The sequence below is a fragment of the Lissotriton vulgaris genome, chromosome 5 (genome assembly GCF_964263255.1).
Source record: "Lissotriton vulgaris chromosome 5, aLisVul1.2, whole genome shotgun sequence".
In the NCBI taxonomy this organism is placed as follows: domain Eukaryota; kingdom Metazoa; phylum Chordata; class Amphibia; order Caudata; family Salamandridae; genus Lissotriton; species Lissotriton vulgaris.
In genome coordinates this window covers 1767588245-1767732423 of record NC_141693.1, presented here as the reverse complement: position 1 = coordinate 1767732423, position 144179 = coordinate 1767588245, and positions in this window count along the sequence as shown.

The following is a 144179-nucleotide window of genomic DNA, read 5'->3' as shown; positions in this document are numbered from 1 at the left end:
TATTGATGAGTGACAGCATTGTATGAGTAACTGTATGGGTGAATGAATGAATGTGTGTGTATAGCTATGAATTACTCAGTGGGTATAAAGTGACTGCTATTGCTTTGTCTATGGTTTCCAAAATGGTAGTCTGTATTTTAGAGTGGGTGCATCAAAGGTTATATTAGGGTGTGAGGAGGTGCATCAGATTATCAAGTGAATGATGTCATGAGTGATGTCAAGAGTGATGTCACTGACCATGTCATGAGTGATGTAATATGTGACGTCGTCAGCAGTGCATTGCAGAGGCGCCAGTTATAGCTAGCTCTACTAACTATGACGTTCAAATTTCTCTGGTTTTGTATAAGTGAAATGTCCAACTAACTATAACGTTTCTAAGGTTTTTCAAATGCTAATTTCTAACTATAACGTCCCTGAAACCTATGGTTTTTTCAGTTAATTTCAAAGGTTTTTTAAATGCTATTTTCTAATTATAATGTTCATTAAACCTATAGTTTTTTCTGTGATTTTAAATTATCATTCCATTCTCAACCTGGTGAAAACAGCCAATATCACCAGTTTTTCAGCAATAGCTTGCGTAAACAAAAAATCACCACAAATGAGAGAAACAACTAATGCTAATAATATGCAGAATAGGCGTTCCTGTGCAAAAAACCCCACAAAACACCACTTCCCGATGTTTTCAACGAGCAGCCAAATCTGCTGTGTGATCCAAAAACAGGCGAAAAGCTGCATTAGCAGTAGGAATGTAATATCTGCCTTTTACTTGTATAAAGTAGGACGTCTACCCACAGTGTGAAAGGGAGCCCAGCCCAGAATCACATCTGAAGACCAACACATTTCATAGAGCTACTGATCATGCACCTCAGACCGCCAAGAAGGCCATAAAACCCACTGCCGCCCCCTACTACCACGAGGCAGCACACAACAGGACAGCGGTCTTTCCAAAAACGGCATGGCCCCTCGGTCACACAATAGCTGAATGTTGCGAGATGTGGCAACCAAACATGTAAATTGTAAATTGATACTTGTATAGCGCACTACTCACCCGCAAGGGTCTCAAGGCGCTTGTACGAATACCGCTGTGGAACCCACCCTGGCTTTCCCGAGGAGGCGTCCACTCCTGGGCATCCCCAAGGTGGAGGCCAGGCATCCTTAGCGTTGTGGAGATTAAGCAAGCTATTGCCCAGAGTTGCAGAGTGGGACTCCGTGATTGGAATAGGCACGAGGCGAGAATTATCACGTCTGTGTAATTTTGAGCCCAAGACCCGCTGAGCGGGGGATTGAACCCTGGTCCCGGGCTAGACCTCTGCATCAGAGTCTGCCGCTCTAATCATTGAGCCACACTTCTCCACATGTGTGAAGGACGCAAGTCACCCACCAATAATAATGCACACAATACCAAGTGTAGCGGTGATGTGCTGGACAGACCTCGCTATGCAGAGCACAAACCTCTCCATGAATACATATACTGCTGGTGCTCGTAGTGTTGTGGACAGTGGATGCAACCATGTTACCTCAGGCAGTAGGGAAAATATCGGTCATGTACCAGTGTCATCGTCCCCAGTAAGCGGAGGTGCAGTGGGCTGATCCAACGTACGCCACTCCAGCGTAGAAGTGTGAATAAATAGGTCGGGACTCTGGGCGTGGTTCACTTGTGTGAAGGCCAACGTATCTACCAGAGCGGTGGCCCTCACCCTGCCACATGGCTGCCGCCATGACCGCTTGCCTCCTCGACACAGGTCCCCAGCGAACACAGCGGCACAGCACTGCAGAGTTATGTCTGTACAGACTACTGCCTTTGATCTACACTGCAGACAGCAGGGCTGACAATTCAGATGGAGTCCCGATTGCAGATGACATAGTCCAGTAGGCAAGACACATTGCTCCCAGTGTGGCCCGCCTGGACCATGCATCATCGAAGGCTGCGTATACGCTGAGCTCCAAAGGTTCCACTAACTCAGTGCACCATAAGTCATCGCCACTTACCCTTAATAAGGCTGAATTCATTAGACAAAAGACATTGCTAACAGTGCAGCCCGCCCGGACCAGGCATCATCGCAGGGTGCACACACGCTGAGTGCTTCAGGTGCCACTAACTCAGTGCACTATAAGTCATCACCACGTACCCTTATTAAGGCAGAATTCATTAGACAAAAGACATTGCCAGCCACCACTGCGGCCCGCCCGGACCATGCATCATCGCAGGCTCCACACATGCTGAATGCTTCTGACGCCACTAGCTGTGCAGCACAACTCAAAGCAAAGTGGCTGTAGGCCCTTGCTGACCACTGCCTCCGGCCTACATTGCTGTCAGCAGAGCTCACACTTAAAATTAAATCTTGATTTATTAATTACAGAGTCCAGCAGGCAACTATCTACAACGTCCCAAAAACCTACATAATATCCTTTTAGTATCCTTACTTCAAGAACTTTTTTGATATCAATCAAAGCTTTAGTACAATGACCAAATTCATCTTGCAAGTCCAAAGGAACACAGAATGGCAGTCTACACTGCCGATAGCACAGCTCACAATTAGAATTCAGTTTTGATTTATTTATTGCAGAGTGAACTGTACTCTATGTTGTTGGATTTTTTCAAGAGAAAGTCACAAAAAGCATTCCTCGATGTCTGTGCTGACTACTGCCTTTGATCTACACTGCGGACAGCAGGGCTCACAATTCAGATGGAGTTGCGATTGCAGATTTCGCAGCCCAGTAGTCAAGAGACATTGCTCCCAGTGCAGCCCGCCCACACCACGCATCATCGCTGACTCTGCACACGCTTAGCGCCACACCTACCACTAACGCTATACAGCTCAAGTCAATGCTACATGGCTGTGGGCCCTTCCTGACCACTGCCTCTGGTCTACACCGCAGTCAGCAGGGCTCACAATTCAAGATCAGTACCGATGCAAATTGTGTAAGAGACTATAATCAGTTAAGAAAACCAAATGCTTCCAATCTGTACAGCTAAAGTCAACGCCACGTGGCTTTGAACCTTTACTGACTGCTGCCTCCGGCCTACACTGTGGTCAGCAGGGCTCACACTTCAAAATCAGTCTTGATTCATTATTTTCAGACTCCAGTAGGCAACTGACTTTAACGTACCCGAAATCTACACATTTCGACAATGTATTCCATATATATTTAATCTTTTGTTGCCTACACTGCGGTCAGCAGAGCTCACAATTGGAATTCAGCCTTGATTTCTTACTTACAGACAGAATTGTACTCTATGTCCTCGGATTTTGTCAAGAGGAAGTGACAAAAGGCATTCCTCGAAGTCTGCACTGACTACTGCCTTCCATCTACATTGCGAGCTTCAGGGCTCATAATTCAGATCGAGTTGCGATTGCAGATGATGCATTGCATTAGGCAACAGACATTGCTACCAGTGCGGTCCTCCCGGAACACAAATCATCGCTAGCTGTGCACACGCGGAATGCTTTGCTGCAACACTCCACTGAATGTGCAATAAACATTCATATCCACGCAGATGTGTCATATGCATGATCTTCCATGTGTGGAAGTATGGATGAATGTAGGGTTAGTGATTCCCACTACCTTCCATGTTGGCCATGTTTTGGGACTTGGGTCACAGGGCGACACGCTGGCGCTTGCTGCCCAGGTGGCAGCAGCACTACAACAGGGACACCTGCATCAGTTGATTCCTCATACAGCCCAGGACAGACCCATGCCCGGAGCTCCGGAGTCATAGTTCACAGCCTCACTCAGGGCTGGCATACGCCAGGCCAGCCCACTCCACTTACGCATACAGGGAGGGACAACAACGCTACATGGCCCAGATTTTCACTGTAGTGATCTGCTGCTCACAGGTCTAGTTGTCAGTGCACCACAGCCACTCCCTGATGTCTGGTTTATACCCACACCACACCCATCAAGCACAGGTGTCACAGGACACATGACCCCGCCAATAAAAAGGACCGGGCACACGTGCTCCACCCCATTTCCATTTCAGACTTGGTGGCACTGGATGCATTGCGACTGGCACAGGCCCACCGCCATCGGATGGTGACTTTCGGTGCATTGAGGTAGGGGGACTGTAAGTCCTGAGCGAGTGTGCAGCCTGCGATGGAGCCACCTTCCAGTGGTCCAGACAGGGCAGGTTTTGTGTGCCTTGCTGGACGGCAGTGTAGGCCTGAGCCATCGAACAGCGGGGCCTACCGCCATGTGGCATGGTCTCACTGGTCACAGAGTTAGTGCCACCGCAAGGGCTGAGCGATGATGGCAGGTGCACTGGTATGTCCTCTGGCGTGGTGATGAAGACACATCACCAAATGTGAGATCTGGTGGCCTGCAGAGTGGGCCCTGGGCTTTGGGCTTGCAGCTGCCCTTGATAGGCCTCTTTTCTGGACGCAGGTTGCAACAGGTGAGCAGAGATCCTTGTTTGTGCAGTGGCGGGCAATCACCTCTGGGCAGTGGGAGTGGATGTGATGCAACAGCCTGGGTGCGCAGCGGCGGGCAGTCACCTCCGGGCAGTGGGAGTGGATATGTTGCAGCAGACTTGGTGCGCAGCGGTGGGCAGTCACCTCCGGGCACTGGGAGTGGATAAGGAGCAGCAGCCTGGGTGCACAGCAGTGGGCAGACACTTCTGGGCAGTGGGAGTGGATGGGGTACAGCAGCCTGGGTGCGCAGAGGTGGGCAAACACCTCTGGGCGGTAGGTGTTGATGGGGTGCAGCAGCCCTAGCTTGCAAGGTGGACAGTCACCTCTGGGCAGAGGGAGTCAATGTGGTGCAGCAGCCTGGATGCACATGGGCGAAACAGAGAATTATGCGTCTGCAGTTGTATGTACTCTGCCATTACTGATTCTATACTATGTTTCAGATGACTAAACTTGAGGGCTGCACTATGTCCCGGCACGTGTTAGGAGACACACCGGTGGCAGAAAGGTGAGCTGTGATGATTTTCTCCACTGTGTCAACACTCACTCTCCCTCTCCATCTCTTCCTTTCTGTCACTCACACTCTTTCTCTCTCTCACTCTCTATATCTTCTTTCTCTCTCCCACACTTTCTCTCTTTCTATATCTCTTTCTCTCTCTCTCATGCTTTCTTTCTCTCTCTCTTCCTCTCTCTCACTCTTTCTCTCTCTCTCTTCATCTCTCTCACACTGTTCCTCTCTTTCTCTCTCTCTTCCTTTCTCTCGCTCTTTCTTTCTTTCTCTTTATTCATCTCTCTCTCACTCTTCCTTTCTCTCTCTCTCTTCTTCTCTGTCACTCTTTCTCTCCCTCCTTCGATGGATGCATGATGCACGGGGTTTCGGCCCCAACATAGCACAGAACTAGACATGGCCTCGGTCGCCGATGAGCTGAGTGTCAGGGCTGATAATAAACAGCCATGCGCCCTGATTCTCCTAGACTTATCGGCGGCTTTTGATACGGTCAGCCACACCATCTTGCTGGACCGGGTCGCGAAATTGGGGATCACAGGCCAGGTGCTAAAGTGGCTAGAATCCTTCCTGTCAGGTCGAACCCAGAGAGTGCAGCTAGGAGTCCAGCTGTCCGGGATCAGTGAGGTGACTTGGGGGGTGCCCCAGGGGTCGGCTCTATCCCCCCTGCTTTTCAATATCTATCTACAACCGTTGGTGGAGGAGCTCATGCGTATGAACTGTGAAATTTTCAATTACGCAGATGACACCCAGCTATTGGTCCAGCTGGATGACACTAAAGAGGCCCAGGAATCAGTAAGGAATCTGCTCAGCTTCACGGTCAACTGGATGACTAACAATCTGTTGAAAGTGAATGCTGATAAAACGGAGGTGCTGGTGATCAGCAATAAAGAGGATCCCTGGAGTGACCTGTATTGGCCTCCTGAGTTGGGAACTACTCCTTCTCCTGGTGCTGTGGTAAAAAGCCTGGGGCTAAGGATCAATGCGGATCTCTCAATGGCCCCTCAAGTTTCTGCTGTCGTCGGATCTTGCATAGGTGTGTTGAGGTAACTGCGAAAGCTAGTTCCCATCTTATCTGCCTCCACCCTGCAATCGATCGTATCTGCCACAGTCATCTCGAGACTTGACTATGGCAACGCCCTATATCTTGGCCTGCCACAGAAGCTGTTGAGGAAGCTGCAGGTAGTACAGAACGATGCAGCTAGGCTGATCCACTCCCTGCCTAGAAACTCGCACGTAACCCCCATGCTCCAGAAGTTGCACTGGCTTCCAGTGAAATTTCAAGTCCAGTTTAAATGTCTCTGTGTGGCCCATAAGGCACTCTTTGGGAAAGCCCCAGAATACATCAAGCAACGTTTGAAGAGGTATGTTCCTGGAAGACCCTGCGCTCAGGATCAACCTCCAATCTGATCCAACCCAGGTTCAAACTAAAAACCAGAGGAAGCAGGGCTCTGTCTGTGCTTCTCCCGCAACTGTGGAATGAGCTCCCGCCTACCCTAAAGGAGGAATCCCAGCCATTACCCTTCAGAAAAAAAATGAAAACCCATCTATTCAGAAAGGCATTTATGACAGTGTAGGCGATGGAACAGCTGAGGGTTCTTTGGCTATCAGTGTGTTATGTTTTTCTGTTAAGCGCTCATCGTTGGGGACCGTGGGGGGTGCCCCAATGCCCCCACGGTCCCACCAGCTCCCTGCATCCTGAGGGAGCCTGCACTGCTTTTCCACACAGGGAGCTGCTGACATGCAGCTCTGTGTGTGGAAAAGCAATCAGCTTTGGATTTTGGAAGCAAGAGCAGGTTTCCTTGCTCTCGCTTCCAAAATTCAAAGCAAGATTTCTATGACAGGGCGGGAGCCGCACGGCTCCTGCCCTGTCATAGCAAACAGTTGTGTCCTGGGGGTGGGCAGCCCGGGACACTGCAGGAGCCGGCCCTCTTGGGTGGCAGTCCCCAGGGCCATCATGAGTTCCAGGAGGGCGGCCGTGCGCCCCCTCCCAATATGAGTAAAGCCCTGGGGCTGCAGGGGCCCCAGCGGGTCCCTGCTATTATTTTTTAAGAAATGCACCAGGACCTAGCCCACCCGGGGCCTCATTAAAATAAAACGCGGGAACCCGCGCTTCATTGTTTTTAAGCAATAGTGGCGGAATTCGCAACCCCAGCGTATGCACCGAAATTAAAAAAAATATATATTTTTTGGGCCCTGGGGGTCCTTCTGGGACCCCCTGAGCAGGCATAGGGGGTCAGGGTATTTTTACCCTGCCCCATCTCTTGTTTTATATCCTTGTTTCTCTGTTTTCTGGTGACTCGCTTCTACCAATTCACAAGGTGGCTGCCAACACTTCCTGGTTTGGAATGTTGACAGCCAATTAGAATGAAGCTCGTGGTAGTGGCAGCCAATTAGAATGAAGCTTGTGGTCAGGAGGGTTCACAAATCCACCGCTGCCCGAGATATCGAAACATTTATTTTTCGAATTATTCAGCAACTACTGAACGGATTTACACCATTTCAAAAAAGGTTGCTTTCTGAATCAAGCACTACCTTTTTGCCAAATATGGGGTAATTCCGTTCAGCAGTTTCGGCTGTAGCCTTGCCCAAAGTTTCCTATGGGAAATTGATTTTTTGACTCTTATTTTTTGAATTTCTCAAAAACTACTGAACGGATATACACCATTAAAAAAAAGGTCGCTTTCTGAAACAAGCTATACCTTTTTGCAAAATTGGGGGGAATTCCATTCAGCAGTTCAGGCTGTAGCCTGTATCAAAATTTCCTATAGAAATTAACATGGAGATAACATGTTTTGGGACCCCCTTTTTTTCTCAGCTCCCCCTTGACGAATCACCCCCAAACTTTCAGGATAGGAGCGGACCTGGATAGACTTTTGTTTTTGGAGAATTTTGCGAAGATTCGTCAAACGACGCCAAAGTAATTAGCAAATCAAAAAATGCTTTTCCTATGGAAACTAGGTTCTAACTATAACTACCTACTGGCAACTGCCAGTAGGAGGTAATACATATATATTTATACATTCCAACAATCAGCCAATCAGAGCGACTGCCAGTAGGAGGTAATACATATATATATATATATATACATTCCAACAACCAGACAATCAGAGCACTTACTCTTGTGAGACTGATGGGAGCCTTCTGCTACCGCAAGAGTGTAAAGCCTCTTAGGCAAAATGGGCCTCTGGACCAATCACACACCTCTCTTTTTGATTTTGTGCTCTTGCCGGAGGCTCGTGGAAGTTTCATGAGCCCATCTGCCAAAATATACAATTTATTTTTAAACCCTTAAATTCTCATTAACTACTGAACAGATTTATACCAAAGGACAAAAAGCACATTTGTATTAATTACTAGTGAGTTCTGCTGTTCCATAGATGGAACGTATTTTTGTTTGCTAATACCTTTGGCCCTGTTTAATGAATCTTCATGAAACTTTCTCAAAAAGTTCATCCACCTCAACTCCTCCCTGGAGGTTTTGGGGTGATCAGTAAAGTGGGAGCTGAGAAAAAAGGTGGGGTCCCAAAAAGTAAAATCTCCATGCATTTTCCATAGACTTCTTTAGACATTGCTATAGCAAAACCCTCTCAATAGAATGACACCAAATTTGTCAGGGAGCTAGGTCTTGGTCCGCAGATGGTGCTTTTTGTCATTTGGTATAAATCCGTTCAGTAGTTAATGAGAGTTTAAGGGTTAAAAAGGAATTGCGGAAGCAGTGGGCTCCCATGAGTCTCACAAGAGTAAGTGCTCTGATTGGCTGGTTGTTGGAATGTTAGAAATGAAATGCTGGCTATTACTGTTTACTGTGACAAATTGGAGGTGTTGTGGAAATTTGGCCTGGGTGGAGAACTCTGCCCCTTTCACTGAGTTTTCTGCACTCCGCGCTCTGTGGAGCTCGCGGAGTGCAGAAAACTCCACTCCGTGTAGTGCAGAGATGTGGGGCTTTTTCCATGCTTGCCAACTGTAAGTTGGTGAGCGTGAGCTGCTGCTCGGGTAGAATTTCTACTCGAGTGGCAGGAAGATCAACGGGAACAGCAGTTCGCACTGCACTTCACCACTTGCAGAACTCCAAAGAGTTTTTTGTCACTTCCCGGGGTTCCACGTAGCAGAACTCCACAAACTCTGCCAAGGCCTAGTGGAAATGGATAAAAAAGGAGGTAGTAGAAAGGCATGATGTCCCCCTAAGTTTAGAGAGGAGGACTCTAAGGGATAACTACTGTGAAGAAAATAAATGTATATTGTTTTTAGCTAATTTTTACAAACTCACAGGATTCTCGCTGAATCCTGATTTGTAAAAAGGTAGATGAGTTCTGAGTACACTCTATTAGAAGGAATGCATATTGGGGTCATTGTTTTTTTAGCTATAGAGTGTAAGAGATAAGTACTGTGATGAGTAGATTATTATTACATATTTTCCACAAAAAGTTACAATCCTGCGAGACTCTTGAAGGATTGTGAACAGTATCCTTTGAATAGACTTTGAATAGACTGTAGCATGCATGCTTGCTACTGTAGGAAGGAGTATTACTGGAGAGGGTCTACTAATTATGCCCATCGACTTTTGTGAGTAGGGTATAGAGTCTACCCACACCTTACTATGCCAATACATTATAAAAGAGGGGGGGGGTTTACAGGGAGGACAGTCCCTGGATAGAGAATACTATGCACACCTGTCAACCAAGAAAGAGGCCATTCTCTCTCTACATACCTTACTAAGCAAACCTGTAATCAGAGACAGAGTTGTGACAGAACAGGCCAGTCCATGTACACAGCCTAATACGCACACCTGTCATCTGAGAGAGCGGTCTGATTGGAGAGGCTAGTCCATGTGCACACCCGACTAACAACATCAGTCATCGGAGACAGAGGTTTCATTGGAGCTGCAAATCTTTCTCCATACATCCTACTACGCACACCCGTCATCTGAGAGAGAGGTGTGTGGAAGGAAATAGTAGTCCGTGTACACACCCTAATGTGCAGAGCAATCATCTGAGACACAGGTCTGACAGAAGAAGCTAGTCCATGTGTAGAATGGATGGTGGGTTCATTGTAGACATTGCTAAGTTAGCATGAACTTCGCTGCCATTAGGCTGCTTTTACGCACAATACTACTTTTCTTTATTTTGCAAGACTTTGTGCCCTTTTCAGATGAGAAATATCTACTTTTCGCAATCTCTGCTGTGCTCTGGGGTTTAGTCTGCATACGATGTACAAGGTCGATAAACAATGCCCCTTGTTATTTTGTTCTGGTCAGTCCCTCACACCTAGACATATAATGACACACAGCTGCACTACTTAAAATTGTGTGCTTTAATATTGCAGGGAAGTATGTTGTTAACACACTTGGAGAGACACCTTTCCAGAGAGAAGAGCTGTGCTTGTCCTGAGATGTAAACCTTTAATCTAGGCATGAGGTATTTGGTCTGCTGACAAAGCCCAGAGGTATTCTTTTTCATAATAAACTACTTTTTATCACAAGGAGAGTGGTTAGGCACTGTAGCCCTTTTCACCTGTCTTTATAAAATGATATCCCTGTTTGTATTCTATGGAATTGTAAAAATGCTTACAATATGTTTTCTATGCGTTATGCTGCTAGTAATGGCACGTATACTGCACCATAGAGCGCGTTAGTTAAAATAAACATTTTAAACTATACCGTGGCTCTTATTGCGGACAAGTATGAGTGAGTGAGCGAAAGAGTTGTCTTGCTACCGCGATTCCTGAGAGAGTCGAGAATTTCGTGTTCTAGGTTGTTTAATCATTGGTAGCTTTGCTGTTTGTTGGAGAATGAATTACACACTATTGCTAGTCAGTTTGGGGGATTTTGGATACTGAGGTGATAGGTTGGTACACCACTATCTACTGAGGTCCTGGCTTCCTGCGCATAGTTCTGTATGTGTGTAGAATGCCTGCAACACATGTACACACCCTACTAAGTACATCCATCATCTGAGACAGAGGTTTCACTGGAGAGGCCAATCTTTGTCCATACAGCCTACTACACACACCGTCATCTGAGAGAGAGGTCTGTCAGGAGAGTGTAGTCCATGTACACACCCTACTATGCACATCTATCATCTGAGTCAGAGGTCTGATAGAAGAGGGCAGTCCATGTACACACCCTTATATGTACACCCGTGATCTGAGAGAGAGGACTTAGTGGAGAGGCAAGTCTTTCCATACACCCTACTATGCAAACAAGCCATCTGAGAGAGAGATCTGGAAGGGGAGGGGAGTTCATGTACACACCTTACTTTGCACTCCATCGATCTGTGAAAGAGATGTGGAAAGAGAGGACAGTCCTTGCAGCACATATTTCATGTAAGAGAGAGGTCTGAGGAAGAGGTCAGTCTCATCTCACACCCTACTGTGTGCACCCATCACCATGAGAGGCGTCTAACTGGAGAGGCCAGTCGCTCCATACACACTACTATGCACAGGTGTCATCTGAGACACAGGTCTTTGTGGATAGGCTAGTCTATCCCCACACCCTACTATACACACCAGTCATGTAGGAGATGGGTCTCAGTTGAGGGGTTGCTACATCCCCCATACTACTATTTGATTCCGCGAGACTCTCATCAGAGTAACTGACAAGCTTTAGGCAGTGAAGCTTGTTGCATGGATATGTGCGATCTCGCAAGAGGCTAATGAGACCCCAAAGGAAAATGAATGGGCCTTCCACGAGGTATTTTACAATTCCAAAAGAGTTTCATGAGATTGTATGGGGGAGTAAAAAACAGGGCCAAGGCTCAACTAGTAGTTACCATTCTTATTGCATGGAATGCTGTGATGTGATTGGGTCCAGAACCAGACATAGCTCAGATTGTCTTGGAGATTTGGAGGAGAAAGAAGCCTGTTGGAGGTCTGCTCAGCTAATGTGACTGAATTTGGAACTGAGACAAACTGGTGTCTTCAGCTGTATACAAGAAACTGCTTTAAGTTTTGGTAATTAGAAATCTACTTTTTGACCTTTGTTGAGTATTAGACCAGGCTATTTCCGCTGGTTTATCCCTTGAATTTTGCTTCTTGGCCTCCCATTTCTGACCCTGTTTTTGTTGGTTTTGCTGCTATTCAGTGCTAACGTGCATATGCGCTCCATGTAAATTATGTTTATGGATTAGTGTTTCCATGCTTGACTTGTTTGATTTATGACTAAGTCCCTAGTATATGGCACTGTGTGTGCCCAGGGCCTGTAAATCAGATGCTGCTAATGGGCCTGCAGCGCTGATTGTGCCACTCACGCAGGAATCCTTTCAAAGGTGTCTCAAACCTGCCACTGCTGTGTCTGCACACAGTTTGACACTGCCATGTCGACCTGGCAACTGCACCCACTTGCCAGGCCATAAAATTCCCTTTTCTTACCTGTTAGTCACCCCTAAAATAAGCCAAGGTACCCCCAAGGGCACTATTCATGGTATGTGACAGGTAGGACATGAACAGGGTGTGTGACATATCCTGATAGTGAAAAACTGTGTCTTTCGTTTTTTCACTATTGCAAGGCTATCTGTCCCATAGGATAGCATGGGAGAAAATGTGGAGGAAAATGAGGTTTAAATATTGGGGCCCGGACCGTAGAACTTTAGATTACTTCTGGACTCAAGAGGAGGTAATGGTGTTGGTGGTGGTGGTGGTATTGGTTTTAGTGGAATTGGTGGTGGTGGTATTGGTGGTGGTGGTGGCACTGGTATTGGTGGTGGTGGTATTGGTGATATTGGTGGAATTGGTGGTTTTGGTGGTGGTTTAAGTGTTATTGGTGGTGGTTCTAGTGGTGGTGGTGGTATTGGTGGTGGTGCTATTGGAGGTGTATTGGTGGTGGTACTGGTGGTGGTGGTACTGGTGGTATTGGTGATGGTGGTATTGGTTTTGGTGGTATTGGTGGTGGTGATATTGGTATTGGTGGTGGTGGTACTGATATTGGCGGTGGTTGAATTGGTATTGGTGGTGGTGGTAGTGATATTTGTGGTATTGGTGGTGGTGGTGCATTGGGGGTATTGGTGGTGGTGGCATTGGTGGCAGTATTGGTGGTGGTGGCATTAGTGGTGGTATTAATATTTGTGGTGGTGATACTGGTATTGGTGTTGGTGGTGTTGGTATTGGTGTCGATGGTTGTATTGGTGGTGGCAGTATTGGTGGTATTGGTGGTGGTGGTGGTGGTGGTGGTTTTGGTGGTTAAATTGGTATTGCTGGTATTGGTGGTGGTGCTATTGGAGGTGTATTGGTGGTGGTACTGGTGGTACTGGTGGTATTGATGGTGGTGGTATTGGTTTTGGTGGTATTGGTGGTGGTGATATTGGTATTGGTGGTGGTGGTACTGGTATTGGCGGTGGTTGAATTGGTATTGGTGGTGGTGGTAGTGATATTGGTGGTATTCGTGGTGGTGGTGCATTGGTGGTATCGGTGGTGGTGGCATTGGTGGCAGTATTGGTGGTGGTGGCATTAGTGGTGGTATTGATATTTGTGGTGGTGATACTGGTATTGGTGTTGGTATTGGTGTCGATGGTTGTATTGGTGGTGGCAGCATTGGTGGTATTGGTGGTGGTGGTATTGGTGGTTAAATTGGTATTGCTGGTATTGGTGGTGGTAGTATGGTGGTGGTGGTATTGGTGGTGGTATTGGTGGTGGTGGTATTGGTGGTTGTGGTGGTGGTATGGGATTTGGTGGTACTGGTGATGCTATTGGTAGAGGTGGTATTGGTGGTTGTTGTATTGGTATTGGTGGTGGTGGTAGTATTGGTGGTGGTAGTATTGGTGATAGTATTGGTTGTAGTGGTGTTGGTATGGATAGTAGTGGTATTGGTGGTTGTGGTATTGGTGGTGTATTGGTGGTGGTGGTGGTACTCGTGGTATTGGTGGTGGTGGTGGTATTGGTGGTGGTATTGGTGGTTGTGGTGGTGGTTGTATTGGTATTATTGGTGGTGGTATTGGTGGTGGTGGTGGTAGTGTAGGTGGTGGTGGTGTTGGTGGTGATGGTGGTATTTGTGGTATTGGTGGTGTTGGTATTGGTGGGGGTACTGGTGGTGGTATTATTGGTGGTGGTGGTATTTGTTTTGGTGGTATTGGTTTTGGTGGTACTGGTGGTGGTATTGGTAGAGGTGGTATTGGTGGTGGTGGTATTGGTGATGGTGGTATTGGTGGTGGTAGTATTGGTGGTAGTGATGGTATTGGTGGTTGTTTTGGTGGTCATGGTATTGGTGGTGTATTGATGGTGGTGGTGGTACTAGTGGTATTGGTGGTGGTAGTATTTGTGGTTGTGGTGGTGGTATTGGTAGTTGTGGTGTTGGTGGTGGTGGTATTGGTGGTGGTGGTGGTATTGGTGGTGGCATTGGCGATGATGGTGGTATTTGTGGTATTGCTGGTGTTGGCATTGGTGGTGGTGGTATTGGTGGTAGTATTGGAGGTGGCATTGGTGTTGGTGGTATTGGTGGTGGTGGTATTGGTTGTAGTGGGGTATTGGTGGTGGTGGAGGTATTGGTGATGGTATTGGTATTGAAGGCGGTATTGGTATTGGTGGTATTGGTTGTAGAGGTATTGTATTGTATTGGTGGTGGTAATGGCATTGGTGGTGGTGGTGGTATTGGTGGTGGTGGTATTGGTTGTGATGGTAATATTGGTGATGATGGTATTGGTGGTGGTGGTGGTATTAGTGGTGGTGTTGGTGGTATTGGTGATGGTGGTGGTATTGGTGGTGGTGCCATGGTGGTATTTGTGGTGGTGGTATTGTTGGTGGTGGTATTGGTATTGGTGGTGATATTGGTGGTGGTGGTATTGGCGGTGGTAAAGGTGGTGGTGGTATTGATGGTGGTGGTGGAAGTATTGGCGGTGGTGGTGGTATGGTTGGTGGTGTTCTTTGATTAATAAAACAGGCTTTTGAACACAACCCATCAGGTGGCTTTAGTGCAGATGACATGTAACACAGATGTGCTGTTTTCAGCTTGAGCCCATTAGCAAAGGATTGTGTGCTACCTGGAATTCACATGACTTCATTCGCTAATCATTTCTGAATCCATGTTACTTGGGGGGGTTAAAACAGACACAAGGTAATGCTGGGTTAAAGTGACTGAAAGTGGGCACCCGTGTTACTCAGGCGTCCCTGCTGCTGAAAAAAAGCACACACGGTTTCAGCTGAAGCAGCACATGTCCACCCTGCAGTAAGATAAACTCAATAAAGTAAATATTGCTTAAAGATTAAATAACAGGTCCTATGTAACAACTGAAGTAATTGGGCCAGTAGCCATGGAAGGTTACACATGAAGACAAGCCGTATTAAGCAGGGACTAACAAGCCTATTAACGGATCCGTAGCCAGCATTTACGAAAGACAATGACATAAGCAAATGAAAAATATGGCCAGAGAGTGGGCACGGCTTCTCTCCCATACTCTACTACAGCAGTCTGGCAGAACGAACAGCGCATGCATGTTGCGGCTAGGCTTGACCTAAATAAAAAGGGTATATAGTACAAACAACATACATAAATGAAGCATAGGATAGCTCTGTAATGTAACATTAACAATACAACTGTATTTTTTTGTATTTTGAACTCTTATGTTTTTTTTTTTAAAAAGGAATAGAACAAAGACAAGAAACTGTGAGAAAAACAACATCTTCAAAACACAGGGAAAAATGCAGGAAAAAGAATGTTAAAAAAAATACTGCCTAGGTGGGCATTCATGATCCTGGACAGGCCTATCCCATGCACCTCTGTTTTTCTCAGAAGAAAAAAAATATCTCCTTGCATAAGCAGCAAAAAATAGCTTTGTTCAGCTATGCAGAGTTGTTATCTGCATGAGCGGTGAGGACCTGGGCAGGCACAGTGTCACCAGGTTGAAAAGATGTGGACGCCCCTGATTAGTTATCAAGCTCTGCAGCCCGAGCAAGGTGTTGAGGCTGCAAAGCCTACACATGTCGACACTTCCCAGTGGTACTCATGCTGTATTGCTTGTTCTGACTGCCCCTACTGGACTCATTTTTGCTTATTTTACAAATAACATATTTCTCAGACACTTTTATCCCACCTGGCCTCTTTTGAAATTCCAAAACAAAGGACTGCTTGGGTGGTTGAGCTGGCTGAGCTGCAAGAAAAGCAGCAGGGTTCTCATCTGAATCAGAGGATGATATTCTGGTGACTGCAAATCAGCAATGTCACTGAGCTAGCCAAAAAGGTCTAACCACAGCAAAACCCAATAGGAAAATGAAGCAACAAGGGAGGAATTTTTCTTTGCTAAATAAAGAGATCCATATGACCCGATCACAATCCTTCCTTGGGATGTCTTTCCTCGCTCTGGCATCTCACAGGTGTCTCTCGAGAGGCTATTAACATTGTGCAAACAGATAACTTTCTTAATACCTCAAATGCAACAATACATCAACGGTTTTTCTACTTTAATCAGCACATCTCATTTCTTCAAAATTACAAAAATACACTGTTATGAACTTAATTTCAATTGTGTGATCTCGGGAGCAGATCACAAGAGCCCAACAGGAAGTACATCTCCCTTATAGCCCACACAGGGGATTGTGGGTTCGACTCCCTCGAGTGTCTCTTGAGAGCTGTAACTTTGTAAACAAAATAATTAATACAATATACGTACTGTACTGACAATAATAACTGACCACATGAAGATCTCTATAAAATAGATCAGAATGTAATTTATAACTCTACGATCTCATAAATCTACAGCGAGCCTCCTGCGAGAGAGATCACACATTTTGAGAGTGGACGTAAATAGTTAAAATACATAGTTTATAGTATAGGAAAAACTAATCAGTTTCTTTTTTAAATATAAAGTTTATGTAAAGATACATTCAAAGACTATGAAAAATATGCTTAAGATTCTTAGTGCAAACATTGTTGGAGTAGTTAGTTTCTATGTAGTTTTAAATATATGTATGTATTTTAAAAACCTAGAAATTCACTGAAAAAAAGGTTAATGTAACGTTATAATTTGGAGTAATAAAAATATGTGTTTTGGATTTAAAAAACCCTTAGACATTCACCGAAAAAAACTAAGAGTAAAGTAACGGTATATTTGGGTGAATTCCTCACTGACAACGCTAAAAAAGTTTAACTAAAAAAAATTGAAATTCAGCAGTTATAGTTAGTAATACTAACTATACCTTGTGCCCCGCCATGCACTGCTTTTGACCTCGCATAAGACATCACTCATGACATAATCTATGACATCATTTATGACATAACTGATGACATCTCAAATTATATCATTGATAACATCACTGAGGTCATCACTGATGACATCATCCAATGTGTGTGCAGTTTGTTTTACAGTTTAGACAGTAGCGAGTATCTACCATATTACTTTTCTATGTGTTTTTGTACAGCTTGGGTGCAGTTAATGTGAGTAAGTGTTTACAAAATGCATGTGCTCCTAGGGCGCCATATCTGTATAGAGGTATTGAAAACATTATAAATATTTGCATTCAAGAGTATCTCTGTGTGAAAGAGACTGTTAACTTGTATTTATTATGCTTCAAATAACTTTTTGATTCTGCAAAAAAGTTTCCAATAGGAAAAAGATTCTATGTAGTACATACTAACTTTTGTAAGCAGCCTTATGTTATTAGAGAGAATTGAACCTGCATGATGTGCGCACCAAATAGTAACCTATGTACACATGCTTTTTTTGCTTCAGAAGAAGAGCTATCTGTAAAGTGTTCTCCTCAGTATGAAGGGTGCAGGTAGTATGATTTTAAGCACTTTCATATCTTGGTTATTTTTAGCAAATACTTTTTTTTACAACTTCTTGCATAGAATTTACTCTGTTCTTAATAGATTCTTATAAAACTCTGACGTGTCTTTCTCATGAGAGTTTCGCTGTTTGCAAACAGTGTGGTATAGAATGAACTCTCTCCATAGTGTAAACACTGTTTACAGAACTCAGTTCTCTACTGATATCAGCTTAATTTCTTAATGTAGGTTCAGTGTGTGTAAGAGGCTTGATACAGATAAAAGCTGTCCTTAGTAAGGTATTTGTTTTGGAATTGGCATTCACTGTTTTGGCTTTCTCTGAACAGTTGTAAATAGATTAAGCACCATGTTAAATATCTGTGGTTGATTGGTAATGTGAACTATGCTACAAGTAAAGCAATAGCAATTTGTACAGAAATATGTGTGCAAACGAACCTTGGATGATGTCATCATTGATGTAATCAGAGATGTCATCACGTGTGTCATTTGAGATGTCATCAGTGATCTATATATAGCATGATTGCCCCACCATTTTTATCTACACCTATGGCTCAATGTCCTAAAATCCTAAACTGTACTTCGAGAGATGCCATTGTGGATGGAAAATGTAATTTATTGGGCCTTTATAGCCACCAGCCTCTTGGATACTTTGGTATTTTAACTGCATTTAAATTGTCTAATTGCCTGCCCTGAGTTGGTGTGGGGCACCAAATGTCCTGTTTTATCTTTCTCTTGGGAGGATAAAGGCGAATTGAGTTGCTACTGCCTTCTTAAATGCACGGTTATTTGCTCAACAATAAGTTAGACTAGGCCAATGTAAAACAAAAGGGGTGCATCTGAAGCCTGGACAGTCCCAGCAGAATGTACCTTACCTAGCACCTTAAACAAGAGTTGTGCAGCAGAGCCAGCCCTATTTGTTTACCTGGAGCTGTTGCATCACAGAAGGTGCCCTGCAAGGCCACATCAGGAGCACATTTTATCTTTTGAGGTGCTGAGAAGGAGGAATTGCAACATCACATAGTACTTCCAATGTGTGCACATGCAGTACAGCAAGCGTTCTTGAGCCAGCAAGGAGACCGAACATTACCCATGTCAACAATCCCTCATTTAGCCATGAACATATGATGAACTCAAAGTGATGTATAAATTAAAATGACCCTGATGCCCTGTCATTCGAATATGACCGTGTTGCAAATTATATATACTGCGCCTGTTTGGTCATGGTAGAGAAGGGAACAAAAGTGTAGGGAGTATATGATTGCTCAAGATCCAGCAATTTGATCTAATATCAATACCCCAATTGCAATGCACGGCTACTCATTTCAAAGCCTCTAATTTTCCCACTACTTCACATTTTAGCATGTACACTCTGAGACTGGGTAGTCTCTCTCCTTGGATGTCGCTACCCCACCTCTCCCCAGAATTGTAGAATTTCGTACACCTTTTCCCCAGGCTCATCTGGTACTTCTAGGCCAAGCATGCCCGTGTCTCAACCTGTATGTATATTGCAGACTCAGCAATCCCAAGTACGTATTTATACCTGCCTGCCCCGCTTCAATGTAAACCAGACAGATTCTCTGTGTGATCTCAGGCCAGTATCTCCAGCCCCCTGAGCCTCAAGGCTAACAACAAGGCCCAGATTTAATAAGATATTACAACAGGGTTGCATCACTTTTATGGCGCAGCCCTGATGCTAAATCCTTTTTAGCATTTACTTAGCCACTCAAAGGCACTTTATGTTGCTCTGTGTGGTGTAGTAAATGCAAAGTAACACAAGGCAGCACATAGCCCTGCCTTGCGTTACTTTGTGTTGGGGAGCCATTGCATGGGTGAAGCATGGGCATTCCCATGGATCCACTCGTGGATGTAGACACAATCCTAGATGTACTAAGGATAGTAAACCTGGGATTGCTCCAAAAATCTACACCTCCCAGAAGCAGGCGTAACAAGAAGAAGTGGCTTAATTCTCCCTGTTACTTCGTCATTCTTTGCATGCTGCATTCTGCACGGGTGCCTATGTTGGCGCTAGGCAGCACACAGTCGCCAGCACTAGAACACAGCGCAAATGCAACATATCGTAGTAGACATGGTGCATTTCTGCTGTCTCCCTTTCACCCAGTGCAGCAACTTTGCTTGCTTCCCTGCTCTGAGTCAAATGTTAGTAAATATGCCCCTAGGTCTGTCATCAGGGGTTGGTGAGGTGAAGTTGCACTGGTAATGACCTGACTACTTATACCAAGTATTGGTGCAGAGTAAGAATGGGGAAATTAGAAAAGAGTCCGGGCTCATGGTGGTCGGGAACAAGTAGACCCAGCCCAGTCAGCTCTTTTATTGCCAGTGGCAGCATTGCTCTCAAGCTGTCATTCGCACTTTCCTTATCATTCTCACTTTCAAACCAAGGATATTTACTATTAGCGTCCAGTCCCCATGGGACCAAGAGGGAATACATCCCACAGTTATTCAGATTGTGTAACTGACTGAATAACAATTAAATGCCGCTGCCAGGTGTGTCCTAAAATACCAATGAGGTAGCACTAGGAACGCTGAACTGTTCTCAGAATAATGGAAAGGGGCGACCAATCGGTCCCCCCGAACGTATGGTGGAGTACCCCGATACCCCCGGGAAGCCATTTCGGGCGGGAGTCGCGTCTCGGCTGGTATGCCCGAAGCGGCGTAGCCGGGGCGCGCTTTTTCCCGCCCAAGAGTGGGTTGTCCTAGACACCGAAGCCGTCCGCCACGCCCAGGGAGGCGGGAGGAGGCGGGTTCACGCCCGCCCAGAGAAGAATAAAAGGAGCCACAAGCCAAGGAAGCATCCTCTTGTTCCTGTGCTCTGAAGCTGCACCTCCTCGCTGCACGTGAGCTCGAGACGGAACGAAGAGCCATTTTTGAAATTTGTAATTTCTCTCTTTTCTCTTCTAGCACTGCAAATCGCGTTCAGGATCTTTCACCTACGAAAAAATGCCGGGCAAGAGAGTCGCAAAGAAGGTCAGCACCGACCAGATGCTCAGGATGTTGGTGAAAGACATGGCAGAGATGAAGAGAAAAATGGAGGCCAGGGACGGTACGGGGGGGCCAAAAAGACCCAACCCGACGGAGGCCCCGGCCGGAAGAAGGAAGAGGGCCAGGAATGGGTCAAACGAAGACGAGGTCCCAGTTCCGGGGGCTCCCCCGGTGAGCCCTCCTAGACCAGCGGAGATTCCCGCGCCGGCTCCTGCCGAGGGCCAGCGGATCCCCGTTGTGGTTACCCCGGTGGACGAAGGAGACATGCCTCCGGAGTTGGCCGCCCAGTTGGCGGCATGGCTGGGTAATAGCAGCGGGCGTTCCGTGGCTCCGGGGAACACGGCTGAGGAGGCCAAGCAATTAATGAGGCAGTTGCGGCAGTCTCGAGAGGCCGCGAAACCTCCTTGTCCGTTTGTTTCCCCGCAGGCTCCTGTAGAGCAACCCGCAGCTGGCACGAGTTCGGCAGCAACGGCGGTTACAGCTTCTGGCTTAGGTAAGCAGCTAATGCCGATTGCGGGGAAGGGGTCTGTACCCTCGAGAAGGGAGAAGTTGGCTCAGCATATTCCGGTGGAGGTCAAAGAACGGATATGGGCTGAGAAATACGTAAACATGTTCTCCTTACTAACCGACCATTATGAGATTGAGCATGTGAAAGTTCAGAAGGAACTCATGCATCCGAGTGTTTGGCGCGCAAAAATGGCCGCCTTTAGAGTCGATGAGACGATAGGTAACTGGGGTAGGGCATTTGGCATATTCACTTCGATTATGGGGGAACGGAGACCTGATTTGTTGACCGAGTTACCTGTGTACCAGTCACGTATTATGGAATATTCGCAGACATATGTTGGCAATGAGTGGTTTTGTTATGATAATATTTTTCGTAAGGCTAAAGAGTTCGATACGTCCCTGACGTGGGATTGTTACGACTCCATTTCTTGGCAAAAAATGGAACAATCAGGCATGTTAAAGGCGCCATTGTTGGGGGGGGGGCGGGGGTGAACTTTCCCGCCAATCATCCGGGGCCCCCTTTCGGACAGGGGCAAGTAACGAGCATCACCCAAAGCCGAACGGCAATACAGGTAAGAAAGGGGTATGCTGGAACTTTAACAGGGGAAAGTGTACGAGGCCCCACGGGTCATGCAAGTTTAGACATGAATGTGGGGGGTGTGGACAGTCATTGCATCCCGAGACCATGTGCAGAGCCAAAACGGGTGATAACGGTAGTAGGGCAAGCGCCAAACAGGTCTGACGTAGTCCAAGGGGCGACTTTACCTACACCGGTTGATACCATGGCAATGATTCCTTGGCTCAGCGAATACCCTGATCATGGCTCCGCTGGGGTGCTGCGAGACGGCTTTTCTTACGGTTTCCGCATCCCGGTGGGGAATTTTCAGGGTAAAACACAGTGTAGGAACCAACTTTCGGTCCTGCATAATACGGCAGTTGTTCAAGCAAAAATTGGGAAAGAAGTAGCCCGTGGTCGGGTGGCAGGACCATTCGACACGCCACCAGTTCCTAATTTCGTTTGTTCGCCTTTGGGAGTGGTCCCCAAGAAGGACCCGGGTGAGTTTAGACTGATACATAATCTGTCAGCCCCGAGGGATTTGTCAGTTAATGATGCAATAGACCCAGGGCTTTGTTCGGTGAGGTACGCATCCTTCGATGATGCAGTCGCCATGTTGAATCGCCTGGGGCCCGGAGCGCTGATGGCCAAATCCGACATCGAGTCCGCTTTCCGGTTGCTCCCGGTACACCCGGACGATCAGTGTCTCCTGGGCTTTATGTTTCAGGGGCGCTATTACATGGATAAATGTATGCCAATGGGCTGTTCCATATCGTGTGCTTATTTTGAAAAATTCAGTTGTTTTCTGCAATGGGCATTCACAAGGATTACGGGTTTTCAGCATGTCATGCATTATCTAGACGATTTTCTGTTTCTGGGGGCAGCCGGGGACACAGAATGTGCACAGGCTCTAAACGAATTTTGTGATTTGATGAGACAGTTTGGTGTGCCATTGGCGCCAGGTAAGACTGTGGGGCCCTCAACTTCGCTCGAGTTTCTTGGAATAGAGCTCGATTCCGAAGAAGGTTGCTTCCGCTTGCCAGAAGAAAAAGTGCGGAAATTCAGGGCTTCGCTTGTAGCATGTATTAGAGAAACTAAGGTGAACTTGCATCAATTACAGCAGACTGTGGGGCAGTTGAATTTCGCCCTTAGAGTGATGCCAATGGCCCGCCCCTTTTCCCGCTCGATTGCACAAGCCATGGTCGGTCTTAAAGAGGGGCATCACCGCACGAGGCTCTCGGCCGAGATTCGCCAGGACATGCGCATTTGGTTGGCATTCCTGGCGGACTTCAATGGTCGGGTTGTCTGGACGAAGCCGGTGGTGTCCTCCGAAGAGTTGGGGCTGTGGACAGATTCGGCGGGGAGTATAGGCTTTGGCCCCATCTTTGGCAATCACTGGTCGGCTCAAACGTGGCCGTCATGGTGGCACGAGTGTGGACTTACAAGTAACATTGCTTTTCTTGAACTGTTCCCTATTCTGGTGGCTTTGAAAACATGGCCTGAGGGGTTTAGGGATCACTCTGTGGTGTTCTGGTCGGATAACATGACCGTGGTTGAGTGCATCAATAGTCAGGCAGCACGATGCAAGTGGATCCTGAGGTTGCTCAAGGAAATTGTTTTACTATGTATGCAATTGAACGTGCTCTTTAGAGCAAGGCATGTGCCAGGGGTACTGAATCAGGCTGCTGATGCGCTTTCTCGTTTCCGTATGCAGGCCTTCTGGGGTTTTCTGCCCACAGCGGACCCGGTGGCGGCACCATTTCCCGAAGCTCTCTGGTCTCTCGGTGCCCCGAACTACAAAACCTCGTGGGAGAGAGTTTAGCACCCAGGACAAGGAAGGCATATGAAGGGGCGTTCCGTTCCTATTGGTCCTTTTTGGGTTCTGCTAGGGGAGAGCTTTGGGGTCAGGAAGAATTTGTCATAGAGTTTTTACTGTCTCTACGCAGGACAGGCAAATCGGTGGCCACGGCCCAGAGGCATCGGGCTGCCATTTCCTTCATGGCGCGGGCTCATGGTATCCAGGACCCTACAGTGTCTTTTGTGGTACAGAAGGCACTGCGTGGGTGGCAACGCCTTGAGGGTCGCAGAGTAGACGAAAGGCACCCGATAGGTCTGGATAGGTTGGCCCTGTTGCTGTCCGTACTCCCTGCTACATGTTCATCCCAGTCGGAGACAGTGTTATTCCGGGCCGCTTTTGCATTAGCATTTCATGGGGCTATGCGGGTAAGCGAGCTAGTGGCAACGAATAAGCGGGATACGGGGGGTGGACTGTGCCGAGAGCACATCCAAGTAAAGGGGGAGACGATGACTGTCTCGTTTGTCAGGTCCAAGACCGATCAAGGCGCGATCGGAGATAGTGTAGTAGTCCAGCGGATTCCCGGATCTCCCATGTGCCCGGTTGCATGCGTTGAGGAGTATTTGGCGCAGAGGGCGGCATCATGGGAAGGGACCTTGCTGAGGCATGCAGATGCCACCCCACTGACGAAGTTTCAGTTCCAGCGGGTGCTTGCAATGGCAATTTCGGCCGCGGGCCTGAACCCGGGCGAGTTTGGGACTCATTCCTTCCGGATAGGGGCTGCTACAGAGGCTACAGCCAGGGGTCTGAGTGTTGAAAAAGTGAAACAGTTGGGGCGTTGGTCCTCGAATTGTTACAAAAGGTATGTGCGGTTGCACATGTTGTGAAGCTGATATCATGTACTCACGCTTCTTGTTTTTTGTTTGGTTACAGTTTCGCAAACCTACGAGGCGGGGCGGACTGTGCAGTCGGCCCGACACCTGGGAACCAGCGGTCAGAGATCACCGGCTGAGGACAGAGTGGTGTGGGTCGTGGGCCACTCATACGTGAGGCGTGCCGGGGACGTATTCAAAGCAGGTGACATGATTCACACAGCTGGGGAATACGGGTACAGGGTGACCTTCTAAGGAAGGGGCGGGCTCTGTATTGACCAGTTTCAACCTTTTATTGAGGGTTTGTTAGGGCGGACAAGGTCACCGCCGGCTATAATCATAGTACATCTTGGGGGCAATGATTTGGTGGCCACTGGTAGACGACTACTTCTCGAGGCGATACTATCCACAGTAAGTTGGTTGGCGAGGAGGGTTCCAGGGTGCACGATTGCATGGTCCCATATGATTCCACGAAAGGTATGGCGGGGGGCTAATTCAGTGTCTGCTATAAATCATTCTGTGAAAAAGATTAATAACAAGCTTGGTAGACTGTTCCGTACCAGTACATTGCATTCGATTCCTCATGGTTGTATCAGGGGGGACAATATGTATCTAGAGGATGGGGTCCATTTGTCCCGGGTGGGGAATTCTTTACTCATAGGAGACCTCGTAGCCTGGTTAAGGAGTTTGCAACATGACCTTTAGGTAGGAGTTTTTGTGGGGGGTCCGGATAGCCGGTCAACTATCCGGCCTGTGGCGGTAAGGTCATGATCGGTGAGCAGTCATTGGAAGATCCCTAGGGGGGGGCGTCACCCATTACGGATGGGAGCGCCCGGGGGGAGGTGGCCATTGGCCCCTCAACGGGGAGGCGGTCCCTTCTAAAGGACGGGACGCCTAAAGGAAAGGGAAGGCGGTCAAGGCCCCTCCCTGGATAGGAGGGGCTACGGGCCCCTCCTGGGAATTTCCCGGGGCCAGGACATCTGCGACGGCAGATGTGGTAAGTTGTGTAGGGTGGGAAGGGGGGTCTACGCTACCTTCTAGACACCTCACACGAGTCCTCGGACGACCACGTACATGGCGTCGAGTTAACAGGGGCCCCCGTCAAGACAAGGGAAATTGGTATGGCACACGAGGTGCAGTCCTCTGTGCGGCCGCCCCTCACAAGTGAGGGGGGAGTTCTGGTTTAGGGATCTGACACCGGTTACGACCTTGCCGTTGGCCCTTAACGCTAGGATGTACAATTTCAATGTGAAATGCAATTTTGTAAGGATGTTAGTATCGGCTAGGAGAACCTTTGTATTAGATATATGTTAAGGTTAGCCAAACATCGTAATGTGGATATGAAATTGTACATGATATGAAACTGTTATTTTAATGTTTTGATTTTGTTTCATATTTTAATAAATACGGCCGGGAAGGGTAACTCCCTTCCCGCCTTCCAAAAGTTCAAGAACTGTTTCCGGTTTCCCAATTCTTGGGGATTGTGTTGAGAGGGGGTGGCGGGTATCTCAACCATATGGAAAGGGGCGACCAATCGGTCCCCCCGAACGTATGGTGGAGTACCCCGATCCCCCCGGGAAGCCATTTTGGGCGGGAGTCGCGTCTCGGCTGGTATGCCCGAAGCGGCGTAGCCGGGGCGCGCTTTTTCCCGCCCAAGAGTGGGTTGTCCTAGACACCGAAGCCGTCCGCCACGCCCAGGGAGGCGGGAGGAGGCGGGTTCACGCCCGCCCAGAGAAGAATAAAAGGAGCCACAAGCCAAGGAAGCATCCTCTTGTTCCTGTGCTCTGAAGCTGCACCTCCTCGCTGCACTTGAGCTCGAGACGGAACGAAGAGCCATTTTTGAACCCACCCACCATCCCCTGAAGACAGCAAGTTGTTGTGGTATAAAGTTCGTTTTTTACGTAGTAGTTTTCTCTTGCAGGTTGTTTCTGAATAAAGTTTATGATTCGGTTGCAATAAAGTGGATAACTCTGTGCGGTATGCTTTATTAAAGACTTTCATCAGAGTGATTAGTAATGTTTTAGATGTTTTAGGTTGAGACGTGATCTTTTTTAAGTAGGAATGTCTCTTGCTTTTTAGTCATTAATCTTGTCGTATTTATTGTTTGGTCGGGCGGTAAGGTCATGATCGGTGAGCAGTCATTGGAAGATCCCTAGGGGGGGGCGTCACCCATTACGGATGGGAGCGCCCGGGGGGAGGTGGCCATTGGCCCCTCAACGGGGAGGCGGTCCCTTCTAAAGGACGGGACGCCTAAAGGAAAGGGAAGGCGGTCAAGGCCCCTCCCTGGATAGGAGGGGCTACGGGCCCCTCCTGGGAATTTCCCGGGGCCAGGACATCTGCGACGGCAGATGTGGTAAGTTGTGTAGGGTGGGGAGGGGGGTCTACGCTACCTTCTAGACACCTCACACGAGTCCTCGGACGACCACGTACATGGCGTCGAGTTAACAGGGGCCCCCGTCAAGACAAGGGAAATTGGTATGGCACACGAGGTGCAGTCCTCTGTGCGGCCGCCCCTCACAAGTGAGGGGGGAGTTCTCGTTTAGGGATCTGACACCGGTTACGACCTTGCCGTTGGCCCTTAACGTTAGGATGTACAATTTCAATGTGAAATGCAATTTTGTAAGGATGTTAGTATCGGCTAGGAGAACCTTTGTATTAGATATATGTTAAGGTTAGCCAAACATCGTAATGTGGATATGAAATTGTACATGATATGAAACTGTTATTTTAATGTTTTGATTTTGTTTCATATTTTAATAAATACGGCCGGGAAGGGTAACTCCCTTCCCGCCTTCCAAAAGTTCAAGAACTGTTTCCGGTTTCCCAATTCTTGGGGATTGTGTTGAGAGGGGGTGGCGGGTATCTCAACCATATAACATTCAGGCTGCTTTGCAATTCTATTGTAGAGTATTCCGGCTATGTCTGTGTGGGTGAAGTTAGCAGTAGCAGTAGGCTCCTGCTTTCCGGGTCTGATGGCGTGCTAAACTCCAGACAACTGTACTCTGCTCCTAGAAGGCCCTTGGCGTCACCGACCTTCCTCGGAAACCATTGCACAAGTGCAGGCGGGCATGGCGTGCTCTTCCGCGCATGAGGGTCATGGAAGAGGCATGGTGATCTGGAATGAGGAATTGCCTCTGTAACATGAAAAATTACCTCACAGCCTTGATGTTTATTCACCTCTGAAAACACTTTCTAAGCACATTACTAAAAAAGATGCAGGTGGGCTCTGGCATTGAGATATGAGCACTAGAGAAAGATGCTCATCCAGAACCGGGGCAACAACGCCCCCCTCCCAGGTCTGCTCATACTTTCTCTCTTCCGCCTAAATGCCATTCCGTCCCTCCTTTTTCCCTCACTTCCTTCTTTTAAGTATCGGTTTTCAGTGTATTCCCTTCCTTCCTTTGAATTCCCCCCTTTCAATTCCATCTCCCCCTTCTTCTTCCCCTTCACTTTCCATTTCAGCTTTCCTTTCTTCCTTGTCTTCCTCCATCGTTCTTCCTCTCCTCCCTGTTCTTCAGTTGTTTACCTGACCCCCTTCTTCCATACTCACTTACTTTCATTTCTTCCTTCCCCATGTCTTTCTCCACCCTCAGGCTATATTTGCTAGCTTCCTTCCTACTTATTTACTTTGCACCCTTCTTCCAGTTCTCATTCATTTGGCCCTTCTTTCATCCGTCTTTCTGTAATATTTCCATCATACAAAATACACCTTTCTGTCAGAAAAGGAGTTATTAATTTGAAAGGCTGGTACACCTACCAACTAATGAAGAACTGTGATACCAACGGTTGTTGGAAGCATCCCCTGGCGCTCCGCTCATATGTGGTTAGAAAACTCCATCTGAGTTAGTGTAAGAAAATCATTCATACTAATTTTCGTGAGAAAAATCTTATTTTATGTTCATCAGTTCAACATTTCTTTTCAAAACAGTTCATTTGTGTAATTCGTTGTTTTCAAATGAAAATAAACACTTATTCAGTCCAATGCATTTCGGGCTGAAAAGCCCTTCATCTGGGACATAAAACTAGAAGCAAGACAAAGAAAAAATACTATTCAAACGAATGTGCATTGTCCAAGGCAAGTGTATACATATAACAGTCAGGTAAAACAAAGTGCTAGTTTGTGGCTAAACCATAGTGCAACCCAGTACGTGCTCGGTGAAAAAAGGTCAAGAATGAACATCATCACTCACGTGTTAATCTTTCCGGTTGATTAAATCGTTATTATGTGTCAATGCTGTTGAAAATAAAGAATGTAAGTGTCCTTGTCTCAAACGTTAAAAAAATATTGAATCTGTGAGCTACTATCTACACGGGTTGAAACTTACTTCATAGACGCTTAGCGTCTCTTCGACATGTCAACACGCCGCGAGCCCTTCCTCGTCTCTCGCGAAGCAGCCAGAACTGGCAGTCTATTGCGGTAGAAGTAAGACAAGTCTGAGGTGAATTCTTTGTATTAAGAAGCGCGATTGGTCAGAGTTTCGATCACGTGGTCGGAAGTCTGCCAATCGTTAGCTGCTCGCAAAAGGAAAACACGCTGGTTTCAAATGTGAATAGGATATGAAATAAGGATAACACTGGTGTTATCGCGAGTTATGTGGGTAATATAAGAAAATGTGTGGTAATCAGTGTAAAAATAAAAACATCATAAAAATAAAGGGTTAGTATACAGTATTTCTGATTTTCAACTAATGAGAAGATAAAGGAAAGAAAAATAAGGAAAAAGAATGTTCAGATCGGCCACCAGTTAACCAAACTGGAATCAAGGCAAAAGGAACCCACAAAGAAGGGGCCTATACAGGTGTAAACGAATTATAGGTAACATACAAATTCAATTCGGTCATTCAACCCATTTGGTTTGCATGAGTTCAATAGGTAAATCCAATGATTCTCCCTCTGTAGTCGAAAGCAATTATTGTCTCTGCCTTCTTGTTTTTCCACTGTTTCTAGTACCACAAATTGTAATTGGGAAACATTATGATGTGCTTCAACAAAATGTGCTGCTACTGATGATTTAGTGTTTCCAGTTCTAATGTTCAACTTGTGCTCATTCAACCTGGTTTTTATCTTTCGTTCTGTCTTGCCGACATATATCTTGCCGCACGGGCATTTGAGCATGTAAATTAAATTGGTCGTGTCACAGGTTGCGTTAACTTTTAATTTGATTTTGTGACCCTTCATTGGATGATTGATATGATCACCTCTAATTAAGTTGTTGCAATTGCCACACTGTAGACATGGGCGAGTTCCTCGATATTTCTTTGGATCATCCGTTGTATTCTTGAGCAGTTCACCAAGGTTTTTATTTCTAGTGAAGGCAAAAGTGGGAGGGTTGTCGAAAGAATGTTTAAAGTCTGGTTCCGCTTTTAAGATGTTCCAGTATTTTTTAATCACTTTCTTGAATTTCATACTCGCAGTGGAGTATTTTGATACCACTGTCATTCGGTCTTCCAGTTTCTTCTGTTTGGTTTTTAGCAGATCAGATCTTTGTATGTTATGTACTTTTACTTCCACTGTTTTTATCAAGTTATCTGGATATCCTCTTTCTCGGAATCTCTCTCCCATTTCTGTGATTTTGATATTGGCTTTTTGTGCGTCAGATGTAATCCTTTTGACTCGCATCATTTGTGACAGTGGCAAGTGACATTTCAAAGGTTCTTGATGAAAGCTAGAATAATAGAGGGTGTTGTTCCTGTCTGTTTCCTTTCTATACATTTCGGTCTCAATTTTACCATGTTGGAGATTTATGCGTATGTCTAGGAAGGTGATGGATTCAGTGGAAATTTCCCAGGTGAATTGGATCCGGTCATCTTTTGTATTGAGATCAGTAAGCACTTGTTCCAATGTTTCCCTTAAATTTCTCCATAGGATAAAAATATCATCTATGTAACGTACAATCAATTTTAGATTGTCCGTCCAATTTGGATCTGTCAGTATGTGCTGTGTTTCATAAGACTTCATGAACATATTAGCGTACACTGGGGCTGCGCTATTGCCCATACTTGTGCCAATGAGTTGTTGGTACCAGGTGCTATCATGCTTAAAGTAGCTGTGGTATAAGGTGAAAACGGTAAGCTCCATCAGAAAGGTCTGTAATGGGGGGTCAAAGTCGGTCGTTAGTATGGCTTCCTCCATTGCTTCAATTCCCAACCCGTGGGGGATGGAAGTGTAGAGTGACTTGACGTCTGTGGTGCAGAGTATAAGTTGTTCCTCTTCGTTTAGTTCTAAGGAATTCAGTTTTGACAGAAAATCGGTGGTATCTCGGATATATGTAGTCATTTGTTGGACTGTAGGTTGCATTAGACGGTCAATGAATTGACCAAACGGCTCATGTAGGGTGTTTTTCGTAGAGACTATTGGCCGTAGTGGTGGATCAAGAAGATTTGTATGCACTTTTGGCATCATGTAGAATGTTGGACTCTTTGGCTGTTGTCTGATCAAAAATTTGCTTGTCCTGTCGTTTATTACGCCATCAATTTTAGCTTTGGTGATAAGTTCCGTGAGTGTCACAGTAAATTCATTGGTGGGATTATATTGAAGAGGTGCATAGGTGTTAGTATCATTGATGTGTTCTTGAATGTTTTGATTATACATAATGGTGTTCATGATGACGAGACCTCCGCCTTTGTCAGCTTTGGTGCAAACAATGTTTTTGTTCTTGGATAGTTTTTTCAAAATGGATAAATCCTTGTTGGCGATGTTATTATAAGATTTTTTCTGATAATTAATGTTCTGAAGATCTTGTTTGACTAGTGTTTCAAAAAGGTCAAGCGTCTTATGGCTCATGGGAGCCATGAATGTACTTTTTGGTCGTAAACCTCTAAGTTGGTCAGGTTCTTGTGACGTTGGTTTTGGAGAAATATTATCAAAAAAAAGACGAAGTCTTAATTTCCGCATTAGTTTGAAGAAGGAAACTTCCAGTTCTAGAGAGTTGGTGCGTGTGGTTGGAACAAAAGATGTGCCCTTTTGGAGTAATTTCAATTCTTGGTCATTTAACATGTAGTCCGAGATGTTGATGACTAGCTGTTCTTGTTCGCTCGTTTCTCTTTTTCTTTTTCCTTGGTTTTGCTGGTCACGCTTCTTGTGTTTGGAAGTTCATTTTCCCCTCCTGGGTCTTCTGTTTCTGCTGGGCCTTGTTCTAAAAAAGGCACTTCTGATAGGCTTGTTGTGGAAGAGGTAGATGGTGCTGTTTCTTTTTGTTGTTCGACTGGGGTAGTCATCAGACCCTTCTTCGTAGATAGTGTTCTGTTTGATGGAGGTTTCTTTGACATGTCACTCCCCGAGGAGGAGGTATCAAAGTAGGGCGTGTATGGGCGGTTTCTTCATCTTTGAGCATATACATCTGTCCATGTGTAAACCTCTCCGAGTTTATAGTCAAGCGTGTCGTGCTTGAACTTACGGATCTTCCTTTCATTGATGTCTTGAGTGTGTTTGTCGATCTGATTCTTGACATCTTGTAGCATGGTTTCAAGCTCTTCTGTTGTTAGCAGTGATGATAGTTCCTCAGTGATTGCATCCATTTCTTTATTGAGTTCGATAAGAATGCTGGAAAGTTCTTCAATTATTAATAAGATGAGATCAAGGGAACATTTGTTTAGTATAGCATACCACTTGTCTTGGAACTTCTGGGAATTCTTACATAGGGAAGGTTTTAGGGCAATGCGTAGTCCTCTTGGTATACGTTGCAGTTTGTGATATCTAATGAGTGTGTTAGCATGCAGCTTTTGGTTAACATGCCTTCGGGATAAGTAAAGTAGTTGTTTTAAATTTTGTTCCTTGGTTCTGTTGGAAGCATCATCCGTCTTTCTGTCATATTTCCATCATACAAAATACACCTTTCTGTCAGAAAAGGAGTTATTAATTTGAAAGGCTGGTTCCCCCTACCAACTCAACAACCCACTCTGCTTAGTTCAAAATGCAGTTCGGAGAGAATCTCTGTTGAACCTCCGGTAGTCATGGCACAAGCAGCAGGCAATCCTCATAGAAATATGTGCAAAGTTGAAGCATTGGCAACAATTTTAAAATAAATAACATAACACAATACAATCCCAAAGTAAATTTATATACAAAAATAGAGAAATATTCAATGAGCGAAAAGACACCAAGATAATCAAAATAGTTTAAGGGGAATAAGAGATATTATTTTTTAAACGTTCAAGGCAATAGGCACCTTAAAAATTCAAGAAATATTGAAAAACAACAGTTTGCTGACCGCAATGGAGCAAATGTCGGATACACCATGCAGGTTGTCAGTCAAAGGTTTTACCTTCAGACTTAGGTGCTGTATACTCTTTCGCAACATTGATGGAGTATACATACCACCAAAATAAAGGTCCACCCTGCCAATTTGATGTGGGCGAACGTTAAGTTTGACTACTCCATCATCACCACAGCCAAACTTCTCCAATGGCCTGACGGAGTAAGGGCCATCAGAGAAATGGCTATATGTCCACTCACCTATCAAGATGAGCAGACATCTAGCCATTTCTTTACTGTGCACCACTGCCAATCAAAACCTGGCAACACAGGAAAGTTAAAAAGGAATAATTCCCCACTCGCCATGAGAGATGACTCTGATAGTGAGGGGGGCAATTTCCTTGTTTATGTTCAAAAAGAAAATTCAATTTCGGAATTTTCTGTTTGAAAATAAAAAAGAAAACTGTTTGGTGCAAAAAACAGCAAAGACCATTGACAGGAACAAGTGTGATGGGGGTTCCTGACAATGCATTATAAATGCCAGCCTGCTTGGTGGTCATTAATAAATATGGCAGCGTTACCTCCAGCCGGGTGATGGAGTAATCAACTCCATTCCCCTGGCAGAACAACGGGCCATCTACCCATATATAAATCAGCCCCTTAGTCTTCAACTGCTGGCAACGTTTCTTCTGTTCAATCCTGCAGTCTCTACATCTTCAGAGCAGACTTCTGGGTACCAGATCTTTTTCCATTTAGGTTTCCTACAGGGTCTAGTCTCTGTTAGTCAGATTGACCCTCTTGGAGTCATACTTCATGTATTTGTTTGCATGAAGCAGGTAAACAGGAGGCCAACATTTGATCCTTGCTGAGCTCCAGTACTTCTGTGACAGGAGGATTAGGGAGTCCTTAAGTCCTTGAATGAATTATCTTCCTCCAAAAGGAGTCAGGATTCTACTTTCTTCTTCCAGGAAAGTCACCTTCTTCAGCTGTAGTATTCCTAGGTCCAGGAATATTCTGAGGGTATGGTGGTGGAAGTGTCATGTGTGCACAGACATTTAGGACATTTAATATAGAATGGACCTTCAAAATTTCAATAACAATATGTAAACTCCCAGATGCTGTTCATTATCAAAAATATTTTTTCATACAACCGTATTTTGTTCTTTTATCCTTTTTGTTAAAAAGTAATATAAATTCATTATATTTATAGACAGAAGCTCCTTTTCAATTCATTCTGCATCACATGATTGGTCTATTTCTGTAGTAGTCCCTAATAAATGTATTCAGGCATACTTTCACATTCATCCAGTGCCTATCTCATCATGGATATTGTGAAGATATAATACAGAAATTATATACAGATTTTATTTAAGGCAAAACATTAGTTGTCCATTAATGGTTCTTTCGTATTTTGTGAGTAGCCTCTAATTTTTATTATTTTATTTGAATATTTTGAGGCTTTCTTCATGTAAAATGTCTTATAATTTATTGGGGATGTGTCACAAATTGAAGTCTGACTACTGTTTCAGTAGAAAAGAGCATTCATATTTGCCATGGCTGAAGAAAATTGATTCCTACAACCGTTATGGCGAAAAGCCTTCCTCGGGAAGCCATGTCTAATATAAGACCTAGGAATAGTCATTTTCAGAGGTACCCTTATTTTTGCAACTATGGTGGTGGAAGTGCCAGATTTATCCTCTACACCTGCCAGTGCCTGGAATAATGTTATTGCAGTACCCCCACCTACTTTTGCAGCACTTGATCAGGTGGCTCATTCCTGCTAAATGATCAGCAGTTAACATCTATTGGCCTTTGCTGTACCCAGAGGTAAGCCATTGTCCTCTGAGACAGAATTGTTACATCTCCCAGACAAAGATATGCATTCCAGACCTGGAGGCGTGACAGGTGGCAGAACTGGTTTTCCCCTCTATTGTAACTAGGACTGGCCTGTCTTGGAGGGTCTTGGGAATGAATAGGAGAAGCCCTCCGTGGTATCTCCAAGTCAAAAGAGGTGGTGCTAAGGCTGCTTTGTGTTCTGCCAACTATTCCTGTCCACTCCAATGTAGCTCATGTCTAGTAAGTCATTCAAGTAAGTTAACACCAATTGACCTTTCACGCGCCTAGTGGCAAGCCATTATCCATTGCGTCAGAGTCATCAATTCTCCCAGCCAAGAATGCAAATTCCAGCTCTGTAAGAGTGATATGTTGCAGAACTGGTGTTAAGCCAATTCTGGCTCAGGAAGGCTAAAGAATTTTTCAAAATCAGGTCTCTGTTTAAGATATCAAAATTCTGATTTCATCATTACGTCAGATTTAAAAAAAATGAGTAGGAAATAACTTTGAAGCAATATTCTACCCATTTTCTAAGCAGGGGTAGAAAATTAAGATTTTGATCCAATTTAGGCTTATTAGAGAAAGGTCTAACCAAGCCTACAGAGTGAACTAGCTTTTGGCTTTCATTTTATTGTGAGGGCACATACAATATGTAGTTTGCTCATATGTAGTCTGTTTATATATTTTAGCACCCTGCCCTGTGGGCTTACAATGCAGACTTTCGGAGTGACTTATGAATGTATAAATGTAGGGTTTTTCTACATAGCAGAAGTAGTTTTCCCTACACTGTGTCAGTGCAGTGCAGTGCATTTAAAATGTAGCCTTGTCACAGCACAGTGGTATTCCTAGCAGAAATGTATTTTTATTATGGGTAGGCAGTAAACTCCACTCCTCCAGCAGAGTTTGCAGAGTTTTGTAAACTCTGTGCTTTGCAAGGATCGCACGTGGCAGAGTTTTTACTCATGTGTGTCTCGCCAACATTAATTTGGGGAGCACGAGTGAGACAATGGAGATCCAGACCGCCTCACGGTGAGATTTCACAAAATGGGCGGACACGGCAGGTCGATACCGGTCGTGCTGAGAAAGCTGCAGCTCTCATTGAGAAAGCTACAGCTTAAGTAGAAAATCTACTCAAGCAGCAGAAAGAAGCAGCGATCTCTGGCACACAACATTGTGCCATTCGCACAGATTGTACAGCGCAGGACAAGCTACTGGCGCAAAAAATCCGCACAAGCAGCGCAACGTACTCAAACTCCACCGCCCATGGAATCTCGCGGAGTTTTTAGGTAACTCCTATCAACCTCCATTATCATATGTGGTTTGGGTAAATACACACTGCAGCCCACATGTTATATTTTAAATTTCCATTCCACATGTGCACTTAATGCACCATGTACAGTGGGCATAAGGGTAAGTTAGTAGACCAAATAGGGAGTTCCAACGTACAGCACACGATTAAGAGGGGAGGCACAAGCCCTTTACCACTGTTTAGCAGTGGGGAAGAGCAGAGTATCCTAAAGCAAGCAAAAACAGGGTCCAGAAAAAGGTGAAAAATCTTGGATGACCCTGCAGAAAAACCCAATTTGCTACACTTCCTCTGTTTTCCTCAATTAGATTATTACAGTTCCCAACTATTTGCAGTTTTTCCATTACGGCTGTTTAGTTCTTCCTTTATTGCCATCTCTTAAATTATGCTTAATGATATTAGTTCAATTTAACAGCTCATTGTCCTCTCACACACTGTTCTTTTTTGTCATGCTGACTTAGTTTACCTTTATTTTTACAATCACATAGGGCTTGATTACGAGTTTTGTGGACGGGTTACTCCATTGCAAACGTGACGGATAGACCATCAGCCCTATTACGAATTGCATTATGTTCCATTGGATATAATGGAACTTGTAGTACGGCATATGGGATATCCATCACATCCGCCAAACTCCTAATCAGGCCTTTAGAGTGTCTGCTTATCATCTACTTCCAGTTACATGTATTCCTGAATCCTGATCCTTCACTTACTTTAGTTGTGTCTTATTGCAGGTCATTCTTTCACCCTCACTCTCTCTGCCCACGTTGTATGTCTGTTTTATCAATGACATATTGACCTCTATCCTCTCAGGTTGGTGTTGCATAGTTCTATTTGGGGCATTATCTGACACCATACTTATGCGAGGATCACTTATCTGCCAGCATTGCGGTGATGCAGCGATATGCAGCTGACAAATGGGGGATAGGGTTGTTAGGAGGCGATTGATGGGATGGCTTAAGCTGGAACTTGGTAGTTGAGTTCTGTTCCAAGATTTGGCATTTGATTAAAAATCCTATGAGCCACTTCATATGCTTGTGCCTCATAATGCCACCACGTGTTTATGTTATGATGGCTAGTTAATGTCCCCATTGGATGTCCACTACTGGTCAAACTTTCTACCTTCTTCAATCCAGACCCCTGACCCAAAACTGTTCCTACTCAGCTGCTGATATATGCAAAATATGAACATATTTACACCTGCTCTTAATTATAAAAGTGTTAAAACATGTTCAATTCAATCATTTCAGAAAGTAGATCTATGTCTTCATTTACTTAGAGGGTGTAGGCGTACACACTATTTGGAAACAAACACAAAAGCACACAAGCATCCCTAAAAACAGCCATAGCCCGCTTTAATTCCACCTGTAAACTTATTTGATTCAAAATACAATCAGAGCCACCAGCCATTCCAGGTTCTACTCTTATCCTACTGTTGGTGGCTCAAAGTGTAGAATTGGTGAGTCAAATTAATTGAGATGTTCAGAAATCAAAGCAGTTTAAAAAAAGGTCTCCAAAAGACAACCTTGGCATTGGTGGGGTCTGGGTGCACACAGCCCAAACCTCTAGCAAAATGCTGGTCCTGGCCTAATTAATGGTTGCATTTCTCTGCATACCGTGGACTCTTATAGCATGATAGCTATGACTCCTGGCATTGGCACAACTGTGTTATCGGCATAATGTTGCTTTCCATAGTTTCAAACTAAGCACTACCATTATTGTGGTACGTCTTATAATTTGGGCAACTATGACAGGGTGGCCATTACCCAGGCATAATGTTAATCTTGCTGTCCTTGGCATAATGGTACCTAGTACTTGATATAATATAGGCAATGGCATCAAGGCAAAGCTTGGCATGCGGTGGGCATCCATTCATGTCCCCTCACATTTGTATGGATGTAAAGCTGCAGGTTCAAACAATATTTTAGGCTTGAAGAAAAAGAAGCCCCCTTCCTCTTACTCTGTTGCTTGCAAGCCATGCCCAGACTTTGTTAACAGTTTTAACATGCCCTATTCTCCTATCCTTCCCATCACAGGCTCATTTTAACCATTCATCCACACAGTCACTTCCCCATTCACTCAGCCATCTGCTCATTCACTTGCTCATACTTCTGTGAACTCACTCATCTATTAATTCAGCCAATCATTGACTCATTCTTACATTCACAGATTCACACAACTACACACACACACATGCACAGCATTTCAAACAAATCATTATGAGGACCAGCCATTGATTGTAATTAAGTGTGTAAATCCTATTCTAACTCCACATGCGCTTTGATACTGGGGTAGGTTATAAAGCAGAGCAAGGCAAATATAACCTAGAGATCTCCCTGGGGATGATTCGCTGCACCATATAAATGTTAAATAAATAAATAAATAAATAACGCCACTTTTAGTTTTCTTGATACACTCGCTTGAAAGTACCTAAACATACTATGGGGACTAGTCCTCATAACGCATAAGTCCTCACAAAGATAGTGTTTGCACACGTTCAGGAAGGACCTCAAGAACTGGCTCTTTGACTGATCTGGAGCCGCTCCCCCCCCATCCAGCGCCTTGAGACACTCACTGGCGAGTAACGTGCTATATAAACCCCCTAATTGATTGATTGATTGATTGATGCCTGGGCCTGTCACGGTTCACCAACGCTACACACACCTACACACACACACACACGCACGCACGCACACTCACACACACACTAATCAATAAAGAAGCGCTTTCATTTATAAACCAGACTCATTGGCCTTGTCTATACTTATATATGTATTTACGTACATAGTTTGTGTATTTTAATGGCTTAATATTGTACATTTTTGAAACGCCTCTATCCTGAAGTAGTGAGTGATTCTATTGTGGCTTTGGTGTTATTCGGTTCCTGTTATTATATGTTATGGGAGCGTCCTGTTAGGAAACACTGCTGCTGCTTTTGGTACAGAGGGCTGATATTGCAGCACTGCTACAAAACGCCCCCTGAACCATAACCGGACCCCAACCTTCCGGTCTGGTGCCAGCTACGGCTGGTCAGTCCAGCTGTGTACTAAAAAGAACGGTCCATATGATACAGAAGTAAACGTTAAGGTCCTGTCAAGAAACAGAGGATAAACAGAACAGAATGGCTGGATAGGACAAGTTTGTATCGTTAGTATAAGTCATGCAGTCGAAATGTACTACGTTACCAAGGTCTTCTGTACCAAAAACAAATTTATTTAATTTTTATCTGGTTTTTAGATTTATCAAAAACGCATGGGCAAACCAAAGACTGTCACGACAGTGAATACATGAATACAGTATTTACATTTATACACACATACCAATATACATTATTTACAAGGTGAAAGAAACACAATTGAATAAAGATGGTTGTAAAAGACACACCAAAAAAAAAGCAATAACATTAATCAATATTCAAACATTAATTGCATTTATATACAGTGAGAAAATTCCTACAAAAAGCAAGGGTACAACCAGTCCATGGGGATGTGAAACCAAAGGACAGGCGGGGACAGATGGAGTAGTACGCCTGCCTGCCTGACAACACTGTGGTTGATATTTATATTGGGTTGCACCACTAGGGTCCCAGGTGGTATTTGCTTTCTCTTCCTAGGTGCACCCTTTTGAATGACCACAGGGTGGGTATGTCGACGCGCTTCGAACCGGATTATTGACGGTTCTCTTCAGGACGGGGACTGGGAACAATGGTTCTGTAACAATATACAGAGTGGGTGTCAGGGTTAGATATCATAGTTGTGTGAAAAAACTTTTTGCAATGACTCCACACCATGAGAAGACTTTTACCTGCACGTGGCAAAGAATGTGCCTTGGTGTCGGTAAATCGCCGGGGAAGGGGTTGATTCTGTGAAAACATACAAAATTGGAGCTTAGCACCCTAGTCCGCGGTGGAACTTTCGGGCTATACTGATACATATCACCTAGTGCCATCAAGGACAAGAGCTCGTACCTGTGGTTAGCCGGTTTGGGTTCTTTAAGGTTTGGTTGTCCGCCACGCGGTACACACACAAGAGTGGGACTGCTTACATATTGACTACGTTTCGATGTGCAAGCTGAAAATAACACACAGAAATCGGCGCGCGAGATTAGACCAGTATTTCAGTGTGAGACAAAATGTGTAAATTGCGGAGCCGAGTGAAAATTCCTACCTGAATAAGTAGCTTGTGCAACGTGTAGCATCTGATGTCTCAAATTACTTCAGGGCTGGTATATACGTGAGCCGGGACCTGCGTTACAAGAAGGCAAGGGTAATGAAACCAAGCTAACCCGTGGGGGGGGGGTCATGGCAATGTGGCGCTTAGCGCGTTTTTAGCAGGGAACCTGCAATCCACTTAATTTATCAGGAGGATTCAATCACTCGGAGTATCTCGGACTGGAACACGCACAGTCTGTTAGTGTGTCTCAGCGCTGGCTTGAATATTTTGAAAACTCCCGGGCCGGTTGGCTTGTGGGAGTGGCTAAGGGGCGGGGTGAGTGAAGGATCATGGTCCATGTAGTTCGGGCCATTTTTAGATAAATATTGACAGATTTTTGTTGGGCATTGTGTCCACAGGACCTAGTGAGTACAGCGTGTGATCATACCGGGGCATAGGTATTTACAATCAGATTGACTACGTGTTGAACACTATATCAGCAAGACATAATGAGTTTGGAATACTCAGAGCCTACCAACTTTTGGACAGGGTGCCAAGACAGTGCAGCAACAATCATAGTATGTACAACATGTACAGACTATTATGCAAAAAATAAACAACCGGGTTAAAAACAGCAGCACAAACAAGCTCAGCCAAGGAACTAAGGATTGGATCCCAGACTGGAAATTTCAGACATTTCGTTCAGGCCAGTGTTGGACGTGTCGAACTTCAGAATGAGGTACGCTTCTTTCTGGGACAAGCGCAGATCAGGGTCTCCACTCCCGCCCCTGATGACTGCCAGAACTGTCCATCTGATGTCTTGACTGGAATGGTTTTTTTGCAAAAAGTGTGAAACAAGTGGGGCTGTCAGGATTTTATTGTTAATTCTTGAGCGGTGCTGGATGATGCGCTGACGAACCTCCTGAGTGGTTTTGCCGATGTACAGCATATTGCATGGGCATTGGATGGCATACACAGTGTACTTGGTTTTGCAATTTGTATGTTCATTGTGGCGCCAGAACTTCTTCCCATCTGTGAATAGTGACCCCTCCGTGGTAAGTTCGCAAACGGAACAGGTCCCCCATTTGCGGTGCCCCGTAACAGGATTTGCTCCGAAGATGGTACTCTGGTGATCCCTTTTAGGTTGCGGTCTAGTCGATGTTATCATTTGCCCAATGCTCCTGTTCTTTTTCAGAGCAAAGAGGGGGGCGCCTATGTCCGGAAGGATTTCCTTGACCAGGTGCCAACTGCGTCTGATGATTTTTTGCAGCTGGTTGGTGTGGGGGCCGAAAGTGGAAACGCATACCATCCGGTCCGTCGCGGGTTTGGATCTTTTCTCAAGGAGGTGTTCCCTGGGTGTCCATCTCGCTCTCTTCATAGAGTGTTTCAGGAGCTTCTGGGGGTAGCCACGTTCCTGTAACTTAGAGGTCAGGGCTTGTCCGTGTAGTTCGAATTGCTCGATGGTGGTACAGTTACGTCGCATGCGGAGGTATTGGCCATAAGGGAGATTGTCCCTTAGGCTGCGCGGATGGTAGCTCTTGTAATGAAGAGCATTGTTCTTATCCGTCTTCTTCTGGTACAAAGAGCATGACAATGCATTTTCTTTTACTGAGACTTTGACATCCAGAAACGGGAGGGTTTTTTCATGATAGCTCAGACTGAATTTAATGTCCGGGCTCCTGTTGTTCAGCCACACATGGAATTCTTCCAACTGTATAGATGTGCCATTCCACACGCACCAAACATCATCTATAAATCGGAGCCATTGTCCGATGGAGTCTCTGTAGGGGTTGTTATTCAGGACGAATTTTTCTTCAAACTGGCCCATAAACAGGATGGCCATTTCGGGGGCGAAAGGACAGCCCATCGCCGAGCCTTTAATTTGTAAGAACATTTCGTCCTCAAAAGTGAAGAAGTTTTTCTTGAGGGCCACCGTAGCCAGAGAAATTATTAGTTCTGTAGGCACCCTGTGTGGGCGCGGTCGACCCTCCAGATAGAGTTCCATGACATCCAAACCGTCTTGCTGGGGTATTTGGGTGTATAGCGAGGACACATCCATGGTAGCCAATAACTGACAAGAAGGGTCAAATGGTACACCTTCGACCTTGTTGATGAAGTCCATTGTGTCCCTAGGTAGGATGGCACTTGTACAACCAGCGGTTTCAAAAATACATCCACGAATTTGGAAATGGGCTCTAGAACAGAGTCACACCCAGAAACTATTGGGCGCCCCGGTGGTACTTTGGGGTCTTTATGCACCTTGGGTAAAAAGTACAGATGTGGAGTCCGTGGATGTTGTTTGATCAGGTACTGTGATTCCTTTGGTCCCAAAATTCCTGCGTCGCTGGCTGCATTTACGAGTCCTCTTATTTGGTCCTGAATTTGGGCAGTTGGATCATGACTGATCTTACGGTACCACTCCTGGTTGTATACGTGATTGTGTCCCTCTGTCCGGTATAATTCCTTGGACCAAAGGACCACCGCTCCCCCCTTGTCCGCTTGCCTGATGACCGCTTCCTTCTGAGTCTTGAGTTCAACAATGGCTTCTCTGTGTTTTTTGGAAATGTTTCTTGGAACAAACGGGCGTTGATTCTCTAGTACATTGAGCGAAGACATGACTGAGCGTTCAAACGCTAGAATGTTTTTAGACACATTATGATTGGCTGGGCAGAAGGAGGATTTGTTCCTCAGGCCTGAAGCTTCCGTGGTGACTTGTTCATTTGCATCCTTAAAAAACCATCGCAGTCGGATCTTCCGAAAGAATTCCATAACTTCCAGTTTTATCTTGGTGAAGTCCATGGCAACCCCAGGGACAAAGGAAAGGCCCATTTCTAGAACCTCTTGTTCAGCTTTTGACAAAGTCTTCTCAGAGATGTTAATGATGGCCGACGGTTTTATGAGTTGTAATGCTTCTTGCGGGTGGTCATTTCCCATTGGGGCTTGAATCTTGTCCTCTTTGGCTGTTGGCCTTGGCCTAAAAAAGGCCTCTTGGGGGTGTTCCTATTCTGCTGGTTTCTATTCGACGGGCCCTCTCCTGCATCGGAGTCCTCCATCGATTCAGAGGAAGATGTTTCCGAGAAGGTAGTGAATCTTCTCTTTGATCTCCCCTGGTTGGAGTTCAAATACCTGATTGAGTCCGATCTACTGTAGAATTCGTCTTTTAAGTAGGGATACACATTATCAATGTTGAAGTTCTTCTGATCTTTTTCAAACTTCGTTGTTTTAAAATTGATGGTGTTGTCTCGAAACGTAACCAGTTCCTTTTCAATTTTTTCAAGAAGAGCTTTAGCCTCTATTTCCGTGTGGTTGTCTCTAATGGCTTTGAGTTGTTCCTCAATTTCCTCTTCTTCTTTTTTGAGGATTCGCTGGGCAGTCTCGACTGTGTGTACCATTAGGTCCCTACTGCATTTAGTGCTGATAAAGCTGAACCCTTTGCGGTAAACCGGGTCATCGGTGAAGATGACAGGGACGTTTTTGATCTGGAGGCCCCATGGGATAGTACCAGCTCTCAAGTTTGCAAGTAGAAAGTGGCCATGTAATTCCGTTCGAACATGTTTTTTCCGAAGTCTGGTTAGTTTCTCGGCATAATTGAGCTGTTTAGCTGTGCTGCTGAGTTTGACAGATGAAAAGAGTGTGGAATCTGACATTAATTTTTTGATATGATCCTCACTGAACGATAACGTGTCTTGTTCGGCCATGTTGGTTTTTTTAGAGGGAAGCAAAGGCCTCCCCTGCTACAATTGATGAAGAAAATCGACTACACTTTTGTGTCGAAAAGCGAAAGCGAAAGAAACCTTGGAAGAATTCCATGTGTGGCTGAACAACAGGAGCCCGGACATTAAATTCAGTCTGAGCTATCATGAAAAAACCCTCCCGTTTCTGGATGTCGAAGTCTCAGTAAAAGAAAATGCATTGTCATGCTCTTTGTACCAGAAGAAGACGGATAAGAACAATGCTCTTCATTACAAGAGCTACCATCCGCGCAGCCTAAGGGACAATCTCCCTTATGGCCAATACCTCCGCGTGCGACGTAACTGTACCACCATCGAGCAATTCGAACTACACGGACAAGCCCTGACCTCTAAGTTACAGGAACGTGGCTACCCCCAGAAGCTCCTGAAACACTCGATGAAGAGAGCGAGATGGACACCCAGGGAACACCTCCTTGAGAAAAGATCCAAACCCGCGACGGACCGGATGGTATGCGTTTCCACTTTCGGCCCCCACACCAACCAGCTGCAAAAAATCATCAGACGCAGTTGGCACCTGGTCAAGGAAATCCTTCCGGACATAGGCGCCCCCCTCTTTGCTCTGAAAAAGAACAGGAGCATTGGGCAAATGATAACATCGACTAGACCGCAACCTAAAAGGGATCACCAGAGTACCATCTTCGGAGCAAATCCTGTTACGGGGCACCGCAAATGTGGGACCTGTTCCGTTTGCGAACTTACCATGGAGGGGTCACTATTCACAGATGGGAAGAAGTTCTGGCGCCACAATGAACATACAAATTGCAAAACCAAGTACACTGTGTATGCCATCCAATGCCCATGCAATATGCTGTACATCGGCAAAACCACTCAGGAGGTTCGTCAGCGCATCATCCAGCACCGCTCAAGAATTAACAATAAAATCCTGACAGCCCCACTTGTTTCACACTTTTTGCAAAAAAACCATTCCAGTCAAGACATCAGATGGACAGTTCTGGCAGTCATCAGGGGCGGGAGTGGAGACCCTGATCTGCGCTTGTCCCAGAAAGAAGCGTACCTCATTCTGAAGTTCGACACGTCCAACACTGGCCTGAACGAAATGTCTGAAATTTCCAGTCTGGGATCCAATCCTTAGTTCCTCGGCTGAGCTTGTTTGTGCTGCTGTTTTTAACCCGGTTGTTTATTTTTTGCATAATAGTCTGTACATGTTGTACATACTATGATTGTTGCTGCACTGTCTTGGCACCCTGTCCAAAAGTTGGTAGGCTCTGAGTATTCCAAACTCATTATGTCTTGCTGATATAGTGTTCAACACGTAGTCAATCTGATTGTAAATACCTATGCCCCGGTATGATCACACGCTGTACTCACTAGGTCCTGTGGACACAATGCCCAACAAAAATCTGTCAATATTTATCTAAAAATGGCCCGAACTACATGGACCATGATCCTTCACTCACCCCGCCCCTTAGCCACTCCCACAAGCCAACCGGCCCGGGAGTTTTCAAAATATTCAAGCCAGCGCTGAGACACACTAACAGACTGTGCGTGTTCCAGTCCGAGATACTCCGAGTGATTGAATCCTCCTGATAAAGTAAGTGGATTGCAGGTTCCCTGCTAAAAACGCGCTAAGCGCCACATTGCCATGACCCCCGCCCCACGGGTTAGCTTGGTTTAATTACCCTTGCCTTCTTGTAACGCAGGTCCCGGCTCACGTATATACCAGCCCTGAAGTAATTTGAGACATCAGATGCTACACGTTGCACAAGCTACTTATTCAGGTAGGAATTTTCACTCGGCTCCGCAATTTACACATTTTGTCTCAACCTGAAATACTGGTCTAATCTCGCGCGCCGATTTCTGTGTGTTATTTTCAGCTTGCACATCGAAACGTAGTCAATATGTAAGCAGTCCCACTCTCGTGTGTGTACCGCGTGGCGGACAACCAAACCTTAAAGAACCCAAACCGGCTAACCACAGGTACGAGCTCTTGTCCTTGATGGCACTAGGTGATATGCATCAGTATAGCCCGAAAGTTCCACCGCGGACTAGGGTGCTAAGCTCCAATTTTGTATGTTTTCACAGAATCAACCCCTTCCCCGGCGATTTACCGACACCAAGGCACATTCTTTGCCACGTGCAGGTAAAAGTCTTCTCATGGTGTGGAGTCATTGCAAAAAGTTTTTTCACACAACTATGATATCTAACCCTGACACCCACTCTGTATATTGTTACAGAACCATTGTTCCCAGTCCCCGTCCTGAAGAGAACCGTCAATAATCCGGTTCGAAACGCGTCGACATACCCACCCTGTGGTCATTCAAAAGGGTGCACCTAGGAAGAGAAAGCAAATACCACCTGGGACCCTAGTGGTGCAACCCAATATAAATATCAACCACAGTGTTGTCAGGCAGGCAGGCGTACTACTCCATCTGTCCCCGCCTGTCCTTTGGTTTCACATCCCCATGGACTGGTTGTACCCTTGCTTTTTGTAGGAATTTTCTCACTGTATATAAATGCAATTAATGTTTGAATATTGATTAATGTTATTGCTTTTTTTTGGTGTGTCTTTTACAACCATCTTTATTCAATTGTGTTTCTTTCACCTTGTAAATAATGTATATTGGTATGTGTGTATAAATGTAAATACTGTATTCATGTATTCACTGTCGTGACAGTCTTTGGTTTGCCCATGCGTTTTTGATAAATCTAAAAACCAGATAAAAATTAAATAAATTTGTTTTTGGTACAGAAGACCTTGGTAACGTAGTACATTTCGACTGCGTGACTTATACTAACGATACAAACTTGTCCTATCCAGCCATTCTGTTCTGTTTATTCTGTTGTTGAGATCCGGGCTGGGTAGACGTAGGATCCAAAACCTTTGTTGTTCTACAAGAAACAGAGGATAGCATTGAACATAGTGCACGAAGGGTGCAAGCCCCAATTTCAAAATGTTAAAAGAAAGTTCCATCACAACCAGGTGCGCAATGCCCATAGGGCTGAAAGGGTTTCAGACCCTCCTGTCGTGTGTTCCAGCCCGGGCTGCTGCAGCTTGAGCTGCTGTCGGCTCGGCTGGGTAGTGTCTGGAGTCTCATCTCCGGCACACCCAAGTTTTCCACAGGTCTTTAAAGACCATTTGGATATTTCCGTAACTTTGTAAACTGGTTACCAAGTCTTAGTTTTTTTTCTGGTTCAAGTACCCCCTGGGCCCCTACTCTCCCCATTCCTTAAATTTGTATTTAACTTTTACTGCTGTAGTGTGAGACTGCATTTCATGTGAAGGAATATGAAATATGGTTGCCAAAAGAAAAATACCAGACATTTGCTGTTTAAAGAATCTGCAATGATAGGGTTATGAACAAAATAGTATGTAATAATATGTAATGTGACTTTTCTGTCATTGTTCCCTTTAATGACCAGTTATGGATCATTAAGGCAGCCCTATAACAATTAAAAATGTGTTCTATTTATATATGCTGTTCCAAGTCTGCACAGATAAGTGCTGAAAATAGGCTGTTTTTGACTGCTTATTTTTGTACAGCCTGTGACATCAATATAATGAGCTGGCATCACAAGACTGGAAGTTTGTTGCAGGATGAGCACAAATATTAATTTCCTCCACCCTCATCCCTGAACAGGGCCGGACTCGGAACGCAAACTGGGCTTGGCAATTGAGTTGGAATAGGCGCTGGGGGGTGCGTGTGGAAAACACTGCAGCAGGTTTTGATCAGGGGGCAAATATTGCATCACTGCTGGAAAACCAGCCCCCTGTACCTAAAATGGCCCCCACTGGTTCAAATCCAGCCCCTCACGCTTCCAGCATTCAGAGAAAACGCCTGGTGCCCACTACGTCCAGTCAGGCCTGACCCTGAATAATGCCATAATAGCAATAGTTTAACTTATATCTAAAACCATACACCAGCCCTCAATAACATGCAGAGTTACTTCAGACAACTCACTCTTCATTCTCGCCCTTCACTTTCACATTCACTCTGCACTCACAGCCATCACAGTGCACTCACGATGATACCCATGTACTCACACCATTCACTCTGCTCTCACAGAGATCACAATGCACTCACACTGATCACCACGCACTCACGCCATTCACCCTGCACTCACACTGCACTCACAGTGACCACATTGCACTTATGTCACTCAACATCAACTCATACTATTCTCCCTCCACTTACCTTGCAGTCACATGAGCACATTGCTCACTCTGCACTCACAGTGATCACTCTACACTCACAATGCACTTGTGCTGTTCACCCTGTACCTCTCCCTGCAGTCACAACAGCACACTACTCACCCTGCACTCATGTGACACTTTACTCACCTGCCCCCCTCATTGCTCACTCTGCAATCTCACTCAAACAAGCCCATCACTAAGGGTGGGCATAAAATCCATTTCGCGGGCGAATTTGCAGATTTTCCGCGATTTCGCGATCCCCGAATCTCGCGAAATCGCGGTAAAATACCACGAATCAGCGGGGACGAATTTTCAGCCAAGCAAGGGTTACAGCAGCAGGTGCAAAATGTTGAACCTAATTTCTTTGTAACCTTTTACAAAAGGGTTACAAACAAATTAACTTCAACTTGGACACCTGCTGCTAATTTCTTCCTGGCGCCTCGTTGCCTACTTGCAACTATTCTCTGACCCTGCTCTGACCCTTGAAGCAGGGTCCGAGCAGGGTCAGGTATACATTCTGAAGCTTTCATGAACAGGGCTGTTTCATAACTGCTGCGCCAGCAGTGCTTAATTTGTAAAGAAATAAGTGCCAGGGCCTTCGTCAGGAGGCCTCTTCAGATTGCAACACCCATTGACCCTGCCAGAACTACAGACAGGATTTATACATAATTCCACTGAAACTATCAGCATATGCTGATGATATTTTGATTCATATGCCTAGCCCCATTTCTTCCCTACCTCTCTTTTTACATGAAGTTCAATTGTATTCAAGTATTTCTGGATATAAGTTAAATTTCTCTAAAACAGAGATACTGCCTTTGAACTACCATTGTTATCAATATATGTTCACAAATACTAACTTTGCCTGGTGTCCTACAAAAATAACAACACTATACAACTACTAACCCTCACATTCCTACAAATGTGATAATTTAGACTACTTCAGGCCACCCAAAGCAATATGAATAGCTTGGGATGCAGGTATTAGTCGTTTTGTTTTTAATGTATCTAGAATTAATTAACAACTGTTGACCTGCTCATCTCTAAATAACTAAAACAGCACTACCATGTGGCATACTGTCATCAGTGCCGGTGTTAACCACTAAGTGCCAGTGCCAAGTGCCGGAAATCACCATCACAAATTAAGCACTGACACCAGTCTTCTAATTATAAAGCAGTTTCAGCTCAAACTCGCAGGCAGCACTGTCCGTTCATGATGCACGTCAGTTACTTCCATGCAGGGGCGGCTTCATGCTTTTGAGGGACTTTTGGCATGTGCCCTGCACTAAGATGGGTCAGGCGCTAATGTAAAAGTCCAGTTGAGAGTATTTACGTGTGCAGTACATGGTTTGGCTAGTAAGAGACTACTGCAGTCTAATTGGACAGCACCGGCCAAAAGTCACCGGTTTGGCTGCAGAATCTATCTCTAGTCCACACATTTGCATTTCTGTGCCTCACATGAAAGATGTCTCTCTGTCTCTAGGGTATATTTATCACACTGGAGATATGATATCCAAAATATCAAACACCACACATTTCTCTACACAACCATATTGCTCCAGGTGAGGCATACAGAACTAGTGAAAAACTCCAGGTGATGCCTAGAGAACTGGAAACAGTACTCCAGGTCAGGCCTAGAGAACCAGATACAGTACTGCAGTGAGATATAGAGAACAGAAGACTATTCTTTAGATGAGGCCTTGAGAACAGGCATGAAACTCCAAGCAAGGTCAAGGCAACCAGACAGAGTACCCTAGGACCTGATGTAGAGTCTGATTTACAGTCATGTGGGCTTTAAGTATGTCAGTGATGAATCCTCTTGCGGCTCCGTTGCTGCAGCACCCCTCTGACTGCCCAAAAGAGTACGGGGGCCAATTGAGTTTTGGGCATTTGACCTCCCACCTAATTTCGAGTGGGTGGTCAAATGGCCAGTTTTCACTTTCCCTTACCGCCGTGAAAAACCTGGTGGTAAGGGATAGTGAAAATGTTTAAATTACACCCCATCCCATCCTGCTCATGGAATTTGCTTTTGAAAAAATAAAACTCATTTAAAAAGTTTGATTGGCGGTTGTCGTGTCAAATGGAGCTGTGAGTCAAACTTTTAACACAATGACAAGGTTGACGAATGTTCCTGTCAATGTTAAAAGACGTCTGCAGGGCCAGTGGAAGACAAATACTTCACCAAGTTAAATGAGTATTTCTCTCCATAACTCTGGCTGAGTAAAGCCTGCCCTTCATGATCTAAATCAAGCCCTAGGTGAGGCCTGCAGAACCGAAATTCACAAAACATAAAATAATATAACATAACATAAAGTAATGTAATATAACATAGCATAACATTAGTACTCCATATAAAACCTAGAGAGGTGCATGCTCACTTTTCATCTTGGAAATAAATAACAGGGCCTTTTAACCAGCCATTAACTTCATCTGGTAAGTGTCACATGCTACCTCTACCTTGCTGGTTTTTACCTTGTGACTTTTTTGGCACAGGCCAGGCGCATAGTGTGTGCCATGGGTGTGCCAATAATGTAGTAGCTGCAGTGACATAGGGTTGAGACAGTATCACTGTCAGACAATTATGGGTGTCTTACTAACAAAACAACACACAAAAGGTGATGGGAGGAATGTGTGTAATTTGCCTAAATACTGACAATCAATTGGGGTAGCATAGCAGCCCATCTTTCTTTTGCCCACTGTTTCACCTTTGATTAGCTATATACAAGTCAGTCTTGGTCCTGTACCAATAAGAACAGTCTGGCCCAAACTGACAATCCAGGTCCTTTCTGAACTGGACACACGCATTCCAAGACCAGTTTTTCCTGATTGGACCTATTCAGTCAGGTGTAGCGTGCTTCCACCTACATCAAATGCACAAAAGGTGTTGGGAGGAATGCTTCCAGTTTGTTTCACCACCTACAATCACTTGGGGTAGAAATCCAACCCATTGTTCTTTTGTCCACCATTCCACCTCAGATGAGACACATCCATATGCAAATCAGTCTTGGTCCTGCTTCAATAAGAACAGTACAATCCTCTCTGACCCAAAACACAAGCAACCCAAGGCCAGCTCAGCCTGGTTGTGCCTCCTCAGTCAGGTGCAGCTTTGTTCCACTGGCACAGTGAGCATTGGACCCATGTCTGGGCATACCATTGGCCACTTAGGGTGTTATATCAAACACACAAAAGATGCTGAGAGGAATGCTTGACTTCCAATGCCTCAGGCTAGCATTGCAACCCATTGTTATTTTTCCCATTATGCCACCTCAAGTTTGACCCAGCTATATTCAAATCAGTCTTGGTCCTGCTCCTATAGGAAGAGTCCAGCATAAACTGCCAAACAAGGTCCACTCTAAACCGGAACAGAAGCAACAGAAGGCCTGTTGATTGGACCTCTCTATAATCTTATGAGGCCTAACTTTGGTAAAGCTCCTGCAGAGCGGTGCTTTGATAATTAAACACATATTTCACATGGAACTGTGAAATATTTTTCATTTTCACCTTTCTTTATTTGAATGCTGCTACACTTTGTAACACTTAGTACAATAAATATATAAAAGAGACAGGTGCGTCACTCATGTGCAGCCTACTGAATAGATTCCAAGTGGTAATGAATAAATATTCAAGGAAGCACAAATACAGCTCGGGCACACAGGTGTTGCCGCACTGGGCTCCGTTCCAGGGTGATTTGTGAATCAGGGCCCCTTGTCTGAAGGCTTGCCTCTTTGAATGTCTCCCCGGAGTAATAGATGGCTGTGAAGTTGCTCTCACCCTTCACGGCGAATGCAGCCTTTCATGTAGAACAGTCTCCTCTAGCGACACACTGCAGCGAGGAGCTGAAATGAAGTCTCCGAGGTTCTGACGCAGATGCTTGGCAGCAGACTATTACAGAAATATCTTGTTACCTGGAATGATCCCTCTGCACTCTGAGCGACAGTACTTAGTGCAGAAGGAAGAAGCAGATGGACTTGAAACCAGAACAAATGCCTGCTGTTGTGCAAATAAAATAAATCCACGCTGTTTATCCGCGCTCCAAGTCTAGTGGCGCAGTTTCCAGTCAGCAGTGGTGTGACAGTTTATCCGCGCGCCAGGGCTGGTGGCGCAGTTTCCAGTCAGCAGTGGCATAACAGTTTATCCGCGCGCCGGAGATGGTGGCGCAGTTTCCAGTCAGCAGTGGCATAACAGTTTACCCGCGCGCCGGAGATGGTGGCGCGGTGTCCGGCGAGGGGCGACTGGGAGGACTGGAGGAGATTCAGGGTTCCGGAGCTGCGCCTAAAGGTGTGCGTGCAGAGGGGTCAACAGCTGTTCTACACTTGTCTTTCTGAGATGGCAAATATCACAACAGGTCAAGAGTGGGCACAGGACTATGGGCCAGATGTACAACACTTTTTTGCAGCCGCAAACAGGAGATCTTCCCGCTCGCGACCGAAAAAAAGGGTAATGGAATGTACAAATGCTATTTTGTGAGTCACTGACTTGCAAAATAGCATTTGCGACTCCCGCTATTAGGGAGGGGTTTCCCTTCCAAATAGCGAGTCACCATGCCAGGTACTAATGTTCTGCAAATGCAATTGCGATCGCAAAACATTCGCAGTTTACCACCTACTTCAAGAAGGTGGGAAACCACTCGCAAACTGGAAGGGGAAGGTGTCCCCAAGGGCCCTTTGTGAGTATGTGAGAAAATATGTTTTAAGAGCAGGTAGTGGTCCAAGGGTCCACTGCCTGCCTTTAAAAAAATGAAACTGAAAAGTTTCATTTTTCTTTTTTACTTGCTTCCTGTTTTTCCTTTATGAAAAACAGGCTGCATTTTTTTAAACTGCTTTATTTAAAAAGCAGTCCCAGACATGGTGGTCTGCTGACCCCAGCAGGCTACCATCCCTGTGAGTGCAAGCCATTCTTAATGGGGTTGCAAATTGTGCTTGCCTCATTAATATTAACGAGGCATGCAATTTGCGACCCCATTAGAAATCGCAAATGGTGTCTGAGACACTGTTGTGCATCCCAAATTGCGAATTGCAAATTGCAAGCCGCATGTGATGCAGTGAGTCAGAAACCCTTGATACATTACTTAGCACCTAGGAATAAAGGTGAACTGAAAAGTGATAAACTGAGGATGAACACTCTGATTCCACGATCAGTAGCTATTATTATATAGGAAGTGTCCAAATAAGTCTGGGAAAAAAGTGGAACTCGGCATAGATCTCTATTTTGCAGGTAACCAAGAATTGCTCTGCTCCATCCACAAGCAACGCGGACGTGGAGGCACCCGCTCGGCACCAAAGGTGAGTCTGCAGCCTCCCCTGACTTGAACATCCCGCAGATTGTCCCACTCAGCCTCCCCCTCCATCTCAACCCCCCCATCAAAACACAAAAGCGAACTTTCGTATCCCCATTGACAGCCTACAGGCCCCCGGGGAACTCTGCTGCTGCCTTGGAGATGTTGAGGCAACGGGATGTAGTGTCCTGCCTAGTACACAAACATGCAGACACTCGTTGTGGTTCATGAGCTTCTTTATTTGCGTCCTTCCTTCTTGTGCCCCAACGGCTAACTGCCGTCCCTGGTCCCTGGCTCCTCCCTTTCCGCCCGCCCTCGTCCCCCTTCGGGCATCTCCTAGTGCCCCATATGTATGGACATCATTACAGGGACTTCAAGCGTGTGGGACATCTGGTTATTACCAGTTCAGGGATCCCTCCAGGCCTAACATCATTGCCCATGAGCACAACAACACCCCGAAGGCCTGGCTGAACGAGCACCGCAAGAACCCCACCAATTGCGAGAAGATAATGCTTGTAAATATGCAATTTATTTTTGTCCAACATAATCGCATCAACTTTTCTTAAAATGAAATCAATCCTGAGTGAATTTACAACTTGTATATATGTAACCCTATCCGCTAAAATCTGCAGCAGACATATATACTTACTACTATTCTTATATGAGTTTAGAGTGTATCTGTTTCATATCTTTTATGTAATTCATATACTCTGAAGTACTTATGTAATGTAACTGGTAGTATTGTGAAGCGCTAGCACACCTTCAGGTAAAGTTTGCGCTATATAAAAATACATAAATAAACCATTAGAATCAAGCCAAAAAACACCTACTGGAGGCGTGAAACCACGGTCCTTCTAAAGGTAAATAGAAGCTGCTTGCATCTGTAAGCAAGTCTGATATGTTTGCATTTTAACCAATATTCAGAAAGTGTGGAGTTGGGCAATCAGATTCGTAGCTTATTAATAGTGCTTGATGTGCACTGGTACCAGGGCCTGAAGCCTGAGTGACTCATTCCGTCCTGATTAGTGCTGCATTTTACTACCCAAGTCGCAGTCCAGAGGCACATTTTTTATGCTTGACCTACAGCCTAAGACAACCTTCCTACACCACTGCATGCAGTGCTATTTGTGGGATAAAGTGAAGTGATAAACAAGTGGGAAATTGTCCAAATAGGCAGGCTTCCCCTTTGAATGCATAATGCAGGTGAGGCTGAATTGAGAGAGTCTTGATGATAGTAGCACAGGTTATACCTGCTTTGACACTAGTGTATTTGCCTACTGTTCCCATTATTTTATATCAATCAGACTCACATTTTGTTTATTAGAATAGGTATATTTTGCTGTTCTTGAGAAAAAGGGCACCTTGTTATTCTGGCAGACTTTGAGCCACAGGACAATATCTCTCCAGAATTGTCGGTAAAACCTCTGACCTTGTAGCCGATATCTGCAAAAAGCACTGCTTGACAGTTTTGGGAACATTTTCCTGATAAAGACTCCCCTCCTAATCCCAAACCCCCATGTAGAGTTTCGGGACTAGGAGAGAGTGAAATTGAATTTTTTATATGCAAAACGCACATAATTGTTATGCAAAATAAATGCGTTACAGCGACTGGGTCTAGTCTATAGTGTCGGCTGTGTCAAAATTCTATGTGAGTTATGCTCTCAATAACAAAACTAAGGTCAGCTACCTTCTGAATGTATTTTCTATTCAGATTCTAAAGTCACACGGTGAATGTATTTTTAGATGCTTTTATTAGTCTTAAATTAGAGCCTTTAGAACAATAATAAATGCAATACGGTTCATGTAGTATTTGCAGATTTGTAAATCCATAACGACTGTAGTCACAAGAAGTAAAACATCATGGTATCAAGAAAAGGGCAGGCCACAAAAAAAACAATAAGAATTAAATAAATAAACTAAGAAATCAACAAGCAACTAGAGCAGGTTCTTTTTAGGTGGTAACCGGGATCAGGCATACACATTTGTCACTTGGAAGTGAGGTTCAGGGTTTTTGAAAATGTATACATAAAATGTTCTGGTGCTCATTTACACTTTTATTACCGCCATTCTGCAGTAAAAGACACAAAAGAAACAATAGCCAGCTGTCACCAAAGTCATACCGGTTACCTGGGTTTTTAAGGAAGAACCAGAACCACTTAGCCTTTTGGTTGGGGGTATAGGACGTCCAGCCAGGTTTATGATAGTTTTCTCTTTAGGCAAAGGACACATCATAGAATCTCCTTGAGACGGAGACTCACGCTATCTTTGTTGATTTGCGAATGAATTGCCGCCTGCTTCTGCCCACTTACATATATCCCTCGCAGGAAGGAGGGTCGGGAATTTTTCATCTCTGGCAATAAGCCATTTCACTAATGTTTGGAATTAGGGTACTGGTTGAGGGGGTTTAACCATACTCAAGCAGCAACCACAGTCTCTGTCAGGGTGGAACACAAGCAAACCCCACATTAACCTGTGCCCCTCTGGTGGCTTAGCTCAAAGCAGTCATGCTTAACTAAGAGGCAATCTGTAAAGTATGTATGCAGCGCTTCGAACAGTAATAAGGTGAAAACACTACAAAAGAGAAATCCCACACCAACTTAAAATAATAGAGTAATGTAATAAATAATTTCAGATCAAAATGACAAACATCCAATCATTAGAACCTGAGATATGCAATTTTAAAGAATTATGTGAAAATAGTGCCTAGAAGCACAAAGCGCCAACAGTGGGTATCTGGTTGTGCCGAACCAAGACAAAGTGATAAGTTCATGCTGACTGGGATGGAGTATGGACCAGATACAGGGACCAAGTTAGGCCTGCTAAACAAAGTACCTTACATCTTGGTTTGTGGAGCATTGCAAGATTTGGCGTCGAGGATGCATCACGCTGCAGCGTTTCAGAGGAGCTGCAGGCCGTGATGTGGAGTCCTACTTCATAGTTGAGGTTGTCGTTGACAAGGAGCTTGCAATGTAAAGTCCTGTATAGAGTTTGCTTTACGCAGCAGTGGTTCCGAAGAAACTACAGGGCAGTGATGTGAACTCCTGTGTCATAATCTGTCAATGAGGGGCTTGCAATGCAAAGGCCTGTGTCGACGATGTGTTACGTTGTATTAGTTCCGAGGACTTGCAGGCTGCAATGCGAGGTCCAGCGTCGAGGATGTGTCGCGCTATGGTGGTTGCTATGCAGCTGAGAGGAGGTGCTTCAATTTGCGTCAGTTTGGCTTACGGTACCACAGCTGGGCTGGCAGAGCACATTCAGGCCCACTGTCAAGGGTCCAGGGCTGAGGTTGTACCACTTTGAGGACAAGACTTGCAGCAGACAGAGTCTAGGTCCTGGTTTGAAAGAGGTTGGAGCATTTTTTGTCCCTAAGGTACTGATCAGGAGGCCAGCCAACTAGCCTTTGGAGTCAGTCTGGTGGTCTGGGTCTCACTTCAGAATTAGGGCAGCAGTCCTTGTTAGTCTTCCACAGGTTCAGAGATGTACTGAAGAGTTGGGCCTGAGGGTCCATTATGAATAGCTGCTGCCCACTTTGAAGTGAGAGAAGGTTCTTGAGGTTTCCACCCCCAGACGCGTTTGGAATTTCCCGACTCCCTGCCCTGGCCCCAGCTTCTCTGGGGTCACAAAAGACTAGTGTAAACCCTTTGTGAGTGGGCTCAGGCAGAGCCATTGTGAGGTGCAAGTGTGGCAGGTGACAGCTACTCCGCCTTGTTAAGTCAGAGATATCCCATCCTGTCAACACCTATTTCCCTTTGTCTCACTGTCTCGGAGCAATACACAAAGACCAACTGTCATCTACATCTAGCCATGTGACCCAGGATACAGGCTGCAGGCACTGAATGGTTGAGACAAGAAAATGGCAACTTTCTAAAAGTGGCATTTTCAGAATTGTGAATTAAAATTCGACTTTACCATTAAAGAGGAGGAGTAGCCCATGAAGATAAGAGCAGTCAGGTGGGTGGGGACTAGACAGACCACAACAAGGGACAATTAAATAAATAATTCATTTTCCCTCACCGTCTGTCGAGTCCCAAGCCCCACCGTTCTTATCTGCATGGGACTCTCCTGTTAAAGAGGGTTTTAAATTACAATTCTTTAGAAACCAAACTCAAAATTACTATCTGTTCCCATTTGAAAGTTGTCACTTATTAAATGTAATAAGGTAACCCAATGTTATCCTATGGAAGAGGAAGACCTTGCAGTAGTGAAAAACAAATATTAAATGTATTCACTACCAGGATATACAAAACTTAAAAGTATATGTCCAGCTTTTTAAATATACCGCACCCTGCCCTATGTGCAATGTAGGGTCTGCCCTAAGGGTGACTTATATGTATTAAAACAAAGGTTTAGGCATGGCCAAAGGTTTATTTTACCATGTCGAAATGGCTGTTTACACTGCACACACAGGCTGAAATGTCAGGCCTGAACATGTTTAAAGTGCTACTTAAGAAGTTGGCTCAATAAGTGCTGCAGACCCCCTAGTAGCATTTCATTTATAGGCCCTGGGTATATGTAGTATCATTTACTAGGGATATACAAGTACATTACATATGCCAGTTGGGTTTAAGCCAATTGTGCCATGTTTTAGGGCGTGAGCACACCCACTTTAGCCCTGGTTAGGAGAGGTAAAGTGTACAGAGTCCTAAGACCAGCATAAATGAGATCAGCAAAATTGGAGGAGTAAGGCAAAATGTTTGGGAGAAGACCACCCCAAGGCTGACAGGTCTAACACCTATCATCAGGGCCAAGTCAATAATCCGAGTTTCATACTTCTATTTGTTAGGATGCAGCATTCTAACCAATAGGAACAAGCCTGGAGTGTACAGGATCTGAAGAGAAGCGATCTTCTACATGATATTTCAACCATGATCTCAAAACTTTTGTAATACACTATACTTCTAAGAACATGGGTAAAGGATTTGTGCTAGCCTGGAGGCATCTGGAACATGCATCAAGGATAAAAAAAAAGTCTATGTATGAATACAGGTGTTATATATGTATGGTGGGTGATGTGATGTTAAATTACCTTAACACCAGCATTTCTGGATACTAATTTAGGATACCCCAGTAACGTTGATCATTGCCGATCAGATACAGCAATGTGAACGTCATGTTCCCAAGTTGTGCTCAAACCATAAAATCAAACCTAGTTATCTGAGTAAGTGAGGCATATAACCTGGTGATCCCATTCCTTGACCCATCAGTATATAACAAGACAGGCAAAACCTGATGTATCATAAAGGGAAAAACAAGTTGAGGCTCTAGGTGCTTAAGAATGTTGATCAATGCCAAAAACAAACATGGACTGTCCCACATGAATTGGGTAATTAATTCTTCCTCAGAGATCTAAAGGATGATAACTATTTTTGGAAATAAATCACCTAATTTAGGGCTGCCTGCTGCTTACCAGGCACGTGTATCAGAGGCATTGGCCTCATTCCATAACTAGAGGAGATGCAACAATTGTAAGTTAGGGGAAAATGTTGCCATGGTGGTGGTCCAATACAAATCTCTACACCAGCTACGTCTCACCACTTCTAAAAGGGGGTCGGTGATAGTGAGCAACACTACTGACAAAAGAAGTCTGCCATAAAAAGGGCCTTGGAGATGCTTAGGATCTCTCAGGACCTGGTTTGATAACCAGGGTGCCACCACTTGCACCTTAGTTGCCCTTTAATTTTCAAAATTTTGTACAACTATCCCCCTCCCTTCCATAGAATACTGCAGCCTGCTAAGGGTCAGCTTATATCTCTTTCCGTTCACGATAGATCTTGCAAAAGATAGTCAAGGTCTTTAAAGATTCGGTTGGACAATCGAGATGAATGGTCATATATACATCAAACAAAGGAGGAAGATCATCTTAAGAATAGCTACTTCCTCCATGATTGATAGTGGGAGATGTCATCAATACCTAGCCAAGGCTCTTGGGTTAGTGGCTCTTGTGTTAGACAGTGACCTATTCAAATTACCTTCAATCACGTCAGAACACTGATAGAAGATTCTGACCCCCCAGACATTTCAATGTTGTCCGTGCCCAGCTCAGCAGTAAATGTGGTAGCTGTACTCATTCATCTGTGATATATATACTTTCAAAGAAAACACGCCTGATTTACTGTAATTAAAATGGAGTCCAGAGCTAAAAGTCACACAGTAAAGGCTAATAGAAGGCTGCAGAACACATTTAGGTTCACAGTACCTGAGAAGCACCTGTGGTGGAAAAGTATACAAAAAAGAGTGAGCAGAAAAAAAGAATTCTTAAAATGTGAAACACAGTGTTCTGAATTTTTACATTTGAAAACATTTAATTATCTCAACCTAGCCAGTATAGCTCACTCTGATTGCTGGCTTTTGATTCCTAGCCCATCCCTGCACTGTGATGGTTTACAAATGCTTCTAAAGACGTGTACCTGAGTGTTAAAAAAAGCACTGTGTGAACCTTTTCGCATAATACCATCCTGGGACTTACCTGCTTGTGACCTGACAATGGCCAACTTGCCATCTCGGTTTATATAGCTAGTATATGCCCAGTATATTGCAGAGTCAATCAATCAGTCATTTGTAAAGTCCAACACAGTCACCCTGTGAGTATCTGGATGCTGTTTCTCCATCGAAGAGCCACGTCTTGAGTCTCTTTCTGAAGTCTGCCAGCGAGGAGGCTGTACGGAGTTCGAGGGGAAGGTTGTTCCATGTCTTGGCAGCATAGGAAAAGGAGCAGCCACTGCTGCAATGGATGCAGGGAGTGTGTGTGAGGGTGAGTTAAGAGGAGTGAAGGTCTCTGGAGGGCTGGTGGAAGTTCAGTCGATGGTTGATATAGGCTGGTTCTACATTGTGGCGGGGCTTTGTAGGCATGCATGAGATTCTTGAACTGGCATCTCTTCTGAATGGGGAGCCAGTGGAGGTCTCTCAGGTAGGGGGCAATGTGGGTCCATTTGGGGAGGTTCAGGATGAGTCTGGCTGTAGCATTTTGCATGGTCTGAAGTCTTCAGAGGAGCTGGCGTAGCGAGCGTTGCCATAGTTGAGGTGGCTGGTGATGAGAGCCTGAGTGGCGGTCTTTCTGGTGTTGGTTGGGATCAATCTGAAGATTCTGCAGAGCATGCAAAGTGTGTGGTAGCAGGAGGTTGCAACTGCGTTGAAATATCGTTTCATGCTTAGTTGGCTGTTAAGGATGCAGATGAGTTTGCTTGCATGGTCAGTCATTGTGGGTCGGAGTTCCATAAGGTAAGGGAGTGCTCAGTAGGTCACCTCTTAGATCCAATGAGAATCCCCCTCCTGATGATGTTCCCCAGCGCCTCATCAGCTATTGAAGCATGACACGTAATTGAACAAGCCTGACACTCTACCAAGCGCTGATCCCTAAAGAGCTTTCCTTATCCCACCTCAACCAATATGAATGTTCCCCCGCCACCTTAGCCATTGGAATAATGCGGATAATAGACTGAACCTGACCCCTCATCAAGTTCTGACCATTGCTGACCCGTCCTCACCCCAATACATCCATTTTGGAAGCAGACTAATACACTAGACTGTGTATTTTATCTCTACTTTCAAGTTTCTGCCACTATTTATGGAAACATTGTATCAGCAAAAGTAGTTAGACCGTGTGTGTATCTATAGTCGCTTAAAGCGATTGCCTCAGTTAGAGAGAACAATGTATCAGCAGAGAAGATCTCACTTTAACTTCTACATGGCGAGAAATAAAAAAGATAACTAAGAACAAAAGGTACAGAATGGCTATGATAAAGTATATATACATGGCTTAATTACAGCGAACAGTATTTACTTTGCCTTTCAGAATCCTAAAGAGAAAAGCACCCTTGGGCAGATATATAAGCAGAACCCCAGATGGTTTACACTGATTATATCCATGCAGATGGTGTAAAATAACAATGTATAGGACAGACAAGACCCTATTCTCAGAAGAGAGAAATTGGATTAAAAACCGACAGAATAAAGCACTCACTTTAATTATTATAATGTGTAGCCTGGTCCCAAGGAATTTCAGAATTAAGGGTATCCATGGAAAAAATCCCTAATACCTCTCTGTGTTTTCTGACAGACTCGGCTTCTTGAGCATTTTTAATTTCAATTTCTCCAGTATTAGCCACCTCATTTCAGTCTCTCGGTGGTTCTTTTCTAGGTAATTCTGAACTAGTGGCGCCATGTGCTTGTTTGTTTTAATTGCTGAGCGATGTTCTGTCAAGCAAACGTAAAATTGCTGTGATGTCTCACCCACATATGCCTTATTGCACGGGCAAAGTAATAAATATATGACGATGTCCGTTTTGCAATTTGTAAAAGATCTAAGTTTTATTTCTTTCTGCTGATAGGTGAAATTATGTGTGATAATAGCACCATCATATGCCTTACAGTGGGCACATTTATGGTTACCTGTAATGGGGTGACTACCACCTATGGTCTTCTGTATAAAGGGTGGTTTAGAATTCAATTTAGAATTTCATTTTTAATGGACAACAAGATCTCTCAGATTTTGTTCCGCTTGTGTGCGAACATTGGTCGTTGGAGAGCCATTTCTGGTTCTGTGTTTGCATTCAGTATGTGCCATTGGACATTAATCATCTGTCGAATTTTCTCATTTAATGGCGAGTGTCTAGTGACACATACCAATTTTACCAATTGGTCCCGATCATAAAATCTGGCCCTTCTATATGCCTCTCTTATAAGGCTCCTGAGGTAGGTTTGGAGAATTCTTGACTATTTTGAACAGTTCCTTTGTGTGGTTGGCCGTGGAGTCGATGCTCGTGGTGATGGCAGCTATCTTGGCTTCCTTGATGTGCCAGTGATCGTTGCTGAGGACTGTTTTGAGAGCTGTTCTGTCTGTTCATGGGCACCATCATTATTTCAGTTGGTAGAAGTTATACTTGGTGGTCCTGAGTTCTGGGATGTACCAGCTATCATGTTTGGAGGTCTTGTTGGATTTTGTAGGTGTCAGTAGTGGGACTCTGTCAGCACTGTAAGTGATCCAGGCAGCAAAGTTCTGGATGGCCTGGTCAATATCTTTTGAGGCCTTGGGATGGGAGTTGGTGAGGGCCTGTGAACACTGAGTTTCGGTGACCTTGCTCCTGCTGCGGTGGGAGGAGATCCGAAGCCTGGTGATAGTGTGATGGGCGTCGGTGATGGTGAAGTGTACAATGGTATGGTCAGTCCATTTGAGTTCTGTGGTGTGGTTAATTTGATTCATTGTTGTATTGTGTCATGTGACAATAACCGGGCATCTGCTACACTGATCTAACCACAACATTGCAAGTTTAGTTTGGTTAATTAGACGTAGAAGTAAGAATAATCATGATATACTTGGCTTGATTGTGTAGTGGTGGATGACGTATTGGATGTAATATTATTGTAGGTCGATGTTACTGACTTTTATATTGTGTCAACAACCCCTTAGCTTCATTGTAATATGATAACCCCAAACACACAAAGGTGATGGAAAGAATGCTTGCAAGTAGTCTAAACCACTTACAATAACTCTGGGTAGCATTCCGATCCATTATTGTTCCTCCCTCTGTGCCACTTCAGACAAAGGCCTCCCTTATGCAAACCAGTAGCACTGACCTTGCTCCTCATGGTAACAATCCATACTGAACTGTCAGACGGGTTCCCCTCCAGAAGGGAATAGAAGCAGCCCCAGAGCAGTTTCAGCCTTTTCAGTGAGTCCTAGCTTGGATCCAGTGGCACAGGGAGCAAGGGATCCATGTCGGGCATACTGTTAGCCACTTAGGCCATTGCATCAGACACACAAAGCTGATGGAAGGAAGGCTTGTGTAAAATCTAAGCCAGACGTCTAGGTAGCATTCCAGTCCAGCATTTTTTAGGTCGAGCTGATGTGGCATTCATGCGAAGCATGAATGCATCAGCTCGACAACTTATGCTGCCCGTATTTAGGAGACTGGACAGCAATCAGACGCGCGCTTTCACTCTGTCAGATTTCACCTCGGGAGCGAGCTTTCTAAGCTGCGCTTGCGCAGACTAACTCGCTTCCCTAACTCGCTTCCCTCGCACGCATTAACGGCACAGATACAGCCATCCCCCACCCCTCTGCACGCACGCGCACACATACACACGCTGCCGCCCCCTCACCCCACCCACACACACACACATACACGCAGACAGGCACAACACACGCAGGCACATACAAGCGGCGCACCCCCCTCCCCCCTTCCCCGTCTTACAAACCACAGTCACGCATGCGCACATACCCAGCCACACACACTGCATACACACACTGCATACACACACGCAGACCCACGCGCACACACGCAGACCCACGCGCACACACACAGACACATTCGAACAGACACACACGCGTACACCCTCCTCCCCCCTCCCACTCACCGGGCTCTTTCGGCGTGTCTCCTCTGCAGCGCTGGTCGGAGTCGGCCGGCTTCACTGCTTCCTCGGCGGCGGAGGGCGGAACTTCCTGCTGGATTGCAGGCCCCGCCCCCGTCTGGGCCAAAAGTGCCTGACTTCCGGTTTTCACGGAGCAGGGCTGCGGCGGTGATTTCTTTCTTTTTACAATAAGCAAAAATCTCGCGAAATATGTTTGCACTTGGAACTGTAAAGTGGGTGCGTCATGATCTTGAAAGCAGAGGCTGGGCAAGTATATCTTTTTTGCTTCTCTGAGCAAGTTTAGACATCTGCGTAACTGCGAGTGTTGCATGCAGATAAGATGATGAAATGAAAGGCAGGGAAGCCACCCCGAAGTTCATCAGTAAGGGTGTGGTGTCAGGGCAGTCTGTTAAAAACAAGGCGAAGGAAGTTTATTCTGCAAATATAATCCACCTTTATGTGGTTAGTAGAGGGGGGAGGTGGGTACAATGATTATTTCAGTTATCAGAAGTCTGGCTTGGTAAAATTCACATGGAAACCCCATCATGGGGTATTGGAGGTTGACAGGCACAAAAAGATTCCATTGCTATCGCATGCTAACGTAGCCCACTACAACGGCTCTTTGTTGTCAGCCGCCCGTCCCCTTCGCCATCAAGAGCCGGTCGTGACTCGGGTCCGGCGGCAGGGGGCGCTGCACTGCCTCACCCGGGACTGACAGGCGGGGGCACGTGGGCTGGACTGTTTTTTATCAACTTCCGAGACTGACTGACAGATCCCGCCTCTCTCCCTTCATGACATCCGGCCGCAGGGGCGTGACCCTTCATCCATACATGCATCGTCCCGAGGCCTTCCATCATCCATCATCTCACTGGCAGGAAGGAGCCTGGGCTCAAGGGCCGGATTGTGATTGCGTAACATGAAGTTGATAAACAACAAGCAAGTGTCTAGGGGGGGGGGGGGTGAGGGCTCGCCTCATGGTTTGGACCCTATGCAACACACACTCCACACAATACCACTCAGTGCCACAATTATATGCTACATAATTACACTGCACTCAATGCAACATACACTCAAAACAATACCACTCAGTGCCACATAATTGCATGCCACACAATTACACTCTACTGAATACATCATACACTCCACATAATTACACACCACATAATTACACTGCACTCAACGCAACATACACTCCAAATACCACTGTCACATAATTACACGCCACATAATTATACTCTACTGAATGCAACACACTCCACACAATACCACTCAGTGCCACATAATTATGCTTCATAACTACATTGCACTCAACGCAACATACACTCCAAATACCACTCAGTGCCACATAATTACACTGCACTCAATGCAACATACACTCCAAATACCACTCAGTGCCACATAATTACATGCCACATAGTTACATTGCACTCAATGCAAAATATACTCCAAATACCACTCAGTGCCACATAATTACACGCCACATAATTACACTCTACTGATTAGACTGCGCTCAATGCAACATACACTCCAAATACCACTCAGTGCCACATAATTACACGCCACATAATTACACTCTACTGATTAGACTGCGCTCAATGCAACATACACTCCAAATACAACTCAGTGCCACATAATTACACACCACGTAATTACACTGCACTCAATGCAACATACACTCCAAATACAACTCAGTGCCACATAATTACACACCACATAATTACACTGCACTCAATGCAACATACACTCCAAATACAACTCAGTGCCACATAATTACACTGCACTCAATGCAACATGCACTCCAAATACCACTCAGTGCCACATAATTACACGCCACATAATTACACTGCACTCAACATCTAAGTCACGTAAATACAACACATATTGCATTACAAATGCTATAGGTGTCACATTTGCGAAAGTTAAAACTATTGGCATTGTAAATGACAAAGCTATTAATTTTGGTATTTTCAAAACCAACAGATAAATATAAAATTTGCCATTTACAATACCAACAGCTCAAACTTTCCTAATGCGAGACCTATTGCATTGCAAATGCTTGTTACTCACAGTGTCACTCTAAAAAGAAACCTACCTTCTGCACATCAGTACTGATCCTGCTTTTCATGGGTACTATGATTACCCCCACCCCATCTACAAGAGGACTGCATATAATGATATGTTTAATGTGCTGTTAAAACCATAGTAATGGCAGAAAAAGTGTGCTACATTAATGGATCTAACATAAGATAACCTATGACAAGGGATAACCTAACTTGTTATGATCTCTCATGACATAAGATAGCACAAATTCAGGTTTGTGAATACTTTTGAACATCCAAATCAAAGAAGACACAGCGAGCGTGCACTGTATTCTCTTTCTAGAGATTACCGTTCAGGCCCAGTGTTTCAGAGTGAATAATATATCCACTTACAGCGGAATCATGCTGTTCCAAGTGAACTCATTTCTCATGTCTGTGAGTCAGAGGTGCTGACTGAAAAATTCCTGTTTCCACGGGAACCAAGGTCTCTATGCCGTACAGATTTCGCAGAACTGCTTTCTGAGGTTGTTCGCAAGTCTCGCCGTGGAGAAAAGTGCAAACAGAGATGTCAAGGCCTTTTGTTGTCCTAAGCCAATTGTAAACAGATTAACAAGACCTGTTTTTACAGTTAGGCATAGTGGCAGAAATTATTGGAGTGTATCTCTCTAGAAATAGACCATTCAGCATAAAGTAGGTGTTGGATCCATCACACAATTCCTTACGTTGCCAAATGACTGCTTCCATTGCAATGCATGGACAGTTAAGCATCCATGCAGCCCAACAACAATGAATTGATTCCCTTTGTGCGACAACAGAGGTGATATTGTTAACCAGAGTTTGTGGACAAGAGTGAAGCAATGCAGTGAAGGCATGTAAAGGCTCTGGGAGCCCGGGCATAGCTATGTTTAGTGCAACAGGTGCAGTGGTATCTGGGAACAATAGGGTGTGAGGTCTACTACGCCAGCTGTTGCAATCCTAGCTGCTAATGTATCCTCATTTTGGCTGTCTTTTACTTACTAACCAGGCATGAGAGGGCTCACTTTCCTTGCTTTGATTGGGGACCATAACTACCATACTTCACTACTGTTCCACAGTAGAGCCCACAGATTGACTGTGTTAAAAAGTGCTTTTGTTTCTCTCCCTCTGCATTATTTCCTGCCAAACTGTTGAGGCAGCTAGGTAGTGAAAATGGAGCTTGTGTGGAGGCTCTGATAGCAGATGTCTGTGCTTGCTCCACCTCAGGTTGTATTCTTTCCTTTACATACAGCAAGTATCACAAAATCTCAAGAGTGGAACTCGCTTCTGGCCTGATACAAGCAAGGAAAATGGGCCCTCGTTAATTATTTGGGGGAGTACAAAAGAGCCATCATTTTGGGCAGTGGGTCCCCAACCATTGGGTCCCATTACCTTGGCAACCTATACTATTTATATGTCTGATTCGCTATGTTCCTCTATATTCTCTGTACTGCCCATTTGCACGTTAGTTGCCTGCTGTGAAGCGCTCTGATACCCTCGGGTCCAGCCAGCAACATACAAAACTCCTAAAATAAAAAAATACTAAAATAAATAAAATAACTACACCCCTAACCATGGAACTAGGGGGACGACACACACTTATTGACTCATGAAGTCCGATGAAGAGAGTACGTGCTCTTCCCAGAAGCCTATCTGAGGTGGGAAACTACCCCAAAATGGGCATAAAACTGTTTAGATCTGCCTGCGCTGATAGATCCTGTGCTGCAGCCCAAATGTCAAGGACATCGAATGTAAACTGTAAGTCGGCTCCTGCTCAGAGAAGACCCACCTCAGCACAGACCTCAGCTGACCCCGCTGTGGTGCTTGCTGAAAGTGATGCTGTGTGATACTGTTTTGTTTCTTTAAGACTAGGGCTAAGCCTTAAACTGTGTTGAAGCAGGACCTTGAGCTTCCAGCCAGCCTGAAGAGCCCAACAACGTGGACAAAGAGTACCAAGAAGCCAACAGGACTCATCTCCAAAAGCCACCGGAAGTCTGCTTAATCATCATCTGTCTCAAAGTGCGGGTGAGCTGAGTAGTGACTCTTCCTGGCATACACTCTGCTTTCCTATATTAGCATGTGTTCTGTGCCCTTTAATCAAATTGCTGCAACCCCTGCGGATTTTCAGATGGAGAGAGTAACGTGGTCCTTTAAGAAAGATAAAGTGGGTAGAAAGAAACTAGTTGTGAGGATACGTTTGCAGAGTACATTGATGGCAGAGTTAAAGTTAATTGCGGTCCCTGGGCAAACAGCTACCATACTTTGTCAGAACAAAAATGCCTGGTCTATTCTGCGCAGTGCAGGACCTGGTGGGACAACACAAATTCTGCATGCCATTCCCCATTTTTGGGCGAAGACTCCGAATTAGAGATAATTAAAACACCTGGTAAATTCTGAACTCCGAGTCATAGGATTTCACCTGGTGCATTACTTCGGACTCAGCTGTCTGTCCCACCTGGACTCAGGGACTCAGAGTGAGAATAGGAGTTTTGGAGGCCTAGGTTCTTGCGAAGGTTGCAACATTTAAAGTAACGAAAGAGAAACACAATGGGATAGACGGGTGGTGTAGAGTAGTAGTCAAGCATTTTTTACACATCAATGGCTGCGGAACATGTGCACCGCTGGAACATCACTTTTTTAACATTCAGGTGGTGCAATGTGCCACAGCCTATTTACAAGGCCATTTAAAACCACTTTACGTGACTATTCATGACCTTGTAAATATGTGCTATTTTCCCACAGAACACTGCGTGAAAGGGGCATTCCATGGGTGTTGGTGTGGGTGTTCCCGGGCTACACCCATGGAATCTAAAGCATTCCCAGATATACGAGAAATCTTACACCTGGGAATGCGTCAGAATAGGAAACACATAGAAAGAGAACATCGCCTGAATTGATTTGTTTTGTGCAGGAAGGTTTCCTTCCTGCACAAAATCAATCAGCCCCCCAGTGCAGGCACCCTTGCATCATGGTACAAGGGTGCTTGCGTTGGGGCATTGCAGTCCATTGTGCCCCAGTGCAGGGGACAAGGACAGGAATGCATCATATCTTATAGATATGACGCATTCCTGCCCTTTTGTTTTGACGTAGGACAGCGCAGCATGATTCCTTGCAGCACTCCCCTTCGCCAAAACCTCATAAATGAGGCCCCATGTTTTTGCCTGCTTGCTTGGCTCTTTTTTTTCCTTTTCTTTTTGATTCCTTGTATTTGCATAATTATTTTAAAGACATTTTAATACAAATATGAATACATGTACAGATTTTAAGTCTTCTTTTAGCAAACTATCGCAGAAAAAACATCGTAGTTAAATTTGCATAGTTAAATGGATAGGTTTCCCACACTTCTCTATGACATAACGAAAGTTTAAAGAAGTTGTACTCATTACCATTATTAATTTCAAGATAATTTGACGATTTCATCTTCCTTAAATAACCGTCTGGCCCATATTTCCTGGCGGTAGCGTCTTAAATAACATCTAAATATTTTCAAAGGTTTGCTGAGCGACTAAAATGACATCTGAAAAATAAATTCACAGAAAAAAAACCGGGGCAACGTTTTTTTTTCTCCAAATAATGTCTGAAAGGCAAGGCCCCCAGAAAAGTCTTTGATCTGAGGACGCGCAATTAATAGCTTTCCTAAATCCTTTCACGTAGACCCGGACAACTGCGAGCCAGCATTTGAGCGGGAACACGCGCATGCTGATGAGCCGGCCCAGTAATGCCCTTCTCAAGCGGAGAAAAGCATCGCTGTCTCTGCTGGGTCCCTTCACAACAGCGCCATTGTCTCCCGCCAATAAGCCCGGATCATTGTGTGTAATCAGCATGCAAAGCTGTACATTCCTAATTTACCTCCAACATCTCCCTAGGATCCCTTAATAGCTGCCAATTGGCTCTTTTATTCTAGCACCGCTTTGCCTGAAATAGAGATATTTTTTACTGGTGGAAAAAAAAAAGATAAAATGCCACGTGGAACGAAGAACTCTTCAATTTGCCAGTGCAAAGACTGTGCTTGTTCATCTTCAGGGGCGCACAACCAAGTGATAGCACAAACCTTTTGAAATATGAGTCTAATTGTGAAGCCAGGACCATGTGAGCTCCTGACTGCTTGGAGTGGAGGTTGTGTTCCCACAAAGAGTGTCCCTGACTTCTAAATTCAGCTGACTCATTCTTTTTTGTGCCTTAGCGGAAGGAATGAGTGCCCGTGCTACGGGTCAAAGACTCTATTGAAATTTGTCAGTCATGCAAACCTCATGAGAAATGGCATCTTTTGGCAAACGGTTTGCGGTGGCCAGGAGTTTCCTTGGTCTCGTCGGTTTCAGCTTGTTCCCGGGCCTTGATCTTTTCTGAAGTTCACCCAATAAAAAATAAAAGGACCCACAGTCAAAATCCTATCCTATTGTCTAGCAGTGCTCATGAGATGCTTCTTTTGTTTTTCTTTATTTTAGAGGCTTTGGTAGTCTTAGTACAGGGAGACTGTCTACGGCATAAAAGAGAAATGCATATAAAAAGTTCAATTCCTCCTGAAACCAAGGACTGCCTTGATCATCTCTAGAAAATGTTATCAACAAGAATGGACTACAACAGGGCGTGGCTTGAGCGCCGAAGGGAATGGCGGCGTGAGCCCGGAGCTCCGCGCCTCTTCCCCCGCTAGAATCCTGATCCAGGGCCCGTGGAGCCCGTGTGTACCCCGGCGCCGGATGGTGGCCCGGCTGCGACCACCTGGGCGCGATTTGGGCAGCCGGCGACTCCGCGAACCCGAGAACGGCCGCCGATCGCGGCGGCCTCTGGAGCGGCTGCAGGACTAGCGCCGAGCAAGATGGCGGCCGCAGCGAAACCCCGGAGAGCGGCGGCTCGCTGAAACTCGCACTGCCGGCGTGCAGGGTGAGGGCGCGACAGCTGAGGGTGCCGTGCGCCGCACGGAAAGGATTGTTTTCTCGGCAATCGGCCGCGGTGAGCAGCGCCACCGGTGGAAAGCGAGGTGGGCGTGGCCTCCTGGTGGCCCCGTACGGCAGAGATCTGGAAGCCCGACCCGGACTTAGGCATCGGCCGGCCCGGTGAGCGAGTGAGGACCTCCTGGGGAGCAGGGGAACTGAGGGAAACGGTGAGAGCTCCAGCGCACTCTGGGCACCCCCCCCCTCCCCCAAGGCAGTGACATACGCGTCTCGTGGAGGCGCTGGGGGATCCCACGGAGGCTGCAACGAGAGGTGGAAGGGCCCCTGGCATACGGCCTGTTACATCGCCCTGATAACGGAGTGCACGTTACCCCTCAGCACCTGGGGGCTGGACACAGCGACGAACACACAAACTGCGACGCCCATCCCGGGGCGCAGTGGCCGCCTAACGAAGCCCCGAGGAGCAAAGGGGCGACACACGACGCCGGAGCCAGTGAGCAGTCGGGGTGACCGAAAGCAGCGGGCCGGCCACGATGGGAAAGCCGAGGACTAAGGCGGAGGAGGCGGCAGCATCAAAGGCAGGAGAAGGGGGCCCTGCGGAACAGACGGACCTACAGCGGCTGCAGGACCGGATACTGGACGCCATAACGGCCACCAGGGATGCGCTCCACAATGACATAGCGCAGGTGGCGTCGGGGCTGGGCCTACTCCGGGCTGACCATGATAAACTGAAAGACAGAGTTAAGGAGGCGGAGGTGGCGATCGGGGACATGGCACCAGCTCACAAGGCGATGGAGAGTAAGCTGACGGAGGCCCTGGACCGCATAAGCACCCTGGAGAGACGGGCGGAGGACGCCGAAAATAGAAACCGACGCAGCAACATTCGAGTCGTAGGTGTGCCGGAAACGGAGGGGACGGGAGACATGGTTGCCTACATGGAGGAATGGCTGAAGACGGTGGTGGCGCCAGAAGGACTATCGCCATTCTTCACTCTAGAGCGGGCCCATAGAGTCCCCTCAGGATCCCCCAAACCTGGACTTCCACCCAGACCGATCATTGCCAAGCTGCTACATCACAAGGACAGAGATCTGCTCTTGCGTAGGGCCCGTGAGGACGGCCCCTTCCAGATTGCCAACAGCAAAGTCACCCTCTTTCCGGACTTCACCTTTGAGACGCAGAAACAGCGCGCCTCCTTCCTCACGATCAAGAGGGAATTACGGACCGAGGGCATCCCCTACTCCTTGCTATTCCCAACCAGGCTACGAGTGGTGGTGGACGATAGGGCGCTTTTCTTCACGACATCGGCGGACGCTTGGGACTGGTGGGAGACGTACAAGGCCGGGACCGATGGAGCCAGAATACGAGAAGAGCGGGAGAAAGAGCGGGAACGATCGCCCAAGCGGCAGCGGAAATCGAAAAGACTCTGGAAAAGAGGTCAGGGGCAGCTGGGCCCAACGGCCTCACAAACGGAGGCGGAGAGGAAGGCGGCGCTGTTGGAGGTGGGGAAGCTCGGCCGAGCGGAGGGCTCCGAGTCCAGAGGGGCCTCAGACTCGGACACTCATGTTTCGGCCTCTGGCTCGGAATCGGATTTGTCGGGACTACATCGAATGGAGGGACCGCTGGTGACACCGCAAACGGCTGATGAGGTCCACAATATATGAACTACTGTCGATGCTGATCGGGTAAAGTTGGGGTTGTACGGGTGAGGGGGTTGCTGTCCTCGCACACAATGGGGGCCGGGGTGCACGGCGGGACTCGGGGCAGTTGATCCATGAGGAACTGGGGGGAGGGACGGAGTTGGGCGACGCGGCCTCCCTTTGAACAAGGCCGCACTCCGCAGGCCCTTAAGGCACCCACAGCTGCGGCTGTGTAGTTGAGACCTGGGCTACCAGGTGCGGGAGTTTGGATGGGGACTGGTATTTCGATATTGGGGCCTGTTCTGGGGGTGGGGGGGGCTCCACAGTTGGGGATTGTTGGTTTGTTTGTTTGACACTGCTGACCCTGGGTACGCCATTGACAGGGCTGTTGGGGAGTTTTGTTTTTCACACAGGGGGCACCATCACCGCCGGCGGGCTAGTCCTGGGAGGAGGGTTTCGACCGGATCACTGGGATAATGGCTAATGCAAATGTTCTGACTTGTATGACCTGGAATGTCCGGGGCCTTCACACTATGCAACGCAGACACAAAGTGCATGCCTTCTTAGTACGGAGAGGAGTACACATCGCGCTGCTGCAGGAGACGCACCTCACACAACGGGAGGGGGAGGCCTTACAAAGGAGATGGCGGGGCCAGGTTTACCACACCAACTATTCAGCTTATGCGCGAGGCGTGCTCATATGGATTAGGGCGGGCACACCTTTCCAACTCTCACGACATTGGATTGACCAGGAAGGGAGGTATGTGGTGGTGGAGGGGAAACTCGAAGGTAGAGATATAGTGTTAGCTAGCATCTATGCCCCGAACACGGACCAATTGGCTTTCTTAGCTGCACTGTCGGGAACGCTGGCCCACCCCCTTGCGGGCCCGGTCCTGCTGGGGGGTGACTTTAACTCCATTGCCGACCCCCTGCTGGACAGGTCTCACCCCCCCCTTCGTGACTCCCCGGTACACAGACTCTCTAAGGGAAGGAGGGACTGGCAGGAGAACTGGGGACTCGTAGATGTCTGGAGGGGGCAGCACCCGACTGATCGGGATTACTCGTTTTTCTCAGGGCTCCATGACCTGCACGTCCGACTAGACGCCATACTTTGCTCCCGGGAAGTGCTGCCGTGCGTCACCAGCTCGGAATACTTAACGAGGACAATCTCAGACCATAACCCGCTCTTGGTCCGACTGGCGTGGGTTATGGGGAAGCCCAGGGTTCCGCTCTGGAAACTGAGGCCTGAGACACTGGAGGACCCCCTCTTCGGAGAGGCCCTTGCAGAGGGCGTGGCCTCGTATTTCGCGGAGAACGCAGGGACGGCAACCTCAAGAGCGGTGGAGTGGGATGCCTTTAAGGTAGTGGTAAGGGGCATCTGCATCCGAGACTATGTGGGTGTGCGGAGGGTACTGCTGAGGGATTTGACGAAGGTAGACGAGGACCTGAGGGAGACGGAGAGGAGGAGGCCTGGGAGGCCCGAACTCCAGGACGCCCTCTGCTCGGCCAAAGAGGCGGTAGCCGTTGAGGTGGAAAGGCTTCGGGCTTTTGACCACAAGCGGTACGTGCTACGCTCCCATGTAGAGGGCGATAAGATTGGCACCCTCCTGGCATGGCTGTCGAACCCCTCCAGAAGATGCGCTCCTATACTCCAGCTGCGGGATGCGACGGGAGTGGTACAGCAGACCCAACTGGGCATAGTCAACGTGTTCCAGCAATACTATGAGGGTCTGTACAAGAGTGTCCCGGGCGGCAGGGCGGAACTGGTGGGTCCCTTCCTGGCTGACTTGCCCCTAGGCAAGCTAGAAGCGGAGCAGGCGAAGGACTTGGGGACGGACATTGACGCGAGTGAGATACGACTAGCGGTGAGGCGGATGGCGAGGAACAAATCGCCGGGGATAGACGGACTCCCCATAGAGTTTTACGCCAAAAACCTGGACGTGCTGGCCCCCCGTCTCCAGACGGTTTACAAGGAGGCAAAGGCAACGGGTCGACTACCGCAATCGATGAGGGAGGCGCTGGTGGTCCCACTGCTGAAGCCCGGCAGAGAGAGCACTGACCCCACGTCATATAGGCCCCTGTCTATGCTCACCGCGGATTATAAAATCCTGAGCTCCATTCTGGCGGCGAGACTCCTACCGCACATGACGGGGCTGGTGCATGACGACCAAAACGGTTTTATACCGACCCGCAACACCACGGCTAATATCAGGCGGCTCATCCGCATCATGGACGGGCTCACCGAGAGGACAGGGACGGAGCTGGTACTGTCGGTTGATATTGAAAAGGCCTTCGACAGCCTCGAGTGGGACTACCTCTACGCTGTCATGGAGCGCTTCGGCCTGGGAGCTGGCTATATCCACTGGACTAAGATCCTTTACGCGGATGCGATTGCGAGAGTGAGGGTAGGTCCGGCGGTATCCCTGCGGTATTCGGTGGAGCGGGGCACTCGACAGGGCTGCTCCCTATCACCGCTTCTATTTGCGCTGGCCATTGAACCGCTGGCGGCCGCGGCCCGGACGGGGCGGCACTTCCACGGGGTGCAGACCCGTGACGGACATCATTTCATTTCGCTGTATGCTGACGACTTATTGCTTTTCCTCAGCGACGGAGGGGAGGCCCTGAGGAAGGCGGAAGCTTTACTCGAGAGATTCGGAGAGATGTCGGGCCTACGGGTCAACTGGCCCAAGACAGGCTTGTTCCCGCTGCTGGAGGGCACTGCCCAGCCGCAGCACCAGTCGGCGGCGACCTGGAACCCTACCTGCATGAAATACCTGGGGGTTCATATCTACCACAAGCCGGAAGACTTACTCGAGGGCAACCTGGGACGGTGCGTGCGCGGACTGAAGGGCTGTATGTCCTTCTGGTCCACATTACCGCTATCAGTAGCGGGCCGGATTTCCCTGCTAAAGATGGTGGCCCTGCCGAGATTACTGTACTATTTCCGGACGCTCCCAATTTGGATACCTGGTTCCTTTTTTAAACTCCTCAAGTCTCAGATCACGTCGTTCATCTGGGGAGCGGGACGGTGCAGAGTAGCGCTGACCACGCTCTCTCGCCCGAAGGATGAGGGGGGGCTGGCGGTGCCGGACTTCGAGCTCTATTACCTAGCGGCCCAATTGCAGATATTCACGCAGGAGGTTGCGAGGGTTTTCCGGGGCCCTGAGGAGGAAAACTTGAGGGGAACACCCAGGCACGTCCTAGCGTACATAACCCTCCAGCAGCGGCTGGACAGTCGGGATTTATCGCTGGAACAGCGCACATACCGGCAATGCTGGAATCGGACCCAGAGGAGAGCGGGCTCCCGACGCCCCTATGCGCCTGAGATACCACTGGCCATGCTGACGGCGCTGCCACATGGCGGCGATTGGTCGTGCCTGCAGGAGTGGGAAGTAGCGGGAATTCAGGTGGTTGGGGACCTCTTTGAGAGTGGGACACTGCTCCCGTTCCGGGAGCTCGCAGACCGATTCGATATTTCGAGAGGGGGATTCCTGTTGCACGCAGCGGTGACCCGGGCGATGCATGCCCATTGGGGCACGGGACTTGGAGAGCCCGAGACGGCGGCGGCTTGCCAATACACCATGATGGCGGCGGGCACGGTCAAGGCAGTTACGTGCCTGTATAACCGAATGGTTAGGGAGAATATCCCTCCTCTCGCATCCCTGAAAGCCAAATGGGAGGCGGATCTGCACAAGGACATTCCAGACACGACCTGGGCGCAACTTGTCCGCAGGGCCCGTAACAGCACAAGGAACGCCAGGTTCCAGCTGATACACTACTATGTGCTACACAGGGCATATATGACACCAGGTAGAATACGGCGGTACTTTAGTGACGACACAGCAGCCTGCCCCCGGTGCCCGGAAGAAGGAGCTGAGTTAGTACACATGCTATGGGCGTGCCCGCTCCTGCAGGGCTTTTGGCAAGAAGTAGGGGAAGTACTGAATGAGGTGACGGAACGATCGCTAGAGTATGGACCGGCCGAATGCCTGTTGCACTGGTTCCCCCACACTCCCAAAAATAAGCTCACGAGTAAGTTCATCGACATGGGGTTGATGATAGCGAAGAGAGAGATTGCCAGGAATTGGAAGGCGCGGCTGGGACCTACTCCACGGAGGTGGCGGCAGGAGTTTCTGAAATGGGCCTCGGCTGATAGCACACATAGATACCAGGTAGCGCGCAGGACCCCTAGCCAGACAGCAGCTGACACCGCGACGGCATGGGAAGTAATGGTGCAGGCGCTCAGGGACAGCGAGGCTGAAACACAGGAGGAAACTCCCGGGGGGGAGGGCATAGAGGAAGAGAGTTGAGGCCCCAGGAACAGCAGGAATACGGGGAACATGAGGCTAGCTTCCCGGAGGTAGTTTTAATGTAGCCTTAGGCGGGGGATGGTGTGCGGGTTGGGGAGAGAGGGGGGGGGGGTGTTTAGGGGCTAGCGCGGGGATGGGGGGAGTTGGGGTCAGCGCGCGGTTTGGTGGGGTACTAAAAGTAGGCATACACTTCCTCCGGACATTAACCACTTCTCTCTACGGAACGTCAGGCATGGCAGTGCAGATACTTTACCGCCGCCCGACCCCCGGGTTGTGGGCCGGAAGGCTGTGTAATGATTAACGAAATGTAATGTATATCTGCTGACATTTAGACTGCTACTGTTATCCGTTTATTGGCCTGTACAGGTGTGTCTACAATAAAAATTATTTAAAAAAAAAAAAAAAAGAATGGACTACAACCCCAGGTAATAGTTAGTTAGTTTTACCTGCTGCAGGAAGGCTACTTCAAACACTGACCATGCCAAATTCTTGGTTTTGTTAATTTTGAACGCCTATTGTTTGCTCTCTGCAGCCCAAAGGTTGTCATTGGATCAGTGGCGGCCGCAAGCTGGGTAAATCAGTAGGGCGGACGAGAAATAAAAATGTACCTAAATCCTAATGTACCCAGCTTCAGTTAAGCCCACAACAAGTCGATTCTCACTCAGGCTCCCAGAGTGCCCTGCGCAAATCCAGGCACGACTCTCATGCTGGTATTACCAGAATAAGAGAAGCACAGGGATTGGGTGGACGGGCTGGTTCTACGTTCCAGCAGGGACTGGGAGCCTGTGATCCTGAGCCCTGTGGATATTTCCAAGCAATAGCTTGGAGATATCCAAGACATATCCAAGTTCCAAGAGCCCATGTAGGTTTAGACGGCCCATGTAGATTTAGAGGCCCATGTAGATTTAGACGGCCGGCCAAAGCTACATGCACACCGGTAGTGCCCTGAGCCCACCACTCCTCCTACTTTTAGAAGCCTCACCCTCAAGACTCGGCAGCAGCTTCAGAGTAAAATATAATGATAATAAAGCAGTTTTATTAACTGCTTTATTATCATTTTATTTTAGGTGTGTCTGCTATTTCCTGCAGTGGGGCGACGCTCCTCTGCCATAGTGGAGGAGCCTCCCAGTATTGGATATATGAAGAGTCAAATTTGGACTGAAGCTAACTGCCATGATTGTACTGCTGAATATCAGTCCCCAGAATATGAGGGTACAAAAATATAGAGGACAGATTATTGAGGGACAACATATTGAAAGGTAAGTGCACATAGGTTTACTATGCGTAACACCACATCTATGCACCCTGAGTTATATGTTCAGCATAACTATATATAGGTGGAGGTTGAGACAATCTAGATTTACTTATTTGTCAATGTTTTATTGGTATTATGTCCCATCAACTTCCACATTGATGACCTCAAAGACACCAACTCCATCACCCTCCAGGAGAACCTGAACAGCATTGACCTCCCCCAACAAGTCTCTGGACCCACACACAAAGCCAGACATAAACCTGAACCCATTTTCACCTACAGCAACAGAACTCACCTGGAGTGAACAAACCGTCACCATCAGCGATGCCCAGCATAACATCACCAGGCGTCAGATCTCCTCCAACCGCAGCTGGAGCAAGGTCACTGAAATTTAATGGTCTAAGACCCTCACCACCTCCCAACCCGAGTCCTCAGCAGACTTCGGCCAGGCCATCCAGAACTACACCATCTGGATCATGGACAGTGACGACAGAATTAGCCCACTAAAACCTACAAAAGCAAACAAGACCTCCAAACATCCCAGCTGGTACAATCCTGACCTCAGGACCCCCAAGCACAACTGCCACCAACTGGAGAAATGATAACGTGCTACCAAGAACTCAGCCGACAGTGCAGCTCCCAAAACAGCCCTCGGCAACTATCACTGCCTCATCAAAGAAGCCAAGAAAGTAGCCATCAGCACCCGCATCGACTCCGTGGCCAACCACACAGAAGAACTCTTCAAAATAGTCAAAGAATTGTTCAACCCAATGGCCATAGAGAACACCATCAACCCCTCCTAATAACTCTGCAACACCCTCTCAGACTACTTCCACAGCAAGATCACTACCATCTACAACTAATTCAACCTCCAACTCACTACCCTCAAGCCCAAAGACCTCAACCAACCAGCAAACATCAGCCAAACCATTACCACCTGACATCCGCTAACCACCCTGACCACCTCTGCCATCATGTCTTTCATTCACTCCAGTGCACCCACCGACCCCTGCTCCCATCACCTCTACAACCTCGCAACGAACACAATCAGCACGCAACTCACCAGCATCCTCAACACCTCCATCTACTAAAGCAATCTTCCCAGACAGATGAAAGCACGCAGACGTCAGACTCATTCCTAAAGAAAGCCTTTGTTGAGCGCAGCAATCTCAATAATTATCGTCCCATCTCCCTACTCCCATACCCAAGAAAAAGTACTGGAAAAAGCCATCAGCCCACCAAATTTCTGGAACAAAACCACCTACTGGACGCCTCACAATTAGGATTCAGTGCCAACCACAGCACCGAGACTGCACTGATCACCGCCACAGACATCAGAACACTCCTCGAGCTGATGGCCCTGATCCACCTTGACACCCTCTCCCACAACACCCTCATCAACAGACTCTACATCATAAACATACAGCAGGACGCCATCCAGTGGATTGGTTTCTTTCTTCCTGGACGTACACAGAGCATCCAACTGCCTCCCTACAACTCTGCATCCAAAGACATCATATGTGGCATACCACAAGGACCATCACTGAGCGCCACCCCATTTTAACATCTACATGACTTCCCTCGAAAAATGTTGTCAGATCACTTGGACTAAATATAATCTGCTATGCAGATGATACTCAACTGATCCTCTCACTCACCGAGGACCCTTCCAACGCATAAACAAACTTCTGCGACGCCATGACCGATATAGTCAAATGGATGAGAGACAACTGCCACTAACTCAACTCTGACAAAACTGAAGTACTGATCTTCGTGAAGAACACTTTCGCATGGTACCCAAGCTGGTGGCCTGCTGAACTCACACGACCAACCACGCACCCATCCTCTGCATTATCTTCGACAGACAACTGACCATGAAATGACAGGTCAACGCAGTTGCCTCCCCCTGCTTCCACACACTTTGCATGCTCCACAGAATCCTCAGATGGATCCCAGCCAATACCAGAAAGACCATCATTCAGGCCCCCGTCACCAGCCACATCGACTAAAGCAACTCCCTCTACGCCTGCATCTTTACCCAGCTCCTCAGAAGACTCCAGACCATACAGAACACTGCAGCCAGACTCATGCTGGACCTCCCCAAATGAACCCATATCGCCCCACCTAAAAGACCTCCACTGGCTCCCCATCCAGAAGTGATGCCAGTTCAAGACCCTATTGTTTCATACAAAGCCCTCAAAGACCTAAGACTTGCCTACCTCAGCCATCAACTGAACTTCCACCGACCCTGTAGGTACCTGCGCTTCTCTTCACTTACCCTCGCACACACACACCCTGCATCCGTCACTCCTGCAGAAATGGCCACTTCTTCTCCTACATCACTGCCAAGATCTGGAACGTCCTTCCCCTCCAGCTCCTTACGGCCCCCTCGCTGGCAGAGCTCAGAAAGATACTCAAGACCTGGTTCTTTGATGGAGACACAGTGCCCAGAGACTGACAGGAGGTATCCTATGCTGCATGGTACTTCAGTATTTAATAGAGTGGACCAATAGTATGTATCTGCTTAGAGATTTGTAGAGATTATGCACATAATATATATTTTTTTTGTATCCTCATTTGTTTCTAGCCCTTTTGTAATTAGGAGTATTTGAAGTAAGAACAGTGCAAGAGATCAGCGATGCCGGAGTTATCTTGTTGCCTACTCCCAGGTACTCCAGGGTAGAGACTCCCGATCACTCTGTTTACAGAGGAGATGCAAATTAGCTTCACACACCGGGTCCTCATTCCCCCAAGCCTCACATCTTTGCATGCTCCCTCTCATTTATTCTCCACTCTTACAGGCCCTGCAGATATTGTTGCCCCAGGAAATTCAGTCCAACCCAAATTGGATTTTCCTGGCCTGTACGGCTACCAACATAATCATAGGACTCCAAAACCACAAACCAAAAAAAAAAAAGGGAAAGGGAGCAGTCCACAGAAATAGAGAGAAGAAAGAAAGAAAACCAAACCAGATTTAGAGGTATACTTGCTCTTACTCTTATAGTTATCTTTAGGCAATTATCTGGCAAATGCATCAAAGAAAATACCGGGAGCAAACGGGCAGATTCTCAGAATCTGGCCGTTTCCTCCGGGTATTTTTGCATTTGGGATGCATCATCCCAAATGCAGAAATCACAATTTAAGGAATCTCTAAATAGCGATTCCTTAAATTGCTCTTGCATTTAAGGAATCCCAAAATGAGATTCCTTAAATGCAATGCATCAAACCCAAAAAAATAGCGATTTCGCTAATAGGGGGAGCAAATTACCATGAAGTTGAACTTCGTGGTAATTTGCTAAAACTTTGAAAAATGCACTTTTGTGCATTTGTCAAAGTTACATGTTTTGCACACACATGCCCTTAGGGCATGTGTGTGTGTAACATTTGTGCACAGGTCCATTTCCGGGGTGCAACAGGGTGTCCTTTGGACACCCTGGCACCCTTGAAATAGTGGAACATTAGCGATTCGGTAATAGCTAATCGCTAATAAGGAGTGGCTTTCCCATTGAACGGGAAAGCCATTCCTTATTAGCGATTAGCTATTACCGAATCGCAAATAAGGAATATGTAGGAATCGCTAATAACATTGCGATTCCTACATGCATCCCGTTTTGCGAGTCTTTAATAGCGAATCCTTAAAATTTGCTATTAAGGACTCGCAAAACATAACTTTGATGCATCTGCCAGAGAGTTGTTATCTCTATTACACCATTCATCCCAGATCTTCCAAAATGCAGTTTTCTTCGTATCGCTTATAGCTCTATCTAATTTTGCGAATCTATGTATTGAGTTAACCCATTCATACTCTAGTGGGGAAATCCATTTGATACATAATTCCCTGCGCTCCAGTAGAAAAAGCACAAACATTAAAATTTTGTAATTCTTAAATATCTGGATTGTGACTTCCTCATCCGGGGTCATACCGAAAATTACTTGAGAAAGACTCACCTTAACTTCAAACCCCACACTACTGGAAATCGTTGTACCCCATTTATTCCAAAAACCTTGTATTGATGGACATCGTCAGAACATGTGGACGTCATCGGCATCTGCTTCCCCACACTTTTGACAAATCGCATTTTTAGAGCCCATCTTAGATAATCTTCTTGGGGTCCAATACGCTTTATGGAGACTAAATAAATGATTTTTTTTTAGCGAAGCAGCCTTAACATTCTGCCATAGAACCGCAAAAGATACTTGCCATATGGTTTCCCGATCGTAGTTTGGCAGCTCTCTCCTCCAAATCGCATCAAACCACTGCTGAGAATCTGCCAGAGGGAATTAACATCCTGTACCATGTGGGTATTTCTTTACCTCCAGTGGTTGTGGTGTCTGCCTTCTTTTCAAAAAGTTTGTTGCCCTCGCCAAGATTTTTAAGAGATTTGGCCCAACTTACTAATTGGTAGTATTTAAATTTGGAAACAGTCCCTCTTGTGATATCCTGAAGTTTCTGCCAAGAAATTATGGCCGACCCCTCCAACAGCTCGCCCCATCTTGCTACGCCATTTGCTTGAATTGGAACCGCTAGAGAATCTTGAAGACAACTTGGGGTGCCTGGTGAGCTCCAAATAGGGGCTAGTGTACTATAATAGTGTATACGTTGTGATGTTCTTATTTGATACCAGCCTTTACATGCTGCCAATAAAATCTTTAGTTTGACTTTCTTGAAAAACTCTGGGTCCCCAAATTTAAACAAAAAATACCCGGCTTGGTCTTGAAAACCTGTAGTCAAAGCTTTAAATAAAGGTGTAAAAGAGATGGAATTCCCTAACAATTGCCTGAAGATTTTTAAGTGGAATTCCCTTTGATATTGCAGAAGGTCCGGTGTGGCTACTCCCCATCCTCCTTTCTCTCCCTGAGCTTTCGCCAAGCTATCCAGGGTTTCTTTTTTGCCCATATAAAACTTGAAAACAGGCCTTGATCTTGGCTATCCATTCTTTCCTGAATTCCAGGCGTATAGAATTAAATATAAAAGTATATTTAGGAAGAATTGCCATTTTTAGCAGATTTGATTTGCCTAGGAAGGACAGGGGCAGTGAATCCCATTTTTGAAGTTGAGACTTGACCTTAGATGTTATTTTATCAAAATATACTTTCGCAATTAAGTCTATATTCTGCACTACTTCTATCCCCAGATATCTAATACTTTGTTGGATCTGATCACAGGTATAATGTGTGTTCCATTGCATCACTTCTGTCTTAGATTGATTAACTGCATATCCTGAAATCTCCCCAAATTTTTTTAGGGTATCCCAGATGGCATTTATTGAATCTTGCAAATGACCCGTGAAGATCATTACATCATCTGCATATAAACTTAGTTTTTTTTCCACCCATTACATTGAAAGGGGCTAATATTGTGACATTGCCTCAGTTTTATGGCTAACGGCTCGATGTACATATCGAAAAGCAAAGGTGAAAGGGGGTACCCCTGCCTGGTACCCCTCCCAATTATAATCTGTGGAGAAAGGGAGCCATTTACCAAGACTTGTGCCACCGGATTCTTATAAAGTGATTTAATTGTCCGCAAAAAATAACGACCTAAATTAAAACGGAGGATTATTTCTTGAAGGAAAACCCAATTAACGCGATCGAACGCTTTAGCCGCATCACATGTCATTATTGTTAACGGTATAGCGTTGGAAGTAGCCAAATCGTTTGTACCAAATAATTAGTGTGTGAGGTCATGCAAGTGACTTCCTTTAATAAAACCTTTCTGATCCTCATGAATCAGAAGACCGATCACCCTCTCCAGCCGCTTAGTAATTAATTGTGTGAAGATTTTATAGTCTGAGTTGAGGAGGGAGATCGGCCTATATGATTCACAAAGCTTTGGATCTTTATTAGGCTTCAACAAGACAGCTATAGTTGCTGCTCGCCAAGACTCAGGCAAGTCTTTTCCCTCGATATAAATAGTATTAAACAGATCTAACAAAATTGGGATTAGTTCTTGTTCTAACACAGAATAAATTTCAGTCGGGAGAGCGTCAGGACCTGCGGCTTTCCCTTTCTTTAAATTATTGATAACTTTATGGATCTCCTCTATTGTAAAAGGGGCTGATATCTCCTCCTTAAGCTGATCAGTAAGGTATGGGTGATCAAAATCTTGTAAGAAGGCGGCTATTTGTTCCTCGCTCGGGGTCAAGTTTTCCGTGTATAACTCTTGAAAAAAAGACGTAAATGCTTGCTTGATCCCTGGTTCATCTGTAACACCCAATCCGGTGTCTAGAGTTTTAACTTCTTTAATTATATTCCTTGCATAGGCAGCCCTTGTTTTCCAGGCTAACATTTTGCTGCAGCCTTCACCATACTTGTGATTCGCGAATTTGCTCACTTCCCATCTTTTCCTTACTTTAACCTCCAAATAATCCGCTAAATTATTTTTTGCCTTTGTTAGCTCTATTTCATTGTTTATGTTCTGGACTTGAGCTAACTTTCCCTGTGTCAATCTAATCGCATCTTCTAGAGCCCGTAAGTCTGTTTTCTCTTTTTTGTTAGAAAACGCACTAATTCCTATCATGCTTCCTCTAAAATGTGCTTTAAATGCATCCCAGACTTTATATAGAAGTGCTGAATTAAGGTTAAATGAAAAGAACTCAGAGACAGACTACTTTAGATTGTCTATTATTGTACCATCCAATAGAAGTGATCTATTTAGTGTCCATCTTTTCCCCTCTGAATTCCTACTTAACTCTACATGTAATAATACTGCTGAATGGTCAGAGAGGTGTTCTGGTATGTGACAGACCTTACTGATATGATTACTGATTGAAGCTGATGTTAAGAAAAAGTCTATTCTAGATCTGTGACCATGTTTTTTATTATAAAAAGTATATCTATCTGCAACAGGTCCAGATTTAACCCCTTTTATAGTCCAGATATCCACTAGTCCGAAGTCGGTCTTATTTTGCTTTGCTACTGCCCTCATTTTTGGAACTGCAGTCCTTCGCCTCTTAGATGTGGAATCTTGTGTTGGATTTAAAGGTATGTTAAAATCCCCCCCCAAAATAATAGATGCATTAAATTCAACTAAATGTAAAAATATATTTTTTAACGGTCACGGGTCATCTAAATTGGGGCCATAGTAGCCAGCAAATACTATCCGACTCCCCTGGAAATTTATCTTTGCGATTACCCATCTGCCTAATGGGTCAACCTGTGTTTCCTCTAATATGCCACATGAGGATTTCCTAATCAAGATTGCCACTCCCTTTATTGTAGCCGTTTGTGACGTGCATATACAGTGATCCACCCATGGTTGGTATCTTATTGTTTCTAGCCATTCTTCCTTGGTTAAATGGGATTCCTGTATAAATATAACATCTGCAACAGAAAGCTTAAGATACTCTAAAAATGTTTGTCTTTTTAAAGAGACCCTCAGACCGTTGACATTCCATGTCATAACCCTCAGGCAGTTAATTCTTGTTGATAATGCCATGCTTTAAAATTAAAAAGAACAAGAAAAAAAGAAAAAAAACCTTTAACTTTGACTGTTACTTTTAAGCCACAAAAGAAAATAAGGCTATAACAATTGAGGACACTTTTTTTGTTTTTTTTTCCCCCAATGCTCCCCCACCCTTAGTGAAAATTATAGTTTTAGTGTTTCCCACACATTCAAAATTTTTGCCTGTGACCCCCCCTATCCCTCCCCACCTCCCTGGGGAACCCTCCCGTTCTTCTTGAGGTATATTTACACCTCCATTTGAACTCTCTCTACCGTAGGGCTTTAATAATGCGTTACTTTTTATTATGACTGAGCCTTCAACTCATCTAAAAAAATTCTCACTTCATTAGGATCTCGAAAATTGTGCATTTTGTTATTCAGCATAACTCTTAGTGAAGCAGAGAATCTAATTTTGCTGTGGCTCCAAGGTCTCTAAATTCTGAAATAAATTTACCCAATTCCCATTGGCGGTCAAGTGTAGTACGCGAGATGTCTGACCTTATACGATACTGCCAATCGTCTTTTTTATATGAGCCTGCTTTTAATGCCCCAGTAAGTATCATTTCTTTCAATGTATATGACTTGAAATTCACCAGAATTCTTCTTGCAGCCTTTCTACCAGGGCGAGCAACAAAAGGATCGCGATGAACTCGCGGTATGTCCTCCTCAAGGAAAACTTGATCAATATCAGAATTCTGATCCAAAATAAGCTTGGGGACAAATGTTTTGATGTCCCCACCTTCCACTCCTTCTGGGACATTTAATATTCTAATATTGTTGCGTCTTGCATTGTTTTCAAGTTGGTCAATCTTGTCTCTCAATTCCTGCTCATTTTTCTGAAGTTTTTTAATTCCCAACTGGTTAACCACTACTTTTGCCACAATCTGCCCATACGCAGTCTCCACAGTTGTAACCCTTTCCACTAAACCATTGAGCTTCTCCTCCAGTAACTCACAATAGTTTTGAATCTTTTTTCGATTCTCCTCCAAGATTACAAACGGATGTCTAATCTCAGTTAGCATTGCTGCCATTAGCTTCCCCAGATCTTGTGGTTCCTCCTGTATGGACAGTGGTTCTCCTACACTGCTATTTTCAGTTTTGTTTTCAGTAAGAGGAGGAGGAAGGTGGAAACTTGAAGTTTGTTCCCTTTGAGGACTTTTAGGGCCTTGAGCAATTAAAACACTTGGCCCCATATTTTCTGAGCCAATATCTTCTCCCGTGCCCATCAGTGGATCATAACTGTTTTTAGTCGGAATTTGTACAATAATATCCTCATGTATGCTTGACTCTGAGGGCAGACTCATTTTCCTACCGGCTATCATATGTGACACCTGTGGCTCTACACTTGTTGAATTCATTTGATTGTGAGGATGAGAATCAGAATTACTGAGTAGCAGGTCTTGTGACTGTACTTTAAAGTATGATCGCAGAGAGGGGGTGATTTTAACTCTTTTGGATTTTTTTACTTCTCTCTTTCCCTTTCCCTTTCTCTCGCCCTTCCAATTTTACAGGTGTTTTTTTATAAAGTTTTTGTGTGCGGCCTAGGGTACTATCCTGCTCTGTTTTGTTCTGAGTTATTAATGCAGACGTGGTGGTCGAGGAACAGGTTACCTCGGCTCTGTATTCCTTTAACTCTTTGGGGGAAATTATCTGCAACTCAGGTTTAACTCTTGCTCCCGTTATACTCACTGTAGGGTCCTCTGTACCCCAAATCCCTCTACTCCTCAGCGTATATCTATTTATAGCAATAGTTCCCTCCTCCTTTCCCGGCTTTTTCGTTATACTTCCTTGGGAGCCCTCTTCTTTCTTTCTTCCTGTGCCTCTACTCCTCCTTCTACCTGCCTAATCTCTAGGGATGGTGGAGATCCCCCTCCCCTCTACAGCTTTCTGTGTATCCCGTAATTCCTGAGATACACCCCTCTTTTTCCTCCTTACCTGGCTCATAGATCTTTCCTTGGATTCCCTTCTGGCATTCTTCTTCTCTTCCTGAAGATTGAACTTGTCCAGTGCCAAAGAGCGAAGCAACTGTGATATATTACGACTCTTTCCCGACCTAGGGTCACTATACGGGATCGGGGATAGTGCGCGTTACTTCCTGGTGCTCCTCGGTGAGGATCCCCCTCTCTTGCTGCGGCAGTACGGCTCCTTCTGAACCGTGCCGCTGCTACTGCCCAGATACCTTCAAAAACTGCCGTTAATACTTTCTAATTTTCCAGGCTACCCACAATTTCGAGGGACGCCCGTTCCAGCAGGAAGAAACACCGGTATACTAACTACCGGAAGACACCACCACTACTCTCCGCTGTTTGCCGCTATTTACCGCGACTCAGTAATATGGAAACGCGCCCACACCCAAACAGTAAAGGCACTGTGAAACACCTCAAAACACCCTCTCTAAAAAAAGAAAATATCTGGTATAATGGCTGCCGCAACTCTCTGCTGTACTCACTGCTCTCCGCCACTCAGGAATCACGAAAAAATGCTGGTGTATTAGCTTTTTTTCAAAAAAGGCTCTGCAAAATTCCACAAACAAAAGAATCCGGTGTGCCGATGTGTCGGCGGGATGTATGATGTAACAATGCGTGTTATTACAACGCGTGCTGTTACATCGCAGTTGTTACAACGACTGCATGTTACCACGCTATGCCTTTACAACGCAAGTCTTTACATCGACTTACGCTAGGTGGCGTGCTAACATTAAAAAAGTGTAATTTACTATTCCAACTCCAGTCCACTTATCAGTAGGGAAGGTGTTGGGATAGTAAACTACACCATTTTTAATGTTAGCACGCCATCTAGCGCAAGTCGATGTAAAGACTTGCGTTGTAATGGCATAGCGTTGTTACATGCAGTCGTTGTAACGACCGCGATGTAACAGCATTACGGTGTACTAACCGCATTGTTAAGGATGTTTCCCGTGTCGGCGTGTCTGCTGCCACAACTCTCCGCAGTCTTCGCTGTTCTCGCTGCTTTCCACTGCTCAGAAATCCCGCCCCTCAGCCACAAACATGCTGGGAACACCCTACAGCCCTACAGCCAGCGAGAGAGCTCACGACCGCTCCTACTCGGCGGCCGCCAATTTCCCCCGGCCTAGCAAGGATTATACCCCACAGAATATTTTATGTGTACTTGTGTTGGTGCCTAGGTCATTTTAAAAGAATACCACTAATAACTGGAATGATGACAGTGCTGCAAACAGAGTGAACACTTCATTTAAAAGTGCTTACGTATTGGTGGAGTGATAGTATAAGTAGATAATGATAGAAACGTGATTAAAGAAGTGCATGGGACAGATTGGATGATTCCTACACTGCATGAGTACTAACTGGGTATTTAGAATAGTGTATCAATAGTATGTAGCTAGTTAGAGGTCTGCTTGGATAGCACACAAAATATTATAGCTACACTTGTGTTAGTAGCTAGGCCATTACATACGTTCATGACTAGTCACTAGAATAATTACAGTGTTAGTGACTATGCCATTCTTTAATTATATGACTAATAACTAGAGTCATGTCAGTGTTGGAAAGAAAGTGCGTGCTGAATTTATAAGTGCTTAGGTCTTAGTGGAGTGATAGGATACGTAGATAGTGCTGGATGGGTGAATGGAGAAGTGCATGGGACAGACAGAAGGATTCCTAGACTGCATAGGTACTAACTGGGTATTTAGAAGAGCGTATCAATTGTATGTAACTGGTTAGAGATCTGCATGCATAGTGCACAGAATATTGTAGCTGTACTAGTATTGGCGTGTCTATGGTTTAGAGAATGATAGTCTGTATTTTAGGGTGTGAGGAGGTGCATCAGATGATCACGTGGATGATGTCATCAGTGATGTCATTTGAGATGTCATCAGTGATGTCATCAGTGATGTCACTGACCATGTCATGAATGATGTAATATGTGACATCATCAGCAGTGGATTGCAGACCCGTTAGTTATAGTTAGTACAACTAACTATAACAGAGGAGTTTCAATTGTTTTGTAAGAGTGAAATGTCTAGCTAACTATAACACCCCTAAAACCTATGGTTTTTCAGTGAATTTCTAAGATTTGTTAAACTCTAAACCCTAACTATAACAGGCCTGAAACCTATGGTTTTTTCAGTGAATTTCAAAGGCTTTTTAAATGCTAATTCCTAACTAAAACATGTCTGAAACCTATGGTTTTTTCAGTGAATTTCAAAGTTTTTTTAAATGCTAATTTCCAACTATATTATGTCTGACATCTATTCTTATTCAGTGAATTTCAAAGGTTTTTTTCAAATTCATTTTTTAAATGTATTGTTATATTTATTTTTGTTGATACTGATTTACTACATTTGTTTAAACTATTTCTTTTTAAATATTTTTTTTAAAGAATTACATTACATATTTTTGGCATAAATTGAAAAAATGTTTTTAAAAATATTGAAATTCGATATATTTTTGTATGTAAATTTATAAAAATATATTTATAATATTTTCTTTATTGTTTTTTTTCTTCAAAATTTTTGGGGAGTCACGGACTCAAAGCGTACCTTCCTTGACTACTGCGCGGAACCTAGTCGCCATTTTAGGATTGTTGTGTAGGATCCGTGTAGGGTGTGTGATGGGTGCGTATTTCCCTGCGCGATTGCTTTGTGACCTGTATGCGACTCCTGGCAAATACACGTCATATAAGTATTAGGCTACACAACGCTCGCGTGTTTCCGCGTGACGTCACATACGTATTCGACGCAGTGGGTTTGCGACTCCAGCGAAATGTTTTAATGTCTAAAAAGATATATATGTATTTAATATACATATTAAAGCAAGATATTATCTGAGCTAATCATAAAAATAATATTCTTTTAGTTTTAATAAACTTATATTACTTTTAAATGCAATTTCGCGAGGTCGCGCTGGGTGCGTGCTGCGTGTGCGCACCCTACGCGGATCCCATATGACCAGAAAAAAAGAGATTTGATTGGTTCATTACACTTCCTATTCTAACTACTGAAGGACCACACCCATTTCAATCACTCTTCTTAGACCATACCTTGGGAGAAGAACTCTGCTAAGAAGACCATCATTTTTCTTGATTGGACACCTGGATTTCGTTTCTACAAAGAAAATGGCTACACCAGTGCAAGAATCCTCTGATTCCGAACATTCAGATGCAGAAGGATTTGTACCGGCACCTCCCCGTCCAGAAAAATACAATTCTATTGTCTGGAAATGTTTCACTTTTTCAGCGGGACAAAAAAAAGTTAATGCCACTAAAGTGACATGTAAAATTTGCAAGGCTGTGCTGTCAAGAGGAGATCCAAATAAAAAATATTCATGTGGCACTGCTAGTATGCGGAAGCATCTACAATCTCTGCATCCAGTAAATTTCGCAAATGAAGAATGCAGAAGACTACGCCAAAATCCACATCCACTACTGGCAATTGCAAGTACTTCTGAGGCGTCTCCTTCAACCTCGCAACCAGACATACCCCCCAATTTGGAAAAGTAAAAAAGCACTGTATAAAGTGCAATCGGTTGATCTGCTATGGAGAGCAGTCTGTTGATTTAGTTTGCAGGGCAATCGGCAGTCATCAAAGCTAGTTTTTTTTCCCTGCATTGTTCACTATTTTCTTCGTTCAGTTAACTTTTTTTTTTGTTTAAAAAAAACCAAGAAAAACAAAAAATCGTTCAAAAAATATATATGTAATACTACAAAATACAAAAAGTGTGTGAAAGTTTAGATGAATGGATGTATCGTTTTTGTGCAGATTTAATTTATTTATTTAATTGTCTTTCTCTGGATTGTACTCGGCGCTCGCTAGTACTTGCCTGCTGACACTATATAGAGGTCCTTCTGCGCACTACTGCTGATTTTTCAGATAAGAGACGATTGTAGAGTGCATTTTCACTGTTTACCTACTTTGTAGCTGTGTTTACCCTCGGCAGCCCGTGGCTCCTCCCAGATCCCGCCTCCCAGCCGCCCCTCCCACGCTCCACCCCCTCCACCATCCATTTATGTCAGATGTCCCCACGCGCAGCGTCCACGCGCTACAGCCGTGCCGAAGGTGCGCCAAAGGTAAGCCCGTCTACGCCCGTCCGCGCCTGGACCGCGCCTAGCACCAGACCCCCTGCCCCTCGCTCTGCCCAGCCCCCCCGCATTACCTACGATGCCGCCACCATCCTAGCCCTCAACCCCGGCCGCGCCCCCAACTGCGTCCAAGCCGCCCCTGGCCACACCCATGGACCTTTCTCTTGCTACTCCTGCAAATTCTGCGGCACCGACAACATCTCCACTACGACCACACCACAGATTCCCGAACCCAACCACCTACAATGCATCCTTCTCAACACCCGATCGGTGCACAGGCACGCCATTGACCTATGGAACCTACTAGACACCCTCTCTCCAGACGTCGCCTTCCTTACGGAAACATGGATGAATGCTTCCTCCGCACCAGACATCACCATTGCCATCCCTGAAGACTATAAGATCACTCGCAAAGACCGTACCAGCCACACAGGAGGAGGAATCGCTATCGTCCATAAGAAATCTATCCGCATCTCAACCAGCTCTGACACCAACCTCGCCAACTCCGAACACCTTCACTTCCAGATCCACATCAACCCCAAAACCACACTCAGAGGCACCCTCCTCTACAGACCACCAGGACCCCGCGCAAAATTCAGTGAAGACATCACGGACTTCATCACTCCTCACGCACTCCCCTCCAAAGACTATATTCTTCTGGGAGACCTCAACTTTCACCTTGAAAAGATAAACGACCACAACACCGCCACCCTCGTGTACAACCTCGCCAACCTCGGACTTAAACAACTAGTCACTTCCCCCACCCACATCGCAGGTCACACACTCGACCCCATCTTCACCTCCAGCAATCATGTCTCCTTCAGCCACACTACGGATCTCCTATGGACCGACCACAGCTGCGTTCACTTCACCTACAACAAGCCGAAACCCATCAACCACTCCCAACCTACCCTGCAAAGAAACTGGAACAAAATCACCACGGACCAAATCTCCGCATCGCTCCTTCGAAACTCCCCACCCCTCTCTTCTAACGCCAACGAAGCCGCTGCCAACCTCACCCTATGGTTATCCATCACCGCCGACACCTTAGCACCACTGAAAAAACGTCAAAGCAAACCTGGCAACAAGAAGGCCTCATGGTTCAACGATGATCTTAAGAAATCCAAGAAACTCTGCCGCTCCCTTGAAAAGGCCTGGAAAAAAGACCCAACCACCAGCACCAAGGACGCATTCAAAAGCGCCACCCGCACTCACCACCAACTGATCCGAAAAGCCAAGAAAACAGCATTCAAGGATCGACTTGACAACAACGCCCACAACAGCAAGGAACTTTTCAACATCGTCAAGGAATTTTCCAACCCCTCGGCCAACTCCAACGACATCACTCCCTCTCAAACCCTCTGCGACTCCCTAGCCTCTTTCTTCCACAACAAGATTGCAGACATCCACAACAGCTTTGACAACCAACCCGGTAACCAACCCACCCTACCATCTGCTGACCATCTTCCCCCCGTTAACACCCTTAACGCCTGGAACCCAATCTCCACTGAGGAAACCATCCGCCTGATGAATTCCATCCACTCTGGATCCCCCACAGACCCATGCCCTCACCACATCTTCAACAAAGCAGACTCCGTCATAGCACCGCACCTCCGAGACGTCATCAACTGCTCCTTCAACTCCGCTACCTTCCCAGAAGTCTGGAAACACGCTGAACTCACCGCCCTTCTGAAAAAACCAACAGCGGACCCCACCGAACTCAAAAATTACAGCGCCATCTCGCTTCTTCCATTCCCGGCCAAAGTCATCGAGAAAGCCGTCAACAACCAGCTCGCCGCCTTCCTCGAAGCCAACAAATCCCTCGACCCCTCACAATCTGGCTTCCGAGCAAAACACAGCACTGAGACCGCCCTCATCGCAGCAACAGACGACATTCGAACTCTACTGGACAATGGAGACACAGTCGCCCTCATCCTCCTCGACCTCTCTGCAGCATTCGACACAGTCTGCCACAGCACCCTTCTACATCGCCTCAATAACATCGGAATCCAAGGAAAAGCACTTGAATGGATCACCTCGTTCCTCACCGGAAGAACCCAGAGAGTCCGCCTTCCTCCATTCAAGTCTGAGGCCTCTGAAGTCATCTGCGGCGTACCTCAAGGATCCTCACTCAGTCCCACCCTCTTCAACGTATACATGAGCCCCCTCGCGGCCATCGCCCGCCAACACAACCTCAACATCATCTCTTACGCGGATGACACTCAACTGATCCTTTCTCTCACCAAGGACCCCAGCACCGCCAAAACTAACCTACACGAAGGAATGAAAGAAGTCGCCGAATGGATGAAACAAAGCCGTCTGAAACTGAACTCAGACAAAACAGAAGTCCTCATCTTAGGTACATCCCCCTCTGCTTGGGACGACTCCTGGTGGCCGGAAGCCCTCGGAAAAGCACCCATCCCGACAGACCACGCACGGAACCTGGGCGTCATCCTGGATTCTTCACTCTCAATTAACAGACAAGTCAGCGCCGTATCCTCTTCCTGCTTCAACATTCTTCGCATGCTCAGAAAAACATTTCGCTGGATCCCCTCCGAAACAAGGAAAACAGTCACCCACGCTCTGGTCACGAGCCGACTGGACTACGGAAACACCCTCTACGCAGGTACCACCGCTAAACTCCAGAAGAAACTCCAACGAATCCAAAACGCCTCAGCCAGGCTCATATTAGACATCCCACGCAACGAACACATCTCTGATCACCTTAAAGACCTCCACTGGCTACCCGTCAATAAGAGGATCACTTTCCGACTGCTTACCCACGCACACAAATCACTCTACGACATCGGACCAGACTGCCTCAACTCTCGACTGTCCTTCTACACCCCCCCCGCCAACTACGTTCTTCCAGCCAAGCCTTCGCCACTGTACCTCGCATCAACAAGTCCACCATGGGAGGCAGAGCCTTTTCATATCTGGCTGCTAAAACATGGAACTCACTCCCCGCTTACCTTCGCCTCACCCAGAACCACCTAGCGTTCAGAAAGCAGCTTAAAACGTGGATATTTGACAAATAATCCTCCTCCCCTTCCTAAGCGCCTTGAAACCCTCTGGGTATGTAGTGCGCTATACAAATTTTGTGACTTGACTGACTTGACTTGATAATTGACTGAAAGAATGCATTTGTGGTGTATGGTGAATGTATAAGTGCAGAAATATAAGTAAATGCTGCAGCATGACACAGTAAGCTCTTTAGCTGCAGTGTGCTGTGGTACTTCCGAAGCACAGGCATGCAACATATGTACATAAATATGTTGCAAGTCTGTGCTTCCCTCTGCACTGCTGCTTAAACTGCTGCCACGTGGTGACACAGGCACCCTTGTACCATGGTGCAAGGATATCTGTGTTGTGTGAAGTTTGTTTTTGTGCATGAAGACAAAACTTCCTGCACAAAAAAAATCAGTGAAGCATTTTTCGTTTTTTTTGTGTGGCCCCCACAGCTTTATTTTACGTAGAGTTGTGGTTGGGGTTTAACACTACATTAAAATCTCCTCCCATATTGATTCCATCATTTACATCTCCCAAATGGAGGAACAGAGACTGGATATGGGTCGGGTTATCAATATTAGGACCATAGTAGCTGACAAACGTGGCCAAGGTTAAGTTGATTTTTGCCCTGACGATTACCCATCTACTATGAGTGTCTGCCACTACATTACTCGGTTATTTTTCCTGAAAATGATAGCTACCCCTTTTGTCTGAGCCGTCTGTGTTGAAAAGAAGCAGTGCTCTATCCATTTGTGGTTTTTAAGTATTCCTACCCACTCTTCTTTTGTAAGATGTGATTCCTGAATAAAGTATAATATCATAGTTTGTAAGGCGAAAATATTCCAGAATTTCCTTTCTTCTGGCAGGTAACTTGAGGCCATTCACTTTCTAGGATAGGATCTTTAAAATTTGGGATCCATCCATAGTTGTCAAAACAGCAACATCTGTTAAGAATAGCTTTCTGCCGCAGCATCTTATTTTCTAAAGCAATATTTTGTGAGTGAGGACAATTGTTTTTGTTTTTTCCCCAATGCTCCCCCACCCTGTGATTAAAACGTTTTCTTTAGTTTTTTTCTGGTGCTTACCCTTGAACCCCCCCCACCTCTTCCCTCCCTGGGGAACAATCCCTCATCTATAGAGGCATTCTAGGTGCCTCTTTTCTTTGGCCTCTCACCCTCATATGACGGATAGGGTAGTAGTTGTATTTTAATCCTTAATTGGATGAGCTTTTAATCTGCTGAATACAAGAACTAACCTCCTCAGGATCTCTAAAATTAAACATTTTGGGGCATATTATCAAGGGGGTTTATATCAGCTTTTTTGGCTTTAAAAGCCAAGAAAGCGGAGATAAAATTATCTCCCTATTACCTAGCTGTCGCTAACACCAGTTAGCGACAGCTAGTAGGAGATAGCGACCATCTTGGGCCCCACTTTGCATGTCAGTGATATTTATCACTAATGACATGCAAAGTGGGCGTGCCAAGATGTTAGCGACTGGAAACAGTCGCTAACATCGCTATCTCCTATTACCAACTATTGGAGATATTCGCGCTAAGCGCGCATATCTCCAAAAGCTAACACCTGCCCTGAGCAGTCCTTAGCCATGTTATCCAATTGGAGGTGGATAACATGGCTAAGAGCATTAGCTCGGTAATGCATGAATATCGTTGACTTTTCAGCGATATTCATGCATTGCGGTCGATTTTTATCGCACTTGCCAAGGTTTATTTGCAATAAAAATCGCCGCTTAGCGGTAAAATGTTGTCTCTAACCAAGCAATAGCGATAATTATCGCTATTGCTTGGTAATATGCCCCTTTGTTCTTCCACAGCACCTTCAGGCAGGCGGGGAATTGGAGTTTTGCAGTGGCCCCTAAGCTCTTCAGCTCTGGTATCTGTTTTCCCAATTCCAACTGCCTATCCTGTGTAGTGCGTGAAATGTCCGATCTGATCCGAAAGACCTGTCTCACTTGTTGTATACCCCCCGTTTTAGCCCCTCAGAAAGGACAGCTTCTTTTATGGAGTATGTTTTAAAATCTACCAATATTTTCCTGGGGTTTTTCCTTCCAGGCCGTTTAGTAAAGGGGTCTCGGTGTACTTTCTGGATATCATTTTCAAGGGCCAGCTTCTCAATCTCGGGGTGGAAATCATTTAAAAGATCAATTATAAAGGGTATAATATCCCTGCCCCTCGAGGTCTTCTGGAATGTTTAGGATCCGGATGTTGTTTCTTCTGGCACTGTTTTCTAAACTCTCCAATTTGTCCGCCAGTACTTTGTCTTTCAATTTTATTTGACACCATTCTTTTGGAATTATCCAAAAATTGGTTTAGGAAAGCACAAGGGCTTTTCTCTTCCTTTATGTGGGGCAGGAAAAATCCCAGAATCTCTCAGAAAAAACTTAGAAGGAAAAAACCTAATGGTGGTATAGCTACCCCTGATCTTTACCTATATTATTGTGTGTTTCATCTTTAAAACTCACGTCAACTCTTAAATAACAGCCAGGCCTACTCACCTCTTTTTAAAGCCCTAACACAAGCACATAACACACAAGCTGACTCCTTTCTTTTAAAATTCAGCCATCCCAAGTTTTTTAAAAAGGCAGACTGAAGACTCTTAAAGCTGCTACTAGAGTATGGGTTCAAGTGAGGGCACTACTAGACATACCCTACTATAATGAAAATATGCTGATTTGGCACCCCGGCATGTTTACAAGATGCTTTGGCCCTTTCTTTACGCAGAGCTGGGATAGTAAGATGGGGAGAGCTAATAGTAGAAAATGAGTTAATCCCATGGCAGTGTCTCTCCACTTTAACCAATAACTCTGTATCAAAATTTAAGTATTTGCAAATTCTCAGTTGGACTAAATCAATAAGAATCGAAAAAGTTGGGAATGGGGATTTGGTAAAAGTAATACGTACAAGACCAATTAGAAAGGAAGTAGCAGCATGGTACTGGCAAATGATTGAGACTGGAGACAAAAAATTGAACCCATTCACAGAGAGCTGAAAGAAGGACATGCCGGGTGACGTCCTCGAAACTCTCGGGAAGCATCTATGTCTACCCTTTGGTCGTATGTGAAAGCTGCCCCCCTAAAAATAAATCATCTCTTTACTGTCCATAAGGCATACTGGATGCCACTGAAACTCTCTAAACTGGGGAATGGAGCGACAAAGAAGTGCCCGAAGTGTGATGATACCAACGTTAATGAGGTACATATGTTCTGGCAGTGTTCTTCGATCAAGGTCTTCTGGGACCACATGAGTTATGTTATTTTTGAAATTATGGGTATAAAGGTTGGGCTATCAGCGTCTACAGTTATTTTCGGGGTAATCGTGAGAGAGACAGAAAATCTGGCTCTTTCAAGACACTAGAAGGTACTCCTTTTTGTTTTGACCCTTTTGGTGTGAAGGGAAATCTGCATAAAATGGATCTTACTTGTTCCACCCACCAAATCTGAATGGGTAAGTTCAGCTCAACGTATCTCAGCTCTTGATCGAGCAAGCAAAAGGGTTAAAAAAACAAAATTCTGGGATTTATGGGGTAGCTGGTGCACTGTTTTCGTCTCAAACCATTTTGTGCTTACTTAGTGTGTATTAATCTATTCCTATTGTTCTGGGATCAACACATTCAGAGTTATTTCTTATTGTTATTTGTTTCCCCTCTTTGACTTTTACCTTAGGTTTTCTCACTTTTCCTTTTTATGGATACACTTGGTTTCATGAAATACAATCATTATACTTATTGGTCCAATCATTACGAATTTGCTCGCTTGGCCAAAATGATGGGAAACTAGCTGAGTCTAGGTGTGAAAGACCTATAGAAGAGGAGGAGCCTGGTTATCTCCAATAAGCCCTGCAGAAACTAGTGCCCGGGGGTCTAATCCAACCACGTTTCTTTCTTTTTTCTCATTGGGCTGCAGCAATCGGCTTGATCAGCTTTACATTCTTGAATTAAGAGCATGTTTTGTAGAATGAGGACTAAAAAAAACAAAAAAACAATCAGTGAAGGCATTTTTCTCCTTCAATGTATGCTGTGCATTGTAGCACGTATTGAAAGAGAAAAAAAGGAGAAATGAAAACAATTCTCAATTGGATTGGATCAGTGTGATTCTAGACAAATAACAGTATCCCTTGCACTTTACCAAAACACATTTACTAGTCTGGAACAGGTGAGATGACTGCATACATTCCAAATATTTTAGAACTGCACTGTACTGTGGAAACCTTACTCATTCTACAAATACATAAACAATGACAAGTTTTAAAGCAGTTAGCTGTCAACAAACACATGAAGTTACCAAATGCTTCTCTCACAATGGTTCCCAAATGAACACAGTCTCACAATGTGATTCTAGACAAGCAAGCCTACTCCCTGGACTTTACCATGAAAAACACATTAATCTTATTAAAAACAAACACACCACATACAAAACCTCACAAATTAATAACTCACCTTTCAAATTGATTTGTAGATTAAGAAGTATGTCAGTCACACACCAGATTTCTTATACAGAACCTCTGTACTGTACTGCTCTTAGGAAAACCAAAAAAATGACAAACCTTCCCTCTCATTCTGCACACATATACATGTAAATATCAAATCACATTGCTTCCCACATTAATTGAAAAGCTAACACACATCTCTATTGGTTACACATTTCAACTCTTTTCCAATTGACATACATTTCAACCCTACCCCCAATCTGCTTTCTGCCTGTTACCATGGTAACAGTTCATGGAGCACTCAACTGAGCACACAGGTCACAAGTTCAGCACACAATGTTCCAAATCCAAACAGCAAGTGTGCTTGACTTTCCAAAATATCACCTTATCCTATGTAATGTTCCTTTCAAACAGTTTTTCTTAACCAATAAGAAATATGCTTTTAAAAAACAGAAGCATGCAGCCTACTTTTCAGACTAGAATATTGTCAAACAGCCAATCCTTTCTTTTCTTTTTTCAAAACTGCATCTTATCCACCATTTTAGATAAATCTCACTTCTCAAACTGCCATTTCACATACAGACACCTTCTGAGTGCATCCAGACCTCCCTTCAAGATTCTTAGAGTGTGGATTGTGGGACACAGCTATTCTGGAGCCAAAAGTATGCAGAAAATAGAGGCATTGACAAAGACCTAGCTTTGCCAAATATAGACATTAAATGGATTGGACAGAGAGGGTTAAAATGGCACCAGTTGATGCCATTGGTTAAATCCCTTTTGCATCTCCAACACCCTGACCTCAAAGTTGTGCACTGTGGTGTCAATGACCTAGGCACTTTGACTGGGGTAGGTCTGAAAATGCTTATGAAGGACATCTTTAGAGAATTGATGTCACTTTTCCCACAAACTGCCTTTGTCTATTCTAACATACGTCAAAGGCAGAAATGGAACTGGTCCAATCAATTTTGTCCACAGATTGAGAAAGCTCGGAAACAATAAATCTGTTTCTGCTTTTCTCGCAGAGATTATAGGATCATCCTTTGATCAAGCTCTTCTGGGACCACATGAGTAATATTATTTTTGAAATTATGGGTAGAAAGGTTGGGCTATCAGCGTCTACAGTTATTTTTGGGGTAATCGTGAGAGAGACAGAAAATCTGTCTCTGTCATTTACCACAACAATCTGCGGTTCGACCCCCCCACACTAATTATTTCTAAAAGCCCCTGAGAGGTGGTAGTCCCTGGGGCTTGGGGGGCCTCTGAGGCCCCTGCCCATATTTTTCTGAAATCCATTATGAATATTGCCCTACACATATTACTACATACATACTTCTTTCAAAGCATGTTTAAACTCTCAGGCCAGGTTGCTCCCCACCTGCCACACAGCTCCACCTGTGTGCCAGTGCCTCTCCCCCCTCGCTACTGCTCTGAGCGTGAGTTTGATCCTGCTGTGCCCCATGATCGCTGCTGTCTGTCTGCTGTGCACCTGTAGCTGAGTTTATTGTTGACACTGTTTTGTGCTCTTTGTGCATTTTTTCCTATTTTGTACTTCGTTTTGCCTATCTTGCCCTTGCGTCCTGCTCATCTCCCCTCCCTCCCCACTTTTTTTCTCTTCTGCACCCTCTGCCGATCCCGCTGCTGCCCCCCTGTGGCCTCTCCCCCTCACCGTCCATTCGCAGACCCGCTCACGCCTCCCAGCTGCTCCTCCCTCCCTCTCCGCCTTAAATGGCGGCCGCTGCGCGGCAGTGAGAGAGACCCCTGACCCTGCTCGCAGGCCAGGTCGCTCCGCTCCTGCCGCATAGCTCATCCTGTGTGCCAGTTCCTCTCCCTCCTCGCTGCCGCTCTGAGCGTGAGTTCCATCCTGCTGTGCCCCCTGATCGCTGCTGCCAGTCCACTGTGCCCCTGTAAGTGAGTTTATTGTTGCCATTGCTTTGTGCTCTTTTGTGCATTTTTTCCTGTTTTGTACTTCGTTTTGCCTTTCTTGCCCTTGTGTCCTGCTCGTCTCCTGCCTTTTTCCTCTTCTGTACCCTCTGCCGATCCCGCCGCTGCTCCCCTGCGGCCCGCTCCCGCCTCCCAGCTGCTTCTCCCTCCCTCCCCGCCTTAAATGGCGGCATGCCGCTGGAGGTGCACTGGAGGCGTGCCAGAGGCAAGCCCGTCTGCCCTCGTCCGCGCCCAGCGCCAGAACTTACCCTGGACATAATACTACGCTACGCTAATGGAGCATGCAAAGTTTGTACTAATTTGCACTTTTCAAATTGCACGCAGTACAGTACCAAAACTGTGCTTAATCACCTAGCGTAGCAGCTAAATCAACAACATCCTCAGATGCTTTGAAAAAACAATTGTACATGCTTAAAAGCATATAACCAATTCACCAGAGTGAACTTTACAATTAAAACATTAGGCAATGAGAGAGCTGATGATTTTGGGGTCCCTCCTAACCTAGGGGGAGGACCAAGCAGATGCCTCGAACAAAAAGAGCATAAATAAAAAGTACATTTTGTTGAACTTCAGTGGTGGTCCATTCTCTTAGGACCACCCCAAGCACAGTTATTGGCAAAAAAACAATCCCAACCAAAGGCCCTGCAAAGCATTATGGGACGAGATTAGCAGTGGGCAGTGCATATATTATAGTATCCAATATTAAAATAATTCTACAAAGAGCTGCAGTTCACCTAGTCAAAAACTAGATGTCCCTCACCAGTCAAATGCAAAGCATTGAAATTATTCTTACATCAAGCTGCAGTTCCACTAGTCGTTACTAGATGTCCCTAACAAGTCAAACACAAAACCATTGAAACCCTTTCATCAAGCATTTGACTCGTGAGGGACATCTAGTAACCACCAGTTGAACTGCAGCTCTTTGTAGAATTATTTTGATATTGGATACTATATATATTATTCACTGCCCACTGCTAATCTAATCCCATAATGCTTTGCAGGGCCTTTGTTGGGAATGTTTTTAGCCAATAACTGTGCTTGGGGTGGTCCTAAGAGGATGGGACCACCACCAAATCGTTCAATAAGATGCGCTTTTTTGTTTTCAAGGCATCTGTTTGGTACTCCCCCTAGGTTAGGGAGGATCCCAAAATCATCACCTCTCTCACTGCTTGCTAATTTTACAGTTTCACTTGTGTGAAAGTACTATATGCACTTTAGCGTATAAAGATAGATATACTTATTTTATCATAACTGGCACTGTCCAGGATACCATTTTTAATTATTTAGCAATTTTTTCACAGTGCAGCCAAGTACACAGTGTCATCAGCTACGCTACGCAGACTACGTGTACTACGTGAAGTTCAAAGTATACTACGTAAAGTTACGTGTAGTGTTGCTACGCAAACTATGCCCAGGCTTAGCTAGAACTCCTGAACCCCTCGACCGCCACAACGCCAGACTCGGGTACGATGCCAGCACTCTCCACGCACTCAACGCCGTGCGACACAACACCTGCATCCAGGCCGCCCCGAAATGCACGCAGGGAACCTTCTCCTGCCGCACCTGCAGATATCCCTGCGACAGAGCCGCCAAACCACTAAAGACTGGACTCAATCACCTCCGCTACATACTCTTGAACACCCGCTCTGCACGCAAACACGCCATTGAGCTCTGAGACCTGCTCTACACCTCCGCCCCAGACGTCGCCTTCCTGACCAAGACCTGGTGGAACGACTCCTCGGCACCTGATATCGCCATAGCTGTCCCGGATGGCTACAAAATCTACTGCAGAAACCGCACCAACGGAATAGGAGGAGGAATAGCCATCGTCCACAAGTTCTCCCTCAAGGTCTCCACACACTCAGAGGACACCCTCAGCACCGCCGAACACCTGCACTTCTGGATCCAAACTGACCCCAACACCACCCTCACAGAAACCCTCGTCTACAGACCCCCCGGATCCCAGCCACAGTTCAGCGACTCCCTCGCCAACTTCATCATCAGCACCCACGCACTCACTTTCATGGACTACATCCTCCTCGGAGACCTCAACTTCCACCTCGAGAACAACAACGACGCCAACTCCGCCACCCTGACCGACAACCTCACCAACCTCGGCCTCAGACGTCACCCACCCACGCTTCCGGCCACATGCTCGACCCCATCTTCTCCACAAGCACCCATATCACCTTCGACCACACCATTGAACTCCACTGGACCGATCACCGCTGCAACCATTTCACCTACAAGAAGCCCACCATGCACCATCACACCCAACAGCTGCCCCACTTCTGCTGGAGCAAAGTCACCCAAGACCAGCTGGCCAACACCCTCGTCCAGAACCCGTCCACGGACCCCACCGACCCATACACCGCCGCCCGCAACTTCAACAATGGATCAGCGAGTGCACCAACACCCTTGCCCCGCTCAAGAACCCATCCAACAGCCGCACCAGCAAGAAAGCCGCCTGGTTCACTGAAAAGCTCCAGACCTCCAATCGAACATGCCGGAAACTGGAGAAGAAATGGCTCCACGAACTAACATCGGACAGCTATGCAGCCCACAAGAATGCCACCCGCAGACATCACCACCTCATCAGATCAGCCAAGAGATCGTCCTTCAAAGCCCGCCTGGACAACAACGCATATGACAGCAAAGAACTCTTCAGCATCGTCGAAGAACTCTCCAACCCCAGCGCCAACGACATCCCGCCCTCACAAGAACTGTGTGACTCACTGGCCACCTTCTTTCACCGCAAGATCGCTGACATCCATGACAGCTTCAACACCACGACCGCCCGACAGCGCAAGACCTCAACCCCCGGCGAACACCACCCGCATCAACCGCCTGACCTCCTGGACCAACGTCAACGATGACGAAACACGCAAGATCATGAACTCCATCCACTCAGGATCACCGTCAGACCCCTGCCCACACCACATATTCAACAAAGCAGATGCAGCCATCGCACCAACTTCAGAAAGTAATTAACATCTCCTCGAGACAGCCACATTCCTGGAAAGCTGGAAGCACGCCTAGATCAACGCTCTTCTCAAGATGCCCAAGGCGGACCCCAAGGACCTCAAGAACTTTCGGCCCACCTCCCTGCTCCCGTTCCTGGCAAAGTTCATCAAGAAAGTCGTCAACATGCAACTGACCCGCTACCTCGAGGATAACAACATCCAAGACCCATCCCAGTCCGGGTTTCGAAGAAACCACAGCACTGAGAAGAAACCACAGCACTAAGACAGCCCTCATCGCCGCCACAGACGACATCAGGATTCAACTAGACAATGGCAAGATATCAGCCCTCATCCTCCTAGACCTGTCAACCGCTTTCGACACGGTCTGCCACCGCACACTAAAGACACGCCTCCAAGATGCCGGAATCCAAGAGAAAGCCCTGGACTGGACCACATGCTTCCTCTCCGGGAGAACTCAGAGCGTCTGCCTACCCCCTTCCACTCCGAAGCCACGACATCATATGCGGTATACCCCAGGGCTCTTCCCTCAGCCCGACACTGTTCAACGTCTACATCCCCTCCTTGCCCATGTCGCCCGCCAACACGATCTCAACATCATCTCCTTTGCCGACAATACCCAGCTGATCCTCTCCCTCACAAAGGACCCGCACACTGCCAAAACCAACCTCCACGAGGGAATGAAGGCCATCGCTGAAAGGATGAGGAGCAGCCGACTGAAGCTGAACTCGGACAAGACGGAGGTCCTCATCCTCGGATCCACCCCCTCAGCCTGGGATGACTCCTGGTGGCCAACCATGCTAGGAACAGCACCGACACCCACCGACCACGCATGCAACCTGGGAATCATCCTCAACTCCTCCCTCTCCAAGTCAAAGCAGGTCAACTCCGTCTCCTCCTCCTGCTACAACACCCTCCGCATGCTCCACAGGATCTACAAGTGGATCCCCACCGAAACAAGAAGAACTGCTACCCAGGCCCTCGTCAGCAGCAGGCTGGACTACAGCAACCAACGCACTCTACGCAGGTACCCCGGCCAAACACCTGCAATGACTGCAACGCATCCAAAACGCCTCCGCTCGACTGATCTTCAACATCCCACGCCGCAGCCAAATCACCCCCCACCTGAGAGACCTACACTGGCTCCCTGTCGAACAGAGAATCACCTTCAAGCTACTCACGCACGCACACAAAGCCCTCCACAACACATGACCAGCCTACCTCAACGGCCGACTCAGCTTCTACAACCCCACCCGCCAGCTCCGGTCCACTAGCCTTGCCCCGCCGCTGTCCCCCGCATCCAACGAACAACCACCGGCGGAAGATCCTTCTCCTTCTTCGCCGCCAAAACCTGGAACACCCCCGCTACCCACCTACGGCAGACCCAAGACCTGCTTACCTTCAGAAGACTCCTCAAAACCTGGCTCCTTGAGCAGTAGCAACACCCCCTCCCCATAGCGCCTTGAGTCCCTCACAGGTAAGTAGATCGCTTTATAAATACAATGATTGATAAATACAATGATTTAAACTCCTATTTGTGTAGTAAGTTGCTTTAAAAACCATCTTTCAGACCTATTTTCTGTTTTCACAGTTATTTAATGCGTCGCAACGACGTCGTTAATCGTGATGTTCGCCCCTTTTTTCGTAAAGTGAAAACACATATATGCACACATATTACAGTATTTTACACACTAGGGGGTTATTACTGTTCACTTCAAACTCACTTTTTTTACTGTATTTCTGGAACAACTAACTCTAAAACCTATAACCACGGTGAGGCCAGAGATCACAATGACGTTGGTCATTGCGATCCCAGCGCAGGTACGTCTCAAAAGCAGAAATCAAAAGCAGGAATTCAATAGCCACCACCACATAAAAAAATTATAACTATATAATTAGGTATTTCCACCCTGACCCCTTATGTGCGTTTTCACACAGATTTTCAGACCTCGTAACCGTTCTCGATTGATAAAATGGCAGCCGCAACTTTCTATTCAAGTTGCGTCCATCCAATCAGAGCATTCCTGTTGGCGCATGCATTCGCGATTCATCGCGAAACCTCAGCGAAATATCTGTGGCCAGATATATCACTATAATTTTAAACTTTTACATTTCTCAAAAACTACTGAACAGATTTATTTCAAATTAGCAAAAGGCACTTCCTTGAACTGACATCTACCTCCCTGCCAAATTTTGTGTAAGTCCGTTCAGCGGCTCGGGCTGTAGAGGAGGCTGAAGGTTTGCTAAAGGATTTAACATTAAAACACAACCTTATTTTGCCCTCCAAATTCTCAGTCACCCCACACTTTCCCAATCAATAGTACCCACCAAGAAACCTTTTTGCCAAAATTTAATCCAGATTGGTCCAACGACTCCAAAGTTCTAGCCAAGTCCAAAAATGATTTCCTATGGAAACTAGGTCCTAACTATAACTACCTACTAGCAACCAGCAGTTATATATATATATATATATTAAGCCTGGGCGGAGTTCACGGAACACTGAGAAGTCCAAAAATAACTCTGCAGCAATTCACGGAGCTCTGCAAACGGTGGAGTGCGTCAGATAAATGCCGTTTGCAGTGATATTCTGTGCCAGGTGTTTGTCCGCACTGTGCAATCACCATGAACAGTGCCATGCAAGCTAGCGCTGCTTCCTTTCTGCCACTCGAGTAGATTTTTTACTCGAGCAGCAGCTTTCTCAATGTGAACAAATGGTTTCTCGAGCATACGCAACCACTGCAATGAGAAATCCGACCGACCGCATTGAGAAATTTAACCGGGAGGGTGATTTTCCATGCTCGTGTTCGCCAACTTGAAAATGACGATCGCAAACGAGGAAAAATCTCACCGGGAGGTGAATTTTCCTCACTTGAGCTCGCCAACTTGACATTGGTGAACATGAAGGGGAAACAACTCTGCTCTGCTGCCTATTTATATATATATATATATATATATATGCACGTTGTGGAGGTCAGATTTGGTCTGACGGCGTGGTAGCTGAGGGGCTAGCCGGTTGGCCGACTGGCGGGCAGCCCAGCACCGTTTCCGGTAAGACACTCCCCCTTCCTTGTCGTTTACTTGCTTGAACTTAACTCGATAACAGCGGGTTGCAGGATATACCTCCCAAATTTGCCTGTAGCGACTCTTTGATTCGTTTGTGCAGAGCTTCGGTGATAATTTTCAAAGTCTTACTGTTAAACCGAAGAGAGATATTTTAATTATGATATCCAGTGACGCGCTCAGAAGTAGAGAGGCCACAGCTGAGGCGCGTTTTGACAGCCTACCAGCTCCTGTTCTCAATCAAACTAATGCAACATCTATTGTTACTAATAATGATGCCAAAAACATTAATAAAAACGTTGGAAAAACTGCTTCGCAGTGAACTCTCCAAATGGTGGGAGAAAAAGTATCTTGAAAAGTACAGAGACGCTAACAGAGTTCCACGTGGCCTGCGGGCACTGATTGTGCCTACATACGAGAACCCCAATCCCCAAATGCTCCAAGAGTGGGCCGAGAATAATCTAAAGAGCTCAATGAATATGATCCACATACTTATTAAGTATGCTGGGTCCGACCGGGAAGTATTATTTGTGGAAATCGATTGCATTAACAATCTCCTGGAAGCAACTGGTGAGACTGACTTCATCACTAAAAGTAAGGCGGAAATCAATATTCGCATTAACAAACTAGAAGAAACAATCATTGAAAGAAAAATCACAAAGTTTACACGGGACAAAAATGACTATGCCATGGGCAGAATCTTTACTTTTTCCCGCAAGTATGACAACTTAAAGCGTAAGGCACTTTCTAACAGTGGTAAACTAGCAACTGATCAGACTACAGTATTCAATGATGCATCTTCCATTCCTGCTGACAACACTGATGTCTTGTCTGTGAATTCATTGACCTCCAATAGTGATGAGGATGGTGGGCCAGAAAGATCCATACCAGGTCCAAGTGGTCTTGAGAATTTTTCCTTAATTGAGGAACTGAGTTTTGTAAGCGAGGACCGGCGTTATTCCCTGCGCTCCCAGAATCCTCAAACAAAGCAAGGAAATCAATCAGCCAACGCAGGCGCGCAAGGAAGCGGACCTGTAAACAAAAATACTACTCAAGGCAGAACAAAAAACAGTTGGAAAAAGTAACAAGCACGACAGAAAATACAGTTATTAATCTTACTGATCTTGTCTTATCAAAAGCTGAAGAACAACTACTTTCATTAGGACTTTCTTACTGTCCGCCAAACAGGTTTTCTTATAATCAGACAAGGATTGATGTTTTTAAATTTATTCGAAAGATTAAACTAATTAAACATTTCCAACTTGAATCCAAACGTAAAAAAACAGCCAATGTTACTTTACCTGAAGATTCGACACCTATTCTTCAAGTACATGATATCAGCGGCTTACAAAACCTATACGACTTGTTCTACATTGACGACTCACAAACTACTCCTACTGTGAGCCAAACCATCAACGTCAATTGTCCAGTTACCAGTCCATTTCGTCCTAAATCCACGTTTCTACCTTTATTGCCAAGAGATGCTGTGGATGTTTTTAGTGACAGAGTAACTATAGAATTAAAAGCTTTGAACAGACAAGTTATGACTCAGAAGAAACAACAAGATTACAGTCAGTACCATCTGCTTGTGAAAAAATTACAAAACAACAATGATGTGATAATAAAAAATGCTGATAAGTGAGGAAATATGGTTTTATGGCAAGTAAAGGACTATGTGATTGAAGCGGAAAGACATTTATCTGACACTTCCTGTTATTCAACATCCACCCAATTCGCAATGTCCCAAAGCCATGATAAGACTCGAAAACAAATTGCTATTTGGAAAAGACTTGGGCTATTATCCAAGGATGAAACTAAATTCCTTAACAACGAACATCCCATCACATCTAGTTTATATTTCCTCCCTAAAATAAACAAACAGGTCACACCCACTCCCGGTCACCCCATCATCTCTGCCATCGGGAGTATGAATGAAAAAATCTCCAAATACGTAGCCTTTTTTTTATACAACCCCACATGACTAACTTAACATCTTACCTAAAGGATACTACTGACTTCCTTACCAAAATTATGGATGTGAAATGGTGTGCAAATTATTTATTCCTAGTAATGGACATCGAATCACTTTATACATCTATCAATCACCATCAAGATATCAATGCTTGTGAATATTATTTAGGCAAACGTGATATATGCTTTCGAGATCATAATGCAATGTTGAGAGATATGATTAGAATCTGTCTTACCTCAAACTTCTTCCGATTCCGAGGCAACATTTACCAACAGCTGCGAGGTGTGGCAATGGGCTTGTGTTTTTCCCCCTGCTATTCATGCTTGCATGTGGGTTGGTGAGAGGAGCACGAGCTCAGAACCACGCACCAGCGTTGGTTGCCTAATATTGTCAACTATTGGCGATTTACTGACGATGTGTGTATAATTTGGAAGGGGACAGTAGAGGAGGCATCAACATTTGTATCTGATTTGAACATGAACATCCTTAATTTAAAATTCACAGCTACTATAACCTCAGAAATGGCTGAATTCCTTGATGTGCAGATGTTTATAAAAGATGATAAACTTGAGACTCGACTTCACCGCAAATCTACAGCGGGCAATTCAATTCTTCATGCCCGTAGTGCCCATCCATCTCACACTATTAGTAGTATCCCATATGGGGAGTTTATACGCATCTGTAGAGTTTGCAGTGACATAACATCACTTGACCAATGTCTATATGAATCAAAACAATGCTTTTTGAACAGGGGATATTCCAAACATATTCTGGAACAAGCTTTAACTAAAGCTAGGTCACTTGACCGTAAATCCCTGCTTGCACCAAAAAAGCCTGACAATATCAGTTCAGAAGGCTCAGTCAGACTTATTACAACTTTTTGTGCACAAGAGCGTAAAATTAGACGTATCATCTGCACGGAATGGCCAATAGTATTAACCGATGTCATTCTAGGCCCTATACTACCTAACACACCTACTATAACATTCAGGAGGGCGCCTTTAATGCGCGATGCATTTTACAAACCGTCACCTGAGGTTTCCCCCCCAAAAAAGTGGTATCACAAAACGGGGTTCTTTAAGTGCACTTCCTGTCGCGCATGCACATTTGCAAAAAACAGTACCCACTATATGACAGCTTTTAGTAAGGTTCCTGTGCCTATTCGAGAACATTTAACTTGTAGGTCAGAATTTGTAATTTACAAATTAAAGTGCACCTGCAATCTCGAATACATAGGGAGCACAAAACTCCCAGTGCATAAGCGCATCTTGCAGCATATAAGAGCTATTGTCAACAGCGATGAAAATTATCCCGTGGCAAGGCACTTTCGGTCAGTACATAACAAATTGCTGAAAGACCTTGAATATACTGTTTTGTGTTCGGTACCTCAGCCCGGACGGGGTGGTAATCGGGATAAATTACTCAGGCAAAAAGAATCGCACTTTATTTTATCTTTAGATACCAAGGCTCCAAATGGTCTGAATTTGACGGAAGATTTAAATAACTTTCGGTAAAGTCAATTTAAATAACTAATCCGTTCAGGTAACATATATGATGTTTTGGTAGTTCCCCCCCCCTTTTTTTTATTTACTAGACTGCGTTTTATCAATTTGGTAATCGGATGATAACCAAAGAAACTATGTTTTCAGGTAGAAATGTATCTGCAATAACACCTTTAACAATTTCTACATATCATTACAGGACTATGTAAGGCTGTCATGATTGTTTACTCGGCTGTATTCTATACATATTTTTATCATATCTTTTGTGGGTTACAACTATGATGATTTATGTTTGTTATGAAACTGCACTTTTTGAGCACTTTATTGACAATCGATAATCTTTATAATGTATAAAAGTGCCAAACTATTTATATGCATACTTGATATAACTTTGGCATAAATATTGCAACATCATTTATTGCGGAAATAATAATATGAATTGTTCACATATATTTCATTATTGACACTTGTCAAAATGTATATTTATTAGTAACGCTAAAATTTTTATTAGGGCACTTTGTCGGAATTATTTTTGCATTGCATAAGGGTTATTATTTTTCGCCTTGAATCAATTCATTAGCTGATGATTTAGCTTTTAAACTGTAAAGAACTTGCTTTAATGCGATTTCAAATGATTACATGATATGTATTGAGTTTGAAAAAATGTATTAGCATTTACAAGCACTTTTATCGCTCTAAACTGGCGTTCATGTTTATATACTATAGGCAGAACTAGAAAATGTAGTCTGTCATTTGTTTTTACACTCTTTTCACTGTGAGGGCGTGCACTTTAACTAGTTTGTCCCACTACTATGTTTACTATATAATGGTCCAACTTCTGAGCGTGGTATGTGATCAAGCTCCCTAGAGGAGTGAAACGCGTTGTCGGATGGACATTTGTCCTTTAATTTAAATAAAAACTTCACTCTGCCACCTATTTGAGGATTTGTATCTTCTTTTTGAAAGAATCTTTTGCTGCAGTGACGAGGTTGGTCTCGAGGTCCGCACCTGGTGTGTTTCCGTCACTCATTGACGGAACAGGAACATTTCTTTCATATATATATATATATGCACTCTCGCACAACTTGAGCAAATAAAAGAAGAAACTTAATATCTGGTCCTGTGGTCTGTCTCCTGGTTTTTCGTGTCTGGATGCAAGGAGTTTTTCGAGGATATATATATACATATATATATATATATATATATATATATATATATATATTACCTACTGGCGGTCGCCAGTAGGTATATATAGTTAGGACCTAGTTACCATAGGAAATTCCGAACATTCTATTGAGAATAACTTTGGCGCCGATTGAGGGATATGCATGTATTTTCCTTAAATTTGCCTCGCTGTGCTCTGCTCCTTCCCTGAAAGTTTCGGGGGATTCATCAAGCGGGGGCCGAGAAAAAAGTGGGGGCCCAAAACGTGTTTTCCCCATGTTAATTTCCACAGGGACATTCTGACAAGGCTACAGCTCGAATGGCTGAATGGAATGACACCAGATTTGGCAAAATGGTAGGGACTGGTATGCAGCAGTGCCTTTTGTATGTTTGGTGTAAATCCCTCCAGTAGTTTTTGAGAAAATTGAATTTGAAATTTTTCAAATGGCATTTTCTATGGGACCTTTAGACACGGCCACAGCCCAAACGGCTGAACGGAATTACATCAAACTTGGCAAAATGGTAGGGACAGGTATGCAGTAGTGCCTTTTCTTTATTTTATGAAAATCCCTCCAGTAGTTGTTGAGAAAATTGAATTTGAGCAAATTATATATCTGTATGCGCTCAACATTCTATTGGGAATAACTTTTGGCGCCGATTTAGGAATCTGCGAGTAATTTTCCAGAATTTTGGCCAGCTCCGCTCCGCTCCTTCCCTGAAAGTTTCGGGGGGATTCGTCAAGCGGGGGCCGAAAGGGGGGTCCCAAAAAATGTTTTCCCCAAGTTAATTTCCATAGGGACCTTTAGACACGGCTACAATCCGAACGGCTGAATGGAATTACACCAAACTTAGCAAAATGGTAGGGCCTGGTATGCACATGTGCCTTTGCTATGTTTGGTGAAAATCCCTCCAGTAGTTCTTAAGAAAATTGAATTTTACATTTTTCAAATGGCATTTTCTATGGGACCTTTAGACACGGCTACAGCCCGAACGGCTGAACGGAATTACACCAAACTTGGCAAAATGGTAGGGACTGGTATGCAGTAGTGCCTTTTCTATATTTGGGGAAAATCCCTCCAGTAGTTGTTGAGAAAATTGAATTTGAGCAAATTATATATCTATATATGCTCACCGTACGCCCACCGTACGAGTACGGTACGCGTACCGTACGCGTACGTGCGCGTACCCTTACGTGCGCGAGCGAGTTTCTGATTGGCTGGCAGTCTACTGTCAACATTCCAAACTGTCCAAACCAGGAAGTGTTGGCCACCATCTTGTTTTTCAGGAGAACTGAGGCACAAGAGAGCCCAAAACAAGAGTGGAAAACACGAAAAGGGGGCATGGTAGAGACCCACAACCCTCTAGCTCTTCTCAGGGGGTCCCAGAAGGACCCCCAAGGGCAAAAAAAAAATTCGAAAAAAAGGAGGGGTACGCACACCGTACACGTACGGTACGCGTACCGTGCGCGTACCCCGCGATTTAAAAAAATAATAATAACATTTTTTGCACTTGTTGGTCCACTCTTGTTTTGTGCTCTCTTGTGCCTCACTTCTCCTGAGAAACAAGATGGCTGCTCAGGGGGTCCCAGAAGGATAATAACATATATAAACGTTATCCGCTAATAGAATTAGCCTTTACAAAAGCTTTGAAAGTTATTGAAAAAAATATAGGTTTCACGCCTGATATAGTTAGGAGTTAGCATTTAAAAAACCTTGCAAATTCACTGAAAAAAAACATAGGTTTCAGGCCTTATATAGTTATGAATTAGCATGTAAAAAATCTTGGAAATTCACTTAAAAAAACATAGGTTTCAGGCCTTATATAGTATTATAGTTAGGAATTAGCATTTTAAAAACCTTGCAAATTCACTTAAAAAACCATAGGTTTCAGGCCTTATATAGTTAGGAATTAGCATTTAAAAAACCATTGAAATTGCTCCTATATAGTTAGTTGTACTAACTATATTTCGCCCACCCGCAATCCACTGCTGATGATGTCACATATTACATCATTCATGACATGGTCAGTGACATCACTGATGACATCATGATGACATCTCATTTGACATCACTGATCACATCACTGATGATATCATTCATGTGATAATACGATGCACCTCCTCACACTCTAATACAGGGGTCTCCAAACGGGTCCTGGAGGGCCGGATCCATACCAGATTTTTTAAATTACTACATGTATCTCAATGGGGATATCCAAAAAATCTGGCATGGATCCGGCCCTCCAGGACCGGTTTGGAGACCCCCTGCTCTAATATAACCTTTGATACACCCAGTGTTAAATACAGACTACCAGTCTTGAAACCATTGACACACCAATACCAGTTACTACATACACACTCACTGATTCCTAGGTCTACACACACATTCACTCATTCACCCATAGATTCACTCATACAAACAGTCACTCATCAATACAACACTATCATATGCACTCATACACCTATACAGACACTCACACACTGCCACTCATCCATGGAGTTACTCACACACCTAGTCAGTCATGCAAAGAATCAATCACACTTCCATTTCCTCAACTATACAGTTATACACACAACACCTTACTTATTCAAACATATACTAACACATACTTACTCTCTTATACATTCACTGATACAAGTACACAATGATCCATACAGCCACTCGCACATTCACTGGCACTCATGTATAGTCATTTATATATGCCAACTCTCACGTGCACTGTGTTTTACATATGTACTTACTTGGACATGTAGCACTGAGATATCCATTCACTCACCAACACACCCATGCACACAGTCAACCGCCCATAAAGCTGTTTCCACATGCACTCTTTAACTCATACACCTAGTGAATCAGCTGCTCACACATCTATGCACAGAGTCACACACCTCCCAGCCACCCACACACACACTCAGTCTCCCTTTCAAATACTTGGGCAACCAATCAAAACCCATATAGCCACTCATATAGCTACTGATCAACACATGCAGCAGCTTACACAGCAACAGACATACTGATGCACACATTCAGACAGTTTAGTCACTAACCCATGCATTTAGTAAGACACATTTAATCACTCACTCATACAGTCAGTCACGTACCTACTAAATCCTTCATCCAGACACTTATACATCCACTCATTCTTCAATATGTAAAACATATTTAAACTTTACAGAAACACACAGTCACTGGATGATGTCATCAGTGATGTCATCAGTGATGTCACATGAGATGTCATCAGTGATGTCATCAGTGATGTCATTTGAGATGTCATCAGTGATGTCATCAGTGATGTCACTGACCATGCCATGAATGATGTAATATGTGACATCATCAGCAGTGGATTGCGGGTGCGCGAAATATAGTTAGTACAACTAACTGATATAGGAGTAATTTCAATGGTTTTTTAACCCCTTAGGTGCTGCGCACGTTCACAGGCCGACGGCACCACTACCTCGAGAGTGCTGCCGTCGGCCGTTGAACGTTCGAACTGCACCTGTGCAATGGAACGTCCAGCACTGGAGCTAGACGTTCCATAGCAGCTATGAGGTTAACCCTTTCGATGTGGGTGATGGAACCATTCCGTCATCAGTCACGGTTGAGCTGTGCTGATGACGGAATGGTTCCGTCACGACCACACCCAGTTAAGGAATGTTCAGCACAGTGCTGAAATTCCTGCCGCACGGATGTGGTTAAATGCTAATTCCTAACTATATAAGGCCTGAAACCTATGGTTTTTTAAGTGAATATATATATATATAAATATATATATATATATATATATATATATTTATATATATATATATATATGTATATATATATATATATATATATATATATATATATATATATACAACACAGTCCAGGTACCCCAAAATTGGACTTGCCACTCAGAAGTTGGTTTAGGCAAACACCACTTTATTGACACATGCTCGTGGATTTCAAACAGGAATGTGCCTTCAATCTGTCTCAGAAGCCAAACGCGTTTCGAGAGTCAAACATACTCTCTTCCTCAGTGGCTGCAGGTTGAAAAAATGAAGTGTCAGCATGTTGTGAATTTATTAACAGCACCTGCCCTCCTTGGGCGTGGCCACACGTGGCCTTCTGGGCGCTGTAGTTTAGAAACAGTGTCCTCCAAGTGGATGCGCACTTCATACAAATTAAAACCATGATTACTTGCCCGGTGGGTGAAAGGCAAATGTCCTGCTTTATTCCACGCAGCTTTTCTGTGGCAATATGGTGCGGGCTCGCACGCAATCCTGGAATGCATCACGCTCCCCTTCCGCCATTCACGCTGTACTCCAGTGATGGTGTCAGCGAAGGTCGAAGTTATACTCGAAGGGCACAGTCCGCGACCAGGGCGGCCGCTCACATACAACACAGTCCAGGTACCCCAAAATTGGACTTGCCACTCGGAAGTTGGTTTAGGCAAACACCACTTTATTGACACATGCTCGTGGATTTCAAACAGGAATGTGCCTTCAATCTGTCTCAGAAGCCAAACGCGTTTCGAGAGCCAAACATACTCTCTTCCTCAGTGGCTGCAGGTCGAAAAAATGAAGTGTCAGCATGTTGTGAATTTATAAACAGCACCTGCCCTCCTTGGGCGTGGCCACACGTGGCCTTCTGGGCGCTGTAGTTTAGAAACAGTGTCCTCCAAGTGGATGCGCACTTCATACAAATTAAAACCATGATTACTTGCCCGGTGGGTGAAAGGCAAATGTCCTGCTTTATTCCACGCAGCTTTTCTGTGGCAATATGGTGCGGGCTCGCACGCAATCCTGGAATGCATCACGCTCCCCTTCCGCCATTCACGCTGTACTCCAGTGATGGTGTCAGCGAAGGTCGAAGTTATACTCGAAGGGCACAGTCCGCGACCAGGGCGGCCGCTCACATACAACACAGTCCAGGTACCCCAAAATTGGACTTGCCACTCGGAAGTTGGTTTAGGCAAACACCACTTTATTGACACATGCTCGTGGATTTCAAACAGGAATGTGCCTTCAATCTGTCTCAGAAGCCAAACGCGTTTCGAGAGCCAAACATACTCTCTTCCTCAGTGGCTGCAGGTCGAAAAAATGAAGTGTCAGCATGTTGTGAATTTATTAACAGCACCTGCCCTCCTTGGGCGTGGCCACACGTGGCCTTCTGGGCGCTGTAGTTTAGAAACAGTGTCCTCCAAGTGGATGCGCACTTCATACAAATTAAAACCATGATTACTTGCCCGGTGGGTGAAAGGCAAATGTCCTGCTTTATTCCACGCAGCTTTTCTGTGGCAATATGGTGCGGGCTCGCACGCAATCCTGGAATGCATCACGCTCCCCTTCCGCCATTCACGCTGTACTCCAGTGATGGTGTCAGCGAAGGTCGAAGTTATACTCGAAGGGCACAGTCCGCGACCAGGGCGGCCGCTCACATACAACACAGTCCAGGTACCCCAAAATTGGACTTGCCACTCGGAAGTTGGTTTAGGCAAACACCACTTTATTGACACATGCTCGTGGATTTCAAACAGGAATGTGCCTTCAATCTGTCTCAGAAGCCAAACGCGTTTCGAGAGCCAAACATACTCTCTTCCTCAGTGGCTGCAGGTCGAAAAAATGAAGTGTCAGCATGTTGTGAATTTATTAACAGCACCTGCCCTCCTTGGGTGTGGCCACACGTGGCCTTCTGGGCGCTGTAGTTTAGAAACAGTGTCCTCCAAGTGGATGCACACTTCATACAAATTAAAACCATGATTACTTGCCCTGTGGGTGAAAGGCAAATGTCCTGCTTTATTCCACGCAGCTTTTCTGTGGCAATATGGTGCGGGCTCGCACGCAATCCTGGAATGCATCACGCTCCCCTTCCGCCATTCACGCTGTACTCCAGTGATGGTGTCAGCGAAGGTCGAAGTTATACTCGAAGGGCACAGTCCGCGACCAGGGCGGCCGCTCACATACAACACAGTCCAGGTACTCCAAAATTGGACTTGCCACTCGGAAGTTGGTTTAGGCAAACACCACTTTATTGACACATGCTCGTGGATTTCAAACAGGAATGTGCCTTCAATCTGTCTCAGAAGCCAAACGCGTTTCGAGAGCCAAACATACTCTCTTCCTCAGTGGCTGCAGGTCGAAAAAATGAAGTGTCAGCATGTTGTGAATTTATTAACAGCACCTGCCCTCCTTGGGCGTGGCCACACATGGCCTTCTGGGCGCTGTAGTTTAGAAACAGTGTCCTCCAAGTGGATGCGCACTTCATACAAATTAAAACCATGATTACTTGCCCGGTGGGTGAAAGGCAAATGTCCTGCTTTATTCCACGCAGCTTTTCTGTGGCAATATGGTGCGGGCTCACACGCAATCCTGGAATGCATCACGCTCCCCTTCCGCCATTCACGCTGTACTCCAGTGATGGTGTCAGCGAAGGTCGAAGTTATACTCGAAGGGCACAGTCCGCGACCAGGGCGGCCGCTCACATACAACACAGTCCAGGTACCCCAAAATTGGACTTGCCACTCGGAAGTTGGTTTAGGCAAACACCACTTTATTGACACATGCTCGTGGATTTCAAACAGGAATGTGCCTTCAATCTGTCTCAGAAGCCAAACGCGTTTCGAGAGCCAAACATACTCTCTTCCTCAGTGGCTGCAGGTCGAAAAAATGAAGTGTCAGCATGTTGTGAATTTATTAACAGCACCTGCCCTCCTTGGGCGTGGCCACACGTGGCCTTCTGGGCGCTGTAGTTTAGAAACAGTGTCCTCCAAGTGGATGCGCACTTCATACAAATTAAAACCATGATTACTTGCCCGGTGGGTGAAAGGCAAATGTCCTGCTTTATTCCACGCAGCTTTTCTGTGGCAATATGGTGCGGGCTCGCACGCAATCCTGGAATGCATCACGCTCCCCTTCCGCCATTCACGCTGTACTCCAGTGATGGTGTCAGCGAAGGTCGAAGTTATACTCGAAGGGCACAGTCCGCGACCAGGGCGGCCGCTCACATACAACACAGTCCAGGTACCCCAAAATTGGACTTGCCACTCGGAAGTTGGTTTAGGCAAACACCACTTTATTGACACATGCTCGTGGATTTCAAACAGGAATGTGCCTTCAATCTGTCTCAGAAGCCAAACGCGTTTCGAGAGCCAAACATGCTCTCTTCCTCAGTGGCTGCAGGTCGAAAAAATGAAGTGTCAGCATGTTGTGAATTTATTAACAGCACCTGCCCTCCTTGGGCGTGGCCACACGTGGCCTTCTGGGCGCTGTAGTTTAGAAACAGTGTCCTCCAAGTGGATGCGCACTTCATACAAATTAAAACCATGATTACTTGCCCGGTGGATGAAAGGCAAATGTCCTGCTTTATTCCACGCAGCTTTTCTGTGGCAATATGGTGCGGGCTCGCACGCACCATAAATAATATAAAGCAGGACATTTGCCTTTCACCCACCGGGCAAGTAATCATGGTTTTAATTTGTATAGGGAAATGTCCAGCTAACTATAACATGTGTGAAACCTATGTTTTTTTGGTGAATTTCTAAGGTTTTTTAAATGCTAATTCCTACCTATAACGTGTGTGAAACCTCTGGATTTTTCAGTGAATTTCAAAGGTTTTGTAAATGATAAGTTTTTAAATCTATTAATTATTATATTTCTTACTTATTATACTAATTTCCTACATTTTTTGTATAAGTATTTATGTTTATTTTTCTAAAGTTATATTTCATATTCTTAATGTAAAATAATAAAACTACATTCAAAATTTTTTGTCTAATAATTACATTTCTCTTTCAAAATATTAAAAATAAATTCTATATAATTCCTTTTTCATTGGTTTCTTTTTTTGGGGGATAATCTTGCCATATGCGTACAATGATTGCACTATACTTTGTACAGTAATTTATACTCTGCGCATACACGTCACAAATGCGCTTTGACGTTACACTTCGCATCTACACTTGCATGTGACGTCGTGTATGGTGTCCTGTATGTAAACGGCGCAACAGTTTCTAATTGTTCAAAAACATATATTTATGTATTTAATGTACATATTACATCATCTGAGATAATCATGAACCTAGTTTTTTTAACTTATAATAAGCGTACATTACTTTTAAAAACAATTACACAATTCGCGAAAGTACATCTTTCGCACTCGCATCGTGAGAGCACCGTAAACGCACCGTAAGCGTATGCAAAGGCATCTGACTTCAAAAGAAGAGATTAGATTGCTTCATAACATTTCCTATTCCAACTCTTGAAAGACCCATCCTATTTAAATCATTCTACTTTGACTTTGTAAGAAGAAGTATCTCTTCCCTGAAGCCTGTCAAATTAGAATGATGACAACACCTATGGACTCATCTTTCAGCCACTCGTCTAATGGAGAATTTACTGAAGGGGAAAAAAAGGTCAATGCACCTCTTGTGACCTGTAAAATATGCCAAACTACACTTTCCAGGAGCAATCCTCCAAAAAAATATTCATTTGCCAGTGCAAGTATGGTACGGCACGTGAAGACCTTGCATCCCAAAAAATTTGCAAGAGCTGCAACATGATTTTAGTGAAGTTAAAATCCTCTGCATTTATAGTGACAAACTTTTATGTTACGGGGAACAGTCCATTGACCTCATAAAATGCAGGAAGCGTGAGCATCACTCTCATCGTCATTACTTTTTTTTCACATTCCATTTTGTTCCTGTTGGGCACTTTTTGGGTTCCTATTCTATTTTTTTAGCGTAAAAAAAATAAAAACTTGTTAAAAAAATACAAAAAAAAGAAAGCTAAAAATGCAAAAAAACAGTTCTTTTTTGAACTACCTACACTACTCAAAGAAAGAATTAAATTTCAATGTTAGTCTGTAAAAGGTTGTCAGAATGAATGTGTAGTTAGTAAATGAATGAATGAATGCATTACTACTGTATGGTGAATGTGAAACTGCACAACTGTAAGTAAGTGCCACAGCATAAATCTATAAGGTATTTACAGTATAGTATAGTACTTCCAAAACACTTGAATGTAACATATCCATATGAATATGTTACAAGTCTTAGCTTCAAATTACACTGCTAGTGAAACTACCTGGGTGAATTAGGAATAGATTTACAATGCTCTTGTGCCTCCTTTACACATTTGTTGCATCACTTTCGTAATGCAGCAGTGGTGCAAAAAATGTGCCTTAGTGTGTGGTATTCACAATGAGATGCATTTGAAAGGTGCATCACATTCTAAAAGCCTGCACCAGTAGGAGGTTTTCCTGCACAGAGGGGGTGGGGGGCTGGAGGTGTTCTGGTGTAGGAACTCCTCCTAAAAGTGACTAAGTGAAATCTATAAGATTTCATTCAGTCACTTTTATGCTTAAGCTGCATTAAAACCCTGCATCTGCTTCAAACTGGTGTAAGGATTGACACTGCATTGTAAGCAAAGGGCCCCAGGAGAATTGCTCGAGCTGCATTATGTTTCCAGTGCATGTCAAGCAATGTGCCACCTTCAAAACACAAATACATCACATATCTGTACCGTTCTTGCCCCATAATACACCACATTGTAAATACAGTGCATCCATGGTGGTAATGTCGCAGTGCACAAAAACTGGCATATCTCTGGGGATGTACCACTTATTGTACATCTGATGATTACTATTTGAATGTAGTGAATGTATTACTACACACCATTAAACAGTAAAACTATAACAGGAAAACTATAACAGGAATGACAGAGTGTTTCGTGCAAGTGTAAGGATAAAGACTGGGGAATGGAACATATAAAAGATAAATTTGCAGGTGCATACAACAGTGCATGCATAGTCTATACAAGATTCAAACAGTCCATGCCCAAGGCCCACTTTGCAACAACAGTACTTCGGTACTCACTAAATTATTACAATTCAACAAGCGTGTGGCTGAATGCATAGCAGCTTTACTTTTACAACAATGTATAGATAAACACATACTACTATATGGTTCACTACAATACTGAAACAGTAGTATGATAGTGTTTGCTAGAAGTGTAAGGATACACATTGAGGAATTGAAGGTACAAGAGATAAATTTGCTGGTGCATAGGACAGTGCATGCACAGTCTATAGAGGTTTGAAACAGTCTATGTTTTAATCCATGAGTATCTAGATAGTGAGTGAATCATTACAGTTCTGCAAAGAAAGTCCCTCACAAATTTATAACAGCTTCAGTTTTACAACAGTACAATGGAAAAGAACATACTGCTGACTAGCTCACTACAATACTAAAACAGCAGTGTCAGAGTGTTTGGTGCAAGTCTAAGGATACAGACTGGGGAATTGAAGGTATAAAACTCAAGTTTGCAGGTGCATAGAAGACTGCATGTATACTCCATAGGGATGTTAAGCAATCCATACCCTCAGACCCACTTTGCATATTTCAAATCAATACAAAAATGTAAAGATTGTATAACTGAATCTATAAGTGATTCACTTTTAGTACAATGAATACATTAGTAGATAGTGCTCAAAACTTTATTATTTTTAAACAATACATTTATTCTTCTAACATCTCATAATTTAACAGACCTTCTACAATAAGTTCATCAGGTATTTCATACACATCAATTCCCTCTTTAGCAGTTTCAGATTTAATTTGTTCTAAAATTTCAACATAATTTAATACTTACAGAAATTCTGCATCAACTCTTTCGTCTTCGAAATCATAGCTTAAGTCTGCACCACTAATCTAATTTCCCCTTCTTCACTCTCATTACCTGTCACAGATACGATTAGTTCGTCAATTATACTCAAGGTAATATCCAAAATCTCCTCAGTATGAGGCTGTTCTCTTTCCATAATTTTTCCTTTATGTTGTTGCTCCTTGTATAAAAAGATAAACAGCTCATTTTATCAGTTTTCGTAATATATAATACAAAACTAGTGTTTTCACTTATTTTGGCCTACAAAAAATATGATATAGATGCATTAGTCTAATAACATTCCATTAGTAGAGTTTTACTCCTTTACAAAGTTATATAAATATAATTACTTATAAGGATATCCTGTTTTTAGGTGTTCTTAAATTTTGAAACCAGTCACTCCATATTACTATAGGGAAAGACTCTAAACAATTTAGAATATGTCTATTCACCTTACCCATTCCAAAACACTAAATCTCTTTTAGTAAAATGCAAGAGATTCTATTGATTGTTCAGAATAACACTGTGTATCTCTCTATATTTAGATATCATTATCACACTACTTTTTGAATACTTCATCTGTTTTCACACAAATAAACTCTTAAAGACCTGTCCAGTACTCACCTTTTAACATAATTAGAAAGTAGTAATTCCTTATGTAAGTCAAAAATACTCGCAACAGTACCAGGTATAGAACACTGGTACTATCAGGAGCAGTAAGCCCAGAAACTCTTAGCGAATACTTGCACAGGAACAGATGACGCCACTTCCCAACTACCCCTCAAGGATCCTCCAGAGACCAAACTTCTTAATCTAATTTCTAAAAAAACCCCACGGGAAAAGTCGGATGGGAAAAAGTAATAAAGAAGAGGAGACTGGGTCGCGACCTCTGCACTTCCTCCTTGTCACCTTCTCACTGGCTGTCTTGTTTTATTCACAGACAATCCCTTGACTCGGATACATAACGGAAACTAACAAAGAACAAATATTTAATAACCTACGCTATTCTATCTCTATTCCTTATCTATAATTTAGTCTAACGCTACTAATTACCTACCCCTTGGTCTTTCGAAGTAGCCTCTACTCTACTGTTTATCTGCAACCTTGTAACTTGCCGTTCTTTATTTTTCTCACTGCTGATAACCTATAATTACATACCATTCATTAAACTAGGCCTCTCAGGTTACTGTCTAATTTTTATAATATTAATGTCCTTGTTTTCTTCTACCACCCTTTCTTTATGCAGTTGCTTCTTACCTATTCTGTGAATCCTTGAATATCTTGTATTTTTCAGTAATGATCCTTCTTAATTCTAGTTGCGGGCATGATAACTAAGATAAGTTTAACCGGGAACCTTCTTTAACCCTCTCATAAATATTTGTGCTTTGTCTTCAGGAATATCTACGGAGCAATTGAAAACGAATCTGAACTCTGTAACGTCTTAGGTAAAGTATGCACTCGTTAGGGAGCGTGCGCCTCATCAAGGATTCGACACAGGTGTGTGGTAAATGACTAGACCGCCACCGCGTCTTTCCTCGACATGCCATATTCGTATGGCTGAGATACCCGCCACCCCCTCTCAACACAATCCCCAAGGATGGGAAACCGGAAACAGTTCTGAAGTTTTTGGAGACGGGAGGGAGTGACCCTCCCGGGCCGTATTTATTAAAATATGAAACAAAATTAAAACATTAAAATAAACAGTTTCATATTATGTACAATTTCATTACCACATTGCGATGTTTGGCTAACCTTAACATATCCTCTAGTACAAAGGTTCTCCTAGCCGAACTAACATCCTACCAAACATTTACTTAACTTTTGAAATTGTACATCCTAACGTTTAAGGGCCAACGGCAAGGTCGTAACCGGTGTCAAGATCCCTAACCCAGACATATCCCCCTCACTTGAGAGGGGCGGCACGGAGGCATACCTCAAGTGCAACTACCAATTTCCCTTGACTTGACGGGGGCCCCAATAAAACTCGACGCCACTTAAAGGTCGTACGAGGACTCGTGTGAGGTATCTAGAAGGTAGCGTAGACCCCCCCCCAAACCCCACACAACTTACCACATCTGCCGTCGCAGACGTACTGGCCCCGGGAAATTCCCCAGGAGGGGGCTGTAACCCCTCCTACCCATGAAGGGGCCTTGACCGCCTTCCCTTTCCTTTCGGCGACCCATCCTTAGAAGGGACCGCCTCCCCGTTGAGGGGCCAATGGCCACCTCCCCCGAGCGCCCCCATCCGTAATGGGTGACGCCCACTCATAGGGATCTTCCAATTAGTGCTCACCGATCATGACCTTACCGCCCGACCAAAATAAATACGACAATGATAACTAAATAACTAAAGACTAAATATAACAGACAGTAGCAACAACAACTTTATTCAAAGCATGCCTACTGATGAACACTAAAGCAGAATTACTTTATTTGCAAAACATAACACAAACGATCATTCTTTATTGCATACTCCAAATCTTCACGATAATACTGCAACCTGTAAACGAAGATCAGAATTATCAATCAAACTTTATTTAAAACCACTCGCTGTCTTCAGGGGCTGGTGGGTGGGTCAAAAATGGCTCTTCGTTCCGTCTCGAGCTCACGTGCAGCGAGGAGGTGCAGCTTCAGAGCACAGGAACAAGAGGATGCTTTCTGGTCTTGTCCCTCCTTTTATCCGTCTTCAGGGCGGGCGTAAACCCACCCCTGCCTGCCCCAAGGGCGTGGCCAGCCGCGTCAGTGTCTAGGCCAACCCACTCTAGGGCGGGAAAAGGCGCGCCCCGGCTACGCCGCTTCGGGCATACCAGCCGAGACTCGCCTCCCGCCCAAGATGGCTTCCCGGGGGGATCGTGGTACTCTGCCATACGTTCGGGGGGACCGATTGGTCGCCCCTTGCCATATGGCTGAGATACCCGCCACCCCCTCTCAACACAATCCCCAAGGATGGGAAACCGGAAACAGTTCTGAAGTTTTTGGAGACGGGAGGGAGTGACCCTCCCGGGCCGTATTTATTAAAATATGAAACAAAATTAAAACATTAAAATAAACAGTTTCATATTATGTACAATTTCATTACCACATTGCGATGTTTGGCTAACCTTAACATATCCTCTAGTACAAAGGTTCTCCTAGCCGAACTAACATCCTACCAAACATTTACTTAACTTTTGAAATTGTACATCCTAACGTTTAAGGGCCAACGGCAAGGTCGTAACCGGTGTCAAGATCCCTAACCCAGACATATCCCACTCACTTGAGAGGGGCGGCACGGAGGCATACCTCAAGTGCAACTACCAATTTCCCTTGACTTGACGGGGGCCCCAATAAAACTCGACGCCACTTAAAGGTCGTACGAGGACTCGTGTGAGGTATCTAGAAGGTAGCGTAGACCCCCCCCCAAACCCCACACAACTTACCACATCTGCCGTCGCAGACGTACTGGCCCCGGGAAATTCCCCAGGAGGGGGCTGTAACCCCTCCTACCCATGAAGGGGCCTTGACCGCCTTCCCTTTCCTTTCGGCGACCCATCCTTAGAAGGGACCGCCTCCCCGTTGAGGGGCCAATGGCCACCTCCCCCGAGCGCCCCCATCCGTAATGGGTGACGCCCACTCATAGGGATCTTCCAATTAGTGCTCACCGATCATGACCTTACCGCCACAGGTCCGGATAGTTGACCGGCTATCCGGACCCCCCACCACACTCCTACCTAAAGGTCATGTTTAACGTCTTCAGCCAAGCTATGAAGTCTCCTATGAGTAACTCATTCCCCATCCGAGACAAATGAACACCATCCCCCAAGTACATACTGTCATCATTAATACATCCATGCGCGATAGAATGCAGTGCATTGGAACGGAACAACCTACTTACTTTGTTATTAATTTTTCTCACAGAGTGATTTAAAGCAGAAACCGAAAAAGCCCCCCGCCACACTTTTCGTGGGATCATATGGGACCACGCAATCGTGCACCCTGGAACTCTCCTCGCTAACCAACTTACAGTGGAAAGCATCGCTTCCAGGAGAAGTCGTCTACCAGTGGTGACCAAATCATTGCCCCCAAGATGTACTATGACTACAGACGGCGGTGACCTCGTCCGCCCTAGCAAACCCTCGAAAAATGATTGGAACTGGTCAATACAGAGACCGCCCTTTCCGTAGAAGGACACACTGTACCCGTATTCCCCAGCCACGTGCACCATGTCACCTGCCTTGAATACGTCCGCGGCACGCCTCACGTATGAGTGGCCCACGACCCACACCTCCTTTTTAACAGCCGGTGATGTCTGACCGCTGGCCCGGTGTTGGGTCGACTGCATAGTCCGCCCCGCCTCGTAGGCTTGCGTCACTGAAAACCAAACAAAACAAGAAGCGTGAGTACATCATTACGGCTTCACAACATGTGCAAACGCACACACCTTTTATAACAATTGGAGGACCAACGCCCCACACGTTTAACTTGTTCCACATTCAGACCCCTGGCTGTAGCCTCTGTAGCAGCCCCTATCCGAAAGGAATGGGTCCCAAATTCGCCCGGGTTCAAGCCCGCAGCTGTAATCGACATCGCAAGCACCCGCTGAAACTGAAACCTTGTCAGTGGGGTGGCGTCCGCGTGTCTCAACAAGGTCCCCCCCCATGATGCCACCCTTCGTGTTAAATAATCCTCTAAACACTTCACTGGGCACATGGACGACCCGGGAATCCTGCGTATAATAATGCATTCACCCATCCCACTCTGGTCGGTTTTGGACCTCACAAACGAGACAGTCATCGTCTCCCCTCTGATCTGAACGTGCTCTGCGCACAGTCCTCCCGTCACATCCTGCTTGTTCCTTGCCACTAATTCGCTTACCCGCATAGCCCCATGAAATGCCAGCGTAAAAGCGGCTCGGAATAACACTGTCTCAAACTGAGACGAACATGTTGTAGGGAGTCTGGATAATAACTGGGCCAACCTATCCAAACCTATCAGGCGCCTCTCATCTACTCTGCGACCCTCAAGGCGTTGCCACCCACGTAGCGCTTTTTGCACAACGAAAGACGCTGTCGGGTCCTGGATCCCATGAGCCCTAGCGACAAAGGAAATGGCAGCCCGATGCCTCTGGGCCGTGGCCACCGTTTTCCCTGCCAGATGTAATGACATCAGAAAGTTCACGACCCCTTCCTCCTGGCCCCAAAGCTCCTCTCTAGCAGTCCCCAAAAAGGCTAAATAGGACCGGAACGCCCCTTCATATGCCTTCCTCGTCCTGGGTGCTAAACTCTCTCCCACGAGGTTACGAAGTTCGGGGCACCGAGAGACCAAAGAGCTTCGGGAAAGGGTGCCGGCTCCGGGTCCGCTGTGGGCAGAAAACCCCAGAAGGCCTGCATACGAAAACAAGAAAGGGCATCAGCCGCCTGGTTCATTACCCCAGGGACATGTCTTGCTTTGAATAACACATTCAGTTGCATACACAGTAATACGATTTCCTTGAGCAGCCTCAAAACCCATTTGCATCGTGCTGCCTGACTATTGATACACTCAACCACGGTCATATTGTCAGACCAAAATACCACAGAGTGATCTCTGAACCCTTCGGGCCACGTTCTCAGGGCCACGAAAATGGGGAAAAGTTCCAGGAAAGCAATGTTACTTGTCAGTCCACTGTTATGCCACCATGCCGGCCATTTTTGTGCAGACCATCGAGCACCGAAAATGGCACCAAAACCTACACTCCCTGCCGAGTCCGTCCACAGCCCCAGCTCATCAGAGGACACGGCTGGTTTATTCCAGACGACTCGACCATTGAAATCTGCCAGAAATGCCAACCAAATGCGCATGTCCTGGCGGACCTCGGCCGAGAGCCTCGTGCGATGATGGCCCTCCTTCAATCCGACCATGGCTTGAGCGATCGAACGGGAAAAGGGGCGGGCCATAGGTATAACTCTCAGGGCAAAATTCAACTGGCCCACTAACTGCTGTAACTGATGCAGCTTAACCTTAGCTTCACTCAAACACATTTGCAGGGATGCCCTGAACTTAAACACTTTATCACTTGGTAAACGGAAACAACCTTCTCCGGAGTCTAACTCGATCCCCAGAAACTCGAGGCAAGTCGAAGGACCCACCGTCTTACCTGGTGCCAATGGCACGCCAAACTGATTCATTAAAACACAAAATGCAGCCAAAGCTTGCCCACATTCCGGATCCCCGGCTGCCCCCAGGAACAAAAAATCATCGAGATAATGCATCACATGTTGAAAACCCGTCTTCTTTGTGAAGACCCATTGTAGAAAACTACTGAATTTCTCGAAATAGGCACAAGAAATTGAGCATCCCATCGGCATACATCTATCCATATAATACTGACCCTGAAACATGAAACCCAGTAGACGCTGATCGTCTGGATGTACCGGGAGCAACCGGAACGCTGACTCGATATCAGATTTTGCCATCAGCGCCCCGGGCCCCAGGCGATTCAAAATGGCCACGGCCTCATCGAAAGATGCGTACCGTACCGAACACATTTCCGGGTCTATCGCTTCGTTTACGGAAAGACCACGTGGGGCTGACAAATTATGTATCAGCCGAAACTCACCCGGGTCCTTCTTGGGGACCACTCCTAAAGGCGAACAGACAAAGTTAGCCACCGGGGGTACACTAAACGGACCGGCGACTCGACCTCGAGTAACCTCCTTCCGGATCTTTTCCTGTACCACGGTCGTATGCTGCAAGACCGATATCTGATTTTTGCATTTTTCCACACCCTGAAAGTCCCCCACTGGGATGCGGAAACCATATGAAAACCCGTTCCGCAACACCCCAGCGGAAGCACGATCCGGGTATTCACTGAGCCAGGGAATCATTGCCAAGGTATCAATCGGGGTAGGTAAAGGCGCCCCTCGGACTATGTTAGACCTGTTTGGCACCTCCTCTACCCCCGTTATCACCCGTTTTGGCTCTGCACGTGGACTCAGGATGGGATGATTGCCCACACCCACTACATTCGTGTCTAAATTTGCACGATCCCTGGGGCCTAGTACATTTACTCCTGTTAAAATTCCAACAAACCCCCTTTTTACCTGTATTACCGGTAGGCCTCGAGTGATTGTCGGTACCCGTACCTGATCGAAAAGGCGTCCCCGCATACTGACGGGAGGATTCGCCCACATTACTCCCTACTAATGGCACTTTCAACATACCAGTCTCCTTCATTTTGGACCAGGACACAGAATCATAACAATCCCAAGTTAAGTTTTTATCATGTTCTTTTGCTTTTCTGAAAAGATTATCATAGCAAAACCAATGATTACCCTCGTGTGATACCGAGTACCCCATGATCCGTGACTGATAACTCGGCAACTCGGGTAGCAATTCGGGCCTCCGTTCTCCCAAGATCGATGTGAAAATTCCCCATGCCTTGCCCCAATTGCCAACGTTTTCATTAACCTTAAAGGCGGCCATCTTTGCGCGCCAAACACTCGGATGCATGAGATCCTTCTGACCTTTAACATGCTCCATCTCATAATGATCAGTAAGCAACGAGAAGATGTTTACATATTCCCCTGCCCATATCTTTTCTTTAATAGCTAAAGGAACATGCTGACCCAACCTCTCCCTTCGAGAGGGAGCCGACTCTTCCCTCGCAATCGGCAATGGCCGCTTACCTGAACTGGACGCTGTCTCTGCGACTAAAACCGTCCCCTGTGGCTTCTCTACGGCCGCAGCCGGCGTGGATACCTTCGCTGCTTCACGAGTTTCCCGCAGTTGCTTCATTAACACCTGCGCGTCGACAGCCGTGGCGCCCTTGCTACTTTTACCCAACCACGCTGCTACTTGTGCTGCCAGCTCGGGCGGCATGTCGTCCCCGGACAAGGGGGTGACCACTACGGGAATCGGATTCCCTTCCTCCGGCACAGGAGTGGGTGCTTCGAGCGGGGCACTGGGACCCGGGGTATCTCCCCCAGCTGCTCCTCTCCTGGGCCTCTTGCCTTTTCCTCCCGGGGCCGTTCCCTCCAAAGGACGTTTCGGGCCCCCTTCCTCATTTTTATCCATCCGCCTCTTTAGGTCGGTCATCTCCTTCATGAGAACACGCAGCATCTGTTCGGTAGTCATTCGCTTTCCCGCCTTCTTCGGCATTCTCCGACAGAGTATCTGTAAAACAAACGAGAAAGATTACAACGCTCAAAAATGGCTCTTCGTTCCGTCTCGAGCTCACGTGCAGCGAGGAGGTGCAGCTTCAGAGCACAGGAACAAGAGGATGCTTTCTGGTCTTGTCCCTCCTTTTATCCGTCTTCAGGGCGGGCGTAAACCCGCCCCTGCCTGCCCCAAGGGCGTGGCCAGCCGCGTCAGTGTCTAGGCCAACCCACTCTAGGGCGGGAAAAGGCGCGCCCCGGCTACGCCGCTTCGGGCATACCAGCCGAGACTCGCCTCCCGCCCAAGATGGCTTCCCGGGGGGATCGTGGTACTCTGCCATACGTTCGGGGGGACCGATTGGTCGCCCCTTGCCAAATTCCTCTGTTGCACTAAAGCACTTCAAGTCTATTTCCTTGAGGATTCTTCATCTCTCCTGCGCCAGCTAGGGTTTAGATACGCCATTATCGTATCCACTGATTAATTACAGGTTCTGACAGGTGCACTCACTAAATAATTTTTTGAAATCTCTTTAAAAAATACAAACCATCTTTACACACTAATGTTCTCCAATCCTTGTTTTGTTACTTTAGCTCTGTTGAAGCACATTCCATAGACCATTTTCAACAGTTCTTTGTACTTACCTTAAGCATAATAAATATAAAAAAAATTATATATTATAAAATTACCATCTGTGGAAGACACAATAAAATACAGTTAAAATATATCTTTTACAATACAAAATAATTTGTAAACTATTACAATTGCCTTTTTTGCTGTTCTCAGAATATATTGAGTTTTGCCAGAAACAGAGAGTTCGATAGTACTCATCACATAACAGCGGGCAAAAAAAAGACAATCAATAAGATTATCTTAAAAAACCCATTCAACATTCTCAATAACAATCTAGGAAATAGAAATAAAACATATCTTAAATGTTTTTTTAAGAGCAATTTCTTACGTAAATATGAAACATCTCAAACAATCATAAAATAACAAAGCATTATGATTAATTTCCATACACTGTAAATAATGTTACTTACAAGTATATGCTGACAAAATATATACAACAAAAACTTGTTATTGTTTTCACATACTTTTTCGCATTGGCCAAAAAGTATGCGTCAAATTCTTACTTTACAAACTGTCCAATAGTAATCCTGAGCATCTGCCTCCCAGCCTTCTGCTCCAAAACCACCAAAATCAATTCCTCCGTCCGCCAGTCTTCATCCCTCAACCCGACGCTATTCAACATCTACATGGCCACCCTCACACCGGTAGCCCACCATCACAATTTAACAATATCTCCTACGCCAATAACACCCAGCTCATCCTCTTCCTCACCAAAAAGCGACATACCACCAAAAGCAACCTCCACGACACAATGAAGGACGTCACCAACTACATAAAGAGCAGCTCTCTAAACATGAACTAAAAAAAATGAAGGTACTCATCCTTAGACCCACCCCCGCAGCCTTGGATGACTCCTCCTACTTAACTACACTGTGGACAGTACCAACACCTACCAACCATGTTCACAACATAGTATTTCATCCTCCACTCCTCCCTCTCCATGTATAAGCAAGTCTACACCATCTCTTTGTACTGCTTTAAGACACTCGACATACTATACAACATTTACAAGTGGATCCTAACCAAAAGAAGAAGAACAGTGACACAAGCCCTCATCAGCAGCAGACTACACTGTGACAAAACACTCTACACAGCAATTCCAGCCAAACACCTGCAACAACTACAACAAATCCAAAACTCCTCCACCTGAGTGATCATCAATGTCCCCTGCTGCAGACACATAATCAACCACCTGATACAACTACACTGCCTCAATATCTACAAGACGATCACCTTTAAGCTCCTCACCCTCACTTACAAAATACTCTACAACACTAGACTAATCTACCTTAACAGCAATAATCCAGAAAGGCCAAATTTTGATCTTAAAATGTTGGCTTTAAACATATTAGGTAAGAATTTGGTAACTCTTTAGGCAAACATTGCTTAAAAAGTAATTGACTATCATTACAATGTATCCAACCTTTCAAACATCTTAAATAAACAGTGTAATGTCCAGATGTCCATCATGAAAAATAATTGCAACAGCTACAAAAGTTCTTCCTGATATTGAAACTTGACCAGCTACAACATTTTTAATTAAAGTTTCCAATTATCTTCCATCACCTCTACAACATTGCAGCATTAAAATTACATACTGTCCATATCTTTGTATAAATAATGTTTATGACATTTCTGATTTACATTGTCTACACTCTATGTTTTGACTTGCTCCCCTAATTAGATTGTTAAAAGACACTGATTCACAGTCAGGTAAAGTAAAATATATGAATCTTTCAGTGTCTATGTTAGTGCCACATGTAAACAAACAATTTTCACAGTGATGCTGCCATTTATAAGAAAGGCCAAAAAGGTTTTCAATATCTATTACCTTCATCTACCAGTACACCAAGCATAAACATTAAAAATTCCTGACAATCTTGCTGAATATTCGGCGTAAATTAACTAGAACCAGAACATATGTCCAAAACATTTTGAATATCAGAAACAGTTTGTATTTTACTTTTATCACTACTACATTTCTTATAAACAGAATACAACAATGAACAGAATCTTTTGTCCCGATTTTCACTAATTTGCTGTTGCAAACTTTCAAGAACAAAAACAACATTAACAACTACATTAGCATAGGAGTTGACACCACAACTATTTTCAAACCGATAACCAACATTCTCTTCAACACTGTCCTTTTTCTTTTTGCTTGCAGACGCAACTTCATCTTGTTTTTTTCTTTCTCTACATTTTCACTACAGATATTCTCAAATCTTCTTTTCCTACCTACCAGACGCTTTTCAAATACTAGATATTGAACTAAATTAGGCGCATATTTTCTTCTTAACCTATTATACTCTTTCACACAATTTAGATCTGCACTAACCTTTGTCTCATCAAAATCAATTAAGTACAATCCAGATAAACTTTACCCATTACTCTATTTACTAAACCTTTTTCGACATTCAAATTACGTCATAAAATTACCCTACAGTTTACACATGCATACAAATTCTTTTCTAAACCAGCAGTTTTACTTATCGATTTCTCTAAAGAATCCAATTTCCTCTTCAACTTTTCACTCAAAATAATAGTGATTCCTTCATGTTCTATTTTATCAATAGCTTCCAATTTTAAAATGTCTTCATTTTCCAACTTCAACATTTCTTCATTGAATTTAGAACATTCACGTAGTGTTGACATTAAGCAGATTACAGATTTATTTTCTGCATTTGTCATGTATATTTTCTCTGGCACAATATTTTCATTCGAAAACAAATTGGAAAGTAATCGTCTCTGTAAAGCTTGTTTGCCATGTGCAGTCATTTTTCCAATTCTTATATCTTGAAGAATAGTTCCATAATCAACATCATTTGCATGTCGCATATTTCCAATAAGTTCCTTATACTCAAAATATGACCAAATGTTTACATTTCCAATACTCCCCAAAGAATTTCTAGTATCTTCATGCAGCAGTATTTTAAACACTGGTTGTCCTTTTACAGGAATAAGTTGTAGAAGATCTCCAAAAACTATGACGTGCTTTCCTCCAAATATTACGTCATACTCTCTTTTAAGAATTTGCTGCATTCTTAAATGCACAAAAGCAAACATTAAGTTTGATACCATGCTTACCTCATCAATAATAAGAAGTTTCATTTTCCTCAAAAATCTTGAAACTTCACAACTAACTTCTCCACATAGTTTGTGGTAATCTAATTTGTTTTCATGCTCTACTGGTAGCATTAATAAACGATGTAAAGTAATTCCTTTAATATTGTGGACTGCTAACCCAGTGGAGCAGTGACAACACAAGACAAATGTGACTCAGTTGTTTTGTGTAGAAAACTTCTGATTACTTTAATTAAAAATCTTTTGCCTGTTCCAGCTTGTCCACTCATGTACATTCGGATAGGTTCAAATGATGAGCAAGAGCACTCTTTCTTCTCATGAAGAAATCCATGATCAATCTGTTCTCTCACTTGCTCATATATTTCTTTCTGATCAAGATTTAGTTGTTCTTCCAAATTTCCTAAGTTTCTAACATCTTCATGACCTTGATACATTGCTGTTTCCACCTCTTCCATAGCAGTTGCTGCTTCATTTTGAACAATTGGTTCTCCTAGTGGGTCATGACTCAACAGAGCAGAAGTTTGCCTCTCTTGAGAACTGTCTCTAGCAATCTCAGCTGCAATTGTAGCTTCTTGCTCAATTTCGTCATTTAACATTTTCACTTAATTAGCAAAAACAGCACATTCTATAGTATCTTTAGTTGCATTGAAAGAATCTTCATACCTCTCGAAATCTCCAAGTAATTCCAATTCTGAACGCCATGTCTTGAAAAGTTGCAAAAGAGATAAATAGTAAAATTCCCTTTTGTCAAGTGTTTCGCAACTTAGTTTTATGGTGATTAATCAAATGACCTTTTCTTTGTTTCACCAGACACCCTTCGAAACCAATCACAGCATATATCCCATTATTGATGTTTTCTGTAATATCCCGTTTAAAAATATAGTTTTGCAGCACTTCATAGAAACAAATGTTCTCAAGATGATGACTTCTATTTGGATAATATGTATCCAACATATTTGTTTTCACAATATCTGTACTTTCTGGCTCTTTTTCAACTAAATATTCAATTTCTTGTACAGATTTAAGAACTCGGTTACGTGTTCCAGCAAGACCTAGACTCACCCAAATGATTCTTCTTGTTTTGGAGTATAGACTTGCAGATGATAAGCGATCCGAGCATTCATACGCTCCAATTTCTCGATGAGATAACATCTTCAAACTGTAAGTATATAATTTCTTACTTAGACTCTTCTCGTGGGAAATCTATTCCCACATTTCCTTCAATTCCGTCTTTTCTGATTTTGTTATGTACGATGTTACATATCGAGCAACAGCAATGGAATTGTCTGCAACATATTGAATATCCATGTTAGCATTCCACATGGACAAAATAACTGGGTTGTAGTCATTTATGTATTTTGACTCTTCATTTCTTCTTAAGTTGTAGGTATTTTTTGGAGCCTTTCTTGTGATAGTATGTCACAAAGATGACTTAAAACTGTTCACTCTTCCTTTCGATAATACTGGAAGTGGAAATGCGAAACGACATTTGGTGTAGAATTTGTCCTTAGATTTGTAATTTCGACGACAGTATTTCCCACAATGATGACTTTGGTATCGTAACACTTGTTGTCTTAAGTCCTTATCTTGTGTACTTTTGGGTATATCACATGTAGCATATTCTTCAATAAAAGACAACACAGTATCATCTGAATCTGTACCAAATTTGGGAGCATCTTTGATCCATATTAGCATGTGTATGTGAGGAACACCTCTTGCTTGATACTCCTTTCTCCAAAAGAAGTCCAAAACCTCTCCAAGAGGAGGATTTTTTTTTATTGGTGATAAAAGACATCATAGCTTCAAATCTATGATTGAAATACCTGCATACATTAACTGGATCCAAAGAGCACAATTCTCCAGGTGTCTTGTATTCAATATTTAGTATATTTCGATTTGCCTCTCGAAGAAATTGAACGAAATCATCCCAAGCATATTCAGTCAGTCAGTCAAACAAAACTTTATTTGATTTGTTAAAATCTTAAAAGTACATTTCCCACATTCCGTGATAATAGAAAAAACAGCAGCAAAACATGACAATATTCAGCAAAGAGAAAGAGCAACAGCATAACATGATAATATTAAAACCACAATTACACCTCAAGGTACATGTAGTTTAACTTCTCTTGTTCCTTTTAAAACGGAGTATTATAACATTTATTTGTTAAAATCACTAAAATTTTTCCTATACATAACTTCTTCAGAATGCAGTTTTTACAACTGTTATACCTTGGTATCTCTACCTTTCTTCAAAGGTAAGGGCTGCACTATACATGTTCTTCTGCGCATTTGAGGAACAACTTAACTTTATTCATGTATTTCCCCAATGCACAGGCTATATCTAAATTCTCCATTTCCACCAAAAGAGTAGCAGCTTGCATTCTGTGCGTAATCTTATATTTTTTAAAAATCGGACATAAAAACTCCTTTCAAAAGTCTAAAAATCTCGTACAATCCAATAAAATATGTAAAATATCGCAGGTGGTTCCTAAAGTGCAAGTGCATTTCCCATTACATCCTATCATTAGGTTTCGAACCCCGTTATTCGCATAACCAGGGTTTATGCCAATTCGCATTTTCAAGACTTCTCGCCTCAGACTATGGCTGGGTAGCCGATCCACGTAGGGGAAGTGTTGGCTACTCTCCCAAGCCACTTTCATGTGTGCTACCGAGGTCTTTTGAGCGAGGTAGTCCCGATCATAACTACGGGACATATTGACCCCTTGCATCTTTAATTCTTTTTTCCCAATTATTATGGGGTCTTGCGACGAGCATACCTTCAAATCTAACACCCCATAAGCCTTGCTTATTGAGGCTCCCACCTCTTTTGCCCAGGGAAGCTCACTAATGGTAATCTCCTCCTTAGTCCATTGGGAGATTTTAGCGATTTCCCCTACTCCCAACCGCTGCCAGAAGCGCACAAGGCTCATACAAGCTGTTATAGCCCAGGAGGTTGTTCCCAGCTCCAGTCATGCTGCCTGCACCATAGAGGGTTTTGGCAGTGCGAATAAGCTTTTTAATATATTTCCCTCCTCTCTATCCCAGGAGGTCTTGCCACTGAGATAAATAACCTCGGCTCCATACAAAAAATTGTGGGGGGACCATTGCTTGATAGGCTTTTAAGACCGGCCTATCTGACCTTTCACCATAGGTATTATTAAATATTTTTAGGCCTTTGACCGACGCCAATGCCCTTATTTTTAATGCTTGCAGGAGTGTGTGCCATTTCAAGTTACCTGAGAACCACATTCCCAAATATCTGTAATTATTCACCCTCTCCAGCAAAATTGTGCCAAGATACCATGAGAACTTCACTTTCCTTCTCCCAAAACATACAATTTTAGTCTTATCCATATTTACCACAAATTTGTTACTCATACAATATTCTTTAAACCTATTTAGTTTTCTCTGGAGGCCTATCTCCGTTTGATCCATAATTACTAGGTCATCCGTATAAAGGAGGCACGATATGTGTTTTCCTCCCAATTTCGGGTTCACCCCTCTGACATCTCTTAATACTTGGGGTAGGTCAGCTAAAAACAGGGCGAACAGCAGGGGGGCCAAGACGCACCCCTGCCTTAAGCCGTTCCCAATAGGAATTCTCCCGGTCAGTCCTCCATCCGTGTCCAATATTATCTGTGCCCAATTTTCTGTATGTAATGCTTGGATAAGGACCAGCAGGTCATCATGTAGTTCATGCCCTACTAGTGTTGACCACAGCTGTTCCCTGTCCACAAGATCAAAGGCTGCATGGAAGTCAACGAAACAGCAGAATAGATTACCCCTCTGATCAATTGACTTCCGTGCGATGGACCACAGAGCAAAACAATGGTCAATCGTTGAGTGGCCTTCTTTGAACCCCCCCTGCCCTGGGGGTATTATCTGTTTATCTTCCACCCACTCCTTTAGTATCCCTAGGATTACCTTGGAAAAGACCTTTTCACCTATATCCAAAAGGTTTATTAAGCAGTAATTTTTGGGGGAGTTTGCATCGCCTTTTTTGTGGATTGGCCTAACAATAGCCCCTTTCCAATTTGCAGGGAATTCACCTGTATTTAGGATCCCTAAAAACATATTTGAAAGGAACTCTGCCCACCATTCTATGTTTGTTTTTATTATGACAGCTGGCAGGTTGTCAGGGCCAGCTGCCCGTGTTAGGTTTAACCTAGATATTATGGTTCTAATTCGATCTGGGGAAAAGTGGATTTTTAGTTCTTCACTTATTCCTGGCCAAACATTTATCATTATTCCCTCCCTCATTGGCCATTTCCTATAAATTTTCTCTAGGTAGGTCAGCTACTTGTCCTCTGGTACTGAGCACTGCTTGGTCCCTTGTGCTTTTCCCATACAGTCCTGTATTAACCTCCAAAAGCCTTTCACATTTTTATCTTCAATTACCACTAGTAAGTTATCCCAACATTTGTCCTTAAAACTCCTTTTATATCTCTGATAACTGTCTTATAGTTTAACTTCATTTTTCTGAGTTCTAATACCACTTCCTCACTGTAGTTACCTCTGAGGCGTTTTTCTTGTTTCTTAATACCGGCCTTTAGTTTCCGGCATTCAGCATCAAACCAATGTTTGGTATTATTAGGGTGTAATGTCGCATTGTTTACTGTTTTATGATTATTACACTATAACTTAATCCGGAGGCATTGCACCAATTGCCATATTATCCCCTTGCACCAGGCTATGCTCTCTTCTGGTACGAGGTTACCCAAATTCACAGTTAGCTGATATGCGCTTAGATTCTGTATATATTCCTCGGTGATTCGTGTTGTTAACCGCTTGGGGTATTCTACATCTACTAATAGCACTTTTTGTCTTTGCGGGAGGCCATTTACCTGAAGTTCAACCTGCAGTGGACAATGGTCGCTACCCTCCACCCCCAGAATTTCAAACTGTTTGATAAGATGGAAATGCCAGGCTTGTATGAATACGTAATCTATGGGGCACAATTGTTGCCCTACCTTAAAGGTACGCTACGCAGGCCTGTCTGCCTTCTTTCTACCATTGGTACATACAAACCCCATAACGCCCAACAGTTGCCCAAGCTCATCATCTTTAGTTGAAGTCTCGCAGCAGGGAAATTGCGCCCGCTCTATTTTATATGCATCCAACAAGTCCTTCAACCAAGAGTCCATTATTTTAGGGTTCAATTTATGGTTGAAGTCTCCCAATATTATGAGAACATCCCTTGGGAACCGGTTACACACCTCATCCAGGTCAATTTTTAAACGTGAATTGAACAAACAGTGGAGGAGTACCCCCTATGGGCAAAAAGGTATTTAAACACAGAAGAGATTCCTTCAGTATCAGGAGCTTAAGGCTCTGGTTTTAGCAAAAAATTGCCCCAACCTTTTTATATTGGACAGTCATAGTCCTTATAGAAGACCCCTCACTCACCAACCTAGTTGGTGACATGCTTCATCATCGGGGTCCCACCCCATAGGCCGAGTGCCTATAGGGTGTGCTGCGACACCTGGTTACAGTGGAGCGGGTTTTTTTGATTTTTATATGTGCAAATGATAATTATGAAAAGTGTGTTAAAAAGGGTTCAAGTCTACTCACACCAAGAATTTATTCTGGAGTGCTTGGACCCTGTTTAAAATATATGTTGCACCAGTGCCTATTTAGGAAGGGTTAGGTGCTACGAGACCTCGTCCAAAAGCAGAAGCCGCAAGTAACGGATACCTGCAGTCTTGGCCAACTCGATGCCCATGAAGCGCAAATTGCAGCTTCGAGTGTTTTTCTCCTGAACTCAGGAAAAAGCACTTTTTTAACACCAGACCACTATTTATGGTCTGCTTTTGGACGAGGACTGGACACTCCTTAGCGTGTGTGTACCATCCCGTTCAAATAACACGGTCCTGACGAAAACCACATAATACTATCATTGGTTGAAACATGTAGACCTATTTTAACTTGTAAATAATTCACATAGCACACTACGCTATTTTTATTCTTTTTCACACGTCTCGTAGCACCTAACCCTTCCTAAATAGGCACTGGTGCAACATATATTTTAAACAGGGTCCAAGCACTCCAGAATAGTGAGGGGTCTTCTATAAGGACTGTGACTGTCCAATATAAAAAGGTTGGGGCAATTTTTTGCTAAAACCAGAGCCTTAAGCTCCTGATACTGAAGGAATCTCTTCTGTGTTTAAATACCTTTTTGCCCATAGGGGGTACTCCTCCACTGTTTGTTCAATTCTAGTTTAGGGGACCAGGAGTTCCCACCACACATACGACTGTGCAAACTTCCCTTACTCTCCTTTTTGTTATACACAATTTTTAAACGTTCCAAGTCTGCCTTATATTCATTTACTTTCCCTTTCTGGATATATACATTTATAATGCATAGGCTTTCCCCCCCAACATATCGTTTATTGTTCGCACTCTATTGCCCAGTGCCCAGTTGCACTTTAATTCCAGGGGTTCAATGTCCTTGGCAATCCTTGTAGAAATCAACGTCATCAAACCCCCTGAAGGTCTACCCACCGTGTTCCTTTTAGCGGCTTTTACATAATAAGTAAAGCCTTCGGTAGCAGGGATTTCGCCACACAGCAAAGTTTCCTGGAGGCAAACGATGTTGTTTTTCCTCAAGATATTTTTAAAATCCTCCTGTGCCACTATTCTATTGTACCCATTTATATTCCAGGTCATTATAGATAGGCTGTGCGGCGATCCTACTTCCTAATCGATCTCACTCGTAAAACCATCTTCCTCACCACTCATGTATGCCAGCTCTCTGTATCTATTCCCAGCAAGTACATCTTCCATATCCCACCTTTGGTCGTTAGTAAGGGTGGGCGTAAAATCCGTTTCGCGGGCGAATTTGCGGATTTTCCGCGATTTCGCGATCCGCGAATCTTGCGAAATCGCGGTAAAATCCGCGAATCAGCAGGGACGAATTTTCAGCCAAGCAAGGGTTTACAGCAGCAGGTGCAAAAGTTGAACCTAATTTCTTTGTAACCTTTTACAAAAGGGTTACAAACAAATTAACTTCAACTTGGACACCTGCTGCTAATTGCTTCCTGGCGCCTCGTTGCCTACTTGCAACTATTCTCTGACCCTGCTCTGACCCTTGAAGCAGGGTCAGAGAATAGTTACAAGTAGGCAACGAGGCACCTGTCCAAGGAATTAAACCTCATCAGGAAGCACTTACAGATATAAAAAACAGGAAGAAGGGAGAGGATGGCAAATACACCCATTTTGAATTGTCAGGAGGGGTTAAACTAAAAGAGACCTTTACAGCACAATTTTCATATGCATTTTGCTAAAAATAAAAAGCTGTATGTTCTGTAGGGGCAACTCAGGAATCTGGCCTTTCAGAGCTCTCTCCCTCTCTCTTTCCCTCTCTTTCCCTCTCTTTCTATCTATCTATCTATCTATCTATCTATCTATCTATCTATCTATCTATCTATCTATCTATCTCTCTCTCCCTCTCCCATAAACGACTGCATGGGTAACTTCGCTATGCAAGCGGCTCGCGAAGACGCAAAAATCCCCGCGAACACGCAAAAAAACCCCGCGAACACGCAAAAAACCCTGCGAACACGCAAAAAAACAAAAATCCACAAATTCGCGAATTTTGCGGATCGCGAATTCGCAAATCCGCAAATTCGCGGATCGCAAATTCGCAAAATTCGCCCATGCTTAGTCGTTAGGTCTGATCGTGATTTCTAGGGCGTCTTTAATACCTCTCCCCAGGTTGATCATTTTTATTTGTCTCTCGCCTAAAACTGCATGATTTCTGAGGAATGAATTCCCTAACTTATCCGATAATACTTCCTTCCTTTTTAGTATTCTAATGCCTTCCCGTAACATCTCAGACTCTGCCTTTTCTATAGCATCCTTTATTAGGGCTGAGTGGAGTAAGACCTTAGTTATTTCCTCCCCCTTAATGTTTACCGTGAACCCCACTTCTTTTAGATCATCAGTGCTAACATATCTTAGGCTGGGGCGCTTTCCAAATGAGGATAGTAGCTGGGATCGATTCAAGGGGTTTAATTTCTTGATTCTTTTCCCCCCTTTCACCTGTCCTATTGGCTCTACAAATATCCAAGTGTCAGTGGGTGGTACTATCTGCTGATGTTGGCAATTCCCTCCTGACGTTACTCCCCTTAAGTGCCTACTAGCTTCTTCTCCTCCCCCTTTTTTGGCCCCCTTCCAGTTACTTGGGTGGGGTCCCTCCGCACCTGGGGACATCTCCCTCTCCCACTCTACTCTTGCACTCTTTTTTACCCCTGGGTGATTTCTCCTGGTGACCTTTTTGTTCTCTCCCATATCCTTCCTCGTTATCCCCCTGAATTGTTCTTCAGGTCTGCTACTACTTGCACCTTTCTCTACGAAATTTAGCTTTTTAGTTCCTTGCCTTGCTACCTTATCTATTGTCTTATATACCGGCGTTACCCCCCCTATGATCCTGGTACTTTATGGGGTAGCAACTGGGTCGGGTCTTAATCCCTTTCCTTCGCCTTAGTATATAAGACCTTCTATACCTCTCATCCCCATACCTCTTTATAAGCATGGGGCGGTAGGATACATATTCTGTGAGTGCATTCTCTGGGGAGCCAGTCTCCTCTTCCACTTCTTCCCCCCTGGCCACTTTATTTTCCTCCTGGGTTTCTACAGGTCTTACAACTGAGGGCATCAAGTTTTTAATCTGTGCTAATTCCCCATTTATGCCCTCAAATTGATCACCATGTCTTTTTAAAATGTCATTGTTTAGAACTGTAACCTCTAAAATGCCCTGCAGAGTCTTTTGGAACATTAGCATAACTTCAAGCATGGATTGGCCGGTAGAACCCGTCACCCCCAGGCTACGTAAAGATATGCCTGATACATCTGATCCAACTATTTTTGGGGACCCCGGACTTTCATGACCCTTATGGCAGGGGGCCTCCCCAGTAATGTTCCCTTCTCCCATGGAGTCACTACAGTCTACTCGTTCTTCGTTCACCATATCTGCTCCTAAGTCCTGGGTGAAAATCGACTGAAACATCCTTGGCGAAGATGATAAACGCGGTTCCGTTGGTATCTCAGCGATGTTAAAATCAGTTTGATTCAAGGCCTCAATGCTTGATGCAGCCGGATCCTCGATAATTTGCGTTGTCTCAATTACACTTGTCTCCTTTTCTGCTCTCTCTTTTCCTTTGAAATGTTTACCAATAAAATCCTTAATGGTTTTTGATACCTCCGACCCCCCTTTTGCGCCTGTTGACCTGGCAGAAGCCGGCGCTGGCTGCGGGGTTGTGTTTGAGGGGGGGGGGGGTTGCTCTAATGGATATTGTTCTGCCAGCGGTAGGTGTTACCCTCTCATTGTTTAAGTCAACCAAGCCTTTAGGTGAGCCGGTCACGTCCGCTGTTCCCGATTTATTTGCTGCTTTTTTGCTATTTCTTAACACTCTGCGTGGTTTAGTTTTCCCTAGGGCCATTGCTTTTTCTGTGTCCTTACTTGCGTTCTTCTTCTCTGCTTCCCACAGGTTGCGATAGGATTCCTTCACCTTAGGGCTTTCACCACTTGTTTGGTACACAGCAGTCCCCACTACAAGTATGCTTCCCCTAGTTATTTATTATTTATTTATATATGTATGTATATGTATGTATAGAGGGGAAGAAGAATTATAACTTCACTTACTTTTGGGGTGGCTGGAGTGCTGATAGAGGGCTCCACAGCTCTTGCAGCCCGCTAGCAGCTTCCACGACCCGGAGTTCCTTGCTCACAGCTCGGGGCACCCGCGGTCACCAAGCATATTCAGCACAGCTTAGAGTAAGGAACCATGTAGGAGTTCCTAAGTTACTTAGTATACATTTGAGTTCTCTATGACAACGGTACCAGTACTCATTAGTACCACGCTGAGACGCCATGAGATTAATTAGCTGAGATTCTAAAACATTATCTTTCTGCACTACTTTATCCATAAATTCCTTTGCCGAAACATTTTGCAGATGTACACCTGTTTTCAATATATGGTTTACTGCATAAGAAAGTCCAGACAAATCACTCTCAAACAAAAGATGAAACAAATACGGAATACATTGTCGAAATCTTGGATCTTCTGCATATAATCTTGATGTCCGATATTCAGATGCAGGAATCTGCACAGGTCGATCATCATATCGTCCTCCTTTTCCTGTGGGAAACAATTGAGGGAAACAACGAGCTTCCAAGATTTTTTCCCATACACTAATGGGACTTCCTTTTGCTTCTTTCATTTGGAATAACTCTATAGTATTCCCCATCACTTCTTTAGAATGCAGTGGATGAACACTGTAATGTCCGTAGATTTCTTCAGTTCTGGACACATCCACTTTTTCAATTTGTCCAGATGGCAAGTCATTATCTTCTTCTACAGTTATTTCTTCTTCTCTCATATACACATTTCTGTAATATTCATTATATTTTACCATATACAACATTGCCTTTTTCACTTTCTTAACATCCACTAATTCTTGCCAGATTTTCTTACTCTTAGTAGGAACGCCATTAGCAAGAATAACTAAAGGCTCATCCTCTACATGTTCTACACCAATTGTTTCAATATTTTTCTTTAAATGTAGAGGCAAATATACAACTCTTCCCTTTAATCCCCTCTGTAAATCAGAAGGAGGCAATTTTCCTGTCTTAGG